At 46.9% G+C, this 115498-nt stretch overlaps 7 protein-coding genes and 3 long non-coding RNA genes across 15 annotated transcripts; 2 read left to right on the top strand and 8 right to left on the bottom strand.

Moving 5' to 3' along the window:
• Window positions 1–8783: 8783 nt before the first annotated feature.
• LOC102970094 (neutrophil gelatinase-associated lipocalin-like) lies at window positions 8784–12727 on the bottom strand. 2 transcript variants are annotated; one of them, XM_007094459.3, is made up of 7 exons: window positions 12544–12727; window positions 11888–12024; window positions 10403–10482; window positions 10140–10259; window positions 9819–9920; window positions 9095–9125; window positions 8784–8972 (listed from the first exon to the last, which is right to left on the bottom strand). In XM_007094459.3, the coding sequence occupies exons 1-6, from the start codon at window positions 12679–12681 to the stop codon at window positions 9106–9108; spliced, it is 597 nt and encodes a 198-aa protein (XP_007094521.1). In that variant the 5' UTR covers window positions 12682–12727; the 3' UTR covers window positions 8784–8972; window positions 9095–9105. The 2 variants fall into 2 exon arrangements, with proteins under 2 accessions (XP_007094521.1, XP_015398539.1); XM_015543053.2 differs by having other exon boundaries at window positions 8784–8922.
• Window positions 12728–23526: 10799 nt separating this feature from the next.
• On the bottom strand, window positions 23527–27434 carry LOC102970377 (neutrophil gelatinase-associated lipocalin-like). 2 transcript variants are annotated; one of them, XM_015543055.2, is made up of 7 exons: window positions 27209–27434; window positions 26555–26691; window positions 25083–25162; window positions 24818–24937; window positions 24496–24597; window positions 23771–23801; window positions 23527–23608 (listed from the first exon to the last, which is right to left on the bottom strand). In XM_015543055.2, exons 1-6 carry the CDS (start codon window positions 27344–27346, stop codon window positions 23782–23784), a joined length of 597 nt encoding a protein of 198 aa, XP_015398541.1. In that variant the 5' UTR covers window positions 27347–27434; the 3' UTR covers window positions 23527–23608; window positions 23771–23781. The 2 variants fall into 2 exon arrangements, with proteins under 2 accessions (XP_015398541.1, XP_007094522.1); XM_007094460.3 differs by having other exon boundaries at window positions 23529–23649.
• A 10707-nt stretch (window positions 27435–38141) lies between these two features.
• On the bottom strand, window positions 38142–42131 carry LOC122233223 (neutrophil gelatinase-associated lipocalin-like). 2 transcript variants are annotated; one of them, XM_042964972.1, is made up of 7 exons: window positions 41902–42131; window positions 41248–41384; window positions 39776–39855; window positions 39511–39630; window positions 39189–39290; window positions 38464–38494; window positions 38142–38301 (listed from the first exon to the last, which is right to left on the bottom strand). In XM_042964972.1, the coding sequence occupies exons 1-6, from the start codon at window positions 42037–42039 to the stop codon at window positions 38475–38477; spliced, it is 597 nt and encodes a 198-aa protein (XP_042820906.1). In that variant the 5' UTR covers window positions 42040–42131; the 3' UTR covers window positions 38142–38301; window positions 38464–38474. The 2 variants fall into 2 exon arrangements, with proteins under 2 accessions (XP_042820906.1, XP_042820905.1); XM_042964971.1 differs by having other exon boundaries at window positions 38142–38342; window positions 41902–42128.
• A 4333-nt stretch (window positions 42132–46464) lies between these two features.
• On the top strand, window positions 46465–57473 carry LOC107180768. 2 transcript variants are annotated; one of them, XR_006210746.1, is made up of 3 exons: window positions 46465–46632; window positions 52035–52117; window positions 57269–57473. It is a non-coding gene; the product is annotated as an uncharacterized LOC107180768 (long non-coding RNA). The 2 variants fall into 2 exon arrangements; XR_006210745.1 differs by having other exon boundaries at window positions 51913–52117.
• LOC122233224 lies at window positions 49342–55354 on the bottom strand. Its single transcript, XR_006210747.1, has 3 exons — window positions 55277–55354; window positions 50034–50121; window positions 49342–49619 (listed from the first exon to the last, which is right to left on the bottom strand). It is a non-coding gene; the product is annotated as an uncharacterized LOC122233224 (long non-coding RNA).
• A 3050-nt stretch (window positions 57474–60523) lies between the features above and the next one.
• On the bottom strand, window positions 60524–64447 carry LOC102970658 (neutrophil gelatinase-associated lipocalin-like). Its single transcript, XM_007094461.2, has 7 exons — window positions 64275–64447; window positions 63618–63754; window positions 62144–62223; window positions 61881–62000; window positions 61561–61659; window positions 60840–60870; window positions 60524–60717 (listed from the first exon to the last, which is right to left on the bottom strand). Exons 1-6 carry the CDS (start codon window positions 64410–64412, stop codon window positions 60851–60853), a joined length of 594 nt encoding a protein of 197 aa, XP_007094523.1. The 5' UTR covers window positions 64413–64447; the 3' UTR covers window positions 60524–60717; window positions 60840–60850.
• An 8517-nt stretch (window positions 64448–72964) lies between these two features.
• Window positions 72965–76747, bottom strand: LOC102968628 (neutrophil gelatinase-associated lipocalin-like). The gene is made up of 7 exons (XM_007094454.3): window positions 76566–76747; window positions 75906–76042; window positions 74411–74490; window positions 74148–74267; window positions 73841–73942; window positions 73116–73146; window positions 72965–73000 (listed from the first exon to the last, which is right to left on the bottom strand). The coding sequence occupies exons 1-6, from the start codon at window positions 76701–76703 to the stop codon at window positions 73127–73129; spliced, it is 597 nt and encodes a 198-aa protein (XP_007094516.2). The 5' UTR covers window positions 76704–76747; the 3' UTR covers window positions 72965–73000; window positions 73116–73126.
• On the bottom strand, window positions 73116–111611 carry LOC102969221 (neutrophil gelatinase-associated lipocalin-like). Of its 2 annotated transcripts, XM_007094456.3 has the most exons (7): window positions 111370–111608; window positions 110714–110850; window positions 109241–109320; window positions 108978–109097; window positions 108659–108760; window positions 107928–107958; window positions 107618–107754 (listed from the first exon to the last, which is right to left on the bottom strand). In XM_007094456.3, the coding sequence occupies exons 1-6, from the start codon at window positions 111505–111507 to the stop codon at window positions 107939–107941; spliced, it is 597 nt and encodes a 198-aa protein (XP_007094518.1). In that variant the 5' UTR covers window positions 111508–111608; the 3' UTR covers window positions 107618–107754; window positions 107928–107938. The 2 variants fall into 2 exon arrangements, with proteins under 2 accessions (XP_015398538.1, XP_007094518.1); XM_015543052.2 differs by lacking the exons at window positions 107618–107754; window positions 107928–107958 and adding an exon at window positions 73116–73146 and having other exon boundaries at window positions 111370–111611.
• LOC102968917 (neutrophil gelatinase-associated lipocalin-like) lies at window positions 93905–97509 on the bottom strand. Its single transcript, XM_007094455.3, has 7 exons — window positions 97308–97509; window positions 96653–96789; window positions 95612–95691; window positions 95349–95468; window positions 94939–95040; window positions 94222–94252; window positions 93905–94099 (listed from the first exon to the last, which is right to left on the bottom strand). Exons 1-6 carry the CDS (start codon window positions 97443–97445, stop codon window positions 94233–94235), a joined length of 597 nt encoding a protein of 198 aa, XP_007094517.1. The 5' UTR covers window positions 97446–97509; the 3' UTR covers window positions 93905–94099; window positions 94222–94232.
• A 2049-nt stretch (window positions 111612–113660) lies between the features above and the next one.
• On the top strand, window positions 113661–115144 carry LOC122233280. Its single transcript, XR_006210828.1, has 3 exons — window positions 113661–113775; window positions 114510–114564; window positions 115075–115144. It is a non-coding gene; the product is annotated as an uncharacterized LOC122233280 (long non-coding RNA).
• The last annotated feature ends 354 nt before the right edge of the window (window positions 115145–115498 follow it).

Genomic DNA, 115498 nt, shown 5'->3' with positions numbered 1-115498 from the left:
GTCAAAGTCCTTCTGGAGGCCTCCCTCCCTTTTGACTTTACTTCCCCAACTTCATAGTATACAACCTCAGTGCAGCTCTTTCTGCCCACGGGTCCTGTCCCCATGATTTAATAAAATCACTTTTTTTGCACCAAAAACATCTTTGAGAATTATTTGCTGCCCATCAGCTCTGGAAGACCCCCACTGCCCTCCCCCCTCTAAAACCTCATCTTTAGCGCCCAATGTGGGGGTGTGAGTCTTTTCATCTGGACCTTGAGCTTTGGTGCAAATTTGATAAGTACTTTCTCTTTTCTTCCTTTATTCTTATTTTAGGAATTTCAAGGAGTATGATCTTATTGCAACACTTTCCTGTCCATTGCTCAGTCTGTAATCCTCTAGCCTGTGGCTACTCTACGAGGAGAAGAAAGCCGGCCTTTTGGCTGGAAGTGAGTACCCAGGTCAGAATGGTAAAAATACCCAGATACTTGTGCCCTCTCTTTCTTCCTTTCCTTATATCTTTTTGTCTGTCCTGGGCACCAGACAGCCACTTATGTGACTAGAACCGCTACCAATCTTAAGACTCCCATGTGAGGTTTCCTCCTCGTTGGTCTTACGTGATCCCCTCCAAATCCCTGTTCTAGCCATTTCTGGCTGTGGGACCTCCCCTGTTGCTATTGAAACCAGTACCTGATTGAATTAAAACTCAACTGAGGACCATTTCCTAGGAAGTTGGCTCTAAAGACTGTAAGTGTTGGAATGTCACTTAGATCAAGATGTGATTCTGTCTTAACTGTTTTTGGTCAATGTTCTCTACTACTACTTAAATTACAAAATTGGGCAATTCCCCCTTGTAAAACTTTTCCAGTGTTTTCCAGGGGTTGAAAACGGTGGTTTCTTCAGCCTTCCCAGCAAGGCAAACTAGGCCCATATGCTGGCACCTATTTGTGGCCTAGGATGCAATGGGAAAGCAGAGGGATGCCAGCATCCCTCCCACAGAGGGCCTTAGCATCTTGTCAGTGATCAGAGTGATTTGGTGTCAGGTACTCCTCGGGTTGCTTTGACACCTCAGGAACCTCTGATATATCCTTCACAGGGGACCCCACCTGTGAGATGGGTGGGATATTTTGTGGTAATTGACCTTCTCTACTTTTCTCTCCCTAGGAAAAGGACGGGAGCTTCTCCTCAGTCCCCAAAGACTGTCCCTTGGAATGCCTTTTTAACCCACTGGAAACAATTTGAATTGCAAAATTTAGGAAAGGATTGATGTCCTGTAACTGTGCATAGCCTTAGTAGGATCTAGCAGTTAGATCTCTTCTGCAGGAAACAGGATCAATGGACAGAGGTACCCTAGGCCCAGGTCTTCACCTAAGTCAGGACCAGGACCGAAAAGCCTCTTGCAGAATGTATTTGCCCTAATATGTTTTGGCTAGTAAACTCCCTCCTGACATAGCGGATGCCCTTTTGGCCTCCTCCTAATGGAACTCAGGTGCTAGAGGAGACACAGGCCATCCCTGACAAAGGGGATGCTGACTCTCTCTGTTCCTCCTCCTAATAGATGTGGGGACCTCTCCCTCATTCATTTCCTGAGTTAACAGCTAAAATTGGAGCCAACTATGGTTAGTCTACTTCGGGATGTGTGCTTTAAAGAATATTTCCAAGCAGGGGCGCCTGGGTGGCGCAGTCGGTTAAGCGTCCGACTTCAGCCAGGTCACGATCTCGCGGTCCGTGAGTTCGAGCCCCGCGTCAGGCTCTGGGCTGATGGCTCGGAGCCTGGAGCCTCTTTCCGATTCTGTGTCTCCCTCTCTCTCTGCCCCTCCCCCGTTCATGCTCTGTCTCTCTCTGTCCCAAAAATAAATAAAAAACGTTGAAAAAAAAAAGAATATTTCCAAGCAGTTGCCCAAACTTCCTTTGTTGCTGAGAAATGTCAATCTGTACATAGACTCCCTATTTCCACTTTGGTGGAAATCAAACAAACAAACAAACAAACATGGGGTCTCCTCTTACCCAGCTGACAAGGTTTAGAACCAGGAATCTTCTTTCTCTGCTTTCTGGCACTTGACCTTTTCTGCCTTCCCCTCCCCCGTCCTCCTGTTTCTACATCACCCCCTGTGTGACCTACATAACTGGCTTCTATACCATCCTCCCACCTGCGATGTCAAGAAGCAATGAGCACCTCCTTGGAGCACCCACTTCAGATTCCCCCACTGCTGTCTCAGGTGAAAAAGGGAAAATGGGGAACAAACTGATTGTCCTTTAAGTGGACGCAGGTGGAACGTATTCAGTGTTTAAGCTTATTTATCTTTGCTGGCTTAATTAAGATAGACTTGTATTTAGAGTTATCAGCATTAAATATGAAACTTTTTTTCTACCAATGTTTCCTAAAGGTCAAAGAAGCTCATGTTGTCTCTGTTGCAATTTGTTAGCAAAAAGATGACTTAAAATAAAGGGTAATTTTGTGTATCTCAGAGTTTTCATGGATAATTGTTGAGAGAGTTTTCAGAGTCTTTGGTAATCTGACACTTGGATAAATGGGATTGAATTCATTGGATATCCAGGTCTTTCCCAAATAGAATGGAGTGCTAAAGCGTTGGTTACTGAATGTAGGTTTTTGTTTTTGACTTCTTACTGCAGAGAAACTAAGAACATTTGGGTCTATTGGAAAACATGGTTTATGCTTAATTGATTCATGAATTTGCCATCTAAAGGATTCCGGTGTAACAGTTTACAAATAGTTGCTACTTAGTCTCAGCTGGAGACCAAGGTTGCTAAGAGTCAAAATTCTGCTAAATGTAATTAAGACTGATGGAAATAAGGAAAGCAACTCTATATGTAAAAAAGTAGGAATGTGTAAAAAAGAAGGAATGGAAATATATTTTTTTTTCTTGCAGGTAAAAGAGTAATTTTGTCCTAAATGAGACTGGTTTGGAGAAAAATGGCCTGGGACAAAATTTGAATGCAAAGGAAGGTTGTAGAAAGTTCATGAAGGGAAATCTTTGGAAAGGAACTTTATGTATGGTTAGGACAGACTATGTTGCAATGAATGGGTTTTTAAAAGGACACTCGTATAAGGTTAAAATTCTGCTTTTCTCTCTATTCAAAAACAAAGGTTTTTTTGATGGTTTGGCTCTTGATAAAATAATAATAATAATAATAATAATAATAATATAGAAAGGTTTGTTTTCTCTTTTGTCTGCCGGGAAAACCACAGCTTTAGGTTTCATCTTTATCATGTCTCTGATCATTAGTTAAAACTTCTCACTGTTTAAAGGAGCTAAGTTTTGCTAACAACTATATCACCCTACATATTTGCCTTTGGAATCTCTTATTGCCATCTTGGTTAAATAAATATTTTAAAGCCTTAAGATGTGAAATGTTCTCTAATCCTATTGCAAATAGCTGTATAACTTTCTACAGTTTAACAAACTTCCCAGGACTGAAACTGAAAAGAAAGTCTTTTTGACCACGGAGACCTTTTTATTTGGTATGTTAAGAGAAAAGCCCTGTTAAATAAGGTACAACTTAGATGATATTGCTTGGCTAAATGCTATAACTGTTCAAATATATATGCATTTCCCAAAGTTTTAATATATTTTGATAATAAGGTTGTCAATTGACATTCTGATTATTAAAGTATCATGTATCACAGGTAACCGAATTTCCTTGTCAATTGTATCATAACGAACTCTCATCAGATTGTTAACCATGTCCACTTTTGAGTTTTTTGTCACTTATAGTTATTGTACTTATTCTCTTACAAAACATGTTTCCTCTTCCAGGAGATTTATTAAAAGGGCTTTGAGGACAAATTCAGGTATTTGACAGCTTTAAAATCCTAAAACTAAAATAGGTAAGAACGTCCAGAACTAAAAAGCTACACTTGAACTGAACAACAATTAGTAATATGGGACTAAATGAATTGAGAAAGGTTATAGTTTTTGTGACCCTTGCTGAAAACATTGCTGGCTCTCTAATGTTCGCTCTTCCAGATTAAGGAAACCTTCTCTTAAGATATGTATAATGTACAGAAATGTGATAAAATATCCCTCTGTAAATAAATTGAAACATCTAACTTTTCTCTCTACCTGAATGAACCCTCTGAAATTCAAAAAGTCTCAGTAAGTATACTTCCACAGCCATCATACTTACCTGCATAAGTTCAGTGAGAATCTGTTCTCCCTGTAATAGCACACCATTGGAAATAATGTTTTTTGTTTGTTTGTTTGTTTGTTTAACAAGGCTTTGGCTGGAATGTCCAATTTGAGAGACATGATTAGACCTGATATGACCATGTGGCTTTAAGGAACTAAGATTGACTTTATGAAACATGGAGCCAATAAAGCCCCTTGGAAATGTTGGCCTGATGCCTTCCCAGCAGACTTACCAGATGAGTAAAGAATGTCACTTCTGGGCAGGTGCAGGGACTTCAGGATATCTTGGGGACCTCCTGGGGAGGAATTTGCCCAAATCTACAAGTATTGCAGGCCTGTCTGATGAAAGTACTTGGCTTGGCTTCTGGCCTGGAGAGGCCAATCAGTTCAGTCTCCAGTTCAATCTGGAGATTCCTTATAACAGGTTCCAGCAAAACAAACTTTAAAGATTCTTAGGATCAATCACTATTCTTGCTGAGCTTATGTAAATCATCAGGCAAAGTTTCTTAAAACTGGACTTGTTCTGCAAACGAATTAGTCTTGATTTGCTATCTGTGGAAATGAGGGTTTTTAGAGAGAAAAACTACGTTTCCATAACGCAGCTCTCTGGATGTTAATTTCTAGTTCTGTTTGTCTTTAAATGTTTGCTGTTTTCCTAAACTAGACACCTTGAGCTAAACTTCAGAAAAATTGTCACAATATTTCATGTATAGAAAATTTTCTGTGCTTGTTATTCAGTGGAGACAATAAGTCCCCATGGGCATATGATTATTTAAATAACTGGAAAATGGGATGGATTCCTCCAATAATTGTATGCAAAGATTTTCTCACTGTAGACCTATGAATAGATAAAGACTATAGTGCTTTATTATTCACTGGAGGCCAGGTTAATTCCTAAATCTCTAAATATGCCAACCATATCCTCCCTCCACCTGATCTGACAGTTGCTAGAAACCCACTCCATGTAAACCCAAAACACCTGGTTTATTAAAGGATTGAAAATCTAATACAGCAGAGGATTTAACTCCAAAATGGAAGGACCCCTACTGGGTATATTATATACTCCCACTGCAATAAAGTTGGAGGGGAACACTTCATGGGCTCCTCTATCTAAAATAAGACCTATATCCCCTTTCCAGGAATTCAATGAGTAAATGAATCTGCCTTCTTATTCCTGTGAACCTGTGGAAGACATCAAACTTCTTTTAGGATGGTTGTACCTTTCTTTTTCATCTTCCTTTCCCAATTTCTACTAACAGTTCTTTCTTGCAATGGGCCATTCAAAAGGATCACCACAGACTTTCAGTTAACAAACCAGAAAAACCAGTCAGATTCCTGCTGCCTGTTCCCAGAAGCATCCCAGGATGTTTCAAGCCTAATATCTGAAAAATCTCACTGGCAGTACTGAGAGACACTGGATTTATAATCTGCTCTAACCATTAACCAGTATTTTTCTTGTTTTTATAAAAGTACTGTTTTTAGGGGCGCCTGGGTGGCTTGGTCAGTTAGGCGTCCGACTTCGGCTCAGGTCATGATCTCGCGGTCCGTGAGTTCGAGCCCCGCGTCGGGCTCTGTGCTGACAGCTCAGAGCCTGGAGCCTGTTTCGGATTCTGTGTCTCCCTCTCTCTCTGCCCCTCCCCTGTTCATGCTCTGTCTCTCTCTGTCTCAAAAATAAATAAACGGTTAAAAAAAAAATTTTTAAAAAAGTACTGTTTTTAATTACCGCCTGGCTTACTAAACAAAACAGAGTCTATATGATGGCTATACACCATGTGTTACATGGTTAAGGCCTTAAGTGACTCTCAAAATACCATTATATTACTAAATACTAAAATAACTCAAATTCATAAAACACTTCTACAAAACAGAATGGCTTTAGATGTTTTAAGTGCTGCACAAGGTGGAACTTATACTCTTATAAGAACAAAATGCTGTGTATACATTCCACACTACAACAAAAATATTTATGGATTTCTTACTAACATGAATACTCAACTTGGCACATTAAACAATCCCTCTCTTTCCTTAGTGATGGGTTAAAGTCTTGGACTGGAGAATTTTTGTTAGCTTTGTTAGGACTTTTAATGAGAGCTAATCTTTCTAGTTATTCTACTTAGGTTTTGCTGTTTTCTCCCAAGTCTCTCTGCTTGGTACCAAGACTCCATTACTACAATAACTTCAAGCCAACACATGATCCTTTCTACTCAAGGTGGTTCATACACGTTGTCCACCTTGGATTCAGCTGCCTCACCTTAACTGCCCTGTATGTTCCCTAAGGGACCAATATTGACCCATAGGTAGGGACAACTCTATGCCCCTACTCAGCAGAAAGAAGCTATAGAAGATGAGACCTTCCTTCAACAGCCTTAAGATATAAAGGTCAAAATTGTTCAGGGGGGGATATGATGAGGGAGGGTGGAGCAATCTGAGGGCAAAACAGGCTGGCATATCCCCTTCCCCCAGGTGGAATATGTGTGGTATTCCTCAAACACTCCTGGCTACCCAAGTACAAAGGAAAGGTGTTTAAGTGCTTGCCATGGCGATGTAGGAAACTGAGACAAATGAAAAATTAATCCTCTTTCTGCCTACAGCCTATAGGCAAGTCCTTGAAAACAGCAGAGTGACCTAACTCTAGGAGCTCAGCTGCCTCCTTAATGACCCGTTGCTAGGGGCAAAGAGAACCTTAGGTTACCATTATCCCAGCTTCCAGGACCTGTAAGTCTATTTCCTTGATCTAAACTGCCATGAGTTATATGCTGGCAATCATATTCCAAGTTTATGACCCTGATATGCTGAAGGGTCTCATGACTGAGGTTTTATTCAATGGTAATAAGTGGTGTTTCCCTAGCAACAGGGAGCCCCTCAAGGTCCTGGAAACCTTGCTTCCAAAATACCTTAGAGACTTTATCCCTGATGGGTAGGGATATATACTATATAATCAGCTACCCATCACAACCCCAGTGCAGCTCTTCCTGCCCCTGGGTCCTGTCCCTGTGCTTTAATAAAATCACTTTTTTGCACCTTTTTGCAACTTTGGTGCACCTTTTGCACCAAAGACATCTTCAGGAATTCTTTCTTAGCTGTTGGCTCTGGACCACCCTACCAATACCCCAAAACTTCAATACACATTATAGATTATCACACACATATTTCTGGATTTATAACTGACCTGAATACTCAAATTGGTGCTTTAAGCAATCCCCCTCTTTCCTTTAATGATTGGCAAAACTCCTGGACTTGAGAATTTTCATCAATTACACAGGACTTTTTTTTGACAATTATTTTTTCTATTCTAATTATGTTTTGCTGTTTCTCCCATGTCTTTGTCTGGTGACAAGACTCCATCACTACAATAACTTCAAGTCAACAGATGATCCTTTCTACTCAAGGAAGTTCATACTCATTGTCCACCTTGGATGCAGCTGCCTCTGCCTTCTGTAACTCTTCTATATATTCCCCAACTGATCAATATTGACTCATAGTTAGGGACATTTCTACACCTCTACTGAATAAGAAGTTACAGAAGATGAAACTTTCCATCTTCAACAACCTTAAAGATGTAAAGGTCAAAATGGTTTAGGGGTGTTATGTTGAGGGAGCAAAAGTCAAGCTGAAGGCAAAGTACAAGCTAGTATTACCCTCCCCCCACCCCAGGTGAGATGTGTGTGACATGCCTCAGGCACTCCTGGCTGCCCAAGAACAAAGGAAAGGAAAGAAAACAAATGGTTAACTGATAGAGATCCCAGTCATGCAGGACATGAGTCTCCATCAGTTTACAAGTATCTTAGTAAATTAGAAGAAAAAGGCAATCTTATCAATAGCCTAATCTCCAGAAACCTATAGATTCAGTTTCCTGGAGCCCCCACATCACCCCTCATAGTAATATGGGGAAGAAAGGCAAGAAGGAAATAGCAGGTAACATTAAATTTCCAGATACCTTGCAGCCCATTGACAAATAATTGAGGCTGGCAGAGAAGACTATTTCACAGGGAAATCCCTACTGTCTTAATGTTAATGTTTTGCTAGAGGGAAAAATATCTTAGCTTGACAATAGCTAGGCCTCCAGTATTCTGTAAATCTTCTTTAGCATATTAACATCTCTTAGAAAACTTCCCTTGACTACCTCTTCCATGGCTGTGGTGTATAACCAGTCACTCCTCACAGTCCCAATATAGCTCTTTCTGCCCATGGATCCTGTCCCTGTGCTTTAATAAAATCACATTTTTGCACCAAAGATGTCTTCAAGAATTCTTTCTTGGCCCTTGGCTTCAGAACCCCCCCTCCCCCATCACCCCAACACTTCATCACGGATGAAGTGGGGGTGCCAGCAACTCAGCCCCCAACCCTCTCCAGCTGCCTGGCTCTGGCTGGGCCTCTGCCATTGGACCATTCAGCTGGTGGCTGAATATGGGTGTGAGATGTGAGATGTGGCCCCTCAGTGTGCTAGGAAGCAGGGGCAAGTGAGGGCTGCTGCTGGTGTGGGGTTGGGCCTGGAGTTGGGAGCTAGAAGCGTTCAGTCAGACTGGACTCTGCTTCTATGGCCTTCATCCCTTTCTAGGGATCACAGTTTCTGGAAGTGATGCTAATAGGAGCCTGCCTTTTGCTCTTTTCCCTCTCAGATGGCCCAGAGGTCAAGGAACACACAATGGGGACCGGGGGACATATGTTTATTTAGCAACCAAGGAGGGGTTCTGTCAGCTGGGCAGCTGGGGAGCAGCTGGTGGGCTGTGCAGTGAGAAGGGTCCCCTGGTTCTCTCAGTGGTTTCCAGGCTGGTGGAAACATCTGGGCGGTACCCTGGGCAGACAGCAGTGGGAGGGGATGGGGTAGAGAGAGCCAAAGGGCACCTGAGAGGGAGTCAGGGGAATAGAAAGGGTAGCAGTGCTGGGCAGGTGGGACAAAGGCAGACCTGGGACCCCCCTCCAGCTGCACCATGGCTCCCATCAGCCCCCTCTGCAGCCATACTTACCGCACACTTGCTCATTTATCCATGCACTCATCTGTGGGGGACAGAGTGGTCAGCATGGGCAGAGATGTGTTTGTGGGATCCCTGACCTCTAGGGCCCCTGCACTGCCTCTGGGATGCCTTGGCCCTAGGTTGGCCCAGCTACAGAAGCTCTGGAGATCCCCTCACGGATGGTATAGCAGAATGATGGATGATGGTGCAGGGGACTGAGGAAGAGGCTTGAGGACAAGAAGACCTGGGTGACACCCATTCTCCAAAGGAGGCCGGTGTGGCCCAGCCACAGTTCTGATTGGGCACCAAGCCTTCTGCCTGTTTGCCTGCTGAGTCCTGACAGACCCTCAGCCTTGGGGAGGCACTTGCGCAGGCCAGGCTGCCTGAAGACAAGGGCACCTCCCAAGTCAGTAGTGAGCCAGCCCCAGGGCGAAAGGGAGGTGGCCCAGGAGAAACGAGCCTGGGCAAAGGGAGAGGTGACCAGGCAAGGAGACGGAGGAAACTTGGCCCCAGATGTGTAATTCTCATGTGGGCAGGCCTGAGCTATTGTGAAGGAGGAATATTTGGGAACCAGAACCCTGGGTGTGGCAGGGTCTTCCTGAACCTGAAGTGGCTCCTGGGGCTCCAGTAACTGTAGCAGGGACCTGGGTCCCTCCTCTATCCCCTTCCCTAGTGAGGCAACATCAGACCTGGCTAGTCCCCAAGTGCCCTTCCTCTCTTCCCAACTGGTGACTACCGATGGGGATAAGGAAGATGATGTGGTCTTCGGTGAGTCCCAGGGATTTGGCGAAACTGATGAAGACTTCCTTCAGCACAGAAGGCAGGTCCTTGTTCCTCCCTGTGGGCAAGATGGCTGGTTAGTGGCTGGCAAAAGTTCCATAAATATTGTTGAACATGTGAATGAAACCTCAGACCCCTTTCTCATGAGAGGTTCTGTGGAAAGACCCCTGCCCACCACCCAGGGACTCAGAGTAAAGGGGATGTGAGGACTGGATGTGATGGGCCTCTTTTCCCCCAGCATGAACAAGAGCCAGGTCTCAGAGGGGGTAAGACACACCATAGAGTGTAACCTTGATGTACTCCTGGTTGTTGAAAACTTTCTTGAAGTACAGTATGGCAAACTGGTTGTAGTTTGTGGTCACCACTCGGGTAGTGTAGTTCTGCGTTCCAGTGTAACCTGCATGGTGGATAGTGAGGGATCAGCATGCCCTGGCCAGGCAGAGGGAGCTATTGCTTCCTCCCTGGCCTCCACAGTTTGGTATCTGCATGGAGGGGCAGGGAGGTCTGGGGCCTTGGAGATGCACCCCACTCAGGACTCACGCTCAATATTGCTCAGGTTGAATTGGCCTAGATGCAAATTTGGGATGAAAATTTTGGTCCAGTGGTCACAGTTCTGGTCCCTGTGCAAAAAACAGATGGGTGGGTAAGAAGGTGACAGCCCACCATGCCACAGCAGGAGACTCGCACCCCACCCCTGGTATGGGCCTGGCTCTTTCCCAGTGAGCCTATCCCTGCCTGTCCCTGCCAACTCTGCCCTGAGTCACCTGACCTGCTCAGACTCTCCCTCCAGCACCTGTTGTCCTTCCTTCTTCTGGGCTGTTTCCCCTTGGTCACCTTCCCTCTATACTGTCTTCCCCCACATGTGGCATTTGTCCCTTATTCTTTTTTTTTTTTTTTAACTTTTTCTAGATGTTCATTTTAGAGAAAGAGAGAGACAGAGCAAGAGTGGAGGAGGGGCAGAAAGAGAGGGAGACACAGAATCCAAAGCAGGCTCCAGGCTCTGAGCTGTCAGCACAGAACCCTATGCAGGGCTCAAACCGACAAACCGTGAGATCATGACCAGAGACAAAGTTGGACACTTAATCAACTGAACCACCCAGGTGCACCTGTCCCCTATTCTAATCTTGTAGGCTCCTGCTGTAACCTCTCCTGGGGGAATTACCACTGAGGCTGTAATCTGCTGGATGCCAAAGACTCCCTTAGTTGTTGGGCCAACCCTGACCTCTCACCTGTGTCCCATCTGGTCCCATAGCACCCGAGGCCTGATCTCCCCACACCTGTGTTTCTTTCTTCTGCTCTTTCCATGACAGATGCAAGAGCCCCACCCAAGTAGAGGGCCAGAAAGTGAGAGGAGCTGGATAATCCTTGGCTCCTTTCTCTAGGTCCTAATCTGCCCCCACTCTGGTACTCTGGTCATCTCCCACCTATGACTTGATCAGCCTCCTGGGCTGCACATCATCATTCCTCTTCCTGCTGCAGCCACACCCACTCCTCACCAGTACCCGAGGCCCCCCGACACTGTGGTCACCGCCCCTCTCCAGACCACTCATCAGCTCCTGCTCAGGACAGCCATGAGATGTCTTGCTGTTTCTTGAAGAAGTGGTTCTCTCTGCGTCAGTCCACCAGCCCTGTCATGAAGGTCCCAAACCTCCTTCTGACGCAGGTTGTTTTCTCAAGGCCTGATCCACAGATCACCTCCCTGGAAGCCCTTGACAAAGCCCTAGATAGGATCCCAGGCTGGATCGAGCAACCCTCCTCCCATTCTAGGATACCCCGAGTTCTCTTTGTCTTGTCACTGATGACCACCTTTGTTCCATCCCCATTACTGTTCTGTGTCTGTGCTGAAGTGACCAAGAAATGTTGATCTAGTGAATGAAAGAAGAAATAAATACACGGATCCAGCATAGGATGAATGATCATCTTCCAGCTTTAGTCACCCCTTGGCTATGTCTTCAGTATGCCTCTTGGACTCCCAGGGCAGCCCTCTAGGCCCCACATGTTCCCCTAGTAGGTGGTATCTCTCACCAGACCACGGTAGAGGTGACATTGTAGCTGTTGTCTTCGTTCAGCACGTAGGTGGCAGTATACATCTTCAACTGGCTGTGTTTTTCTTTATTAAATTCGTTCCCTGCCAATCCTAAGACGTACCATTTCCCCTGGAACTACAATGGGAACTGATGATAGGCAGAGCAAGAAGATGCCCCAAGGGGGCCTCCTGCTCCATCCCTGCAGGCAACTCTAGGCAGCCTACCATGAACAAGATGTCCCTCACCTGGGCTGGAGGAACCCAGACTGGCCAACAGGCTGCTCTGATAAAGCCAGGAGAAGCTGGAGCCCATCAGGACAGGCTGGAGCCCTGAGTGTGTCAGGGACAGGGTGACACTTGGCAAGTGGCCAGCTGGCAACCATGAGTCTCAGTTTTCTCATCATGTAGAAGGCCTGAAAATGTTCCCACCTTGCATGGACTGGTGGGGATTATGGAAGAGAGTGTGACCTAGTGTAGTTCAGTTCAGCTGACCCTCTTGGCAGCAAGGTTGCATATGGATGGGGGCATGAAGTATTCCTACCATGAGGGAACCCAAGGGCAGACTGAGCTAAAGCCTGAGCCCATACTGCCTCTCCTCTCCTCTGTTCACACTCTTTCCAGGGCCTGCCTGCAGCTGCCCCTCCAGGTCACTTACCTTCTCATTCTGGAAGTCAGACTGCAGAGGGACCCTGAGTAGAGGTGGGGCTGGGATAGGGTTTGGGGTGGAGTCCTGAGCTTGGGTCTGCAGGGCCCCCAGCAGGGCAAGGCCCAGCCACAAGAGACCTAGGGCCATGACTTCAGGGCCAAAGAAGCAGGCAACATTCCAGACGTTACCTGAAAGGGGATGAGTGAGGAGCCTTCTGGGGGGATGCTATTTATGGTCTCTGTGTCCAATGGCTCACCCAGGGTGGAGCAACTTATCCTTTGCCAAATCTTGGAAGGGTGAGGCAATTGCCAGCAACTCATGCTGAGGATCATGGCAAGCTCTCTGCCCTTTCCCTCAGGTCAGGATTATGCAAGATGAGGGGCAGGAAGGTCCAGGAGGCTGGAGGATGCATTCCCCATATCTCCACATCTCTGGCAAGGACACTGACTCCCTCCACACTCTCTTCTCCCTGGTTAGCACTGTGTGAGGACAAGGGTCTCTGATCTGGACCAGCTGTCATCTCTGACCTCCAGGAGCCTCTCTCTGGGGCCCAAGTGCACGGTGGGGTAAGTGTGGTGGGACCCCCATCCTGCACCTGATGAAAGCAGAGAATGCCTCAAACCAACAGAGCCCAAGCTGCTTTGTGCTTCTCCAAAGGGACAGGGAAAGGGAGGCAACCCAAAGGGACATTCCTGGTAGGGAAGGACAGAGTGTACCCTGTGCTGCTCATGGAGCCCAGATCCTGGCCCTCCCAGGGACCCACCCTAGGCCGTGGCACAGGGTGAAAAACCCTTCCCCTCCCCCTACCACCGAAGGCCTACTGGGGAATGTTCCTGATGAGGGAACATAAGGCAAGCTGAGGGGAAAACACATGCTAGCATGCTCCCCTCCCCCCAGGTGGGATCTGTGTGACATTCCTCAGGCACTCCTGGACACCCAAGAACAAAGGAAAGGAAAGAAATCAAATGGTTAAGTGATAGAGAACACACTCCTCCATCAGTACCTATGTCCTAGTAAATTAGGAGAAAAGGGGAATCTTATCAAGAGCCTAATCTCCAGAAAACTACACTCCATTTCCTGGAGTGCAAATATCGCCCTCCCTCCATAGTCATATGGGGAACAATGGCAAGAAGAAAATGGGAGATGGAATTAAATTTCATTATGACCTGCAGCCCATTTTGACAAACACTTGAGGCACACACAGAGTATAACATTTCTCCAGGAATTCCTTACTGTCTGAATGTTAATGCTTTGCTAGAAAGCAAAACAACCTTAGCTTGACAACATCCAGGCCTCCAGTAATGTGGGAGTCTACTTGAGCATATGAAAATCCCTTTAGAAACTTCCTCTTGACTTTATGTCCCCCAATCCCATGGTATATAACCAGTCACTCTTCACAACCCCAGTGTAGCTCTTTCTGCCCAAGAGTCCTGTCCCCGTGCTTTAATAAAATCACCTTTTCTGAACCAAAGATTCCTCAAGAATTCTTTCATGGCTGTGAGCTTTGAATCCCCAGCATTCCAGAGCCCCATCATTCCCACCATGAGTCAGCCCCTTCCCTCCTCCACGTCCCATTGGCAGGGTGAACCCAGACCTCAGCTGGCCCTAAGGGACTTGGCCTCTCTTGTGGGCCCAATGAACTGAAACCCCAAGCTAGGCATGCAGCCACAAATTGGACAGCTTGCCATAGCAGAGCTCTGAGGCTACAGTCTCTGTTCCTTCCTGGTGGGGGACAATGGGAACATGCATCTGCACAGTGTGAAATGGGGTGGGGGCTCAGGAACCAAGGAGGGCTCTCTACCCTGCTGCTCTGGACACTGGGTACTTTGGGTCACAGTGAGTGCAAGGACTCAGCCTCATCCTTGAGAGATCACTGATACCTTCTGCCATCTCTGGCCATAGTCTTGACTGTGGAGCCCAGAGCTAGGACTGGACCCCTTAGAAGTAAGCTCCTGTCATGGCTGATCCTAACACTGTCCTGGAGGGGGAGGGGCAGTTTCCTCATGGGGGCTTGGTTGTCCATGGGAGGCAGTGAAGGGACCCAGCCCCCAGGGCAGTATCTCCTAGATGTCACCTGGAGGGCCAGAGGTGATGGAATGCCTGACGTGATGCTGACCATAGGGCTGACAAGCTTCAAATGACACTCCCAGAAACCTCATTGGCTCTGTCACCTGCTGGAGGGGAACCGGCTCCCCTCACATGGGCTTTGGGTGTGGACCTGGAGATAAGTTGACTCAGGGTGAATAGGGAGCATAATGTACAAGCTAGAACCCCCCAGCCCCCACTCTCAGGTGGGATATGTGTGACATTCCTCTGGCTGCCCAAGAACAAAGGAAAGGAAAGAAAACACATGGTTAACTGATAGAGATCCCAGTCATGCAGGACATGAGTCTCCATCAGTTTACAAACATCTTAGTAAGTTAGAAGCAAAAGACAATCTTATCAATAGTCTAGTGTCCAGAAGCCTATAGACTCAGGTTCCTGGAGCCCCTATTAACACCCTCCCCACCATGGAGATGCAGGAAGAAAGGCAAGAAGGAAATGGCAGGTAAGATTAAATTTCCTGATACCCTGCAGCCCAGTGACAAATAATTGAGGCACATACAGGGTACAACATTTCCCCAGGACCCCCTACCATTCCTAATATAAATGCCTTACTAGAGGTAAAACAACCTAAGCTTGACAATAGTAAGTCCTAGGGTAGATTAGGAGTCCTCTTTAGCACGTCAGACTCCTTCTGGAGGCCTCCTTCCCTTTTGACTTTACTTCCCCCAACTGCCTAGTATATAAACAGTCACTCTTCCCAACTTCAATGCAGCTTTTTTCTGCCCCTGGGTCCTGTCCCCATGTTTTAATAAAATCTTTTTTTTTTTTTTTTTTTTTTCACCAAGACATCTTCAAGAATTCTTTCTTGGCTGTCAGCTCTGGAACCCTCCCCACCCCACTCAATAACCTCACCATTTGGCCTCCAATGTGGGGTGTGGGTCTTTTCATCTGGACTCAGAGCTTCAGTGCAAACTTGGTGAGCACTTTCTCTTTGCTTCCTTTGCTCTTATTTCAGGGGCTTTTCAAGGAGTCTGGTCTTATTAGAACACTTTCCTGTCTCCATTGCTCAGGCTGTACTCCTGTAGCCCGTGACTACTCTATGGGGAGGTGAGAGCCTGTCTTTTGGCTACAAGCGAATCCCCAGGCCAGAATGGTAAAAAGGCCCAGAAACTTGTGCCCTCTCTTTATTCCTGTCCTTATACACGGTCATCTGTGTTGGGCATGGGACAGCCACCTAAGTGACTAGCACAGATGCAAATCTTAAGACTCCTGTGTGAGGTTTCCTCCTCATTGGTCTAAAGTATCCCATCCACATCCCTGGCCTAGCTGCTTTTGGCTGTGGGCCGTCCCCTGCAAGCCCGCAAAACCAGTACCTGATTGAATATAAACTCAACTGGGAACCATTTCCTAGGACGTTGGCTGTAAAGACTGTATGTGTTGGACTGTCACTGAGATCGTGATGGGTTTCTGTCTTCACTGTTTTCAATGTCCTCTACTAACTACTAATAAAGTAACAAAATTGGGCAATTCCCCTTTGTAAAACCTTTCCAGTTATTTCCATGGGTTAAAAATGGTGGTTTCTGCAGCCTTCTCAGCAAGGCAAACTAGGTCCTTCTGCTGGCCCCTATTTGTAGGCTAGGATACAATGGGAAAGTGGGGGGGACACCACCATCCCTCCTACATAAGCCCTTAATGGTTGGTGATCATAGCAATTTGGTTCAAGGTATGCCTCAGCTCAGTTTGACACCTCAGGAACCTCTGATACATCCTGCGTGGGTGATGCCAACTGGGAGTGGAGTTGGGGGGGGGGTGGATTTTCGTGGTAATGGACTTTCTCTACTTTTCTGTCTCTAGGAGTAGGACAGGAGCTTCTCCTCAGTACCCAAGGACTCTCCCTTGGGATGCCTTTCTAACCCACTGGAAACAAATTGGATTGCCAAATTTAGGAAAGGGTTGATGTCATGTAACTGTGTATGGCCTTAGTAGGATCTAGCAGTTAGAGGTCTTCTGCAGGAAACAGAATCAATGCACAGAGGTACCCTAGGTCCAGGCCTTCACAGATCTAGGTCAGGACCTGGACCAAAAGCCTCTTGCAGAATGCACTTGCCCAAATGTGTTTGGCTAGTAAACTCCCTCCGGGCATAGTGGATGTCCTAACAGGCCTCCTCCTGATGGAACTCAGGTGCTAGTGGAAGCAAAGGCCCTCCCTGACAAAGGGGATGCTGACTCTTTCTCTCTGTTCCTCTTCCTAATAGATGTGGGAGTCTCTCCCTCATTCATTTCCTGAGTATTGGCTATAATTGGAGCCAACTGTGGGTAGTCTACCTTGAGACATGGACTTTAAAGACTACTCCCAAGCAGCTGCCCAAACTCCCTTTGTTTCAGGGAAATCCCTTGTCTTCTCTAGCCTGACACAGACTCCCTATTTCCACTTTGATGGAAAACAAACAAACAAACATGGCATCTCCTCTTTCCCAGCTGACAAAGTTTAGAACCAGAAATCCTCTCTCTCTGCCTCTGGCATTTCACCTCTTCTGCCTTCCCTTTTCCCTCCTCCTGTTTCTGCATCACCCTCTGTGTGACCTACATAACTGGCTTCTATACCATCCTCCCACCCTCGATGTCAAGGAACGATGAGCACCCCTTTGGATCGCCCACTTCAGATTCCCCCACTGCTGTCCCAGGTAAAATGTGACAATGGGGAACAAATTGATTGTCTTTTAAGTGAACGCAGGTGGAACGTATTCGACGTTTAAGCTTATTTAAGTTTGTTGGTTTAACTAAGATAGATATGTAATTTAGAGTTATCAGCATCAAATATAAAACTTTATTCTACCAAGGTTTCCTAAAGATCAAATAAGCTCATGTCTCTGTTGCAATTTGTTAGCAACAAGATGACTTAAAATAATGGTTAATTTTGCGTATCTCAAAGTTTTCATGGATAATTGTTAAGAGAGCTTGCAAAGTCTTTGGTAATCTGACACTTGAGTAAATGGGATTGAATTCATTGGATATCTAGGTCTTTTCCAAATAGAATGGAGTGCTAAAGCATTGATTACTGAACATAGATTTGTGCTTTTGACTTCTTAACGCAGAGAAAGTAGGAATATTTGGGTCTTGGAAAACGTGCTTTGTGGTTAATTGATTCATGAATTTGCCATCTAAAGGATTCTGGTGTAACAGTTTAGAATTGGGTCCTACTTAGTCTCAGCTGGAGAGTAAGGTTTCTAAGAGTCAAAATTCTGCTAAACATAATTAAGACTGATAGAAATAAGGAAAGTCACTCTATATGTAAAAAAGTAGGAATGTGTTAAAAAGATAGAAGGAATGGAAATGTATTTTTTGTTTTAGTAAGAGAAAGTAATTCTGTCCTAAATGAGACTGGTTTGGAGAAAAAGGGCTTGGGAGAAAATGTGAATGAAAGGAAAGTTGTAGAAGGTTCATGAAGGAAATCTTTGGAAAGGAATTTTACGTGTAGTTAGGACAGACTAAGTTGCAATGAGTGGATTTTTAAAAGTACACTGGTATAAGGTTGAAATTCTGCATTTCTCTCTGTTCAAAAGACAAAGTTTTTTGATGGTTTGGATCTTGATAAATAATAATAATAATAATAATGATGATGATAATACACAAAGATTGTTTTCTGTTTTGTCTGCCGGGAAACCACAGCTTTAGGTTTCGTCTTTATCAGGTCATTGATCGCTTAGCTAAAACTTCTCACTGTTAAAGGAGCTAAGTTTTTCTAACAACTGTATAACCCTACATATTTGCCTTTGGAATCTCTTATTGCCATCTTGGTTAAATAAATATTTTAAAGCGTTAAGATTTGTAATGATCTGAATCCCATTTCAGATGTGCTCTATAACTTTCTAAGGTTTGACAAACTTCCCAGGAATTAAATTGTAAAGAAAGTCTTTGTGACCAATGAGGGCTTTTTATTAGGTATGTTAAGTGTAAACCCTGTTAAAGAATGGTAAACCTTACTTTATATTGCTTGGGTAAATGTTGTAACTGTTCAAAGATATGTGCAATCCCTAAAGTTTAATATGTTTTTGTAATAAAGTTGTCACTTCACATTCTGATTATCAAAGTGTTGTGTATCACAGAAATAACTGAATTTCCCTATCAATTGTATCATAACGAACTCTCATCAGATTGCTAACCATGTCCATTTGTGAGTTTTGTCACTTATAATTATTGCATTTATTCTCTTTCAAAACGTGTTTCCTCTTCAAGAGGATTTATAAAAAGGGCATTTAGGACAAATTCAGGCATTTGACAGCTTTAAAATCCTAAAACTAAAACAGGTAAGAATTTCCAGAACTAAAAAACTGCATTTGAACTGAACAACAGTTAGTAATATGGGACTAAATGAACTGAGAAAGGTTATAGTTTTGGTGACTCTTGTGGGAAACATTGCTGGCTCTCTAATGTTCGCTCTTCCAGATTAAGGAAACTTTCTCTTAAGATATTTATAATGTACAGAAATGTGATAAAATATCCCTCTGTAAATAAATTGAAACATCTAACTTTTCTCTCTACCTGAATGAACCCTCTGAAATTCAAAAAGTCTCAGTGAGTATACTTCCACAGTCATCATACTTACCTGTGTAAGTTCAGTGAGAATCTATTCTCCTTGTAAAATTGAAAATACTATTTATTTTACTACGGCTTTGACTGGAATGTCCTATTTGAGAGAAATGCATAGACCACAATATGACCATATGGCTTTAGGGAACTAAGGTTGACTTTATGAAACATGAAGCCAATAAAGCCCCTTGGAAATGTTGACCTGATGCCTTGCTTACAGAGTTCCCAGCAGCCTTACCAGGTGAGTAAAGAATGTCACTTCTGGGCAGGTGCAGGGACCTCAGGATATCTTGGGGACCTTGTTGAGGGGAATTCACCCAAATCTGCAGGTATTGCAGGCATGTTTGATGCCAAGTATTTGGCTTGGCTTCTGGACTGGAGGGGCTACTGAAAATTCAATGTAGATTCTTTATAAAAAGTTACAGGAAAGCAAATTAAAGAAGATCTATATGATCAATCACTATTTTAGCTGAGCTTATGTAAACAATTAGGGCAAGTTTATGAAAACTGGACTTGTTTTACAAGCAAATAAATTAGTCTTGATCTGGCTATCTCTGGAAATTAGGGTGTTTAGAGAGAAAGAAATTGTTTCAGTAACTCACTGTTACAAATGTTAAATTCTGATTGTCTTTAAATGTTGTTTGCCTAACTGGACAATGTGAGGTAAACTTCAGAAAAATTATCATAATAGCCACAGGTATGGACAACCTTTTTGCTTCTTATTCTGTGGGAATAGTAACAGGACCCATTGGGCATACAAGCATTTGAGCAACTGGAAAGTGGGGTGGACTCCCCCAATTGTATATGAAAAGTCTTTTCTCACTGTAGACCTATCAACAGATAAAATATATTGCTTTATTCAATCATTCATTTGAGGCTCAGTTAATTCATGAATTTCTAAATAAATATGCAAAATATATCCTTCCTACACCTGATCTGACAGTTACTAGAAACCCACCCCATATAAACCCCAAACTCCTGGTTTATTAAAGGGTTGAAAGTCTAATACAGCAGGGAATTTAACTCCAAAATGCAAGGGCTCCTACTGGGTCATATTATGTACTCCCACTGCAATAAAGTTAGAGGGGAACACTTCATGAGCTCCTGTATCTAAAATAAAACCTGTACCCCCTTCCCAGGAATTCAATGAGCAAACTAATGTGCCTTCTTATTACTGTGAACTTGTGGAAGACCTCCAACTTCTCTTAGGATGGTTGTACCTCTTTTTTTTTTCATCTTCTTTTCCCAATTTCTACTACCAGTTCCTTATAACAATGAGCCATTCAAAATGATCACACAGACATTTGAGTTACAAACCAGAAAGACCAGTTTGATTCCTGCTCCCTGTTCTCACAAGCCTAACGTCTAAAAAAAATCTCATGGCAGTACTAGGAGACACTGGGTTTGTTATCTGCTCTAACCATTAACCTGTATTTTTCTTTTTTCTATAAAAGTACCTCTTTTTAATTACCTGCTGGCTTATTAAACAAAACAGAGTCAATATGATAGCTATACACTCCCTGTTACACAATTAAGGCCTTAAATGACTCTCAAAGTAACATTATATTGCTAAATACCAAAATAACCCAAATGCATAAAACACTTACACAAAACAGAATGGCTTCAGATGTTTTAAGTGCTGCACAAGGGGAACTTAAACTCTCATAAGAACAAAATGGTATATATACATTCCAGACTATAACAAAAAATTTTCAGGATTTTAACTGACATGAATACTCAAATTGACACATTAAACAATTCCTCCCTTTAGTGATGGGCTAAACTCTTGGACTGGAGGATTTTTGTTAGCTACCAAAGGACCTTTCATTTGAGCTAATCTTTCTAGTTATTCTGCTTAGGTTTTGCTGTTTTTCCCCAAGTCTCTCTGCCTGGTGCCAAGACTCCATCACTGCAATAACTTCAAGTCAACACATGATCCTTTCTACTCAAGGTGGTTCATACACGTTGTCCATCTTGGATTCAGCTGCCTCACCTTACTGCCCTGTATGTTCCCTAAGGGACCAATATTGACCCATAGGTAGGGACTACTCTATGCCTCTACTCAGCAGGAAGAAGCTAAGGAAGATGAGACCTTCTTCCTTCAACAACCTTTAAGATATAAAGGTCAAAATTGTTTTGGGGGAGATATGATGACAGATCATGTAGCAAACTGAGGGCAAAACAGATTGGCATATCCCCCCTCCCCTAGGTGGAATATGTGTGGTATTCCTCTAATGAACACTCCTGGCTACCCAAGAACAAAAGAAAGGCATTTAAGTGCTTGCCATGGTGATGTAGGAAATTTAGGCAAGTGAAAAATTAAATCCTCTTACTGCCTACAGCCTGTTGGCAAGTCCTTGAAACCAGCAGTGACCTCCCTTAGGAGCTCAGCTGTCTCATTAATAACACTTTGCTAGGGGCAAAGAGAACCTTAGCCCAACATTATCCCAACCTCCAGGATCCTGTAAGTCTATTTCCTTTATCTCAACTGCCCCAAAGTATATGCTAGCAATCATACTCCAAGTTTATGTCCCTGATATGCATCTGAAGGGTCTCATGACTGAAGTTTTATTCAATGGTAATAAGTGGTGTTTCTCTAGCAACAGGAAGCCCTTTAAGGTCTTGGAAACCTTGCTTCCAAAATACCTTAGAGACTTATTCTATCCATGACACCCTCCATCCTGAGGGTATATAATCAGTTACCCATCACAGCCCCAGTGCAGCTCTTCCTGCCCCTGGGTCCTGTCCCTGTGCTTTAATAAAATCACCTTTTTGCACCAAAGACATCTTCAGGAATTCTTTCTTGGAGGTCAGCTCTGGACAACCCACCACCACCCCAAAACTTCATCAATATACATTCTAGATTATCACAACATATTTCTGGATTTCTAACTGACCAGAATACTCAAATTGGTGCCTAAAACAATCCCTCCCTTTCTTTTAATGATTGGTTAAACTCCTGGACTTGAGGATTTTCATCAATTACAAAGGACTTTTATTTGGGCATTTCTTTCTTGTTATTCTAATTACGTTTTGCTGTTTCTCCCTTGTCTCTCTGCGTCATGACAAGACTCCATCACTACAATAACTTCGATCCAACGGATGATCCTTTCTACTAAAGGAGGTTCATACTCATTGTCCACCTTGGGTGCAGCTGCCTCTTCCTCTGTAGCTCTTCCATATGTTCCCCAACTGATCAATATTGACTCATGGATAGGGACATCCTATGTCCCTACTGAGCAAGAAATAGCTACAGAAGATGGGACTTCCACCTTCAACAACCTTAAAGATGTAAGGGTCAAAATTGTTTAGGGGTGATATGATGAGGGAGAATAAGGCAAGCTGAGGGCCAAGTACAAGCTAGTATTACCCCTCCCCCCACCCCAGGTGAGTTGTGTGTGACATTCCTCAGACACTCCTGGCTGCCCAAGAACAAAGGAAAGAAAACAAATGGTTAACTGATAGAGATCCCAGTCATGCAGGACATGAGTCTCCATCAGTTTACAAATATCTTAGTAAATTAGAAGAAAAAGGCAATCTTATCAATAGCCTAATCTCCAGAAACCTATAGACTCAGTTTCCTGGAGCCCCCACATCACCCCTCATAGTAATATGGGGAAGAAAGACAAGAAGGAAATGGCAGGGAACATTAAATTATCAGATACCCCGCAGCTTATTGACAAATAATTGAGGCTGGCAGAGAAGAACATTTCACCAGGAACTCCCCACTGTGTTAATGTCAATGCTTTGCTAGAGGGAAAAATACTTTAGCTTGACTATAGCTAGACCTCTAGTACTCTGTAAATCTTCTTTAGCATATGAAAATCTCTTTAAAAACTTCCCTTGAATTTGCCTCCTCCAAAGCCATAGTGTATAAACAGTCACTCTTCACAACCCAAGTGCAGCTCTTTCTGTCCATGGGTCCTGTCCTTGTGCTTTAATAAAATTACATTTTTGCATCAAAGACGTCTTCAGGAATTCTTTCTTGGCCTTCTGGCTGGGCCACTGCCATTGGACCTGCTGCAGGTGGCTGACATGGTGTAAGATGTGAAATGTGGCCCCTCAGTGTGCTAGGAGGCAAGGGCAAGTGAGGGCAGCTGCTGGTGTGGGGCTGGGCCTGGAGTTGGGAATGTTCAGCTAGGAGTGTTCAGTCAGACTGGACTCTGCTTTTGTGGCCTTCATCCCTTCCAGGGGACCAGAGTTCCTGGGAGTGATGCTAATAGGAGCCTGCCTTTTGCTCTTTTCTCTCAGAAGGCACAGAAGTCAAGGACCACAGAATGGGAACTGGGGGACATGTGTTTATTTAGCAACCAAGAAAGGGTTCTGTCAGCTAGGAAGCCTGGGGAGCAGCTGGTGGTCTGTGCAGTTAGAGGGTCCCCTGGCTCTCTCAATGGTGTCCAGGCTGGTGGGGACAGCTGGGCGGTGCCCTGGATACAGGCTGGTGGGAGGGCATGGGGTGGAGAGAAAGCCAAAGGGCACCTGAGAGGGAGTCAGGGGAATAAAGAGGACAGCAGTGCTGGGCAGGTTGGACAAAGGAAGACCTGGGACCCCGCCCAGTTGCACCATGGTGCCAATCAGCCTCCTCTGCAGCCATACTTACCGCACACTTGCTTACTTATCCATGCACTCATCTGTGGGGGACAGAGTGGTCAGCATGGGCAAGGATGTGTTTGTGGGGTCCCTGACCTCCAGGACCCCTGCACTGCCCCTGGGCTGTGCTGGGCCTCAGCCTAGTCTAGCCACAGAAGCTCTGGGTCTCCTTTCATAGATGGTACAGCAGAGGGCTGGATGATGGGGCAGGGACTGGAGGAGAGGCCTGAGGACAAGCAGACCTGGGTGACACCCATTCTCCAAAGGAGGCAGGTGAGGCCCAGCCACAGTTCTGATTGGGCACCAAGCCTTCTGCCTGTTTACCTGCTGAGTCCTGACACACCCTCAGCCTTGGGGAGGGACCTGCTCAGACCAGGATGCCTGAGGACAAGGGCACCTCCCAAGTCCGTAGTGAGCCAGCCCCAGGGCAAAGGGGGAGGTGACCCAGGAAAAACTGGCCTGGGTGGAGGGGGATGTGGCCAGGTCAGGAGAATGAGTTAACTTGGCCCCAGGCCTGCAATTCTCATGTGGGCAGGCCTGAGCTCTTGTGAAGGAGGAATACTTGGGAACCAGAACCCTGGGTGTGGCAGCATCTTCCCGAAACTGAAGTGGCTCCTGGGGCTCCAGTGACCACAGCAGGGGCCTGGGTCCCTCCTCTCTCCCCTTCCCTAGTGAGGCAACATCAGGCCTGGACAGTCCCCATGTGCCTTTCTCCTCTGCCCAGCTGGTGATTACCATTGGGGATAGGGAAGATGATGTGGTCGTCAGTGAGGCCCAGGGATTTGATGAAGCTGATGAAGATTGCCTTCGGTACAGAAGGCACCTCCTTGGTCCTCCCTGTGGCCAAGATGGCTGGTTAGTGGCTGGTGAAAGCTCCATAATGATTGTCGAATGTGTGAACAAAGACTCAGACCCCTTCTTCATGAGAGGTTCTGTGGAAAGACCTCTCTCCCGCCTCCCTGGGGCTCAGAGTGAAGGAGACCTGAGGGCTGGATGCGATGGGCCTCTTCTCCCCCAGCATGAACAAGAACCGGGTCGCACCAGGTGTAAGACCCACCATAGAGGACGACCTTGATGTACTCCTGGTTGTCGTGAACTTTCTTGAAGTACAGTATGGCAAACTGGTTGTAGTCTGTGGTCACCACTTTTGAAGTGTAGTTCTGGATTCCAGTGTAACCTGCATGGTGGATGGTGAGGGATCAGCGTGCCCTGGCCAGGCAGAGGGAGCTATTGATTCCTCCTTGGACTCCACTGTTTGGCATCTATGTGGAGGGGCAGGGAGGTCCGGGGCCCCTGAGATGCACACCCCACTCAGGACTCACGCTCAATGTTGCCCAGGTTGAATTGGCCTAGACGCAAATTTGGGAGGAAAATTTTGGTCGAGGGATGACAGGTCTGGTTCCTGTGGAAGCAAGAGATGGGTGGGAAAGAGGGCGACAGCCCACCCTGCCACAGCAGGAGACCTGCACCCCACCCCTGGAATTGGCCTGGCTCTTCCCCACTGAGCCCATCCCTGCCTTTCCCTGCCAACTCTGCCCTGAGTCACCTGACCTGCTCAGACTCTCTCTCCAGCACTTGCTGTCCTTTCTTCTTCTGGGCTGTTTCCCCTTGGTGGCCTTCCCTCTCTACTGTCTTCCCCCACCTGAGGAATTGTCCCCCCTTTTTCAAAACTTTTTTTAGATATACATTAATTTTTGAGAAAGAGAGAGACAGAGCAAGAGATGGGGAGGGACAGAGAGAGAGGAAGACACAGAATCCAAAGCAGCGTCCAGGCTCTGAGCTGTCAGCACAGAACCCGACCCAGGGCTCAAACCCACAAACCCTGAGATCATGACCAGAGACAAAGTTGGACGCTTAAACAACTGAGTTACCACGTGCCCCTGTTCCCTATACTTATCTTGCAGGCACCCGCTTTAACCTCTCCTGGGGGGAATCACCACTGAGGCTCCAGTCTGCTGGATGCCAAAGACTCCCTTAGCTGTTGGGCTAAACCTGACCTTTCACCTGCATCCCATCTGGTCCCCTGCCACCCCAGAGCCAATCTCCCCACACTTGCCTTTCTTCTGTTCCTTCCATGACCGATGCTCTAGCCCCATCCCCAAGTGCCAGAGTCAGAAACCCAGGGGAGCTGGGTAATCCTTGGCTCCCCTCTCTAGGTCCTAATCTGCCCCTGCTCTGGTCATTTCCCTCCTATGACTGATAAGCCTCCTGGGCTGCACACCATCATTCCACTCTCTGCTACAGCCACATCTGCTCTTCACCAGTACCTGAGGCTCCTGCCAGGGTGGCCACCCACCGGCCCCCCAACAGACTGCTCATCAACTCCTGTTCAGGGCAGCCATGAGATTGCTTGCTATTTCTTGAAGAAGTGGCTCTGACTCAGTCCAGCAGCCCTGCCATAAATGTCCCAGGTCTCCTGATGCAATTTGGTTTCTCAAGGTCCAGCCCACAGACCACCTCCCTGGAAGCCCTGGACAAAGCTCAAGGTGGGATTCCAGGCTGGATCCACCGACCCTCCTCCCATTCTAGGACACCCCGAGCTCTCTTGGTCTTGTCACTGATGATCGCTTTTGTCCAACTGCAGTACTGTTTTGTGTCTGTGCTGAAATGACCAAGAAATGTTGATTTAGTAAATGAAAGAAGGAATAAATACAGGGAACCAGTACCCAGTGGTAGGATGAATGATCATCTTTCACCTTTGGTCACCCCTTGGCTATGTCTTCAGTATGCTTCTTGGACTCCCAGGGCAACCCTCTAGGCCCTACATGCTCCCCTACTAGGTGGTGGCTCTCACCAGGCCACAGTAGAGGTGACATTGTAGCTGTTGTCTTCGTTCAGCTCGTAGTTGGCAATGTACATCTTCATCCTCCTGTGCTTTTCTTTATTGAATCCGTTCCCTGCCAATCCTAAGAAGTACCATTTCCCCTGGAACTACAATGGGGGCTGATAATAGGCAGAGCCAGGAGCAGCCCCAGGGGGCCCTCCTGTTCCATTCCTGCAGGCACCTCTAGGCAGCCTGGGCCTCAATCAGAAGCCCCTCTAACTGGGCTGCTGGGACCCAGCTGGCCACACAGGCTGGGCTGATGAGCCTGGCAGGAGCTGGAGCCCATTAGGACAGGCAGGAGCCCTCAGTGTGTCAAGGACAGGGTAACACTTGACAAGTGGTCAGCTGGCATCCCTGAGCCTCAGTTTCCTCATCATGTAGAGGGCCTGAAGATGTTCCCACCTTGCATGGACTGCAGGGATTATGGAAGAGAGTGTAGACCAGGGGAGTCTGCTCAGCTGACCCTCTTGTCAGCAAGGTTGGGTGTGGATGGAGGCACGGGGTGTGCCTTCCATCAGGGCACCAGATGGCAGACTGAGCTAAAGCCTGAGCCCATCCTGTCTCTCCTCCCCTGTTGACACTCATCCTGGGACCTCCCTGCAGCTGCACCTCCAGGTCACTTACCTGCTCATTCTGGAAGTCAGGCTCCACAGGGACCAAGAGCAGAGGCGGGGCTGGGATCAGGTTTGGGGTGGAATCCTGGGCATGGGTCTGCAGAGCACCCAGCAGGGCAAGGCCCAGCCACAGGATACCTAAGGCCATGACTTCAGGGCCAAGGAGGCAGGCACCACTTTCAGTTTCCCTGAAAGAGGGGATGAGTGAGGAGACTTCTGGGGGGATGCTATTTATGGTCTCTGTGTCCAATGGCTCACCCCAGGGTGGAGCGACTTATCCTTTGCCAAATCCTGGAAGGGTGAGGCAATTGCCAGCAACTCGTGCTGAGGATCATGGCAAGCTCTCTGCCCTTTCCCTCAGGTCAGGATTATGCAAGATGAGGGGCAGGAAGGTCCAGGAGGCTGGAGGATGCATTCCCCATATCTCCACATCTCTGGCAAGGACACTGACTCCCTCCACACTCTCTTCTCCCTGGTTAGCACTGTGTGAGGACAAGCGTCTCTGATCTGGACCAGCTGTCATCTCTGACCTCCAGGAGCCTCTCTCTGGGGCCCAAGTGCACGGTGGGGTAAGTGTGGTGGGACCCCCATCCTGCACCTGATGAAAGCAGAGAATGCCTCAAACCAACAGAGCCCAAGCTGCTTTGTGCTTCTCCAAAGGGACAGGGAAAGGGAGGCAACCCAAAGGGACATTCCTGGTAGGGAAGGACAGAGTGTACCCTGTGCTGCTCATGGAGCCCAGATCCTGGCCCTCCCAGGGACCCACCCTAGGCCGTGGCACAGGGTGAAAAACCCTTCCCCTCCCCCTACCACCGAAGGCCTACTGGGGAATGTTCCTGATGAGGGAACATAAGGCAAGCTGAGGGGAAAACACATGCTAGCATGCTCCCCTCCCCCCAGGTGGGATCTGTGTGACATTCCTCAGGCACTCCTGGACACCCAAGAACAAAGGAAAGGAAAGAAATCAAATGGTTAAGTGATAGAGAACACACTCCTCCATCAGTTTACCTATGTCCTATAAATTAGGAGAAAAGGGGAACCTTATCAAGAGCCTAATCTCCAGAAAACTACACTCCATTTCCTGGAGTCCAAATATCGCCCTTCCTCCATAGTCATATGGGGAACAATGGCAAGAAGAAAATGGGAGATGGAATTAAATTTCATTATGACCTGCAGCCCATTTTGACAAACACTTGAGGCACACACAGAGTACAACATTTCTCCAGGAATTCCTTACTGTCTGAATGTTAATGCTTTGCTAGAAAGCAAAACGACCTTAGCTTGACAACATCCAGGCCTCCAGTAATGTGGGAGTCTACTTGAGCATATGAAAATCCCTTTAGAAACTTCCTCTTGACTTTATGTCCCCCAACCCCATGGTATATAACCAGTCACTCTTCACAACCCCAGTGTAGCTCTTTCTGCCCAAGAGTCCTGTCCCCGTGCTTTAATAAAATCACCTTTTCTGAACCAAAGATTCCTCAAGAATTCTTTCATGGCTGTGAGCTTTGAATCCCCAGCATTCCAGAGCCCCATCATTCCCACCATGAGTCAGCCCCTTCCCTCCTCCACGTCCCATTGGCAGGGTGAACCCAGACCTCAGCTGGCCCTAAGGGACTTGGCCTCTCTTGTGGGCCCAATGAACTGAAACCCCAAGCTAGGCATGCAGCCACAAATTGGACAGCTTGCCATAGCAGAGCTCTGAGGCTACAGTCTCTGTTCCTTCCTGGTGGGGGACAATGGGAACATGCATCTGCACAGTGTGAAATGGGGTGGGGGCTCAGGAACCAAGGAGGGCTCTCTACCCTGCTGCTCTGGACACTGGGTACTTTGGGTCACAGTGAGTGCAAGGACTCAGCCTCATCCTTGAGAGATCACTGATACCTTCTGCCATCTCTGGCCATAGTCTTGACTGTGGAGCCCAGAGCTAGGACTGGACCCCTTAGAAGTAAGCTCCTGTCATGGCTGATCCTAACACTGTCCTGGAGGGGGAAGGGCAGTTTCCTCATGGGGGCTTGGTTGTCCATGGGAGGCAGTGAAGGGACCCAGCCCCCAGGGCAGTATCTCCTAGATGTCACCTCGAGGGCCAGAGGTGATGGACCTCGAGGGCCAGAGGTGATGGAATGCCTGACGTGATGCTGACCATAGGGCTGACAAGCTTCAAATGACACTCCCAGAAACCTCATTGGCTCTGTCACCTGCTGGAGGGGAACCGGCTCCCCTCACATGGGCTTTGGGTGTGGACCTGGAGATAAGTTGACTCTGGGTGAATAGGGAGCATAATGTACAAGCTAGAACCCCCCAGCCCCCACTCTCAGGTGGGATATGTGTGACATTCCTCTGGCTGCCCAAGAACAAAGGAAAGGAAAGAAAACACATGGTTAACTGATAGAGATCCCAGTCATGCAGGACATGAGTCTCCATCAGTTTACAAACATCTTAGTAAGTTAGAAGCAAAAGACAATCTTATCAATAGTCTAGTGTCCAGAAGCCTATAGACTCAGGTTCCTGGAGCCCTATTAACACCCTCCCCACCATGGAGATGCAGGAAGAAAGGCAAGAAGGAAATGGCAGGTAAGATTAAATTTCCTGATACCCTGCAGCCCAGTGACAAATAATTGAGGCACATACAGGGTACAACATTTCCCCAGGACCCCCTACCATTCCTAATATAAATGCCTTACTAGAGGTAAAACAACCTAAGCTTGACAATAGTAAGTCCTAGGGTAGATTAGGAGTCCTCTTTAGCACGTCAGACTCCTTCTGGAGGCCTCCTTCCCTTTTGACTTTACTTCCCCCAACTGCCTAGTATATAAACAGTCACTCTTCCCAACTTCAATGCAGCTTTTTTCTGCCCCTGGGTCCTGTCCCCATGTTTTAATAAAATCTTTTTTTTTTTTTTTTTTTTTTCACCAAGACATCTTCAAGAATTCTTTCTTGGCTGTCAGCTCTGGAACCCTCCCCACCCCACTCAATAACCTCACCATTTGGCCTCCAATGTGGGGTGTGGGTCTTTTCATCTGGACTCAGAGCTTCAGTGCAAACTTGGTGAGCACTTTCTCTTTGCTTCCTTTGCTCTTATTTCAGGGGCTTTTCAAGGAGTCTGGTCTTATTAGAACACTTTCCTGTCTCCATTGCTCAGGCTGTACTCCTGTAGCCCGTGACTACTCTATGGGGAGGTGAGAGCCTGTCTTTTGGCTACAAGCGAATCCCCAGGCCAGAATGGTAAAAAGGCCCAGAAACTTGTGCCCTCTCTTTATTCCTGTCCTTATACACGGTCATCTGTGTTGGGCATGGGACAGCCACCTAAGTGACTAGCACAGATGCAAATCTTAAGACTCCTGTGTGAGGTTTCCTCCTCATTGGTCTAAAGTATCCCATCCACATCCCTGGCCTAGCTGCTTTTGGCTGTGGGCCGTCCCCTGCAAGCCCGCAAAACCAGTACCTGATTGAATATAAACTCAACTGGGAACCATTTCCTAGGACGTTGGCTGTAAAGACTGTATGTGTTGGACTGTCACTGAGATCGTGATGGGTTTCTGTCTTCACTGTTTTCAATGTCCTCTACTAACTACTAATAAAGTAACAAAATTGGGCAATTCCCCTTTGTAAAACCTTTCCAGTTATTTCCATGGGTTAAAAATGGTGGTTTCTGCAGCCTTCTCAGCAAGGCAAACTAGGTCCTTCTGCTGGCCCCTATTTGTAGGCTAGGATACAATGGGAAAGTGGGGGGGACACCACCATCCCTCCTACATAAGCCCTTAATGGTTGGTGATCATAGCAATTTGGTTCAAGGTATGCCTCAGCTCAGTTTGACACCTCAGGAACCTCTGATACATCCTGCGTGGGTGATGCCAACTGGGAGTGGAGTTGGGGGGGGGTGGATTTTCGTGGTAATGGACTTTCTCTACTTTTCTGTCTCTAGGAGTAGGACAGGAGCTTCTCCTCAGTACCCAAGGACTCTCCCTTGGGATGCCTTTCTAACCCACTGGAAACAAATTGGATTGCCAAATTTAGGAAAGGGTTGATGTCATGTAACTGTGTATGGCCTTAGTAGGATCTAGCAGTTAGAGGTCTTCTGCAGGAAACAGAATCAATGCACAGAGGTACCCTAGGTCCAGGCCTTCACAGATCTAGGTCAGGACCTGGACCAAAAGCCTCTTGCAGAATGCACTTGCCCAAATGTGTTTGGCTAGTAAACTCCCTCCGGGCATAGTGGATGTCCTAACAGGCCTCCTCCTGATGGAACTCAGGTGCTAGTGGAAGCAAAGGCCCTCCCTGACAAAGGGGATGCTGACTCTTTCTCTCTGTTCCTCTTCCTAATAGATGTGGGAGTCTCTCCCTCATTCATTTCCTGAGTATTGGCTATAATTGGAGCCAACTGTGGGTAGTCTACCTTGAGACATGGACTTTAAAGACTACTCCCAAGCAGCTGCCCAAACTCCCTTTGTTTCAGGGAAATCCCTTGTCTTCTCTAGCCTGACACAGACTCCCTATTTCCACTTTGATGGAAAACAAACAAACAAACAAACATGGCATCTCCTCTTTCCCAGCTGACAAAGTTTAGAACCAGAAATCCTCTCTCTCTGCCTCTGGCATTTCACCTCTTCTGCCTTCCCTTTTCCCTCCTCCTGTTTCTGCATCACCCTCTGTGTGACCTACATAACTGGCTTCTATACCATCCTCCCACCCTCGATGTCAAGGAACGATGAGCACCCCTTTGGATCGCCCACTTCAGATTCCCCCACTGCTGTCCCAGGTAAAATGTGACAATGGGGAACAAATTGATTGTCTTTTAAGTGAACGCAGGTGGAACGTATTCGACGTTTAAGCTTATTTAAGTTTGTTGGTTTAACTAAGATAGACATGTAATTTAGAGTTATCAGCATCAAATATAAAACTTTATTCTACCAAGGTTTCCTAAAGATCAAATAAGCTCATGTCTCTGTTGCAATTTGTTAGCAACAAGATGACTTAAAATAATGGTTAATTTTGCGTATCTCAAAGTTTTCATGGATAATTGTTAAGAGAGCTTGCAAAGTCTTTGGTAATCTGACACTTGAGTAAATGGGATTGAATTCATTGGATATCTAGGTCTTTTCCAAATAGAATGGAGTGCTAAAGCATTGATTACTGAACATAGATTTGTGCTTTTGACTTCTTAACGCAGAGAAAGTAGGAATATTTGGGTCTTGGAAAACGTGCTTTGTGGTTAATTGATTCATGAATTTGCCATCTAAAGGATTCTGGTGTAACAGTTTAGAATTGGGTCCTACTTAGTCTCAGCTGGAGAGTAAGGTTTCTAAGAGTCAAAATTCTGCTAAACATAATTAAGACTGATAGAAATAAGGAAAGTCACTCTATATGTAAAAAAGTAGGAATGTGTTAAAAAGATAGAAGGAATGGAAATGTATTTTTTGTTTTAGTAAGAGAAAGTAATTCTGTCCTAAATGAGACTGGTTTGGAGAAAAAGGGCTTGGGAGAAAATGTGAATGAAAGGAAAGTTGTAGAAGGTTCATGAAGGAAATCTTTGGAAAGGAATTTTACGTGTAGTTAGGACAGACTAAGTTGCAATGAGTGGATTTTTAAAAGTACACTGGTATAAGGTTGAAATTCTGCATTTCTCTCTGTTCAAAAGACAAAGTTTTTTGATGGTTTGGATCTTGATAAATAATAATAATAATAATAATAATAATGATAATACACAAAGATTGTTTTCTGTTTTGTCTGCCGGGAAACCACAGCTTTAGGTTTCGTCTTTATCAGGTCATTGATCGCTTAGCTAAAACTTCTCACTGTTAAAGGAGCTAAGTTTTTCTAACAACTGTATAACCCTACATATTTGCCTTTGGAATCTCTTATTGCCATCTTGGTTAAATAAATATTTTAAAGCGTTAAGATTTGTAATGATCTGAATCCCATTTCAGATGTGCTCTATAACTTTCTAAGGTTTGACAAACTTCCCAGGAATTAAATTGTAAAGAAAGTCTTTGTGACCAATGAGGGCTTTTTATTAGGTATGTTAAGTGTAAACCCTGTTAAAGAATGGTAAACCTTACTTTATATTGCTTGGGTAAATGTTGTAACTGTTCAAAGATATGTGCAATCCCTAAAGTTTAATATGTTTTTGTAATAAAGTTGTCACTTCACATTCTGATTATCAAAGTGTTGTGTATCACAGAAATAACTGAATTTCCCTATCAATTGTATCATAACGAACTCTCATCAGATTGCTAACCATGTCCATTTGTGAGTTTTGTCACTTATAATTATTGCATTTATTCTCTTTCAAAACGTGTTTCCTCTTCAAGAGGATTTATAAAAAGGGCATTTAGGACAAATTCAGGCATTTGACAGCTTTAAAATCCTAAAACTAAAACAGGTAAGAATTTCCAGAACTAAAAAACTGCATTTGAACTGAACAACAGTTAGTAATATGGGACTAAATGAACTGAGAAAGGTTATAGTTTTGGTGACTCTTGTGGGAAACATTGCTGGCTCTCTAATGTTCGCTCTTCCAGATTAAGGAAACTTTCTCTTAAGATATTTATAATGTACAGAAATGTGATAAAATATCCCTCTGTAAATAAATTGAAACATCTAACTTTTCTCTCTACCTGAATGAACCCTCTGAAATTCAAAAAGTCTCAGTGAGTATACTTCCACAGTCATCATACTTACCTGTGTAAGTTCAGTGAGAATCTATTCTCCTTGTAAAATTGAAAATACTATTTATTTTACTACGGCTTTGACTGGAATGTCCTATTTGAGAGAAATGCATAGACCACAATATGACCATATGGCTTTAGGGAACTAAGGTTGACTTTATGAAACATGAAGCCAATAAAGCCCCTTGGAAATGTTGACCTGATGCCTTGCTTACAGAGTTCCCAGCAGCCTTACCAGGTGAGTAAAGAATGTCACTTCTGGGCAGGTGCAGGGACCTCAGGATATCTTGGGGACCTTGTTGAGGGGAATTCACCCAAATCTGCAGGTATTGCAGGCATGTTTGATGCCAAGTATTTGGCTTGGCTTCTGGACTGGAGGGGCTACTGAAAATTCAATGTAGATTCTTTATAAAAAGTTACAGGAAAGCAAATTAAAGAAGATCTATATGATCAATCACTATTTTAGCTGAGCTTATGTAAACAATTAGGGCAAGTTTATGAAAACTGGACTTGTTTTACAAGCAAATAAATTAGTCTTGATCTGGCTATCTCTGGAAATTAGGGTGTTTAGAGAGAAAGAAATTGTTTCAGTAACTCACTGTTACAAATGTTAAATTCTGATTGTCTTTAAATGTTGTTTGCCTAACTGGACAATGTGAGGTAAACTTCAGAAAAATTATCATAATAGCCACAGGTATGGACAACCTTTTTGCTTCTTATTCTGTGGGAATAGTAACAGGACCCATTGGGCATACAAGCATTTGAGCAACTGGAAAGTGGGGTGGACTCCCCCAATTGTATATGAAAAGTCTTTTCTCACTGTAGACCTATCAACAGATAAAATATATTGCTTTATTCAATCATTCATTTGAGGCTCAGTTAATTCATGAATTTCTAAATAAATATGCAAAATATATCCTTCCTACACCTGATCTGACAGTTACTAGAAACCCACCCCATATAAACCCCAAACTCCTGGTTTATTAAAGGGTTGAAAGTCTAATACAGCAGGGAATTTAACTCCAAAATGCAAGGGCTCCTACTGGGTCATATTACGTACTCCCACTGCAATAAAGTTAGAGGGGAACACTTCATGAGCTCCTGTATCTAAAATAAAACCTGTACCCCCTTCCCAGGAATTCAATGAGCAAACTAATGTGCCTTCTTATTACTGTGAACTTGTGGAAGACCTCCAACTTCTCTTAGGATGGTTGTACCTCTTTTTTTTTTCATCTTCTTTTCCCAATTTCTACTACCAGTTCCTTATAACAATGAGCCATTCAAAATGATCACACAGACATTTGAGTTACAAACCAGAAAGACCAGTTTGATTCCTGCTCCCTGTTCTCACAAGCCTAACGTCTAAAAAAAATCTCATGGCAGTACTAGGAGACACTGGGTTTGTTATCTGCTCTAACCATTAACCTGTATTTTTCTTTTTTCTATAAAAGTACCTCTTTTTAATTACCTGCTGGCTTATTAAACAAAACAGAGTCAATATGATAGCTATACACTCCCTGTTACACAATTAAGGCCTTAAATGACTCTCAAAGTAACATTATATTGCTAAATACCAAAATAACCCAAATGCATAAAACACTTACACAAAACAGAATGGCTTCAGATGTTTTAAGTGCTGCACAAGGGGAACTTAAACTCTCATAAGAACAAAATGGTATATATACATTCCAGACTATAACAAAAAATTTTCAGGATTTTAACTGACATGAATACTCAAATTGACACATTAAACAATTCCTCCCTTTAGTGATGGGCTAAACTCTTGGACTGGAGGATTTTTGTTAGCTACCAAAGGACCTTTCATTTGAGCTAATCTTTCTAGTTATTCTGCTTAGGTTTTGCTGTTTTTCCCCAAGTCTCTCTGCCTGGTGCCAAGACTCCATCACTGCAATAACTTCAAGTCAACACATGATCCTTTCTACTCAAGGTGGTTCATACACGTTGTCCATCTTGGATTCAGCTGCCTCACCTTACTGCCCTGTATGTTCCCTAAGGGACCAATATTGACCCATAGGTAGGGACTACTCTATGCCTCTACTCAGCAGGAAGAAGCTAAGGAAGATGAGACCTTCTTCCTTCAACAACCTTTAAGATATAAAGGTCAAAATTGTTTTGGGGGAGATATGATGACAGATCATGTAGCAAACTGAGGGCAAAACAGATTGGCATATCCCCCCTCCCCTAGGTGGAATATGTGTGGTATTCCTCTAATGAACACTCCTGGCTACCCAAGAACAAAAGAAAGGCATTTAAGTGCTTGCCATGGTGATGTAGGAAATTTAGGCAAGTGAAAAATTAAATCCTCTTACTGCCTACAGCCTGTTGGCAAGTCCTTGAAACCAGCAGTGACCTCCCTTAGGAGCTCAGCTGTCTCATTAATAACACTTTGCTAGGGGCAAAGAGAACCTTAGCCCAACATTATCCCAACCTCCAGGATCCTGTAAGTCTATTTCCTTTATCTCAACTGCCCCAAAGTATATGCTAGCAATCATACTCCAAGTTTATGTCCCTGATATGCATCTGAAGGGTCTCATGACTGAAGTTTTATTCAATGGTAATAAGTGGTGTTTCTCTAGCAACAGGAAGCCCTTTAAGGTCTTGGAAACCTTGCTTCCAAAATACCTTAGAGACTTATTCTATCCATGACACCCTCCATCCTGAGGGTATATAATCAGTTACCCATCACAGCCCCAGTGCAGCTCTTCCTGCCCCTGGGTCCTGTCCCTGTGCTTTAATAAAATCACCTTTTTGCACCAAAGACATCTTCAGGAATTCTTTCTTGGAGGTCAGCTCTGGACAACCCACCACCACCCCAAAACTTCATCAATATACATTCTAGATTATCACAACATATTTCTGGATTTCTAACTGACCAGAATACTCAAATTGGTGCCTAAAACAATCCCTCCCTTTCTTTTAATGATTGGTTAAACTCCTGGACTTGAGGATTTTCATCAATTACAAAGGACTTTTATTTGGGCATTTCTTTCTTGTTATTCTAATTACGTTTTGCTGTTTCTCCCTTGTCTCTCTGCGTCATGACAAGACTCCATCACTACAATAACTTCGATCCAACGGATGATCCTTTCTACTAAAGGAGGTTCATACTCATTGTCCACCTTGGATGCAGCTGCCTCTTCCTCTGTAGCTCTTCCATATGTTCCCCAACTGATCAATATTGACTCATGGATAGGGACATCCTATGTCCCTACTGAGCAAGAAATAGCTACAGAAGATGGGACTTCCACCTTCAACAACCTTAAAGATGTAAGGGTCAAAATTGTTTAGGGGTGATATGATGAGGGAGAATAAGGCAAGCTGAGGGCCAAGTACAAGCTAGTATTACCCCTCCCCCCACCCCAGGTGAGTTGTGTGTGACATTCCTCAGACACTCCTGGCTGCCCAAGAACAAAGGAAAGAAAACAAATGGTTAACTGATAGAGATCCCAGTCATGCAGGACATGAGTCTCCATCAGTTTACAAATATCTTAGTAAATTAGAAGAAAAAGGCAATCTTATCAATAGCCTAATCTCCAGAAACCTATAGACTCAGTTTCCTGGAGCCCCCACATCACCCCTCATAGTAATATGGGGAAGAAAGACAAGAAGGAAATGGCAGGGAACATTAAATTATCAGATACCCCGCAGCTTATTGACAAATAATTGAGGCTGGCAGAGAAGAACATTTCACCAGGAACTCCCCACTGTGTTAATGTCAATGCTTTGCTAGAGGGAAAAATACTTTAGCTTGACTATAGCTAGACCTCTAGTACTCTGTAAATCTTCTTTAGCATATGAAAATCTCTTTAAAAACTTCCCTTGAATTTGCCTCCTCCAAAGCCATAGTGTATAAACAGTCACTCTTCACAACCCAAGTGCAGCTCTTTCTGTCCATGGGTCCTGTCCTTGTGCTTTAATAAAATTACATTTTTGCATCAAAGACGTCTTCAGGAATTCTTTCTTGGCCTTCTGGCTGGGCCACTGCCATTGGACCTGCTGCAGGTGGCTGACATGGTGTAAGATGTGAAATGTGGCCCCTCAGTGTGCTAGGAGGCAAGGGCAAGTGAGGGCAGCTGCTGGTGTGGGGCTGGGCCTGGAGTTGGGAATGTTCAGCTAGGAGTGTTCAGTCAGACTGGACTCTGCTTTTGTGGCCTTCATCCCTTCCAGGGGACCAGAGTTCCTGGGAGTGATGCTAATAGGAGCCTGCCTTTTGCTCTTTTCTCTCAGAAGGCACAGAAGTCAAGGACCACAGAATGGGAACTGGGGGACATGTGTTTATTTAGCAACCAAGAAAGGGTTCTGTCAGCTGGGAAGCCTGGGGAGCAGCTGGTGGTCTGTGCAGTTAGAGGGTCCCCTGGCTCTCTCAATGGTGTCCAGGCTGGTGGGGACAGCTGGGCGGTGCCCTGGATACAGGCTGGTGGGAGGGCATGGGGTGGAGAGAAAGCCAAAGGGCACCTGAGAGGGAGTCAGGGGAATAAAGAGGACAGCAGTGCTGGGCAGGTTGGACAAAGGAAGACCTGGGACCCCGCCCAGTTGCACCATGGTGCCAATCAGCCTCCTCTGCAGCCATACTTACCGCACACTTGCTTACTTATCCATGCACTCATCTGTGGGGGACAGAGTGGTCAGCATGGGCAAGGATGTGTTTGTGGGGTCCCTGACCTCCAGGACCCCTGCACTGCCCCTGGGCTGCGCTGGGCCTCAGCCTAGTCTAGCCACAGAAGCTCTGGGTCTCCTTTCATAGATGGTACAGCAGAGGGCTGGATGATGGGGCAGGGACTGGAGGAGAGGCCTGAGGACAAGCAGACCTGGGTGACACCCATTCTCCAAAGGAGGCAGGTGAGGCCCAGCCACAGTTCTGATTGGGCACCAAGCCTTCTGCCTGTTTACCTGCTGAGTCCTGACACACCCTCAGCCTTGGGGAGGGACCTGCTCAGACCAGGATGCCTGAGGACAAGGGCACCTCCCAAGTCCGTAGTGAGCCAGCCCCAGGGCAAAGGGGGAGGTGACCCAGGAAAAACTGGCCTGGGTGGAGGGGGATGTGGCCAGGTCAGGAGAATGAGTTAACTTGGCCCCAGGCCTGCAATTCTCATGTGGGCAGGCCTGAGCTCTTGTGAAGGAGGAATACTTGGGAACCAGAACCCTGGGTGTGGCAGCATCTTCCCGAAACTGAAGTGGCTCCTGGGGCTCCAGTGACCACAGCAGGGGCCTGGGTCCCTCCTCTCTCCCCTTCCCTAGTGAGGCAACATCAGGCCTGGACAGTCCCCATGTGCCTTTCTCCTCTGCCCAGCTGGTGATTACCATTGGGGATAGGGAAGATGATGTGGTCGTCAGTGAGGCCCAGGGATTTGATGAAGCTGATGAAGATTGCCTTCGGTACAGAAGGCACCTCCTTGGTCCTCCCTGTGGCCAAGATGGCTGGTTAGTGGCTGGTGAAAGCTCCATAATGATTGTCGAATGTGTGAACAAAGACTCAGACCCCTTCTTCATGAGGGGTTCTGTGGAAAGACCTCTCTCCCGCCTCCCTGGGGCTCAGAGTGAAGGAGACCTGAGGGCTGGATGCGATGGGCCTCTTCTCCCCCAGCATGAACAAGAACCGGGTCGCACCAGGTGTAAGACCCACCATAGAGGACGACCTTGATGTACTCCTGGTTGTCGTGAACTTTCTTGAAGTACAGTATGGCAAACTGGTTGTAGTCTGTGGTCACCACTTTTGAAGTGTAGTTCTGGATTCCAGTGTAACCTGCATGGTGGATGGTGAGGGATCAGCGTGCCCTGGCCAGGCAGAGGGAGCTATTGATTCCTCCTTGGACTCCACTGTTTGGCATCTATGTGGAGGGGCAGGGAGGTCCGGGGCCCCTGAGATGCACACCCCACTCAGGACTCACGCTCAATGTTGCCCAGGTTGAATTGGCCTAGACGCAAATTTGGGAGGAAAATTTTGGTCGAGGGATGACAGGTCTGGTTCCTGTGGAAGCAAGAGATGGGTGGGAAAGAGGGCGACAGCCCACCCTGCCACAGCAGGAGACCTGCACCCCACCCCTGGAATTGGCCTGGCTCTTCCCCACTGAGCCCATCCCTGCCTTTCCCTGCCAACTCTGCCCTGAGTCACCTGACCTGCTCAGACTCTCTCTCCAGCACTTGCTGTCCTTTCTTCTTCTGGGCTGTTTCCCCTTGGTGGCCTTCCCTCTCTACTGTCTTCCCCCACCTGAGGAATTGTCCCCCCTTTTTCAAAACTTTTTTTAGATATACATTAATTTTTGAGAAAGAGAGAGACAGAGCAAGAGATGGGGAGGGACAGAGAGAGAGGAAGACACAGAATCCAAAGCAGCGTCCAGGCTCTGAGCTGTCAGCACAGAACCCGACCCAGGGCTCAAACCCACAAACCCTGAGATCATGACCAGAGACAAAGTTGGACGCTTAAACAACTGAGTTACCACGTGCCCCTGTTCCCTATACTTATCTTGCAGGCACCCGCTTTAACCTCTCCTGGGGGGAATCACCACTGAGGCTCCAGTCTGCTGGATGCCAAAGACTCCCTTAGCTGTTGGGCTAAACCTGACCTTTCACCTGCATCCCATCTGGTCCCCTGCCACCCCAGAGCCAATCTCCCCACACTTGCCTTTCTTCTGTTCCTTCCATGACCGATGCTCTAGCCCCATCCCCAAGTGCCAGAGTCAGAAACCCAGGGGAGCTGGGTAATCCTTGGCTCCCCTCTCTAGGTCCTAATCTGCCCCTGCTCTGGTCATTTCCCTCCTATGACTGATAAGCCTCCTGGGCTGCACACCATCATTCCACTCTCTGCTACAGCCACATCTGCTCTTCACCAGTACCTGAGGCTCCTGCCAGGGTGGCCACCCACCGGCCCCCCAACAGACTGCTCATCAACTCCTGTTCAGGGCAGCCATGAGATTGCTTGCTATTTCTTGAAGAAGTGGCTCTGACTCAGTCCAGCAGCCCTGCCATAAATGTCCCAGGTCTCCTGATGCAATTTGGTTTCTCAAGGTCCAGCCCACAGACCACCTCCCTGGAAGCCCTGGACAAAGCTCAAGGTGGGATTCCAGGCTGGATCCACCGACCCTCCTCCCATTCTAGGACACCCCGAGCTCTCTTGGTCTTGTCACTGATGATCGCTTTTGTCCAACTGCAGTACTGTTTTGTGTCTGTGCTGAAATGACCAAGAAATGTTGATTTAGTAAATGAAAGAAGGAATAAATACAGGGAACCAGTACCCAGTGGTAGGATGAATGATCATCTTTCACCTTTGGTCACCCCTTGGCTATGTCTTCAGTATGCTTCTTGGACTCCCAGGGCAACCCTCTAGGCCCTACATGCTCCCCTACTAGGTGGTGGCTCTCACCAGGCCACAGTAGAGGTGACATTGTAGCTGTTGTCTTCGTTCAGCTCGTAGTTGGCAATGTACATCTTCATCCTCCTGTGCTTTTCTTTATTGAATCCGTTCCCTGCCAATCCTAAGAAGTACCATTTCCCCTGGAACTACAATGGGGGCTGATAATAGGCAGAGCCAGGAGCAGCCCCAGGGGGCCCTCCTGTTCCATTCCTGCAGGCACCTCTAGGCAGCCTGGGCCTCAATCAGAAGCCCCTCTAACTGGGCTGCTGGGACCCAGCTGGCCACACAGGCTGGGCTGATGAGCCTGGCAGGAGCTGGAGCCCATTAGGACAGGCAGGAGCCCTCAGTGTGTCAAGGACAGGGTAACACTTGACAAGTGGTCAGCTGGCATCCCTGAGCCTCAGTTTCCTCATCATGTAGAGGGCCTGAAGATGTTCCCACCTTGCATGGACTGCAGGGATTATGGAAGAGAGTGTAGACCAGGGGAGTCTGCTCAGCTGACCCTCTTGTCAGCAAGGTTGGGTGTGGATGGAGGCACGGGGTGTGCCTTCCATCAGGGCACCAGATGGCAGACTGAGCTAAAGCCTGAGCCCATCCTGTCTCTCCTCCCCTGTTGACACTCATCCTGGGACCTCCCTGCAGCTGCACCTCCAGGTCACTTACCTGCTCATTCTGGAAGTCAGGCTCCACAGGGACCAAGAGCAGAGGCGGGGCTGGGATCAGGTTTGGGGTGGAATCCTGGGCATGGGTCTGCAGAGCACCCAGCAGGGCAAGGCCCAGCCACAGGATACCTAAGGCCATGACTTCAGGGCCAAGGAGGCAGGCACCACTTTCAGTTTCCCTGAAAGAGGGGATGAGTGAGGAGACTTCTGGGGGGATGCTATTTATGGTCTCTGTGTCCAATGGCTCACCCCAGGGTGGAGCGACTTATCCTTTGCCAAATCCTGGAAGGGTGAGGCAATTGCCAGCAACTCGTGCTGAGGATCATGGCAAGCTCTCTGCCCTTTCCCTCAGGTCAGGATTATGCAAGATGAGGGGCAGGAAGGTCCAGGAGGCTGGAGGATGCATTCCCCATATCTCCACATCTCTGGCAAGGACACTGACTCCCTCCACACTCTCTTCTCCCTGGTTAGCACTGTGTGAGGACAAGCGTCTCTGATCTGGACCAGCTGTCATCTCTGACCTCCAGGAGCCTCTCTCTGGGGCCCAAGTGCACGGTGGGGTAAGTGTGGTGGGACCCCCATCCTGCACCTGATGAAAGCAGAGAATGCCTCAAACCAACAGAGCCCAAGCTGCTTTGTGCTTCTCCAAAGGGACAGGGAAAGGGAGGCAACCCAAAGGGACATTCCTGGTAGGGAAGGACAGAGTGTACCCTGTGCTGCTCATGGAGCCCAGATCCTGGCCCTCCCAGGGACCCACCCTAGGCCGTGGCACAGGGTGAAAAACCCTTCCCCTCCCCCTACCACCGAAGGCCTACTGGGGAATGTTCCTGATGAGGGAACATAAGGCAAGCTGAGGGGAAAACACATGCTAGCATGCTCCCCTCCCCCCAGGTGGGATCTGTGTGACATTCCTCAGGCACTCCTGGACACCCAAGAACAAAGGAAAGGAAAGAAATCAAATGGTTAAGTGATAGAGAACACACTCCTCCATCAGTTTACCTATGTCCTATAAATTAGGAGAAAAGGGGAACCTTATCAAGAGCCTAATCTCCAGAAAACTACACTCCATTTCCTGGAGTCCAAATATCGCCCTTCCTCCATAGTCATATGGGGAACAATGGCAAGAAGAAAATGGGAGATGGAATTAAATTTCATTATGACCTGCAGCCCATTTTGACAAACACTTGAGGCACACACAGAGTACAACATTTCTCCAGGAATTCCTTACTGTCTGAATGTTAATGCTTTTCTAGAAAGCAAAACGACCTTAGCTTGACAACATCCAGGCCTCCAGTAATGTGGGAGTCTACTTGAGCATATGAAAATCCCTTTAGAAACTTCCTCTTGACTTTATGTCCCCCAACCCCATGGTATATAACCAGTCACTCTTCACAACCCCAGTGTAGCTCTTTCTGCCCAAGAGTCCTGTCCCCGTGCTTTAATAAAATCACCTTTTCTGAACCAAAGATTCCTCAAGAATTCTTTCATGGCTGTGAGCTTTGAATCCCCAGCATTCCAGAGCCCCATCATTCCCACCATGAGTCAGCCCCTTCCCTCCTCCACGTCCCATTGGCAGGGTGAACCCAGACCTCAGCTGGCCCTAAGGGACTTGGCCTCTCTTGTGGGCCCAATGAACTGAAACCCCAAGCTAGGCATGCAGCCACAAATTGGACAGCTTGCCATAGCAGAGCTCTGAGGCTACAGTCTCTGTTCCTTCCTGGTGGGGGACAATGGGAACATGCATCTGCACAGTGTGAAATGGGGTGGGGGCTCAGGAACCAAGGAGGGCTCTCTACCCTGCTGCTCTGGACACTGGGTACTTTGGGTCACAGTGAGTGCAAGGACTCAGCCTCATCCTTGAGAGATCACTGATACCTTCTGCCATCTCTGGCCATAGTCTTGACTGTGGAGCCCAGAGCTAGGACTGGACCCCTTAGAAGTAAGCTCCTGTCATGGCTGATCCTAACACTGTCCTGGAGGGGGAAGGGCAGTTTCCTCATGGGGGCTTGGTTGTCCATGGGAGGCAGTGAAGGGACCCAGCCCCCAGGGCAGTATCTCCTAGATGTCACCTCGAGGGCCAGAGGTGATGGACCTCGAGGGCCAGAGGTGATGGAATGCCTGACGTGATGCTGACCATAGGGCTGACAAGCTTCAAATGACACTCCCAGAAACCTCATTGGCTCTGTCACCTGCTGGAGGGGAACTGGCTCCCCTCACATGGGCTTTGGGTGTGGACCTGGAGATAAGTTGACTCTGGGTGAATAGGGAGCATAATGTACAAGCTAGAACCCCCCAGCCCCCACTCTCAGGTGGGATATGTGTGACATTCCTCTGGCTGCCCAAGAACAAAGGAAAGGAAAGAAAACACATGGTTAACTGATAGAGATCCCAGTCATGCAGGACATGAGTCTCCATCAGTTTACAAACATCTTAGTAAGTTAGAAGCAAAAGACAATCTTATCAATAGTCTAGTGTCCAGAAGCCTATAGACTCAGGTTCCTGGAGCCCCTATTAACACCCTCCCCACCATGGAGATGCAGGAAGAAAGGCAAGAAGGAAATGGCAGGTAAGATTAAATTTCCTGATACCCTGCAGCCCAGTGACAAATAATTGAGGCACATACAGGGTACAACATTTCCCCAGGACCCCCTACCATTCCTAATATAAATGCCTTACTAGAGGTAAAACAACCTAAGCTTGACAATAGTAAGTCCTAGGGTAGATTAGGAGTCCTCTTTAGCACGTCAGACTCCTTCTGGAGGCCTCCTTCCCTTTTGACTTTACTTCCCCCAACTGCCTAGTATATAAACAGTCACTCTTCCCAACTTCAATGCAGCTTTTTTCTGCCCCTGGGTCCTGTCCCCATGTTTTAATAAAATCTTTTTTTTTTTTTTTTTTTTCACCAAGACATCTTCAAGAATTCTTTCTTGGCTGTCAGCTCTGGAACCCTCCCCACCCCACTCAATAACCTCACCATTTGGCCTCCAATGTGGGGTGTGGGTCTTTTCATCTGGACTCAGAGCTTCAGTGCAAACTTGGTGAGCACTTTCTCTTTTCTTCCTTTACTCTTATTTCAGGGGCTTTTCAAGGAGTCTGGTCTTATTAGAACACTTTCCTGTCTCCATTGCTCAGGCTGTACTCCTGTAGCCCGTGACTACTCTATGGGGAGGTGAGAGCCTGTCTTTTGGCTGCAAGTGAGTCCCCAGGCCAGAATGGTAAAAAGATCCAGAAACTTGTGCCCTCTCTTTATTCCTGTCCTTATACATGGTCATCTGTGTTGGGCATGGGACAACCACCTAAGTGACTAGCACAGATGCAAATCTTAAGACCCCTGTGTGAGGTTTCCTCCTCATTGGTCTAAAGTATCCCATCCACATCCCTGGCCTAGCTGCTTTTGGCTGTGGGCTGTCCCCTGCAAGCCCGCAAAACCAGTACCTGATTGAATATAAACTCAACTGGGAACCATTTCCTAGGACGTTGGCTGTAAAGACTGTATGTGTTGGACTGTCACTGAGATCGTGATGGGTTTCTGTCTTCACTGTTTTCAATGTCCTCTACTAACTACTAATAAAGTAACAAAATTGGGCAATTCCCCCTTGTAAAAGTTTTCCAGTGTTTTTCATGGGTTAAACCAGTGGTTTGTTCAGCCTTCTCAACAAAGCAAATTAGGTCCTTCTGCTGGCCCCTATTTGCAGCCTAGGATGCAATGGGAAAGTGGGGGAGATCAGCTTCCATCGGCCCTTAACTGCTTGTGGGTGATCATTGCGATTTGCCTCGAGGTACGCCTTGGGTCACTTTAACACCTCAGGAACCTGTGATACACCCTGCATGGGTGATGCCACCTGGAAGTGGGGGTGGGGAGGGTGGATTTTCGTGGTAATGGACCTTCTCTACTTTTCTGTCTCTAAGAGTACGACGGGAGCTTCTCCATAGTCCCCAACGACTCTCCCTTGAGATGCCTTTTTAACCCACTGGAAACAATTTGCATTGCAAAATTTAGGAAAGGACATATCCCATACCACTGTGTGGCCTTAAGAGGATCTAGCAGTTAGAGCTCTTCTGTAGGAAACAGGGCCAATGGATGGAGGTACCTTAGTTCCAGGCCATCACAGCTCTAAGTCAGGACCCGGACCAAAAGAATGTGTTTGGCTAGTAAACTTCTTCCTGATATAGTGGATGTCCTAACAGGCCTCCTCCTGATGGAATTCAGGTGTTAGAGGAAACACAGGCCATCCCTGACAAAGGGGATGCTGACTCTTTCTCTGTGTTCCTCCTCCTAATAGATGTGGGGGCCTCTCCCTCATTCAGTTGCCAAGTTAACAGCTATAATTGGAGCCAACTGTGGGTAGTCTACTTTGGGATGTGGACTTTAAAGAATATTCCTAAGCAGCTGCCCAAATTCCCTTTGTTTCAAGGAAATCCCTTGTCTTCTCTAGCCTGACATAGACTCCCTATTTCCACCTGGGTGAAATCAAACAAACAAACAAGCAAACGAACAAACAACATGGCATCCCTTCTTTCCCAGCTGACAAGGTTTAGAATCAGGAATCCTCTTTCTCTGCCTTCTGGTACTTCGCCTCTTGTGCCTTCCCCTGTCTCTCCTCTTGTTTCTGCATCACTTTCTCTGTGACGTACATAACTGGCTTCTATACCATCCTCCCACCCGCGATGTCAAGGAGCGATGAGCACCTCCTTGGATCGCCCACTTCAGATTCCCCCATTGCTGTCCTAGGTAAAAAAGTGACAGTGGGGAACAAACTGATTGTCCTTTAAGTGAATGCAGGTGGAACGTATTCAGTGTTTAATTTTATTTGTGTTAGTTTAACTAAGACAGACATGTATTTAGAGTTATCAGCATCAAATACAGAACTTTTATTCTGCCAAGGTTTCCTAAAGGTCAAATAAGATCATGTTGTCTCTGTTGCAATGTATTAGCAAATGATAACTTAAAGGGTAATTTTGTGTATCTCAAAGTTTTCATAGATAATTGTTAAGAGAGCTTTCAATGTCTTTGGTAATCTGACACTTGAATAAATGAGATTGAATTCGCTGGATATCTAGGTCTTTTCCAAATAGAATGGAGTGCTAAAGCATTGATTACTGAACATAGATTTGTGCTTTTGACTTCTTATTGCAGAGAAACTAGGAATATTTGAGTCTTTTGGAAAACATGCTTTGTGCTTAATTGATTCATGAATTTGCCATCTAAAGGATTCTGGTGTAACAGTTTAGAATTGGGTCCTACTTAGTCTCAGCTGGAGACTAAGGTTTCTAAAGGTCAAAATTCTGCTAAACATAAAAAGACTGATGGAAATAAGGAAAGCAACTCTATATGTAAAAAAGTATGAATGTGTAAAAAAGAGAAAAGGAATGGGAATATATTTTTTGTTGCAAGTAAAAGAAAGTAATTTTGTCCTAAATGAGACTGGTTTGGAGAAAAATGGCCTGGGACAAAATCTGAGTGCAAAGGTAAGCTGTAGAAGGTTCATGAAGGGAAATCTGTGGAAAGGAATTTTATGTGTAGTTATGACAGACTAAGTTGCCATGAATGGATTTTCAAAGGTACACTGTTATAATGTTGAAATTCTGCTTTTCTCTCTGTCAAAAGACAAAGTTTTTTTGGATTGTTCGGCTCTTGATAAATAATAATAATAATAATAATAATATACAAAGGATTGTATTCTCTTTTGTCTGCCGGGAAAACCACAGTTTCAGGTTTTGTCTTTATCAGGTCACTGATCGCTTAGTTAAAACTTCTAACTGTTAAAGGAGCAAAGTTTTGTAACAACTATATAACCCTTCATATTTGCCTTTGGAATCTCTTATTACCATCTTAGTTAAATAAATAATTTAAAGCTTTAAGATTTGTAATGATCTGAATCCCATTTCAGATGTGCTCTATAACTTTCTAAGGTTTAACAAAATTCCCAGCATTTAAATTGTACAGAAAGTCCCTTTGACCAAGGAGGACTTTTTATTTGGTATGTTAAGTGAAAAGCCCTGTTAAATAGTGGTACACCTTAGGTGACATTGCTTGGGTGAATGTTGTAACTGTTCAAAGATATGTGCAATTCCTAAAGCTTTTTTTTAAATTACTTTTTAAAAATTTACATTCAAGTTAGTTATCATATAGTGCAACAATGATTTCAGGAGTAGATTCCTAATGCCCCTTACCCATTTTGCCCATCCACCCTCCCACAACCCCTCCAGTAACCTTCTGTTTGTTCTCCATATTTAAGAGTCTCTTATGTTTTGTCCCCCTTGCTGTTTTTATATTATTTTTGCTTCCCTTCCCTTATGTTCATCTGTTTTGTATCTTAAAATCCTCATATTAATGAAATCATATGATATTTGTCTTTCTCTGACTAATTTCTCTTAGCATAATACCCTCTAGTTCCAGCCACCTAGTTGTAAATGGCAAGATTTCATTCTTTTTGATTGCCAAGTAATACTCCATTGTATCTATATACCACATCTTCTTTATCCATTCATCCATTGATGGACATTTAGGCTCTTTCCATACTTTGGCTATAGTTGATAGTGTCACTGTAAACATTGGGGTGCATGTGCTCCTTTGAAACAGCATACCTGTGTCCCTTGGATAAATACCTAGTAGTGCAATTGCTGGGTTGTAGGATAGTTCTATTTTTAATTTTTTTGAGGAACCTCCATACAGAGTGGCTGCACCAGTTTGCATTCCCACCAGCAGTGCAGAAGAGATCCTCTTTCTCTGCATCCTCGCCAACATCTGTTGTTGCGTGAGTTGTTAATGTTAGCCATTCTGACAGGTGTGAGGTGGTATTTCATTGTGGTTTTGATTTGTATTTCCCTGATGATGAGTGATGTTGAGCATTTTTCCATGTGTCAGTTGGCCACCTGGATGTCTTGTTTGAAGAAGTGTCTATTCATGTCTTTTGCCCATTTCTTCACTGGATTTTTGTTTTTTGGGTGTTGAGTTTGATAAGTTCTTTATAGATTTTGGATACTAACCCTTTATCTCATATGTTATTTGCAAATATCTTCTCGCATTCCATCATTGCCTTTTAGTTTTGCTGATTATTTCCTTTGCTGTGCGGAAGCTTTTATTTTGATGACGTCCCAATAGTTCATTTTGCTTTTGTTTCCTTTGCCTCAGAGACGTGTTGAGTAAGAAGTTGCTGTGGCCAAGGCCAAAGAAGTTTTTGCCTGCTTTCTCCTCAAAGATTTTGATGGTTGCCTGTCTTACATTTAGGTCTTTCATCCATTTTGATTTTATTTTGGGGTATGGTGTAAGAAAGTGATCCAGGTTCATTTTTCTGCATGTCGCTGTCCAGTTTTCCCAGCACCACTTGCTGAAGAGACTGTCTTTATTCCTTTGGATATTCTTTCCTGCTTTGTCAAAAATTAGTTGGCCATACATTTGTGGGTCCATTTCTGAGTTTTCTATTCTGTCCCATTGATCTGAGTGTCTGTTTTTGTGCCAGTACCATACTGTCTTGATGATTACAGCTTGTAATACAGCTTGAAGTTCGAATTCCCAAAGTTTTAATACGTTTTTGTAATAAGGTTGTCACGTGACATTCTGATTATTAAAGTGTTATGTATCACAGAAGTAACCAAATATCCTTGTCAATTGCATCATAACGAACTCTCATCAGATTGTTAACCATGTCCATTTTTGAGTTTTGTCACTTATAATTATTGTACTTATTCTCTTACAAAACATGTTTCCTCTTCCTCCTAAATCCAGGAGATTTATTAAAAGGGCTTTTAGGACAAATTCAGGTATTTGGCAGCTTTAAAATCCTAAAACTAAAATAGGTAAGAATGTCCAGAACTAAAAAGCTACACTTGAACTAAAAAGTTACACTTGTAACTAAAAAGCTACACTTGAACTGAACAACAATTAGTAATATGGGACTAAATGAACTGAGAAAGGTTATAGTTTTTGTGACCCTTGTTGAAAACATTGCTGGATCTCTAATGTTTGCTCTTCCAGATTAAGGAAACCTTCTCTTAAGATATGTATAATGTACAGAAATGTGATAAAATATTCCTCTATAAGTAAATTGAAACATTTAACTTTTCTCTCTACCTGAACCTTCTGAAATTCAAATGTCTCATTAAGTATACTTCCACAGCCATCATACTTACCTGCGTAAGTTCAGTGAGAATCTGTCCTCCTTGTAAAAGACACCATTGAGAATACTGTTCATTTTACCAAGGTTTTGACTGGAATGTCCTATTTGAGAGAAATGCATAGACTCTGATATGACTATATGGCTTTATGGAACTAAGGTTGACTTTATGAAACATGGAGCAAATAAAGCCCCTTGGGAATGTTGGCCTGATGCCTTGCTTACAGAGTTCCAATCAGACTTACCAGATGAGTAAAGAATGTCACTTCTGGGCAGGTGCAGGGACCTCAGGATATCTTGGGGACCTTGTGGAGAGGAATTGCCCAATCTACAAGTATTGCAGGCCTGTCTGATGGAAGTACTTGACTTGGCTCCTGGCCTGGAGAGGCCAATCAGTTCAGTCTCCAGTTCAATCTGGAGATTCCTTATAAAAGGTTTCAGCAAAGCAAACTTTAAAAGATCCTTAGGATCAATCACTATTCTTACTGAGGTTATGTAAATCATTAGGCAAAGTTTCTTAAAACTGGACTTGTTTTGTAAAGGAATTAGTCTTGATTTGGCTCTTTCTGGAAATGAAGGTTTTAGAGAGGAAAAACTATATTTCCATAATGCAGCTTTCTGGATGTTGAATTCTAGTTCTGATTGTCTTTAAATGTTTGCTGTTTGCCTAAACTACACAACTCGAGGTAAACTTCAGAAAAATTGTCACAATATTTCATGTATAGAAAATCTTTTGTGCTTGTTATTCAGTGGAGATAATAATAAGTCCCCATGGGCATATGATTATTTAAATAACTGGAAAATGGGATGGATTCCCCCAATAACTGTATAAAGACTAAAGTGCTTTACTATTCACTGGAGGCCAGGTTAATTCCTAAATCTCTAAATATGCCAACCATATCCTCCCTACACCTGATCTGACAGTTACTAGAAACCCACCCCATATAAACCCAAAAGACCTAGTTTATTTAAAATATTGAAAGTCTAATACAACAGTGGGTTTAACTTCAAACTTGAAGAGCCCCTACTGGGTCATATTATATACTCCCACTGCGATCAAGTTGGAAGGGAACATGTCATGGGCTCCTATATTTAAAATAATACCTGTACCCCCTTCACAGGAATTAACAAGCAAACGAATGTGCCTTCTTATTCCTGTCAACCTGTGGAAGACCTCATATTTCTCTGAGGATGGTTGTACCTTTCTTTTTCATCTTCCTTTCCCAGTTTCTACTAACAATTTCTTCTTACAATGGGCCATTCAAAAGGATCACCACAGACATTTGAGTTACAAACCAGAAAGACCAATCTGATTCCTGCTGCCTGTTCCCACAAGCATCCAAGGATGCTTCAAGTCTAACATCTAAAAAATCTCACTGTCAGCACTGAAACACACTGGGTTTGTAATCTGCTATAAGCATCAGCCTGTATTTTTCTTTTTTCTATAAAAGTACCTCTTTTTAATTACCTGATTGCTTACTAAACAAAACAGAATCTATATGATGGCTATATACCACTTGTTACACAGTTAAGGCCTTAAATAACTCTTAATATTATATAACTAAATACTAAAATTGATAAGGAAAAATCTGTTATAAGATGCCCTACATGACTCATAGGGGAATTCCAATCCCTGATGGAAGACTCCCCTTCTGAGTTTTTCTTCCCACCCAGCTTGCTGCATTCACCAAATTACTACTAATGCAGAATGCGGAAGGAACAGACCATAAATTGTCCCTTCTGCTTATGCTCTGGACTCAGACCTCTGGAGAGTTATCTCCTCTGAGCCCACTGGTGTGAAATAAACCTCCTGCCTTCCAAGATCTTTGAGGGCCACTTGGTTCTTCTGCTGGGTGATCCAGGCCACTTTCCATAACATTTGGTTCCCTGACCAGGAAACCCAACTGCTCTGGCCCATTGTTGCCACTGGTTTGGGAAAATAGTGAGGTGGTGACAGAACGAGGAATTGCAATGGAGAAGGCGTGCCCTGCCTGATCTTCTGCAGTCTCCCACACAGTCCCCTCAAGCTGGCCCCGCTCCGCCATTTGCCAGATGTGAGGAGACTTGCAGATGAGGACCTGGACCTGACATCAGATACCGGTAAGGCCTGGGACCCAATTCAGTCTGGCCCACCTATAGTGGTAGAAGGGGGACCTGATCATGCCCCAGAGACCTCAGTGGTCTCACAGGTAGGAATTGTGGTATGGAGCCCCAATTCAGTCCAGCCCACCCATAGGGGTGGAAGAGGGACCTGGTCATTCCCTGGAGACCTCAGAGGTCTTACAGGTAAGGAGCCCCAATTCAGTCTGGCCCACCCATAAGGGTGGAAGGGGGACCTGATCACTCCCTGGAGACTTCAGTGGTCTCACAGGTAGGAATTCAGTCCGACCCACCCACAGGGGTGGAAGAGAGACCTGATCAATCCCCAGAGACCTCAGAGGTCTCACAGGTAGAAATTCTGTGGGAGGGAATGTAATAACCTCTGGTGTCTATGTGAGTGTGAATGTGTGACTTGGTCTGGCTTGCCTGCTGAGTTCGATACTGTGGCTCCACAGGTGGGCACCCTTAAGGTCCACAAAAGCCCACGGAGTCTGAATGGGCCCATCTGTGATTCCGTGGTGAATGGCACACAGATTATGGTGGCATTGGAATAGTTTCCGATCGAAAGTCACAAAGCTGAGACTGCTACGGCTAAGCATTACCTAAGTTCCTTTGGGACATAGCCAGATGGGCATCTGACTGGTCTCCTCATTAGAGGGGGGACTCCTACCCTTCTGTCTGTCTTTGTGACTCTGTCTCACAGGAACATTATGGGGTCAGGACAGAGCAAAGAAGGGGTTTTCGGGAGACTATGGAATTAAGATACCCCCCGGCAAGTTAAGGAATCTATGGGAGTTAGAATGGCCCACTTTTTGTGTAGGATGGTCCTCAGAGGGAACCTTAGATGTCCCAAAAGTCCTCTGCATCTGGCATGTTGTCAGCAGAGACCCAGGTTATCCTGATCAGTTCCTGTATATCGATTCCTGGTTAGAGATTACCCAAACCCTACCCCCTTGGGTGCAATTTACCTGCAACAAACAGGGACAGGCTAGGGTCTTAGTCACTTTGACAAAGTGGCTCAAGGAAGGTCAACAGAAGTCCTGACCTCCACAAATTCTTGCCAGTGATCCAGAGGAAGAACCAATCTTGCCCTCACGATATCAATCCCCCAGTTCCTGATACTCTGTCACCTTCAGTCTCCCCACCACCTCTGGACTTGGAAGATCCTCTCTCCCCCAGATCATCAGCCAGATTGTGCCCTCAGCCAGGTGCAGGCAGTCTCCAGATGCCAGTCCACAGCCACCAGTACCAGAGGCTCTCCTCCGGGGGATCCGAGCAGGGACAAAGAAGCCCACTAATATGCTCAGCAGCAAGGAGAATCCCCCAGGGATTACTATGAGATGCTATGCAAGGCTTACACCCAGTTTGACCCTGAGGCACAAGAGAGCCACCACAAAAGGATGGGGAGGAAGGTCCAGCCACCAAAAGGGAGGAGGCCCAAAACCTCCTTAGCAAGGGATAAGTGCGCCTACTGCAAGGAGAAAGGACATTAAAAGAATAAATGTCCCAACCGGGGAAAGTCCCAGAAACCCAGCCGACATGCACAAGAACCCTGCAAAAAAGACCTCATAGGCCTAGCAGGAATAGATTCAGATTGAGGGGGACCAGGGTTCTTCTTGGCCCCTATGAGCCCATGGTCAAAATAAAAGGGGATCAAACTATGATGTTTATGTGAACTCAGGGGCCACACGGTACAACATGAGTTCCTCTACCTACCTGAGTGCCCTATCCCTCCCCTCAGCCAGGATATACTCTCAAAGCTGGGGGCCCAAGTAACCTTTGAGCCAACAGGATGCACCAACCTCTGATTGGATCCAAGTGGAGGCTATTATGCAACCAGGCCCAACCAAGTGGCCCACCCGAATTCAGGACTGCCTTCCCCACTGTACGGGCCGAGGACAACCCCCCTCCCTGGACTCGCCCACAAGGGGCCCCTGTCATTGTAGAGTTAATCCCAGGGGCTCACCCACAGAGACAGCGGCAATACCCCCTCTCACAAGAGACAAGGGCAGGCATCCAAGAACACCTGACCAGACTCAAAGAAGCAGCCATTCTGGTTGAATGCCAACCACCCTGGAACACTCTGCTCTTGCCAGTCAAGAAGCCGGTAAGAGGGTACCGACCAATTCAAGCTCCTTGCACCTGGTGGTCCCGAACCCTCCTCAGCCATATCCCAGGCTCTACCAGATGGTTTACTTGTCTAGACTTAAAGGATGCCTTCTGCCTCTGCTTGGCCCCCCAGAGCCAACATTTGTTTGTCTTCAAATGGACTGAACCAGACCCAGGGCATCAGATGCAACTGACTTGGACACACCTCCCACAGAGGCTTAAAAATTTGCCTACCCTCTTTTGGGAGGCACTGGCCAGAGATTTTGCCAGCTTTCCAAGGGAGGTCACATGCTGCACCTTCTCCAGTATGTAGATGACTTCCTCCTTGTCAGCTCTACCCAAGAAAATTGTACAGTGGGAACAAGGGCCCTCCTCCAACTCCTGTCAGACTCAGGGTATCAGGTCTCATGAAAACAAGGTACAGATCTGCCAACAGCAAGTCCAACCCAAGGAAAAAGAGCACCAGGGTCAGAGAGAAAGAAGGTCATCACCTCCATACCTCAGCCCCAAACTAAGAGGGGGCTACGAAAATTCCTTGGGGCTGCAGAATTCTGCCAAATCTGGATTCCTAGATTCTCAGCAATAGCAAGACCCCTCTATAATCTCTTGGTAGGACTGGATTGACAACCACCTGTCTGGACAAAGGAGGCCAAAGCTGCATTCCTAGAGATAAAGGCCACCTTGGGGCAGGCGCCAGCCCTTGGCCTGCTGAATATAAAAAAGCCTTTCAATCTCTTTGTGCATGAGAAGGAAAAGGTCGCCCTTCGGGTTCTCACACAGACCACTGGACCTCAGCAATGGCCAGAAGAGGCTGGACCCAGTGGCGGCAGAATGGCCACTATGTCTTAGGGCACTAGTGGCCACAGTTCTGCTCATTGAAGAGTCAGATAAACTCACCCTGGGACAAGAACTAAATGTCAAGGTTCCTCATGCTGTCATGTCTCTCATGCCTCTCCAACTTTTGGCTAGCACAATACCAGGGGCGCCTCTGTGAGAATCCATGGGTCACTCTTAAAATAGTGCAGACACTGAACCCTGCAACTTTCCTACCTTCTGAGGAAGGGAAACCAGATCATGACTGTTCTGAGGTGACGGATAAAGTATTCGCAAGCTGCCCAGATCTGCATGACCAGGCAGATCTGTATGACCAAAACCCAGACCTCACCTTGTTCAGTGATGGTAGCAGTTTCATCACAAAGGGCATTCAAAAGGCGGGGTATTCAGTGACATGCCTTAATCCGAGCCCTCACCATTAGTAAGGACAAGCGAGTGAACTGACTCCCAGTACACCTTTGCTACTGTACACATACATGGGGCAATCTACAAAGAGAGGGACCTCCTCACCATGGTGGAGAAGACCATCAAAAATGAGGAGGAAATATTAAAGCTCCTCGAGGCCTTCTGGCTTCCAAAAAAGTTGCAGTTCTACACTGCAAAGGACACCAGAAGGGAGATGACCCTACAGCACAAGGAAATCATCTAGCAGACAAAGCAGCCAATATAGCAGCTAATAAGGAGGTAGACATAGCTCCCTCCCTTATCCATGCTGTGACCCCCACCAGGAGTTCAGAGAAGAAGTTGTCCCCCAGTTAGGCTTACCAGCCACAACCTACAGCAATAATGGGCATGCATTCATGGTGGACTGCTTACTGGCCTCAAAGCTCAGGAAAAGTAGAGCAGATGAATTGCACCCTTAAGGGAACCTTAGCCAAGTTCTGTCAAGAAACAGACCTCCCATGGCCGGACCTGTTGCCCCTGGCCCTCCTGCATGCCCATTACACACCAGGAACCCAGGGTTTCTCCCCTTTTGAACTAATATATGGGAGCCCCCCTCCATGTCTAGGGAGCCTCCCAGGAAGGGAATAAGAGAACAACTTCAAGCTTTAGGGGCCACCCTAAATGAGTTACAATGATATACCATAGAGAGGGCCCCAATCTCTTTAGGATCTCCTGTACACCCCTTCTCACCAGGGGACTTGGTCTAGGTCAAAGACTGGAAAAAAGACCCTCTCAAACCACAGTGGACTGGGCCTCATACCATTATCCCGACCACCCCTACTGCCCTCAAGGTCACAGGTATCACTCCAGAGTCAAGAGGGCCAATCCTGAGGAGCCCAGACTTGGAAGACTGACCCAAGTCTGATCTTCAGCCCTGCTCCAGCCACATCCCGGAAGCTGGCTTCTCTATGCATGGCAGAAGCTTGAGGAATCACTGGTCCAATAAAATAAATACACTGTCTTTACTCTTTGCCATCGGATTGGCAGAGGTTGCCCCAGAAAGCTGGGGAAACAGCAAGAGGTTCCTGTTTGCACTCACCTTCCTCTTATGGATAGGATGTTTTGTTGGTATTGATTGCCTCTAATCTGGGCCCCATTTGTAAGAGCAGGGCACCTTCAGTGGAAGAATCTGGGGGGCTTAAAAGCTTAAATATGGTGTAACCTCTTTCGGTCTACTGGTTTGCCTGCCAGTAGGGAGGTTCCTAATGCCATTTTGGGAAGTGTTTGCTCTGATGTATGTGCCTCAAGCGTCAGGAAAAAGAGATTAAATAATTCTGAGGATAAAAGTTGGTGCTTAGATTAACCTTCACCTCTAAGGCCCAGGCTAAACGAGTGATGTTACAACCTGTCCTCCTAGGGGCAGGAATAGCCATGCGGATAGGGAGTCGCATAGGAGACATAGGCTCATCTGTGGGACTAACAAGTGGCCAACTCCCTAGTGTCCATACAGAGCCAAATAAGTTCCCTGGCAGGGGTTGCCCTCCAGAACAGACAGGCACTAGACCTCACTGCTGAGAAAGGGGGAACCTGTGTCTTCCTCAGAGACCAGTCAGACAGTCACAACCAAAGTCAGGGAACTAAGGAAAAGGACAAGCCATTAATAAATGAAGATGATGCCCTTTAATACAGCCTACATCTGTTTAAAGGGGCATCAAAGGCGGGGAATGATAGGGAAAAATCTGTTATAAGATGGCCAACAGGGCTGATAGGTGAATTCCAGTCCCCAACTGAAGACTCCCTTTCTGGGTTTTTCTTCCCACTCAGCTTGCTGTGCATACCAAATTACAACTAATGCAGAATGCAGAAGTAACAGACTATAAATTGTCCCCTCTGCTTATGCTCTGGACTCAGACCTCTGAAGAATTATCTCCTCTGGGTACACCGGTGTGAAATAAACCTCCTGCCTTCCAAGATCTCCAACTGCTGCTTGGTTCTTCTGCTGGGTGATCCAGACCACATTCCATAGCAAAATAACTCTAATGCATTAAACACTTATACAAAACAGAATGGCATTAGATGTTTTAAGTGCTGCACAAAGTGGAACTTATACTCTCATAAGAACAAAATGCTGTGTATACATTCCAGATTACAACCAAAAATTATTTTGGATTTCTTACTGACATGAATACTCAAATTGGCACATTAAACAATCCCTCTCTTTCCTTAGTGAGTGGTTAAACTCTTAGGCTGGAGGATTTTTGTTAGCTACCAAAGGACTTTTCATTTGAGCTAATCTTTCTAGTTATTCTACTTATGTTTTGCTATTTTCTCTCATGTCTCTCTGCCTGGTGCCAAGACTCCATCACTACAATAACTTCAAGCCAAGAGATGATTGTTTCTACTCGAGGTGGTTCATACACATTGTCCACCTTGGATTCAGCTGCATCACCTTAACTGCCCTATGTTCCCTGATGAACCAGTATTGACCCATAGGTAGGCAATTCTATGCCCTTACTCAGCAGGAAGAAGCTAAAGAAGATGAGACCTTCTTCCCTCAACAACCTTAAAGATATACGGGTCAAAATTGTTCAGAGGGTATATGATGAAGGAGCGTGGAGCAAAATGAGGGCAAAACAGGCTGGCATATCCCCCCTCCCCCAGGTGGAATATGTGACATATTTCTCACACACTCCTGGCTACCCAAGAACAAAGGAAAGGCATTTAAATGCTTTCCATGGTGATGTAGGAAACCAAGGCAAATGAAAAATTAAATCCTCTTACTGCCTACAGCCTATTGGCAAGTCCTTGAAACCAGTAGAGTAACTTCCCTCTGGGATCTCAGCTGCCTCGTTAATGACAGTTTGCCAGGGGCAAAGAGAACCTTAGCTTAACATTATCCCAACCTCCAGGATCCTGTAAGTCTACTTCCTTTATCTCAACTGCCCCAAAGTATATGCTAGCAATCATACTGCAAGTTTATGGCCCCCCCAATATACATCTGAAGGGTCTCATGATTGAGGTTTTATTCAACAGTAATAATGGTGTTGCTCTAGAAACAGCTGGTCCCTCAAGGTCATGGAAACCTTGCTTTCAAAATACCTTAGAGACTTACTCTATCCCTGATCCCCTCCCCACCTGAGGATATATAATCAGTTACCCATCACAACCCCAGTGCAGCTCTTCCTGCCCCTGAGTCCTGACCCTGCGCTTTAATAAAATCACCTTTTTGCACCAAAGACGTTTTCAAGAATTCTTTCCTGGCTGTCAGCTCCTTACCACCCCATCAACACCCCAAAGGACTTTTATTTGGGCAATTCTTTCTTGTTATTCTAATTACATTTTGCTGTTTTCTACCATGTCTCTCCACATGGTGACAAGACTCCATCACTACAATAACTTCAAGCCAAAAGATGATCCTTTCTACTTAAGGAGGTTCATACTTGTTGTCCACTTTGGATCCAGCAGCCTCTGCCTTCTGTAACTCTTCTGTATGTTTAGCAACTGATCAATATTGACTCATAGGTAGGGACATCTCTACACCCCTACTGAGCAAGAAATAGCTACAGAAGATGAAACTTTCCACCTTCAACAACCTTAAAGATGTAAGGGTCAGAATTGTTTAGGGTGTAAGGGTTAAATTGTAGTGTAGGGCTAACCTGTAGACTTAAGAAATAACTTTGTTTTAACACTATAGGTTAAGAGATAACAGCCTTATCCTATCAATCAAGGGAACAAAAGTTCAAAGAAAATCAACTGGATTAGTGTTTGATTGGATTGGGGCAAGGGCATGTCTGAACTATTTCCACCCCCATCTGGGAACTATTCCTTTGTTCTGCTCCCAGGTGATGATAAGATGATGTGGTTGGCTATAAAAACTCTGTACCCTGGCTGTTCGAGACCGCACTCTTGTCAAGAGTGTCAGTCCTGATCGGTTGGCCTTGCCTCTCATTGCAATAAACTTTGTTGTGACTGTCACTGGTGCCCATAGCATTCTGATTCAGGAGTCGTGTGGATGCAACAAGGGGTGATATGATGAGGGAGAATAAGGCAAGCTGTGGGCAAAGTACAAACTAGCATTACCCCTCCCCCCACCCCAGGTGAGATGTGTGACATTCCTCAGACACTCCTGGGTGCCCAGAAACAAAGGAAAGGAAAGAAAACAAATGGTTAACTGATAGAGATCCCAGTCATGGGAGGATATAAGTCTCCATCAGTTTACAAATATCTTAGTAAATTAGAAGAAAAAGGCAATCTTATCAATAGCCTAATCTCCAGAAACCTATAGACTCAGTTTCCTGGAGCCCCCACATCACCCCTCATAGTAATATGGGGAAGAAAGACAAGAAGAAATGGCAGGTAATGTTAATTTCCTGATACCCTGCAGCCCGTTGACAGATACTAGAGGCTGGCAGAGAAGAACATTTCTCAAGGAACTCCCTACTGTCTTAATGTTGATGTTTGCTAGAGGGAAAAATACCTTAGCTTGACAATAGCTAGGCCTCCAGTATTCTGTAAATCTTCTTTAGCATATGAAAATCTCTTAGGAAACTACCTTGACTTTACTGCCTCCAACTTGAGTATATAAGCAGTCACTCTTCACATCCCCAGGGCAGCTCTTTCTGCCCATGGATCCTGTCCCCGTACTTTAATAAAATCACATTTTTGCACCAAAGATGTCTTCAAGAATTCTTTCTTGGCCCTTGGCTCCAGACCCCCAATCACCCCAAAAACTTCAATTCTGGTGAAGTGGGGGTGCCAGCAACTCAGCCCCCCCAACCCTTTCCAGCTGCCTGGCCCTGGCTGGGCCTCTGCCATTGGACCATTCAGCTGGTGGCTGAACATGGGTGTGAGTTGTGCCCCAGCAGTGTGCTAGGAGGCAAGGGGAACTGAGGGCTGCCGCTGGTCTGGGGCTGGTCTTGGATTTGGGAGCTGGAAGTATTCAGTCAGACCTGGACACTGCTTCTGTGGCCTCAATCCCTTTCTGAGGATCACAGCTCCTGGCAGTGATGCTAATAGAAGCCTGTCCTTTGCTCTTTTTTCTCTCAGAAGGCCCAGAGGTCAAGGAGAACAGAATGGGGACTGGGGGACATGTGTTTATTTAGCAACCAAGGAGGAGTTCTGTCAGCTGGGCAGCCTGGGGAGCAGCTGGTGGGCTGTGCTGTGAGAAGGGTCTCCTGGCTCTCTCAGGGCTGTCCAGGCTGGTAGGAACACTTGGGCAGTACCCTGGGCAGAGGTCGGCATGAGAGGATGGGGTGGAGAGAGCCAGAGAGCACCTGAGAGGGAGTCAAGGGAATAGAGAGGGCAGCAGTGCTGGGCAGGTGGGACAAAGGCAGATCTGGGACCCCCTCCCAGCTGCACCCTGGCTTCCATCAGCCCCCTCTCCAGCCATACTTACCGCACCTTTGCTCACTCATCGATGCACTGATCTGTGGGGGACAAAGTGGTCAGCATGGATAGGGGTGTGTGTGTGGGATCACTGACTTCCAGGGCCCCGGCATTGCCCCTGGGCTACCCTGGGCCTCAGCCTAGTCTAGCCACAGAAGCTCTAGGGGTTCCCTTCATAGACAGTACAGCAGAGGACTGGATGATGGGTCAGGAGACTGGAGGAGAGGCCTGAGGACAAGCAGACCTGGGTGACACCCATTCTCCAAAGGAGGCAGGTGAGGCCCAGCCACACTGCTGCTTGGGCACCAAGCCTTCTGCCTGTTTACCTGCTGAGTCTTGACACACCCTCAGCCTTGGGGAGGCACCTGCCCAGACCAGGATGCCTGAGGACAAGGGTGCCTGCCAAGTCAGTGGTGAACCAGCCTCAAGGCAAAGGGGGAGTTGGCCCAGGACAAACAGGACTGGGTGGAGGGGGAGGTGGCCAGGCAAGGAGACTGAGGAAACTTGTCCCACGTGTGCAATACTCATGTGGGCAGGTCTGAGCTAGTGTGAGGGAGAACACATGGGAACCAGGACCCTGGGTGTGGCAGGGTCTTCCTGAACCTGAAGTGGCTCCTGGGGCTCCAGTGACCACAGCAGGGTCCTTCATCCCTCCTCTCCCCCCTTCCCTAGTGAGGCAACATCCTGGACAGTCCCCATGTGCCTTTCTCCTCTGTCCAGCTGGTGATTACCATTGGGGATAGGGAAGATGATGTGCTCATCGGTGAGGCCCAGGAATTTGGCAAAGATAATGAAGATTGCTTTCACAGGAGGCAGCTCCTTGGTCCTCCCTGTGGCCAAGAATGGCTGGTTAGTGGCTGGTGAAAGCTCCATAATGATTGTCGAACACATGAACAAAGACTCAGACCCCTTCCTCATGAGGGGTTCTGTGGAAAGACCTCTCTCCCGCCTCCCTGGGGCTCAGAGTGAAGGAGACCTGAGGGCTGGATGCGATGGGCCTCTTCTCCCCCAGCATGAACAAGAACCGGGTCGCACCAGGTGTAAGACCCACCATAGAGGACGACCTTGATGTTCTCCTGGTTGTCGTGAACTTTCTTGAAGTACAGAATGGCAAACTGGTTGTAGTCTGTGGTCACCACTTGTGCAGTGTAGCTCTGGATTCCAGTGTAACCTGCATGGTGGGTGGTGAGGGATCAGCGTGCCCTGGCCAGGCAGAGGGAGCTATTGATTCCTACCTGGACTCCACAGAATGGCATCTGTGTGGAGCGGCAGGGAGGTCTTTGCCCCCGGAGACCCACCCCACTGAGGACTCACGCTCAATGTTGCCCAGGGTGTATTGGTCTAGATGCAAATTTGCGGTGAAAATTTTGGTCCAGTGGTCACAGTGCTGGTCCCTGTGGAAGCAAGAGAAGGGTGGATAAGAGGGTGACAGCCTACCATGCCACAGCAGGAGACCTGCATCCCACCCCTCAGATGGGTCTGGCTCTTCCCCGCTAAGCCCATCCCTGCCTGTCCCTGCCAACTCTGCCCTGAGACACCTGACCTACTCAGACTCTCTCTCTGCACCTACTGTCCTTCCTTCTTCTGGGCTGATTCCCTTTGGTGGTTTTCCTCTATATTCTCTCTCCCACATGAGGCATTTGTCACTTATTCTTTTTTTAAAAAAAACTTTTTTTAGATGTTCATTAATTTTTGAGAAATAGAGAGACAGAGCATGAACTGGGGTGTGGGTGATAGCAGAGAGGAGGACACAGAATCCAAAGCAGTCTCCAGGCTCCGAGCTGTCAGCACAGAGCCCGACCCAGGGCTTGAACCCACAAAGTATGAAATGATGACCTGAGTCAATCTCAGATGCTTAACCAACTGACCACCCAGGCACCCTGTCATCTATCTTATGTTGTGGTTTCCTGCTATAACCTCTCCTGGGGAAATCACCACCAAAGCTCCAGTCTGCTGGATGCCAAAGACTCCCTTAGCTGTTGGACCAAACCTGACCTCTCACCTGCATCCCATCTGGTCCCCTGGCACCCCAGAGCCAATCTCCCAGCATCTGTCTTTCTTCTGATCCTTCTATGATGGATGCTCTAGTCCCATCCCAAGTGCCAGAGCCAGAAACCCAGAGGAGCTGGGTAAGCCTTGCTTCCCCTCTCTAGGTCCTAATCCGCCCCTGCTCTGGTCCTCTCCCACCTATGACTGATCAGCCTCCTGGGCTGCACACCATCATTCTTCTCCCTGCTACAGCCACACCTGCTCTTCACCAGTACCTGAGGCTCCTGCCAGGGTGGCCACCCCCCCCCCTCCAGACTGCTCATCAGCTCCTGCTCAGGGCAACCATGCAATGGCTTGCTGTTTCTTGAAGAAGTGGCTCTCTCTGACTCAGTCCAGCAGCCTGCCACGAAGGTCCCAGACCTCCTTCTGATGCAGGTTGGTTCCTAAGGCCCATCCCACAGACCATCTCCCTGGAAGCTCTTGACAAAGCCCTAGGTGGGATTCTAGGCTGGATCCAGTGACCCTCCTCCCATTCTAGGACACCTATTCTCTGTCTTGTTTCCTGATGACAGTCTGTGTCCATTCCCAGGACTGTCTTCTGTCTGTGCTAAAGTGACCAAGAAATGTTGATCCAGTGAATGAAAGAAGGAATAAATACAGGGATCCAGTACCCAGTGGTAGGATGAATGATCATCTTTCAGCTTTGGTCACCCCTTCGCTATGACATCAGTCTGCCTATTGTACCTCCACGGCAGTCCTCTCAGCACCCCATGCTCCTCTAGGCAGTGGTTGCTCTCACCAGGCCAGGGCAGAGGTGACATTGTAGCTGTTGTCTTCATTCAGCTCGAAGGTATCGGTATACATCTTCAACTGGCTGTCTTTTTCTTTATTAAATTCGTTCCCTGCCAATCCTAAGACGTACCATTTCCCCTGGAACTACAGTGGGGGCTGATGATAGGCAGAGCCAGAGGCAGCCACAGGGGGCCCTCCTGCTCCATCCCTGCAGGCACTTCTAGGCGGCCTGGGCCTGTAACATAAGTACCTCTAATGGGACTGCAGGGACCCAGACTGGCCACACAGGCTGGGCTGATGAGCCTGGCAGGAGCTGGAGCCCATCAGGCCAGGCAGGAGCCCTGAGTGTGTCAGGGACAAGGTGACACTTGGCAAGTGGCCACTGGCATCCCTGAGCCTGTTTCTTCATCATGTAGAGGGCCTGAAGATCTTCCCACCTGGCATTGACTGTGGAGATTTTGGAAGAGAGTATGGACAAGGGGAGTCTGCTCAGCTGACCCTCTTGTCAGCAAGGTTGGGTGTGGATGGGGGCATGGGGTGTGCCTTCCATCAGGGCACCCGAGAGAGCAGACTGAGCTAAAGCCTGAGCCCATCCTGCCTCTCCTCCCCTCTGTTGACACTCTTCTCGGGGGTCTCCCTGCAGCTGCCCCTTCAGGTCACTTACCAGCTGTTCCTGGAAGACAGGCTCCACAGGGACCCAGAGCAGAGGAGGGGCTGGGATCAGGTTTGGGGTGGAGTCCTGGGCATGGGTCTGCAGAGCACCCAGCAGGACAAGACCCAACCACAGGAGACCTAATGCCATGACTTCAGGGCCAAGGAGGCAGGCACCACTTTCAGTTTCCCTGAAAGAAGGGATGAGTGAGGAGGCTTCTGGGGGGATGCTATTTATGGTCTTTGTGGCCAATAGGTCACCCCAGGGTGGAGCAACTTATCCTTTGCCAAATCCTGGAAGGATGAGGCAATTGCCAGCAACTCGTGCTGAGGATCATGGCAAGCTCTCTGCCCTTTCCCTCAGGTCAGGATTATGCAAGATGAGGGGCAGAAAGGTCCAGGAGGTGGGAGGGTGCATTCCCCATATCTCCACATCTCTGGAGGGGACAGTGACTCCTTCCACACTCTCTTCCCTCTGGTTAGCACTGTGAGTGGTCAGGGGTCTTCGATATGGACCAGCTGTCTGACTGCCAGGAGCCTCTCAACTGGAGCTTAAGAGCGGGGTGGGGTAAGGGTGGTGGGACCCCCTTCCTGCACCTGGTGAAAACAGAGAATTCTTCACACCAAAGGAGCCAATGTTGCTTTCTGGTTCTCTGAGGGGAACAGAAGTGGAGGCAGCTGAGAAGGACATTCCTGGCACGAAGGACAGAGTGTACCCTGTGCTGCTCATGGAGCCCAGATCCTGGCCCTCCCAGGGACCCACCCCAGGCCCTGGCACAGTGTGAGACACGCTTCTGCTCCCTGCACCTCCCAACAGCTCACCTGGGAGTGTTCCTGATGAGGGAACATAAGGTAAGCTGAGGGGAAAACACATGCTAACATCCCCCTCCCCCTTGTTGGGATCTGTGTGACAATCCTCAGGCGCTCCTGGCTGCCCAAGAACAAAGAAAAAGAAAGAAAACAAATGGTTAGCTGAGAGAGATTACAGTCCTGCAGGTCGTGACTCTCCATCAGTCTACCTATGTCCTAGTAAGTTAGGAGAAAAAGGGAATCTTATCAATAGCCTAATCGCCAGAAACCTATACTCAGTTTCCTGGAGCCCCAACATCACCCTCCCTCCCATAGTGATATGGGGAACAAAGGCAAGAAGGAAATGGCAGATGGAATTGAATTTCATTAAAACCTACAGTCCATTGACAAACTTGAGGCACATACAGAGTATAACATTTCTCCAGGAATTCCTTACTGTCTGAATGTTAATGCTTTGCTAGAGGGTAAAACAACATTAGCTTGACAACATCTAGGCCTCCAGTAATGTGGGAGTCTACTTGAGCATATGAAAATCCCTTTAGAAACGTCCTCTTGACTTTATGTCCCCCAACCCCATGGATTATAACCAGTCACTCTTCAAAGCCCCAGTATAGCTCTTTATGCCCAAGACTATTGTCCCTGTGCTTTAATAGAATCACCTTTTTTGAACAAAAGATGTTCCAAGAATCCTTTCATGGCTGTCATCTCTGAACACCCACCATTCAAAAGCACCCTCATTGCCATCAAGAATCAGCCCCTCCCCTCCTCCATGCCCCATTGGCAGGGTGAACCCAGACCTCAGCTGGCCCCTAAGGGACTAGGCCTTTAGTTCCTTCCTGGTGGGGGACAATGGGGACATGCATCTGCACTGTGTGAAGTGGGGTGGGGGGGCTGGCGCCCCAAGGGGGGCTCTCTACCCTGCTACTCTGGACACTGGGAACCTTGGGTCACAGTGAGTGCAAGGACTAGCCTCATCCTTGAGAGATCACTGATTTCATCTGCCATCTCTGGCCATAGTCTTGAACTGTGGAGCCCAGGGATAGGACTGGACACCCAGAAATGTTCCTGCCATGGCTGATCCCAGCTTTGTCTGGGAGGGAAGCAGTTTCCTCATGGGAGCTTGGATGTCCATGGGAGGCAGTGATGGGCCCCAGCCCCCAGGCAGTGTCTCCTAGATGTCACCACCAGGGCCAGAGCTGATAGAATGCCTGACCTGAGGCTGACCTGAGGGCTGACTGGCCTCAAATGAGACTCCCAGAGACCTCATTAGCATGTCTACCTGCTGCAGGGGAACCAGCTCCCCTAGCCTGGGCTTTGGGTGGTTGGTCCAGAGAGAAGGAATTCTGGGTGAATAGGAGCATAATATACAAGCTAGAGCCCCCCACCCCCCACTCTCAGGTGGGATATGTGACATTCCTCTGGCTGCCCAAGAACAAAGGAAAGGAAAGAAAACACATGGTTAACTGATAGAGATCCCAGTCATCCAGGACATGAGTCTCCATCAGTTTACAAATATCTTAGTAAATTAGAAGAAAAAGACAATCTTATCAATAGTCTAGTGTCCAGAAGCCTATAGACTCAGGTTCCTGGAGCCCCTATTAACACCCTCCCCACCATGGTGATGTGGGGAAGAAAGGCAAGAAGGAAATGGCAGGTAAGATTAAATTTCCTGATACCCTGCAGGCCAGTGACAAATAATTGAGGCACATACAGGGTACATTTTCCCAGAACCCCCTACCATTCCTAAATATAAATGCCTTAATAGAGGTAAAACAACCTAAGCTTGACAGTAGCAGATCCTAGGGGAGATTAGGAGTCCTCTTTAGCATGTCAGACTCCTTCTGGAGGCCTCCTTCCCTTTTGACTTTACTTCCCCTAACTTCCTAGTATATAAACACTCTTCCCAACTTCAATGCAGCTTTTTCTGCCCATGGGTCCTGTCTTCATGTTTTAATAAAATCTTTTTTTTTTTTTTTTTTTTTTTTTCACCAAGACATCTTCAAGAATTCTTTCTTGGCTGTCAGCTCTGGAACCCTCCCCACCCCACTCAATAACCTCACCATTTGGCCTCCAATGTGGGGTGTGGGTCTTTTCATCTGGACTCAGAGCTTCAGTGCAAACTTGGTGAGCACTTTCTCTTTGCTTCCTTTACTCTTATTTCAGGGGCTTTTCAAGGAGTCTGGTCTTATTAGAACACTTTCCTGTCTATTGCTCAGGCTGTACTCCTGTAGCCCGTGGCTACTCTATGGGGAGGAGAGAGCCTGTCTTTTGGCTGGAAGTGAATCCCCAGGCCGGAATGGTAAAAAGATCCAGAAACTTGTGCCCTCTCTTTATTTCTGTCCTTATACATAGTTGTCCTGGGCACAGGACAGCCACCTAAGTGACTAACATGGCTGCCAATCTTAAGACTCCTGTGTGAGGTTTCCTCCTCATTGGTCTAGCATGATCCCATCCACATCCCTGGTCTCACCAGTTCTGGCTGTGGGACCTCCCCTAGAAGCCTGCAAAACCAGTACCCTGATGAACTGGGGACCATTTCCCAGGAAGCTGGCTGTAAAGACTGTATGTGTTGGCATGTAGAGTAGATCATGATGGGTTTCAGTCTTCACAGTTTTTTGTCAATGTCGTCTATTAACTAGGACTTAAATTACAAAATTGGGCAATTCCAGCTTGTAAAACTTTTCCAGTGTTTTCCATGATTTAAAAATGATGTTGTCTTCAGCTTCTCAGCAAGGCAAAGTAGGTCCATCTGCTGGCACCGATTTGTAGGCTAGGATGAAAAGGGAAAGTGGGGGGGACACCACCATCCCTCCTACAGAAGCCCTTAAAGGCTGGTTGGTGATCATCGAGATTTGCTTCGAGGTACGCCTCCGGTCACTTTGACCCCTCAGAAACCTCTGATGTATCCTGCACGGGTGCTGCCACCTGGTGATTGGGCAGGATTTTCATGGTAATGGGCCTTCTCTACTTTTCTCTCTCTAGGAAGAGGATGGGAGCTTCTCAGTCCCCAAGGACTCCTCCTTGGGATGCCTTTTTAACCCACTGGAAACAAATTGGATTGCAAAATTTAGGAAAGGGCTGATGTCATGTAACTGTGTATGGCCTTAGTAGGATCTAGCAGCTAGAGCTCTTCTGCAGGAAACAGAATCAATGCACAGGGGTACCCTAGGTCCAGGCCTTCACAGATCTAAGTCAGGACCTGGACCAAAAGCCTCTTGCAGAATGCACTTGCCCAAATGTGTTTGGCTAGTAAACTCCCTCCGGGCATAGTGGATGTCCTAACAGGCCTCCTCCTGATGGAACTCAGGTGCTAGTGGAAGCAAAGACCCTCCCTGACAGAGGGGATGCTGACTCTTTCTCTCTGTTCCTCTTCCTAATAGATGTGGGAGTCTCTCCCTCATTCTCCTGAGTTATCGGCTATAATTGGAGCCAACAGTGGGTAGTCTACCTTGAGACGTGGATTTTAAAGACTATTCCCAAGCAGCTGCCCAAACGCCCTTTGTTTCAAGGAAATCCCTTGTCTTCTCTAGCCTGACACAGACTCCCTATTTCCACTTTGGTGGAAATCAAACAAACAAACAAACATGGTGTCTCCTCTTTCCCAGCTGACAAAGTTTAGAACCAGAAATCCTCTCTCTCTGCCTCTGGCATTTCGCCTCTTCTGCCTTCCCCTCTCCCTCCACCTGTTTCTGCATCACCCTCTGTGTGACCTACATAAACTGGCTTCTATACCATCCTCCCACCCACGATGTCAAGGAGCGATGAGCACCCTCTTGGATCACCCACTTTAGATTCCCCCATTGGTGTCCCAGGTAAAATGTGACAATAGGGAACAAACTGATTGTCCTCAAAGTGAACGCAGGTGGAACGTATTCAGTGTTAAAGCTTATTTAAGTTTGTTGATTAACTAAGATAGACATGTATTTAGAGTTATCAGCATTAAATATGAAAATTTTTTTCTACCAAGGTTTCCTAAAGGTCAAACTCATGTTGTCTCTGTTGCAATTTGTTAGCAAAAAGATGACTTAAAATAAAGGGTAATTTTATGTATCTCAAAGTTTTCACGGATAATTGTTAAGATAGCTTTCATAGTCTTTGGTAATCTGACACTTGGATAAATGGGATTGAATTCACTGGATATCTAGGTCTTTTCCAAATAGAATGAATGGAGTGTTAAAGCATTGATTACTGAATATAGGTTTCTGCTTTTGACTTCTTATTGCAGAGAAACTAAGAACATTTGGGTCTATTGGAAAACATGGTTTAAGCTTAATTGATTCATGGATTTGCCATCTAAAGGATTCTGGTGTAACGGTTTACAAATGGTTGCTACTTAGTCTCAGCTGGACACTAAGGTTGCTAAGAGTCAAAATTCTGCTAAGCATAATTAAGACTGATGGAAATAAGGAAAGCAACTCTATATGTAAGAAAGTATGAATGTGTAAAAAAGAGAGAAGGAATGGAAATATATATTTTTGTTACAGGTAAAAGAAAGTAATTTTGTCCTAAATGAGACTGGTTTGGAGAAAAATGGCCTGGGACAAAATTTGAATGCAAAGGAAAGTCATAGAAGGTTCATGAAGGGAAATCTTTGGAAAAGAATTTTTAAAAAATTTTTTAAATGTTTATTTATTTTTGACAGAGAAAGAGACAGAGCATGAGCTGGGGAGGGGCAGAGAGAGAGAGGGAGACACAGAATCCGAAGCAGGCTCCAGGCTCCAGGCTGTCAGCACAGAGCCTGAGGCGGGGCTTGAACTCACAGACTGTGAGATCATGACCTGAACCGAAGTGGGACACTCAACCGACTGAGACACCCAGGCGCCCCTGGAAAGGAATTTTATGTGTGATTACGGCAGACTATGTTGCAGAATGGATTTTTAAAAGTACACCAGTATAAGGTTGAAATTCTGCTTTTCTCTCTGTTCAAAACACAAAGTTTTCTTTGGATTGTACGGCTCTTGGTTAAAAAAATAAATAAAAATAGTATACAAAGGTTTTTTTTTCTCTTTTGTCTCCTGGGAAAACCACAGCTTTAGGTTTTGTCTTTATCAGGTCATTGATCATTCAGTAAAAACTTCTCACTGTTAAAGGAGATAAGTTTCGCTAACAAGTATATAACCCTATATATTGCCTTTGGAATCTCATATTGCCATCTTGGTTAAATACATAATTTAAAGCTTTAAGATTTGTAATGAACTGAATTCTATTTCAGATGTTCACTATAACTTTCTAAGGTTTGACAAACTTCCCCGGATTTAAATTGTAAAAAAAGTCTTTTTGACCAAGGAGGCCTTTTTATTTGGTATGTTAAATGAAAGTCGTATTAAATAATGATACACCTTAGGTGGTATTGCTTGGGTAAATGCTGGAACTGTTCAAATGTGTTTGCAATTCCTAAATCTCTAAATGAACATGCAAAACATATCCTACCTAAACCTGATCTGACAGTTATTAGAAACCCACACCATATAAACCCAAAACACCTGGTTTATCTAAAGGATGGAAAGCCTACTATAACGGGATTTAACTAAAAAATGGAAGGGCTTCTACTGGATCATATTATGTACTTCCACTGCAGTAAATTAGAGGGGCACACTTCATGGGCTCCTATATCTAAATAAAACCTGTATCCCCTTCCCAGGAATTCAATGAGTAAACTAATCTGCCTTCTTATTCCTGTGAACCTGTAGAAGACCTCAGACTTCTCCTAGGGTAGTTGTACCTTTCCTTTTCATCCTCCTTTCCCAATTTCTACTAACAGTTCCTTCTTACAACAGGCCATTCAAAAGGATCACCACAGATATTTGAGTTAAAAACCATAAAGACCAATCTGATTCCTGCTGCCTGTTCCCAAAAGCATCTGAGGATGCTTCAAGCCTAAAAAAAAAAAAAAAAAAAAAAAAAAAGCTCACTGGCAGTACTGGGAGAGACTGGGTTTGTAATCTGCTGTAATCACTAACCAGTATTTGTCTTGTTTCTATAAAAGTACCTCTTTTTAATTACCTGATTGGTTACTAAACAAAACAGAGTCAATATGATGGCTATACACCACGTGTTACATGGTTAAGGCCTTAAATGACTCTAAATACCATTATTTTACTAAATACTAAAATAACTAAAATGCATAAAATGCTTCTACAAAACAGAATGGCAATAGGTGTTTTAAGTGCTACACAGGGTGGACGTTATATTGTCATAAATACAAAATGTTATGTATACATTCCACACTATTACAGAAATATTTCTGAATTTCTAACAACAAGAATACTCAAATTGGCACATTAAACAATTCCTCTCTTTCCTTCAGTGATTGGGTAAACTCTTGAACTGGAGGATTTTTGTTATCTACCAAAGACTTTTCATTTGAGCTGATCTTTCTAGTTATTCTACTTACGTTTTGCTGTTTTCTCCCAAGTCTCTCTGCCTGGTGCCAAGACTCCATCACTACAATAACTTCAAGCCAAGAGATGATCCTTTCTACTCAAGCATGTTCATACAACGTTTTCCACCTTGGATTCAGCTGCCTCACCTTGACTGACCTATGTTCCCCTATGGACCAATAATGACCCATAGGTAGGGACAACTCTATGCCCCTATTCAGCAGGAAGAAGCTATGGAAGATGAGACCTTCTTCCTTCAACAAACTTAAAGATTTAAGGGTCAAAGTTGATCAGGGGGGATATGATGAGGATCTGAGGCAACTGTGAACAAAACAGGCTGACAACCCCCCCCCCCCCCCGTGGAATATGTGACATATTTCTCACACATTCCTGGCTACCCAAGAACAAAGGAAAGGCATTTAATTGCTTGCCATGTTGATGTAGGAAACTAAGGCAAATGAAAAATTAAATCCCCTTACTGCCTGCAGCCCACTGACAAGTCCTTAAACCAGCAGTGACCTCCCTCTAGGATCTCAGCTGCTTTGAAGATGACACTTTGCTAGGGGCAAAGAGAACCTAAAGTCAACATTATCCCAACCTCCAAGATCCTGTAAGTCTACTTCCTTCTCTCAACTACCCCAAGGTGTATGCTGGCAATCATACTCCAAACTTATGGCCCCTGATATGCATCTGAAGAGTCTCATGAGTGAGGTTTTATTCAACTGTAATAAGTGGTGTTTCCCTAGCAACAGTGAGCCCCTCAAGGTCCTGGAAACCTTGCTTCCAAAATACCTTAGAGACCTACTCTATCCCTGACCTCCTCCAATTTGAGGCTAAATATAATCAGTTACCCATCACAACCCAGTGCAGTTTTTCCCACCCATGGGTCCTGTCCTCATGCTTTAATAAAATCACATTTTTGCACCAAAGATATCCTCAATAAATATTTATTGGCCCTTAGCTTGGGAGCCCCCCATCACTCCAAAACTTTATCACTGGTGACGGGGGGTGACAGCACCTCAACCCACCCCCAACCCTCTCCATCTGCCTGGTTCTGGCTGGACCTCTGACATTGGACCTGCTGCAGGTGGTTGAACATGGGTGTGAGATGTGCCCCTTCAGTGTGCTAGGAGGCAGGGGCAAGTCACGACTCCTGCTGGTCTGGGTCTGGGCCTGGATTTGGGAGCTAGAAGTGTTCAGTCAAAGCTAGAATCAGCTTCTGTGGCCTCCATCCCTTGCTGGGGACCACAATACCTGGGAGTGATGCTAATAGGATCACTATTGTGATTCTTTTCCCTTGATTCTTTTCCCTCTCAGAGGGCCCAGAGATCAAGGAGCACAGGTTGGAGTTTGGGGGACATGTGTTTATTTAGACAGTAATGAGGGGTTCCATTAACAGGGAAGTTTGGGAAGCAGTGAGCTGGTGGGCTGTGTAGTGAGAATGGTCCCCTGGATCTCTCACTGGTGTCCAGAGTGGTGGGGACAGCTAGACAATGCCCTGGGCAGAGGTCGACGTGAGGGGGATGGGGTGGAGAGAATCAGAGGGCACCTGAGAGGGAGTCAGGGGAATAAAGAGGTGCTGGGCAGGTGGGACAAAGGCAGACTTGGGACCCCCTCCCAGATGCACCCTGGCTACCATCAGCCCCCTCTCCAGTCATACTTACCGCACCTTTGCTCACTCATCGATGCACTGATCTGTGGAGGACAAAGTGGTCAGCATGGGCAGGGGTGTGTGTGTGGGATCCTTGACCTCCAGGGCCCCTGCACTGCCCCTGGGCTGTCCTGGATTCAGTCACAGAAGCTCTGGGGCTTCCCTTCAGGGATGGTACAGCAGAGGACTAGATGATAGGGAAGGGGACTGAAGGAGAGGCCTGAGGACAAGCAGACCTGGGTGATACCCATTCTCCAAAGGAGGCAGGTGAGGCTCAGCCAAGTTCCTGCTTGAGCACCAAGCCTTCTGCCTGTTTACCTGCTGAGTCCTGACACACCCTCAGCCTTGGGGAGGCACCTACCCAGGCCAGGCTGCTTGAGGACAAGGGCACCTGCCAAGTCAGTGGTGAGCCAGCCCCAGGGCAAAGGGGGAGGTGGCCCAGGACAAACAGGCCAGGCAGGGAGGAGGAACAGGGAGAAATGGCCAGGCAAGGAGACTGGGGAAGCTCGGCCCCAAATGTGTAATTCTCATGTGGGCAGGACTGAGCTATTGTGAAGGAGGAAACTTGGGAACAAGAACCCTGGGTGTGACAGGGTCTTCTTGAACCCAAAGTGGCTCCTGGAGCTCCAGTGACCACAACAGGGCTCTGCCTCCCTTCTCTCTCCCCTTCCCCAGTGAGGCAACATCAGGCCTGGGCAGTACCCATATACCCTTCTCCTGTCACCAGCCGGTGATTACCAATGTGGATAGGGAAGATGATGTGCTCATCGGTGAGGCCCAGGGCTTTGGCGAAGCTAATGAAGTTTTCCTTCAGCTCATGGGTCAACTCCTTGGTCCTCCCTGTGACCAAGATGGCTGGTGAGTGGCTGGCAAAAGCTCCATAAATATTGTGGAACCCATGAATGATGCCTCAGACCCCTCCCCACCTCTCTTTTCACAGACCCCTCTCCCACCTCCCAGGGCTTGGAGTGTAGGTAACCTTGGGGGCTGGGTGTCGTGGGCCTCTTCTCCCCCAACATAACAGGTCCCAGGGGGTAAGACCCACCATAGAGGGTGATCTTGAAGAACTCCCGGTTTTTGTAAACTGTCTTGAAGAACACCGTGGCAACCTGGTTGTAGTCTGTGGCCACCACTCGTACAGTGTAGCTCTGAGTTCCAATGTAACCTGCATGGCAGACACTAAGGAATTAGCCTGCCCTGGCCAGGTAGAAGGAGCCATTGCTTCCACCCCGACCTCCACAGGTTGGCATCTGTGTGGAGGGACAGGAAGGTCAGTGACCCTGGAGACCCAATCCACTCAGGACTCACGCTCAATGTTGCCCAGGGTGAATTCGCCTGGCTGTGAACTTGGGATGAAAATTCTGAGCCAGTGGTCACAGGTCTCGTTCCTGTGGAAGCAAGAGATGGGTGGGTAAGAGGGTGACAGCCCACCATGCCACAGCAGGAGCCTCACTCCCCACCCCTCAGATGGGCCTGGCTCTTCTCCACTGAGCCCATCCCTGCCTCTCCCTGCCAACTCTGCCCTGAGCCCACTCTGACCTGCCCATACTCTCTCTCCCAGCACCTACTGTCCTTCCTTCTTCTGGGCTGTTTCCCCTTGGCAGCCTTTGCTCCATACTTTTCCTCACACCAAGGCATTTGTCATATATATATATATATATATATATATATATATATATATATTTTTTTTTTTTTTTAATTTTAACATTTTCATTAATTTTTGAGAGAGAGAGAGAGAGAGAGCGAGCAAGAGGTGGGGAGGAGCAGAGAAAGAAGGAGACACAGAATCCAAAGCAGGCTCCAGGCTCTGAGTTGTCAGCACAGAACCCGATGCGGGGCTCACACTGACAAACCATGAGATCATGACCTGAGACAAAAATGGACGCTTAACCAACTGAGGTACCCAAGTGCCCATGTCCTCTATTCTCATCTTTCGGGATCCCGCTATAACCATTCTTGGGGGAATCACCACCAAGGCTCCAGTCTGCTGGATGCCAAAGACGTCCTTAGCTGTTGGGCCAACATCTGGTCCCCTGGCACTCCAGAGCCAATATCCCAACACCTGCCCCTCTTTGGATCCTTCAATGACAGATGCTCTATCCCCATACCTAAGTGCCAAATCCAGAAACCCAGAGGAGCTGGGTAAGCCTTGCCTCCCCTCTCTAGGTCCTAATCTGCCCCAAACTCTGGTCATCTCCACCTATGATTGATCAGCCTCCTGGGCTGCACACCATCATTCCTCTCCCTGCTGCAGCCATACCCACTGGTGAGCCATACTCACCAGTACCTGAGGCCCCTGCCACTGTGACCACCCACCCCCCCACACTGCTCATCAGCTCCTGCTCAGGGCAGCCATGAAATGGCTTGCTGTTTCTTGAAGAAGTGGCTCTCTCTGACTCAGCCCAGCAGCCCTGCCATGAAGGTCCCAGGCCTTCTACTGACGCAGGTTGGTTCCTCAAGGCCCATTTCATAGACCACCTCCCTAGAAGCCCTTAAGAATGTCCTAGGTGGGATTCCACGCTAGATCCAGTGACCCTCCTCCCATTCTAGGACACTCTGCTCTCTTTGGTAGAAAGTCTCTGTCCATCCTCAGTACTCTACTGTGTCTGTGCTAAAGTGACCAAGAAATGTTGATCTAGTGAATGAAAGAAGGAATAAGCACAAGGATTCAGTACCCAGTGGTAGGATGAATGATCATCTTTCAGCTTTGGTCACCCCTTGGCTAAGACATTAGTTTGCTTCTTGGACCCCCAGGGCAGTCTTGTAGGCCCCCCATGCTCCCTTAGGAGGTGGTGGCACTCACCAGGCCAGGATAGAGGTGACATTGTAGCTGTTCTCTTCGTTCAGCTCGTAGGTGGTAGCATACATCTTCAACTGGCTGTGTTCTTCTTTATTAAATGCATTCCCTGCCAATCCTACGATGTACCATTTCCCCTGGAACTACAATGGGGGCTGGTGATAGGCAGGGCAAGGAGCAGCCCCAGGGGACCCTCCTGCTCCATCACTGCAGGCACCTCTAGGCAGCCTGGGCCTCAACCAGAAGCCCCTCTAACTGGGCTGCTGGGACCCAGACTAGCCACACAGGCTGGGCTGATGATCCTGGTGGAGCTGTAGACCATCAGGCCAGGCGGGAGCCCTGAGTGTGTCAGGGACAGGGTGACCCTTGGCAAGTGGCCAGCTAGCTTCCCTGAGCCTCAGTTTCCTCATTATGTAGAGGGCCTGAAGGTGTTCCCACCTTGCAAGGACTACAGGGATTATGGAAGAAAGTGTAGACTAGGGGAGTCTGTCTACTCAGCTAACCCTCTTGTCAGCAAGGTTGCATGTTGTTGGAGGTTTCAGGTATGTCTTCCATCAGGGCACCAGAGGGCAGACTGAGCTAAAGTCTGAACCCATCCTGTCTCTCCTCCCCTCTGTTCACACTCTTCTCAGGGCCTCCCTGCACCTGCCCCTCCAGGACCCTTACCAGCTCATTTTGGAAGTCAGGCTGCAGAGGGACCCTGTCCAGAGGTGGGGCTAGGATCAGGTTTTGGGTGGAGTCCTGGGCCTGGGTCTGCAGGAACCCCAGCAGGGCAAGGCTCAGCCACAGGAGACCTAAGGCCATGACTTCAGGGCTGAGGAAGCAGGCACCACTCCAGATATTCCCTGATAGAGGGGATGAGTGAGGAGGCTTCTGGGGGGATGCTATTTATGGTCTCTGTGGCCAATGGCTCACCCCAGGGTGGAGCGACATATCCTTTGCCAAATCCTGGAAGGGTGAGGCAATTGCTGGTATCTCGTGCTGAAGATCATGGCAAGCTTTCTGCCCTTCCCCTAGGTCAGGATTATGCAAGATGAGGGGCAGAAAGGTCCATGAGGCTAGAGGATGCATTCCCCATATCTCCACATCTCTGGCAGGGACAGTGACTGTCTCCACAGTCTCTTCCCCCTGGTTAGCACTGTGTGTGGTCAGGGTTCTGTGATCTGGACCAACTGTCATCTCTGACCTCCAGGAGCTTCTCTGCTCTGGCCCAAGTACACGGTGGGGTAAGTGCGGTGGGGCCCCCTTATTGCACCTAATGAAAACAGAGAATGCCTCCCACCAACAGAGCCCATGCTGCTTTGTGGGTCTCCAAAAGGAAGGGAAGGGGACTCAGCTGAAAGAGGACATTCCTGGTAGGGAAGGACAGAGTGTACCCTGTGTTGCTCATGGAGCCCAGATCCTGGCCTTCCCAGGTACCCACCCTAGGCCTTGGCACGAGGTGAAACACCCTTTCCCTGACCCCACAACTAAAGACCTACCGGGGAGTGTTCCTTATGAAGGAGCATAAGGCAAGCTGAGGGCAAAGCACATGTTAGCATGCCTCTTCCCCCAGGTGGGATATGTATGACATTCTTCAGGCACTCCTTGATGCCCAAGAACAAAGGAAAGGAGTGAAAATAAATTGTTAGCTGATAGAGATCACAGGTTTGCAGGACTTGAGTCTCCATTAATTTACCCTTGTTCTAGTAAATTAGGAGAAAAATGGAATCTTATCAATTCTCTAATCTCCAGAAACCTATACTCAGTTTCCTGGAGCCCCAGTATCAACCTCCCCCTCATAGTGATATGGGGAAGAAAGGCAAGAAGGAAATGGCACATGGCATTAAATTTCATTATGACCTGCAGCCCATTGACAAATACATGAGGCAAAAATGGAGTGTAACATTTCTCCAGGAATTCCTTACTGTCTTAATGTTAATGCTTTGCTAGAGGGCAAAACAACCTTAGCTTAACAACAGCTAGGCCTCCAGTAATGTGCAAGTCTTCTTGAGAATATGAAAATCCCTTTAGAACTTCCTCTTAACTTTATCTCCCCCAACCCATGGTATATAACCAGTCACTCTTCACAACCCCAGTGCAGCAGCTCTTTCTGTCCAAGAGTCCTGTCCCCATGCTTTAACAAAATCACCTTTGGACTGCAAGCTGTATTACAAAGCTCTAATCATCAAGACAGTATGGTACTGGCACAAAAACAGACACTCAGATCAATGGAACAGAATAGAGAACCCTGAAGTGTACCCACAAACGTATGGCCAAGTAATCTTTGACAAAGCAGGAAAGAATAATATTCAATGGAATAAAGATAGTCTCTTCAGCAAGTGGTGCTGGGAAAACTGGACAGCAACATACAGAAAAATGAACCTGGATCACTTCCTTACACCATACCCCAAAATAAACTCAAAATGGATGAAAGACCTAAATGTAAGACAGGCAACCATCAAAATCCTTGAGGAGAAATCAGGCAAAACCTTCTTTGACCTTGGCCACAGCAACTTCTTACTCAACATGTCTCTAGAGGCAAGGGAAATAAAAGCAAAAATGACCTACTGGGACCTCATCAAAATAAAAGCTTCCGCACAGCAAAGGAAACAATCAGCAAAACTAAAAGGCAACGATGGAATGCGAGAAGATATTTGCAAATTACTTATCAGATAAAGGATTAGTATCCAAAATCTATAAAGAACTTATGAAACTCAACACCCAAAAAACAAATAATCCAGTGAAGAAATGGGCAAAAGACATGAATAGACACTTCTTCAAACAAGACATCCAGGTGGCCAACTGACACATGGAAAAATGCTCAACATCACTCATCATCAGGGAAATACAAATCAAAACCACAATGAAATACCACCTCACACCTGTCAGAATGGCAAACATCAACAACTCAGGCAACAAAAGATGTTGGCGAGGATGCAGAGAAAGAGGATCTCTTCTGCACTGCTGGTGGGAATGCAAACTGGTGCAGCCACTCTGGAAAACAATATGGAGGTTCCTCAAAAAAATTAAAAATAGAACTACCCTATGATCCAGCAATTGCACTACTAAGTATTTATCCAAGGGATACAGGGATACAGGTGCTCAAAGGAGCACATGCACCCCAATGTTTATAGCAGCACTATCAACAATAGCTAAAGTATGGAAACAGCCCAAATGTCCATCAATGGATGAATGGATAAAGAAGATGTGGTATATATGTATGCATATACATATACATGTGTGTGTGTGTGTGTGTGTGTGTGTGTGTATACACACAATGGAGTATTACTCGGCAATTCAAAAAGAATGAAATCTTGCCATTTGCAACTACATGGATGGAACTAGAGGGTATTATGCTAAGCAAAAATTAGTCAGAGAAAGACAAATATCATATGACTTCACTTATATAAAAACTTTAAGATACAAAACAGATAAACATAAGGGAAGGGAAGAAAGAATTATATAAAAGCAGGGAGGGGGACAAAAACTTGAGACTCTTAAATATGGAGAACAAACAGAAGGTTACTGGAGGGGTTGTGGGGGGGGGATGGGCTAAATGGGTAAGGGGCATTAACGAATCTACTCCTGAAATCATTGTTACACTATATGCTAACTAACTTGGATGTAAATTTAAAAGATAAATTAAATTAAAAAAAATTTTTAAATCACTTTTTCTGCACCAAAGATATCTCAAAAATTCTTTCTTGGCTGTCAGCTCTGAATCCCCACCATTCCAAAGCCACATCATTCATACCTTGAGTCATTGCTCCATTTCATCCATGCCCCATTGGCAAGGTGAACGCAGACTTCAGCTCACCCCTAAGGGACTTGGCCCCTCCTGTGGGCCCAGTGGACAGAAACCCCAAGCTAGGCATGCCAGCCACAAATAAGACAGCTTGACAGAGTAGAACTCTGAGGCTAAAGTCCCGGTTCCATCCTGCTGGGGGACAATGCAAGCCATGCATTTGCACTTTGTAAAAAGGGGTGGTGGGCTGGGGCCCCAAGCGGGGCTCTCTACCCTGCCTCTCTGGACACCAGGTACTTTGGGTCACAGTGAGTGCTAGGACTCAGCCTCATCCTTGAGAGATCACTGATACCACCTGCCATCTCTGGCCATAGTCTTGGACTGTGGAGCCCAGGCTAGGACTGGACCCCCAGAAGTGCTCCCGCCATGGCTGATCCCAGCTTTGTCCAGGAGGGAGGCACTTTCCTCATGGGGGCTTGGCTGTCCATGGGAGGCAGTGATGGGTCCCAGCCCCTGGGCCGTGTCTCCTAGATGTCACCAAGTTGGCCAGAGCAGGCGGAATGCCTAACCTGAAGCTGTCCTGAGGGCTCACTGGCCACAGATGAGACTCCCAGAACCTCAATGGCTCTTCCATCTGCTGCAGGGGAACAAGCATGGCCTTTGGGTGGTGGGCCCTGAGAGAAGGGACTCTGGGTAAAGAGGGAACATAAGGAAAACTGAGGGCAATGTACAAGCTAGATAGAACTCCACCCCCCCAGGTGGGATATGTGTGACATTCCTCTGGCTGCCCAAGAACAAAGAAAAGGTAAAACACACACACACACACACACACACACACACACACACACACACACACAAAACAAATGGTTGACTGATAGAGATCCCAGTCATGCAGGACATGAGTCTCCCATCAGTTTACAAATATCTTAGTAGATTATAAGAAAAGGCAATGTTATCAATAGCCTGACCTCCAGAAGTCTATAGACTCAATTTCCTGGAGCCCTATTATCACCCCCACCCCCATGGTGATGCAGGGAAGAAAGGCAAGAAGTAAATATAAGGTAAATTAAATTTCCTGATATGCTGCAACCCATTGACAAATAATTGAGGCAAGGAATAGAACATTTCTCTAGGAACCCCCACCATTCCTAATACAAATGCCTTACTAGAGGTAAAACAACCTTAGCTTGACAATAGCAAGGCCTGAGGTGATTAGGAGTCCTCTTTAGCATATCAAAGTCCTTCTGGAGGCCTTCTGGAGGCCTTCTGGAGGCCTCCCTTCCTTTTGACTATACCCCCCTCTAACTTCATAGTACATAATCAGTCAGTCTTCACAACCAGAGTGCAGCTCTTTCTGCCCATGGGGCCTGTCCCCTTGCTTTAATAAAATCACTTTTTTTTTGCACCAAACACATCTTCAGGAATTCTTTCTTGGCTATTAGCTCTGGAACAACCCTCCCCCCGCCCCAACACACACACACACACACACACACACACACACACTCTAAAACTTTATCATTTGTCTCCCAATATGGAAGTGTCAGTCTTTTCATCTGGACTCTGAGCTTCGGTGCAAACTTGGTTCCTTTACTCTTATTTCTGGGGCTTTTCAAGGAGTATGGTGTTATTGGAACACTTTCCTGTTTATTGTTCAGGTTATACTCCTCTAGCCCATGGCTACTCTACGGGGAGGAGAAAGCCTGGCTTTTGTCTGGAAGTGAGTGTCCAGTCAGGAAAGACAAAATGACCCAGAAACTTGATGCCCTCTCTTTATTCCTATCCTTATACATAATTGTCTGTTTTGGGCACGGGACAGCCACCTAAGTGACTAGCATGGCTGCCAATCTTAAGATTCCCGTGTGAGGTTTCCTCCTCATCGGTCTAATGTGATCCCCTCCACATCCCTGGTCTAGCTAGTTCTGGCTGTGGGACCTACCCTGGGTGCCGGCAAAACAAGTCCTGATTGAATTAAAACCCAACTGGGAATGTTTCCTACGAAGTTGGCTCTAATGATGTTATGTGTTGGAATGTAGGTTAGATCATCATGGGTTTCTGTCTTCACTGTTTTCAGTCAATGACCTCTGCTAACTACTACTTAAATTACAAAATTGGGCAATTCCCCCTTGTAAAACTTTTCCAGTGTTTTCCATGGGTTAAAAACGGTAGTTTCCTCAGCCTTCTCAGCAAGGCAAACTAGGTCCATCTGCCCACACCTATTTGTAGCCTAGGATGCAATGGGAAAACAGGGGGACACTAGCATCACTCCTACAGAAGTCCTTAGCAGCTGATCATAGCGAATCAAGGTATGCCTCAGATCACTTTGACACCTCAGGAACCTCTGATATATCTTGTGCCTGGGATGCCACCTGGGAGTTGGGGGGGGGGCGTGGATTTTTGTGGTAATGGACCTTCTATACTTTTCTCTCTCTAGGAGGAGGATGGGACCTTCTCCTTGGTTGCCAACGACTCATCCTTGGGATGCCTTTTCAACCCACTGGGAACAATTTGGATTGCAAAATTTAGGAAAGGACTGATTTCCTGTAACACTGCATGGCCTTAGTAGGATGAAGAAGTTAGATCTCTTCTGCAGAAAACAGGGTAAATGGACGGAGGCACCCTAGTTCCAGGCCCTCACAGTTCTAAGTAAGGACCCAGACCAAAAGGTCTGTTGCAGAATGTATTTACCTTGAGGCGCTTGGGTGGCTCAGTTAGTTAGGCGACTGACTTCAGCTCAGGTTATGATCTCACAGTTTGTGAGTTCAAGCCCCCCGTCAGGCTCTGTGCTGACAGCTCAGAGCCTGGAGCCTGCTTCGGATTCTGTGTCTCCCCCTCTCTCTTCCCCTCCCCTGCTCACGCTGTGTGTGTGTGTCTCTCAATAATAAATAAATGTTAAAAAAATTTTTTACAGAATGTATTTGCCCAAATGTGTGTGGCTAGTAAGCTCCCTCCCAACATAGTGGATATCCTAACAGGCCTCCTCCTGATGGAACTCAGTTGCTAGAGGAAATACAGGCCATCCCTGACAAAGGGGATGCTGACTCTCTCTGTTCCTCCTCCTAATAGATGTGGGGGCCTCTCCCTCATTCATTTCCCTAGTTAATGGCTATAATTGGAGCCAACTGCGGTTAGTCTATCTAGGGGCAGGGACTTGAAGAATATTCTCCAGCAGCTGCTGAAACTCCCTTTGTTTCAGGGAAATTCCCTGTCTTCTCTAGCCTGGCATAGACTCCCTATTTCCACTTTGGTGGAAATCAAAACAAACAAACAAACAAACAAACAAACATGGCGTCTCCTCTTTCCCAGATGACAAGGGTTAGAACCAGGAATCCTCTTTCTCTGCCTTCTGGCATTTTGCCTCTTCTGCCTTCCCCTCCCCCTGCTCCTTTTCTGCCTCACCTTCCTTGTGACCTAAGTAACTGGCTTCTATACCATCCTTCCACCCACATGTCAAGGAGCAATGAGCACCCCCTTGGATCGCCCACTTCAGATTCCCCCACTGCTGTCCCAGGTAAAATATGACAATGGGGAACAAATCAATTGTCTTTTAAGTGAACGCAGGTGGAACGTATTCGACGTTTAAGCTTATTTAAGTTTGTTGGTTTAGCTAAGATAGATATGTATTTAAAGTTACCAGCATCAAATTAAAACTTTATTCTATCAAGGTTTCCTAAAGATCAAATAAGCTCATGTTGTCTCTGTTGCAATTTGTTAGCAACAAGATGACTTAAAATAATAGTTAATTTTGTGTATCTCAAAGTTTTCACGGATAATTGTTGAGATAGCTTTCATAGTCTTTGGTAATCTGGCACTTGGATAAATGGGATTGAATTCACTGGATATCTAGGTCTTTTCCAAATAGAATGGAGTGCTAAAGCATTAATTACTGAACATAGATTTGTGCTTTTGACTTCTTATTGCAGAGAAAGTAGGAATATTTGGGTCTATTGGAGAACATGGTTTATGCTTAATTCATTCATGAATTTTCCATCTAAAGGATTCTGGTGTAACAGTTTACAAATGGTTACTACTTAGTCTCAGCTGGACACTAAGGTTGCTAAGAGTCAAAATTCTGCTAAACATAATTAAGACTGATGGAAATAAGGAAAGTCACTCTATTGTGGGAGAAGTGAATAAAGTACACCAAAGATGGCTGATGGGGCTAAAACAAACTCTGGTCTCTAGCTTAGAGACCCCTCCTCTGGGTTCTTCTTCCTTTGCTGCATACACGAACCCCCCCTCCCAAATATGGAGGCTGACAAATATAAATTACCCTTCCCACTCACGTTTGGGGCTCAGATCTTTGGGGAAACCATCTCCTCTGAGCCTGTGGATGTTAAATAAATCTCTGATCCACCAAGATCTCTGAGTGCTGGTTGGTTTTTCCGCCAGCGTTCCGGCCTGGTTCCATAACAAATTTGGTTCCCTGACCAGTAAACCCAACCACGCTGGCCCATTGTTGCCACCGATTTGGGAGAACGGTGAGGCGGTGACGGAATGAGGGATTGCAAGGAAGAGTGAGCGCCCTGCCTGAAGTTTGGCAGTCTCCTGCTTGGTTGCCTCAGGCCAGCCCCCGCTCTGTTGTTCCCGCCGGACTCCAGAAAACTTGGCAGGTGAGGACCTGGACCCAACATCACAACCGGTAAGGCTGGGGCCCAATCTAGTCAGGCCCACTCACAAGGGTGGAAGGGGGACCTGATCACTCCCTGAGACTTGAGAAGTCTCACAAGTAGGGATTCTATGGAAGGGAATGTAATAACATCTGGTGTGTATGTGAATGTGCGACTTGCCTGCTGAGTTCAATTCTGTGGCTCCACGGGCGGGTGCCTTTGGGGTCCTAGGGGCCCATGGAGTCTGAGTGGGCCTGTCTGCAATTCCATGATGGATGGCACTTGGTCTGTGGCAATATCAGAGTGGTTTCTGATCGTGGGTTGCAGGGCTGTGACCTGTGGGGCTGAGCATCACTTGGGTTCCTTCAGGACATGGCCAGGCAGGCATCTGGCTGGTCCCCTCATTGGAGGGGGTGCCCCTGTCCCTCTGTCTTTGTGACTCCGCCTCAAGGGAGCATCATGGGGTTGGGACGGAGCAAGGAGAGCCAGGCAAAGGTTTTAGCTGCTTTACCCGGAGACTCACCCAGGGAGGCAAAGAAGCAACCCACCACTCCCCTAGTGTTCTGCCTCCTCATGACTCATTAGGCTCCCTCTCCCTTTCCCTGAGCTTGAAACTCCTCCCTTGTCTGTGTTGCTGCCACCAGGCTCAGGCCCTCTCCAGATGCTGGTCCACATCCACTGCTATCAAGAGGCTCTCCAAGGGATCAGGGCAGGAAGCCGAGAAAGCCATAAATATAGACCTACTTCAAGGGGAAAGGACTTAAAAAGAATGTGTCCCAACCAGGGAAAGTCCCAAAACCCCAGGTGAAATCAGGAGGAACCTCGAGAAGGGGACCTTATGGTCTAGCCGAGATAGAACCAGACTAAAAGGGGACACTGACTCTCTCTCCCTGTTCCTCTGCTTAATAGAGGTGAGGGATTCTCCCTCATTTCCCAGGTTAATGGCTATAATTAGAGCCAACTGTGGCCAGTCTACCTCGGGACAGGGACTTCAAGGAATATTCCCAAGCAGTTGCTGCTTCTGCCTTCCCCTCCCCCTCATGTTTCTGCACCAACTTGGGTGTGGTCCTATACCATTCTCAATGTCTCAGGCACCATTGGTTCCACCTCCCATCCTCCAAGTCAAGGAGCAAAGTCCACCCCGCCCCCCCCTTGGACCACCCATTTCAGATATCTCCACTAGTGCCCCAGATGAAAATTGACAATGGGGAAAAATTGATTGACTTTCAGGTGGACGCAGGTGAAACATATTCGATGTTTAAACTAACTTAAGTTTATTGGACCTGTCTTTAAAGTTATCAGCAAAGATCAAATAAGTTCATGTTATCTCTGTTGCAATTTGTTAATGATAGTTAATGTTTTCTGTCTCTAAGTTTTCATGGGCAATTGTTAAGATAACTTTCAAGGTCCTTGGTAACCTGAAACTTTCCAGATAGAATGGGATGCTAAAGCTTTGATGATTGAACACAGATGTGTGTTTTTAACTTCTTATTGCTGAGAAATTTAAGGCTTTTCAGATCTATCGGAAAACATGCTTTGTATTTAATTGGTTCATGAATTTACCATATAAAAAAAATTCTGGGAGCACCTGGGTGGCTCAGTCGGTTGGGCATCCAACTTCGACTCAGGTCATGATCTCATGGTTTGTGAGTTTGAGCCCCACGTCAGGCTCTGTGCTGGTAGCTCAGAGCCTGAACCCTGTTTCAGATTCTGTCTCCCTCTCTCTCTGCCCCTCCCCCAGTTGTGCTCTGTCTCTCTCTGTGTCTCAAAAATAAATAAATGTAAAAAAAAATTAAAAATTCTGATGTAAACACCTCTCAATTGGTTACTAAGTCCTCAGTTGGAGACTAAGGTTTCCTAAGAGTTAAAATTCTGGTAAATGGGGCGCCTGGGTGGCGCAGTCGGTTAAGCGTCCGACTTCAGCCAGGTCACGATCTCGCGGTCCGTGAGTTCAAGCCCCGCGTCGGGCTCTGGGCTGATGGCTCGGAGCCTGGAGCCTGTTTCCGATTCTGTGTCTCCCTCTCTCTGCCCCTCCCCCGTTCATGCTCTGTCTGTCTCTCTCCTGTCCCAAAAATAAATAAAAAACGTTGAAAAAAAAATTAAAAAAATAAAAATAAAAAATAAATAAATAAATAAAATAAAATTCTGGTAAATGTACTTAAGACTGATGAAAATAGGGGCGCCTGGGTGGCTCAGCCGGTTAAGCGGCCGACTTCGGCTCGGGTCATGATCTCGCAGTCCGTGAGTTCAAGCCCCGCGTCGGGCTCTGTGCTGACAGCTCAGAGCCTGGAGCCAGTTTCAGATTCTGTGTCTCCCTCTCTCTGACCCTCCCCCGTTCATGCTCTCTCTCTGTCTCAAAAATAAATAAACGTTAAGACTGATGAAAATAAAGAAAACAACCCTGCATATAGGAAAATAGGAGGTATATAAGAAAGATATAAAGAATGAAAATGCATTTTTCTTGAGGGTAGAAGAAAGTAATTTTGTCCTAAGTGAGACTAGTTATTTGGGGAAAAAATGGCTTTGGGACAAAATTTGAAAGCAAAAGAAAGTTGTAGCAGGTTAAGATGAATGAAATTTTAAAAATACACTGGTATAAGGTTGAAATTCTGCTTTTCTCTCAGCTCAAATGACAAGTTTTCTTGAACTGTTGATCTGCTCTTGGTAAGACAATGCAAACAAAGGCTTATCCTCCAGGAAAATAAAAGTTGTAGGTTTCATCTCTATCAGGTCTTTGATTACTTAGTTAAAACTTCTCAATGTAGGGGCGCCTGGGTGGCTCAGTCAGTTAAGCGTCCGACTTCGGCTCAGGTCACGATCTCGCGGTCCGTGAGTTCGAGCCCCGCATCAGGCTCTGGGCTGATGGCTCAGAGCCTGGAGCCTGTTTCCGATTCTGTGTCTCCCTCTCTCTCTGCCCCTCCCCCATTCATGCTCTGTCTCAAAAATAAATAAACGTTAAAAAAAATGTTTAAAAAAAAAAAACTTCTCAATGTTGAAGGAGCTAGGTTTCAATAATATGTGTATAATGCTATACATTCACCTTTGGGATATTTTATTGCCACTTTGGTTGAATAAATAAAATTGTAAGATTTGTAACGATCTGTAATCCTATTTAGGATGCACTTATGACTTCTGGGGTTTTAACAAACTTCTCAGGATTTAAATGGTAAATAAAGTCTTCTTGACCAACTAGGTCCTTGTATTTGGGATGCTAAGTTACTTGGAAAAGCACTGTCATACAATGGTAAACCTTAGGTTGTATTGCACAGGTAAATGCTGTAACTGCCCAAATATATGCAATTCCTAAAGTTTTAATGTTTTGATATAAGGTCATCACTTAATATTCTGATTACTTGAGATGTTATGTGTCACAGAAATAACTGAATTTCTCTGTCAATTGCATCATAATGAACTCTCATCAGATCTTTAATGATGTCTATTTCTAAGATTTTGTCATTTATAATTGTTCTTATTCTCTCACAAAACGTGTTTCTTCTTCAAGGAGATTTATAAAAAGGACTTTGGGGATAAATACAGGTATTCAGCACCTTTAAGATTAATACTAAAATGGGTAAGAATTTCCAGAACTCAAAAGCTGCATTCAAATTGAACAAAAATTAGGAACATGGGATTAAATAAACTGAGGAAGATTATAGTTTTGTGATTCTTGTTAAAAATATTGCTGGTTCTCTAATGTTTCCTCTTCCAGATTAAGGAAACTTTCTCTTAAGATATCTATGATACACAAAAATGTCATAAAATATGCATTTATAAACTGAAACATTTATCTTTTCTCTCTACATAACTCCCCTGAAATTCAAAACTCTCAATGAGTATTCTTTCTTTCATGGCAATTACAATTGCTTGCATAAGTTCGATAAGAATCTGTTCATCTTGTAATAGGTCACCATTGGAAATACTGGTTATTTTACCAAGGCTTTGACTGGAATGTCATATTTGAGGATGACATTCATAGACTCAGATATGACCAGACAGCTTTAAGGAATTAGGGTTGGCTTTATAAAACATGGAGCCATAAAGTCCCTTGGAAATGTTGGCCTGGTGACTGACTTACAGAGTTCCCAGCAGCCTCACCAAGTGAGTAAAGAAGGTCACTTCCTGGCAGGTGCAGGAACCTCAGGAGATCTTGGGGACCTTGTGAAGAGGAATTCGCCCAATTCTACAGGTATTGCAGGCCTGTCTGATGGCAAGTATTTGGCTTGTCTTCTGGTCTGGAGAGGCTACTAAAAGTTCAACCCAGAGATTCCTTATAAAAGGTTCCAACAAAGCAAACTTTAAAAGATCCTCATGACTAATCGCTATTCTTGCTGAGCTTATGTAAATAATTAGGCCAGATTTGTTAAGACTGAATTTGTTCTACAAATGAATTGGTCCCAATTGGGCTATCTCTAGAAAGGGGGGATTTTTAGAGAAAACAACTATGTTTCAACAATGTACCATAATGGATGTTAAATTCTAGTTATGATTGCCTTTAAATGTTTGTTGTTTGCCTAAACTAGACAACTTGAGGTAAACTTCAGAAAATTGTCACTGTATTTTGTGTATAGACAATCTTCTGTGCTTGTTATTCTAGGGGATAATAATAAGACCCCATGGGCATGATTATTTAAACAACTGGACAGGATGAATCTCTAAATATGCAAACCATATCTTCCCTAAACCTGATCTGACAGTTACCAGAAACCCGCCCCTTTTGAAGACTTGGAGGTGGACTTTACTGACATACAACCAAATAGAGGATTCAGTTTCAGGTGTCACCCCATGGGTCCATCACTCCAGAGCTAAGAAGGTAACTCAGAGGAACCCTCAACCTGGCGAAGTGATCCAGATCCAGTCAACCCACTTAAACTGACCCTCAAAAAGACACTGGCCCCTGAGATCTCCAGCCCTGCTCCAGCCACACCCCAGAAGCTGGCTGGCCTGCGCATGACAGAAGCTTAAGGAATCAACATGTGGACTAAGCCCAGGGGTTTGGATGCAACTCTGTGAGCCCTTGCCCCTTACTGGTGTCATAGCCCTGATCTTACTTCTTACTGTTGGGCTGATAGAGACTGCACTAACAAGCTGGACATGGGACAAAAGATGCATGCCAGGGGCGCCTGGATGTTTCAGTTGGTTAAGTAGCTGACTTCAGCTCAGGTCATGATCTCACGGTTCATGAGCTCGAGCCCCACAACAGGCTCTGTGCTGACAGCTCAGAGCCTGGAGTCTGCTTTGGATTCTGTGTCTCTGTCTCTCTCTTCCCCTCCCCTGCTCATGCTCTCTCTCAAAAATAAATAAACATTTAAAAAATTTTAAAAAAAGATCCATGCCAGGTCTCACATACCTCCTCTGGATGGGAGGATTATTAAGTATTTCCTGTATATTATGATAACCTCTCTCACCCTCACAATTGCCGCTTACCCACTTTGCCCCCAGGATTGTTATATAAAAATAAGGGGGTCAAGGGCATTCAGCACCTTCACCTCCCTCCACAAAGATTGCTACAAGGGAAAAACACCCACTCTCTGTCAGTCACCTGGTGTCCCAAGGACTAAGTATTGGACCATAGAGATAACCCAAAATGTCAGGGACCCATGTCACAACAAGGGCCTCCAGAGAGAGAAGCGAGCTTGCTACACTTACCTTCCTCAATGAGGGATCTCAGATGGGGGAGGGATGCCAGACAGGGCCCTTCAAAAAGTTATAAAGGATACCCAGGACAGGGTAATAAAAGCCATAAAGGTGACCACTCCCCTGACAACCTACCAAGGTTTGACCTTTCAGCCCTCAATCAGATGCTTACCAATTCCCCACTCCAGCGTTGGGCCAACACTACTCTACAACTCCTCCATAAAATAGATAATCACACCCAAACCTGCTGGATGTGCTTGCCGCTCAGCCGGAGGGCTTACTTAGCCACTCCTATCCCTTTGACCTCTAATTCAGCCTACCGATGCTTAGAGGCCAACTGGACTCAGATGTTATTTCCTCTTCCTTACCCCAGAGATACCCGTGTACACTGAAGATCAGCTCCTAACAGCCTTTATCCCCAAGTTCCGGGCTAAATGGGCAACCCTGCTACCCATTCTGATAGGCGCAGGAATTGTGACAGGAATAGGAACCAGAATAGGGGGCACAGGTTCACCCGTAGGACTGTACCATAGACTATCTCAAGAGATAAATGAAGACATGGAACGGGTGGCAGATTCTCTGGTAACCTTACAAAGCCAAATAAACTTTCTGGCGGCAGTGACCCTCCAAAATAGGCAACCCCTCAACCTCCTCACTTTAGAAAAAGGAGGGACTTGCATCTTTCTGGGGGAAGAATGTTGCTATTTCATAAACCAGTCAGGAATAGTTACAACTAAGGTTCAGGAACTCAAGGAAAGAATTCAACATAGACAACAGAAAAGTATCAATCAATGGAAGGATGGGATCTCACGGATTGGGCATCCCGGCTTCCTGCCCTGGCCCCTCCTCTCCATAATTTTACTGTATCCATCGGCCCCTGTATACTGAATGCTGTGGTACATTTTATTGAAAACACTGTTGCTCGCCAAACTACTGCACACATCTTAGCCTTCCAAGAGTACCAACCTGTAAAACTGAAAGGTGATGCCTACTAAAAGTTTTTTTTTTAAGGCATCAAGGGGGAAATGTTGGAGAAGTGGATAAAGTACACCAAAGAAAGGCTGATGGAGTGAAAACAAACTCTGGTCTCTAGCTTAGATACTCCTCCTCTGGGTTCTTCTTCCTTTGTTTACTGTGCGCAAAACCCTCCCCCTCCCCCCGCAAATATGGAGGCTGATAACTATAAATTACCCTTCCTGCTGGCATTCGGGGCTCAGATCTTTGGAGAAACTGTCTCCTCTGTGTCCGCCGGTGTTAAATTAATCTCTGATCCACCAAGATCTCTGAGTGCCAGTTGGTTTTTCCGCCAGCGTTCCAGCCTGGGTTCCGTAACACTCAAGGTGGTTCATACACGTTGTCCACCTTGGACTCAGCTGCCTCACCTTAACTGCCCTATGTTCCCTGATGGACCAATATTGACCCATAGGTAGCAACAACTCTATGTCCCTGCTCAGCAGGAAGAAGCTACAGAAGATGAGACCTTCTTCCTTCAACAAACATAAAGATTTAAGGATCAAAATTGTTCAGGGGGGATATGATGAGGGAGGGTGGAGCAAGCAGAGGGCAAAACAGGCTGGCATATGCCCCCTCCCCCGGGTGGAATATGTAACACATTTCTCATACACTCCGAGCTACCCAAGAACAAAGGAAAGGCATTTAATTGTTTGCCATGGTGATGTAGGAAGCTAAGGCAAATGAAAAATTAAATCCCCTTATTGCCTACGCCTATTGGCAAGTCCTTGAATCCAGCAGAGTAGCCTCCCTCTGGGATCTCAGCTGCCTCATTAATGACACTTTGCCAGGGGCAAAGAGAACCTTAGCTTAACATTATCCCAACCTCCAGGATCCTGTAAGTCTACTTCCTTTATCTCAACTGCCCCAATGTATATGCTAGCAATCATACTCCAAGCTTAAGGCCCCATGTTATGCATCTGAAGGGTCTCATGATTGAGGTTTTATTCAACAGTAATAAGTGGTGTTTACTAGCAACAGCTATCCCCTCAGGGTCCCAGAAACGTTGCTTCCAAAATACCTTAGAGGCTTGCTCTATCCCTGACCCCCTCCCCACATGAGGGTATATAATCAGTTACCCATCACAACCCCAGTGCAACTCTTCCTGCCCCTGGGTCCTGTCCATGTGCTTTAATAAAATCATATTTTTGCTCCAAAGATGTCTTCTAGAAACTTTCTTGTTCATCAGCTCCAGACCACCCCGTCAAATGCAAAACTGCATCAGTATGCATTCTAGATTATCACACAAATATTTCTGGATTTCTAACTGACCGGAATACTCAAACTGGTGCTTTAAATAATCCCTCCCTTTCCTTTCATGATTGGTTAAACTCCTGGACTTGAGGATTTTCATCAGTTACCAAAGGACTTTTATTCGGGTTGCTCTTTCTTGTTATTCTAATTACATTTGGCTGTTTTCTCCCATGTCTCTGCCTGGTGACAAGACTCCATCACTACAATAACTTCAAGTCAACAGATGATCCTTTCCACTCAAGGAGGTTCATAATCGTTGTCCACCTTGGATCCAGCTGCCTCTGCCTTCTATAGCTCTTCTATGTGTTCCCCAAATGATCAATATTGTCTCATGGGTAAAGATATCTCTTCACCCCTAAAGAGCAAAAAGAAGCTGCAGAGATGAGTCCTTCCACCTTCAACAGTCTTAAAGATGTAAGGGTTGGGGCGCCTGGGTGGCGCAGTCGGTTAAGCGTCCGACTTCAGCCAGGTCACGATCTCTCGGTCTGTGAGTTCGAGCCCCGCGTCAGGCTCTGGGCTGATGGCTCGGAGCCTGGAGCCTGTTTCCAATTCTGTGTCTCCCTCTCTCTCTGCCCCTCCCCCGTTCATGCTCTGTCTTTCTCTGTCCCAAAAATAAAAAACGTTGAAAAAAAAATAAAAAAAAAAACACAACAAAGGGGTACATGCACCCCCAATGTTTAAAAAAAAAAAAAAAGATGTAAGGGTGAAATTGTTTATGGAGAATATGATGAGGGAGCATAAGGCAAGCTGAGGGCAAAGTACAAGCTGGCATTACACCTCCCCTAACCCCAGGTGAGATATATGTGTGTGATATTCCTCAAGCACTCCAGGCTGCCCAAGAACAAAGGAAAGGAAAGAAAACAAATGGTTAACTGATAGAGATCACAGTCATATAGGACGTGAGTCTCCATCAGTTTATAAATATCATAGTAAATTAGAAGAAAAAGGCAATCTTATCAATAGCCTAATCTCCATGAAGCTATAAACTCAGTTTCCTGGAGCCCCCACATCACTCCTCCATAGGAATATGGGGGGAAAAAGGCAAGAAGGAAATGGCAGGAAATATTAAATTTCCTGATACACAGCAGCCCAGTGACAAATACTTGAGGCTGGCAGAGAAGAACATTTCACCAGAAACTCCCTACTGTCTTAATGTTGATGTTTGCTAGAGGGAAAAATACCTTAGCCTGACAATAGCTAGGCCTCCAGTATTCTGTAAATCTTCTTTAGCATATGAAAATCTCTTAGGAAACTACCTTGACTTTACTGCCTCCAACTTGAGTATATAAGCAGTCACTCTTCACATCCCCAGGGCAGCTCTTTCTGCCCATGGATCCTGTCCCTGTACTTTAATAAAATCACATTTTTGCACCAAAGATGTCTTCAAGAATTCTTTCTTGGCCTTTGGCTGTGGAACCCACCATCACCCCAAAACATCATCACTGGTGAAGTGGGGGGTGAGAGCACCTTGGCCCCCCAACTCTCTCCAGCATCCTGACCCTGGCTGGGCCTCTGCCATTGGACCTACTGGCTGAACATGGGTGTGAGATGTGCCCCATCAGTGTGCTAGGAGGCAGGCGTAAGTGAGGGTGCTGGTTGTCTGGTGCTGGGCCTGGGGTTGGGAGCTAGAGGTATTCTGTCAGAGCTGGACTCTGCTTCTGTGGTCCCCTATCTTCCTGGGGACAACACTTCCTGGGAGTGATGCCATTAGGAGCCTACCCTTTATTCTTTCCCCTCTCAGAGGGCCCAGAGGTCAAGAAACACAGAATGGGGACCAGAGGACATGTGTTTATTTAGCAAGCAAGAGTGGTTCCATCAGCAGGGCAGCCTGGAAGCAGCTGGTGGGTTGTGTAATGAGAAGGGTCCCCTGGCTCTCTCAGTGGTGTCCAGGCTTGTAGGTACAGCAGGGCAGTGCCCTGGGCAGAAGTCGATGAGAGGTGGATGGTGTGGAGAGAGCCAGAGGGCACCTGAGAGGGAGTCAGGGGAATAGAGAGGGCAGCAGTTCTGGGAAGGTGAGACAAAGGCAGACCTGGGACCCCCTCCCAGCTGCATCCTGGCTCCAATCAGCCCCCTCTGCAGCCATACTTACCGCACGATTGCTCACTTATCCATGCACTGATCTGTGGGGGAATGAGTGGTTAGTATGGACAGGGGTGTGTGGGGGGGATCCCTGACCTTCAGGGCCTCTGCACTGCCCCTCGGCTGCCCTGGGCCCCAGGCTGGTTCAGCCACAGAAGGTTCCCCTCAGGGATGGTACAGCAGAGGGCTGGATGATGGGGCAGGGACTCGGGGAGAGGCCTGAGGACAAGCAGACCTGGGTGACCCCTGTTCTCCAAAGGAGGCAGGTGAGGCCCAGCCACAGTTCTGATTGGGCACCAAGCCTTCTGCCTGTTTACCTGCTGAGTCCTGACAGACCCTCAGCCTTGGGGAGGCACCTGCCCAGGCCAGGCTGCCTGAAGACAAGGGTGCCTCCCAAGTCAGTGGTAAGTCAGCCCCAGGACAAAGGTAAGATGGCCCAGGACAAACACACCTGGGTGGAGGGGGAGGTGGCCAGGCAAGGAGACTGAGGAAACTTGGCCCCATGCCTCCAATTCTCATGTGGGCAGGCCCGAGCTAGTGTGAGGGAGGAACACTTGGGTCCCAGGACTCTGGTTGCAGCAGGGTCTTACTTAATGTAAAGTGGCTCCTGGGGCTCCAGTGACTACAGCAAGGACCTGCATCCCTTCTCTCCCCCCTTCCCTAGTGAGGCAACATCAGGCCTGGACAGTCTCCATATGCATTTGTCCTCTCCCCAGCTGGTGATTACCTATGCGGATAGGGAAGATGATGTGGTGATCTGTGAGGCCCAGGGATTTGGCAAAGCTGATGAAGTTTTCCTTCAGCTTAGGGGTCAGCTCCTTGGTCCTCCCTGTGGCCAAGATGGCTGGTGAGTCACTAGCAGAAGCTCCATATATATTGTTGAAAGCATGAACGAGGTGTCAGACCCCCTCCTTATTGAGGGGTTCTGTGGATGACCACTCTCCCACCTCCCGGATCTCCATAAATATTGTGGAATCCGTGAACGATGTGTCAGACCCCTCCCTCCTGAGGGGTCGGTGGAAAGACCCCTCTCCCGTCTCCCAGGGCTCAGAGTGAAGGGGACCTTGGGTTGGGTGCAATGGGCCTCTTCTCCCCCAGCATGACCAAGACCTGGGGCCCAGAGGAGGTAAGACCCACCATAGAGGGTGATCTTGAAGTACTCCTGGTTTCTGTAAATTTTCTTGAAGAACAACATGGCAAACTGGATGTAGTCTGTGGCCGCCACTCGTAAAACATACCTCTGGATTCCAGTGTATCCTGTATGGTGGATGGTGAGATCTCAGCCTGCCCTGGCTGTGCAGAGGGAGCTATTGACTCTTCCCCTGCCTCCATAGGATGGTGTCTGTGTAAAGGGGCAGGGAGGTCCATGCCCGCGAGGACCCACCCCACTTAGGACTCACGCTCAATGTTGCCTAGGGTGTATTGGCCTCGCCGCGAAGTTGGGATGAAAATTCTGAGCCAGTGGTCACAGGTTTGGTTCCTGTGGAGGAAGAGATAGGTAGGTAAGAGGGTGACAGCCAACAGTGCCACACACCTATTCTTATCTTGCGGGATCCCGCTGTAACCTCTCCTGGGGTAAATCACCACTGAGGCTCCAGTCTGCTGGATGCCAACACTCCCTTAGCTGTTGGGCCAACCCTGACCTCTCAGCGGTATCCCATCTTGTCCCCTGGCACCATAGAATCAATCTCCCAACATCTGTCTTTCTTCTGCTCCTTCTATGACAGATGCTCTAGCACCATCCCCAAGTGCCAGAGCCAGAAACCCAGAGGAGCTGGGTAAGCCTTGCCTCCCCTCTCTAGGTCCTAATCTGCCCCCACTCTGGTCATCTCCCACCTATGACTGATCAGCCTCCTGGGCTGCACACCATCATTCCTCTTCCTGCTGCAGCCACACCCACTCCTCACCAGTACCTGAGGCCCCCGCCACTGTGTTCACCGCCCCCTCCATACTGCTCATCAGCTCCTGCTCAGGGCAACCATGCAATGGCTTGCTGTTTCTTGAAGAAGTGGTTCTCTCTGACTCAGTCCAGCATCCCTGCCACGAAGGTCCCAGGCCTCCTTCTGATGCAGGTTGGTTCCTCAAGGCTCAGCCTACAGACCACCTCCCTGGAAGCTCTTGACAAAGCCCTAGGTGGGATCCCAGGCTGGATCCAGTGACCCTCCTCCCATTCTAGGACACCTATTCTCTCTTTGTCTTGTTTCCTGATGACAGTCTGTGTCCATTCCCAGGACTGTCTTCTGTCTGTGCTGAAGTGACCGAGAAATGTTGATCCAGTGAATGAAAGAAGGAATAAATACAGGGACCCAGTACCCAGCGGTAAGATGAATGATCATTTTTCAGCTATGGTCACCCCTCGGCTATGACATCAGTCTGCCTCTTGGACCCCCACAGCAGCCCTCTAGGCCCCCCATGTTCCCGTCGAAGGTGGTGGTACTCACCAGGCCAGGGTAGAGGTGACATTGTAGCTGTTGTCATCATTCAGCTCATAGGTGGTGGCGTAAATCTTAAACTGTCTGTGTTTTTCTTTATTAAATTCATTCCCTGCCAATCCTAAGACGTACCATTTCCCCTGGAACTACAATGGGGGCTGATGATAGGCAGAGCCAGGAGCAGCCCCAGGGGGCCCTCCTGCTCCATCCCTGCAGGCACCTCTAGGCAGCCTAGCCCAGAACCAGAAGCCCCTCTAACTGGGTTGCGGGCACCCAGACTGGCCACACAGGCTGGGCTGATGAACCTGGCAGGAGCTGGAGCTCATCAGGCCAGGCAGGAGCACTGAGTGTGTCAGAGAGAAGGTGACCCTTGGCAAGTGGTCAGCTGGCATCCCTGAGCCTCAGTTTCTTCATCATGTAGAGGGCCTGAAGATGTTCCCACCTTGTAAGAACTTCAGAGATATGGAAAAGAGTGTGGACCAGGGGAGTCTGCTCAGCTGACCCTCTTGTCAGCAAGGTTGGTGTGGATGGGGACACAGGGTGTGCCTTCCATCAGGGCACCAGAGGACAGACTGAGCTAAAGCCTGAGCCCCTCCTGTCTCTCCTCCCCTCTGTTCACACTCTTCTCAGGGCCTCCCTGCACCTGCCCCTCCAGGACCCTTACCTCCACATTCTGAAAGTCAGGCTGCAGAGGGACCCTGCGCAGAGGCGGGGCTGGGATCAGGTTTGGGGTGGAGTCCTGGGCCTGGGTCTGCAAGACCCCCAGCAGGACAAGGCCCAGCCACAGGAGACCTAAGGCCATGACTTCAGGGCCAGGGAAGCTGGCACCACTCCGGATATCAGCTGAAAGAGGAGGTGAATGAGGAGGCTTCTGGGGGGATGCTATTTATGGTCTCTGTGGCCAATGGCTCACCCCAGGGTGGAGCGACTTATCCTTTGCCAAATCCTGGATTGGTGAGGCAATTGCTAGTATCTCGTGCTGAAGATCATGGTAAGTTTTTGCCCTTCCCCCAGGTCAGGATTATGCAAGATGAAGGGCAGGAAGGTCCAGGAGGCTGGAGGATGCATTCCCCATATCTCCACATCTCTGGTGGGGACAGTGACTCCCTCCACACTCTCTTCTCCCTGGTTAGCACTGTGTGAGGACAGTGGTCTCTGATCTGGACCAGCTGTCATCTCTGACCTCCAGGAGCCTCTCAGCTGGGGCCAAGTGCAGGGTGGAGTAACTGGGGTGGCATCCCTTTTCTGTATCTGATGAAAGCGGAGAATACCTCGCATCAACAGAGCCCATTTTGCTTCGTGATTCTCCAAAGGGAAGGGAAGGAGAGGCAGCTGAAAGAGGACATTCCTGGTAGGGATGGACAGAGTGTACCCTGTGCCGCTCATGAAGCCCAATCCTGGCCCTCCCAGGGACCCACCCCAGGCTCTGGCACAGGGTGAGACACCCTTCCCCTCCCCCCACCACCAAAGGCCTACTGGGGAGTGTTCCTGATGAGGGAGCATAAGGCAAGCCGAGGGCAAAGCACATGATAGCATGCCCCTCCTCCCAGGTGGGATCTGTGTGATATTCCTCAGGTATTCCTGACTGCCCTATAACAAAGGAAAGGAAAGAAATCAAATGGTTAAGTGATAGAGATCACAGTCCTGCGGGACGTGACTCTCTCCATGTCCTAGTAAATTAGGAGAAAAAGGATATCTTATCAATAGCTGAATCTCCAGAAACTTATAAACTTATAAAGCCCAAATATCACCCTCCCTCCATAGTCATATGGGGAAGAAAGGCAAGAAGGAAATGGCACATGGTATTAAATTTCATTATGACCTGCAGCCCATTAACAAATACATGAGGCAAAAATGGAGTATAACATTTCTCCACGTATTCCCTAGTGTCTGCATGTTAATGCTTTGCTAGAGGACAAAACCACCTTAGCTTGACAACAGCTAGGCCTCCTGTAATGTGCCAGTGTTCTTGAGCATATGAAAATCCCTTTAGGAACTTCCTCTTGACTTTATGGCCCCCAACTCCATGGTATATAACCAGTCACTCTTCACAACCCCAGTGTAGCTCTTTCTGCCCAAGGGTCCTGTCCATGTCCTTTAATAAAATCACCCTTTGTGCACCAAAGACATCTGATGAATTCTTTCTAGGCCATGAGCTCTGAATCCCCACCATTCCAAAACCCCACAATTCCCATCTTGAGTAAGCCCCTCCCCTCTTCCATGTCCCATTGGCAGGGTGAACCCAGACCTCAGCTGGCCCCTAAGAGACTTGGCCCCTCTTGTGGGCCCAGTGGAGAGAAACCCCAACTTGGCATGCCAGCCGCAAATAAGACAGCTTGACAGAGCAGAGCTCTAAGCCTATAGTCCCAGCTCCATCCTGGTGGGGGTCACTGGGGAACATGCATCTGCACTGTGTGAAAAGAGGTGGTGGGCTGGGGCCCCAAGGAGGGCTCTCTACCCTGCCACACTGGACACCAGGAACCTTGGGTCACAGTGAGTGTTAGGACTCAGCCTCATCCTTGAGAGATCATTGATACCACCTGCCATCTCTGGTTATAGTTTTGGGCTGTGGAGCCCAGGTCCTTAGGCCTGGACCCCAGAAGTGTTCCTGCCATGGCTGATCCCAGCTTTGTCCTGGAGGGAAATAATTTCCTCATGAGGGCTTGGCCATCCCAGTCCCTGCCCAGTCCCTGGGCAGTGTCTCCAAATGTCACCACAAGGGCCAGGGCTGACAGAATGCCTGATCTGAGGCTAACCTGAGGGTTCACTGCATCACATGAGACTCCTGGAGTCTCATTGGCTCTCCCACCTGCTGTAAGGGAACCAGCTCCCCTGGCGTGGTCTTTAGGTGGTGGGCCCTGAGAGAGGAGACTCTGGGTAAAGAGGGAGCATATGGCAAGGTGAGGGCGATGTAAAACTAGAACCCCCTACATCCCCCCCCCCCCCCCCCCCGCCGTGGGATATGTGTGACATTCCTCTGGCTGCCCAAGAACAAAGGAAAGGAAAGAAAACACATGGTTAACTGATAGAGATCCCAGTCATGCAGGACATGAGTCTCCATCAGTTTACAACTATCTTAGTAAATTAGAAGAAAAAGGCAATCTTACCAATAGTCTCATCTCCAGAAGCCTATCGACTCACTTTCCTGGAGCCCCTATTAACACCCTACCCTCCATGGTGATGTGGGGAAGAAAGGCAAGAAAGAAATGGCAGATAAAATTAAATTTCTGATACCCTGCAGCCCAGTGACAAATCCTTGAGGCAAATACCGAGTACAACAATGTCTCCAGGAATCCTTACCATTCCTAATGTTAATGCCTTACTAGAGGTAAAACAACCTTAGCTTGACCATAGCAAGGCCTCAGGTACCTTAGGAGTCCTCATAAGCATGTCAGAGTCCCTCTGGACACCTCCCTCCCTTTTCACTTTACTTCCCACAACTTCATAGTATATAGTCCGTCACTCTTCACAACCAGAGTGCAGCTCTTTCTGCCCATGGGTCCTGTCCACGTGCTTTAATAAAATCACTCTTTTTTGCACCAAACGCGTCTTCAAGAATTCTTTCTTGGCCATCGGCCCTGGAACCCCCTGCCCACTTCACTCAAAAACCCCATCTTTTGGTGTCCTATGTGGGGGTGAGTCTTTTCTTCTGGGCCCTGAGCATTTGTGCAAACCTGGTGAGTACTTTCTCTTATCGTCCTTTACGTTTATTTCTGGGGCTTTTCAAGGAGTATGGTGTTATTGGAACACTTTCCTGTCCATTGCTCAGTCTGCACTCCTCTAGCCCATGGCTACTCTATGGGGAGAAGAAGGCCTGCCTTTTGGCTGGAAGTGAGTCCCCAGGCTAGAATAATAAAAATACCCAGAAACTTGGGCCCTCTCTTTCTTCCTGTCATTACATATTATTGTCTGCCTTGGGCACGGAACAGCCACCTAAGTGACTAGCATGTGAGGTTTCCTCCTCATTAGTATAACGTGATCCCTTCCACATTCCTGGTCTAGCTGTTTCTGGCTATGGGACCTCCCCCGTTACTGTTGAAAACAGTACCTGATTGAATTAAAACCCAACTGGGGACCATTTCCTAGGAAGTTGGCTGTAAAGGCTCTATGTGTTGGAATGTCACATGGAACATGATCAGTTTCTGTCTTCATTGTTTTTGGTCAATGTCCTCTACTAACTACTACTTAAATAGAAAATTGGGCAATTCTCCCTTGTAAAACTTTTCCAGTGTTTTCCATGGGTTAAAAACGGTGGTTTCTTCAGCCTTCTCAGCAAGGCAAAGTAGGTCCATCTGCTGGCTCCTATTTGTAGCCTAGGATACAATGGGAAAGCGGGGGAGGGGGGTACCAGCATTCCTCCTACAGATGCCCTTAGTATTTGGTCGGTGACAATAGCGATTTGGTTAAAGGTACACCTCGGGTCACTATGACACCTCAGGAACCTCTGATATATCCTCTGCAGAGGACACCACATGGGAGTTTGGGGGACATCTTTTTGTGGTAATGGATCTTCTCTACTTTTCTGTCTCTAGGAGGACAGGAGCTTGTCCTCAGTCCCCAAGGACTCTCCCTTGGGATGTCTTTCAACCCACTAGAAGCAATTTGGATTGCAAAATTTAGGAAAGGACTGATGTCCTGTAACATTGTGTGGTCTTGTAGGATCTAGCAGCTAAATTTCTTCTGCAGGAAACAAGGTCAATGGATGGAAGTACCCAAGGTCCAGGCCTTCACAGCTCTAAGTCAGGACCCGGATTGAAAGGCCTGAATGTATTTGCCAAAGGCCGGATTGAATGTATTTGCCCAAATGTGTTCGGCTAGTAAACTCCCTCCTGACATTGTGGATGTCCTAACAGTCCTCCTCCTGATGGAATTCGGTTGCTAGAGGAAACAGGCCATCCACGACAAAGGAGGATGCTGACTGCTTCTCTGTTCCTCCTCCTAATAGATGTGGGGGCCTCTCACTCATTCATTTCCTGAGTTATCGTCTATAATTGAAATCAACTGTGGTTAGTCTACCTCGGGTTGGGGACTTTAAAGAATATTCTCAAGCAGCTGCCCTTCTCACTTTGTTTCAAGGAAATCCCCCAACTTCTCTAGCAAGACATAGACTCCCTATTTCAACTTTGGTGGAAATCAAACAAACAAAAAGACAGAAAAAAAAAAATGGGATCTCCTCTTTCCCAGCTGACAAGGTTTAGAACTGGGAATCCTCTTTCTCTGCCTTCTGGCACTTCACCTTTTCTGCCTTCCCTTCTCCCTCCTCCTATTTCTGCATCACCTTCCGTGTGACCTACATAACTGCCTTCTATACCATCCTCTCACCTCGATGTCAAGGAGGGATGAGCACCCCCTTGGATCACCCACTTCAGATTCCCCTACTGCTGTCCTAGGTAAAAAAGTGACAATGGGGAACAAACTGGCCTTTAAGTGAACGCAGGTGGAACATATTCGGTGTTTAATATTATTTAAATTTGTTAGTTTAACTAAGATAGACATGTATTTAGAGTTATTGGCATCAAATACGAAACTTTTATTCTGCCAAGATTTCCTAAAGGCCAAATAAGCTCATGTTGTCTCTGTTGCAATGTGTTAGCAACAAGATGACTTAAAATAATGGTTAATTTTGTTTATCTCAAAGTTTTCATAGATAATTGTTAAGACAGCTTTCAATGTCTTTGGTAATCTGACACTTGAATAAATGGGATTGAATTCACTGGATATCTAGGTCTTTTCCAAATAGAATGGAGTGCTAAAGCATTGATTGCTGAATATAGGTTTCTGCTTTTGACTTCTTATTGCAGAGAAACTAAGAACATTTGGGTCTATTGGAAAACATGGTTTATGCTTAATTGATTCATTAATTTTCCATCTAAAGGATTCTGGTGTAACAGTTTACAAATGGTTACTACTTAGTCTCAGCTGGAGACCAAGGTTGCTAAGAGTCAAAATTCTGCTAAATGTAATTAAGACTGATGGAAATAAGGAAAGCAACTCTATATGTAAAAAAGTATGAATGTGTAAAAAAGAAGGAATGGAAATATATTTTTTTGTTGCAGGTAAAAGAAAGTAACTTTGTCCTAAATGAGACTGGTTTGGAGAAAAATGGCTTGGGATAAAATTTGAATGCAAAGGAAAGTCGTAGAAGGTTCATGAAGGGAAATCTTTTTTTTTTTTTTTTTTTTAATATATGAAATTTACTGTCAAATTGGTTTCCATACAACACCCAGTGCTCATCCCAAAAGGTGCCCTCCTCAATACCCATCACCCACCCTGCCCTCCCTCCCACCCCCCATCAACCCTCAGTTTGTTCTCAGTTTTTAACAGTCTCTTATGCTTTGGCTCTCTCCCACTCTAACCTCTTTTTTTTTTTTTTTTTTTTTTCCTTCCCCTCCCCCATGGGTTTCTGTTATGTTTCTCAGGATCCACATAAGAGTGAAACCATATGGTATCTGTCTTTCTCTGTATGGCTTATTTCACTTAGCATCACACTCTCCAGTTCCATCCATGTTGCTACAAAAGGCCATATTTCATTTTTTCTCATTGCCACGTAGTATTCCATTGTGTATATAAACCACAATTTCTTTATCCATTCATCAGTTGATGGACATTTAGGCTCTTTCCATAATTTGGCTATTGTTGAGAGTGCCGCTATAAACATTGGGGTACAGGTGTGAAGGGAAATCTTTGGAAAGGAATTTTATGTGTGATTAGGACAGACTATGTTGCAGAATGGATTTTTTAAAGTACACTGGTATAAGGTTGAAATTCTGCTTTTCTCTCTGTTCAAAAAACAAAGTTTTTTGGATTGTTTATCTCTTGATACAAAGAAAAAAATATACATATATATGTATGCATGTATACAAAGGATTGTATTCTCTTTTGTCTGCTGGGAAAACCACAGCTTTACCTTATGCCCTTATCAGGTCTTTAATCACTTAGTTAAGATTTCTCACTGTTAAAGGAGGTTAACTTTTGCTGACAAGTATATAACCCTACATATTTGCCTTTGGAATCTCTTAATGCCATCTTGGTTAAATACATAATTTAAAGCTTTAAGATTTGTAATGATCTCAACCCCATTTCAGATGTGCTCTATACTTTGTAAGGTTTAACAAACTTCCCAGGATTTAAATTGTAAAAAAGTCTTTTTGACCAATGAGGACTTTTTATTTGGTATGTTAAGCGGAAGCCCTGTTAAATAATGGTAAATCTTAGGTGATACTGCTTGGGTAAATGCTGGAACTGTTCAAATGTATGTGCAATTCCTAAATCTCTAAATGAATATGCAAAAAATATCTTTCCTAAACCTGATCTAATGGTTGCTAGAAACCCACACCATATAAACCCAAAACACCTGGTTTATTTAAAGGATTGAAAGTCTAATACAACAGTGGGTTTAACTTCAAACTGGAAGAGCCCCTACTGGGTCATATTACGAACTCCCACTGCAATAAAGTTAGAGGGGCACACTTCATGGGCTCCTGTATCTAAAATAAAACCTGTGCCCCCTTCCCAGGAATTCAATGAGCAAACTAATCTGCCTTCTTATTCCTGTGAACCTGTGGAAGACCTCCAACTTCTCTGAGGATGGTTGTACCTTTCTTTTTCATCCTCTTTTCCCAATTTCTACTAACAATTCCTTCTTACAATGGGCCATTCAAAAGGATCACCACAGACATTTGAGATACAAGTCAAAAGACCAATGTGATTCCTGCTGCCTGTTCCCAGAAGCATCTGAGGATGCTTCAAGCCTAATGTCTAAAAAATCTCACCGGCAGCACTGGAAGACACTGGGCTTTTAATCTGCTCTAATAATTAACCTGTATTTTTCTTTTTTCTATAAAAGTACCTCTTTTTAATTACCTGATTGGTTACTAAACAAAACAGAGTCAATATGATGGCTATACATCACCTGTTACACAGTTAAAGAATTAAATGACTCTCAAAATACCATTATATTACTAAATACTAAAATAACTCAAGGGGCACCTGGGTGGCTCAGTTGGTTAAGCATCCGACTTCGTCTCAGGTCATGATCTCACGGTTTGTGAGTTCAAGCCCCACATCATGCTCTGTGCTGACAGCCTGGAGCCTGCTTTGGATTGTGTGTCTCCTTCTATCTCTGCCCCTTCCCCACTTGTGCTCTGTCTCTCTCTGTCTCTCAAAAATAAATAAATGTAAAAAAATTTTAAAATAAAATAAAATAACTCAAATGCATAAAACACTTCTACAAAACAGAATGGCATTAGATGTTTTAAGTGTTGCACAAGGTGGAACTTAAACTCTCATAACAACAAAACACTGTATATACATTCCGGAGTACCTCAAAAATATTTCTGGATTTCTAGCTATCATGACACTCACACTGGTGTATTAAATAACCCTTCTCTTTCCTTTAGTGATGAGTTAAACTCTTGGACCGAAGGATTTTGGTTAGATCCCAAAGGACTTTTCATTTGAGCTAATCTTGCTAGTTATTGTACTTGGTTTTACTGTTTTCTCCCACGTCTGTCTGCCTGGTGCCAGATTCCATAACTACAATAACTTCAAGCCAAGAGATGATCCTTTCTACTCAAGGATGTTCATACATGTTATCCACGTTGGATTCACCTGCCTCACCTTAATTTCCCTTTTTGTTCCCTGACGGGCCAATATTGACCTATAGATGGGGACAACTGTATGCCCCTACTCATCAGGAAGAAGTTACAGAAGGTGACACCTTCTTCCTTCAACAACCTTAAAGATATAAGGGTCAAAATTGTTCAGAGGAGATATGATTGAGGAGCGTGGAGCAAAATGAGGGCAAAACAGGCTGGCATATCTCCCCTCCCCCAGGTGGAATATCTGACATATTTCTCACACACTCCTGGCTACCCAAGAACAAAGGAAAGGCATTTAAATGCTTGCCATGGTGATGTAGGAAACTATTGGCAAGTCCTTTAAACCAGCAGAGTAACCTTCCTCTGGGATCTCAGCTGTCTCATTAATGACACTTTGCCAGGGGCAAAGAGAACCTTAGCTTAACAGTATCCCAACCTCCAGGATCCTGTAAATCTATTTCCTTTATCTCAACTGCCCCAAGGTATATGCTGGCAATCATACTCCAAGTTTATGATCCCACAATATGCATCTGAAGGGTCTCTCGACTGAGGTTTTATTCAACAGTAATAATGGTGTTTCCCTAGCAACAGCTAGCCCCTCAAGGTCCTGGAAACTTTGCTTCCAAAATACCTTAGAGACTTACTCTATCCCTGACCCCCTCTCTGCCTGAGGGTATATAGTCAGTTACCCATCACAACCCCAGTGCAGCTCTTCCTGCCCCTATGTCCTGTCCCCACACTTTAATAAAATCACCTTTTTGCACAAAACATCTTCCAGGAATATTTCTTGTCCATTGGCTCCAGACCACCACACAGAAAAACCCCAAAACGTCATCAGTATACATGCTAGATTACCACACAAATATTTCTGGATTCTAACTGACCTGAATACTCAAATTGGTGCTTTAAACAATTCCTCACTTTCCTTTCATGATTAGTTAAACTCCTGGACTTAAGGATTTTCATCAGTTACCAAAAGACTTTTATTCGGGCCGCTCTTTCTTGTTATTCTAATTACATTTGGCTGTTTTCTCTCCTGTCTCTCTGCCTGGTGACAAGACTCCATCACTACAATAACTTCAAGCCAACAGATGATCCTTTCTACTAAAGGAGATTCATACTCATTGTCCATTTTAGATCCAGCTGTCTCTGCCTTCTGTAACTTCCTACATGTTCCCCAACTGATCAATATTGACTCATAGGTAGGGACATCTCTACTCCCCTACTGAACAGGAAGAAGCTACAGAAGATGAGACCTTCCCCTTCAACAACCTTAAAGATGTAAGGGTCAAAATTGTTTAGGGGTGATATGACGAGGAAGAATAAGGCAAGCTGAGGGCAAAGTACAAGCTAGCATTACACCTCCCCCCACCCCAGGTGAGATGTGTGTGACATGCCTCAGACACTCCTGGCTTCCCAAGATCAAAGGAAAGGAAAGAAAACAAATGGTTAACTGATAGAGATCCCAGTCATGCAGGACATGAGTCTCCATCAGTTTATAAATATCTTAGTAAATTAGAAGAAAAAGGCAATCTTATCAATAGCCTAATCTCCAGAAACCTATAGACTCAGTTTCCTGGAGCCCCCACATCACCCCTCATAGTAATATGGGGAAGAAAGGCAAGAAGGAAATGGCAGGTAACATTAAATATCCTGATACCCTGCAGCCCATTGATAGATACTTGAGGCTGGCAGAGAAGAACATTTCTCAAGGAACTCCCTACTGTCTTAATGTTGATGTTTGCTAGAGAGAAAAATACCTTAGCTTGACAATAGCTAGGCCTCCAGTATTCTGTAAATCTTCTTTAGCATCGAAAATCTCTTTTAAAACTTCCCTTGACTTTACCTCCTCCAAGGCCATAACATAACCAGTCACTCTTCACAACCCAAGTCCAGCTCTTTCTGTCCATGGGTCCTGTCACCGTGCTTTAATAAAATCACATTTTTGACCCAAGTACATCTTCAAGAATTCTTTCTTGGCCCTTGGCTCCAGACCCTTCCATCACCCCACCCCTATCACCCTCCATCACTGGTTAAGTGGTGGTGAGATCACCTCGGCCCCCCAACTCTCCCCAGCTGCCTGGCCCTGCCTGGGCCTCTGCCACTGGACCTGTTGCAGGTGCCTGAACATGGGTGTGAGTTGTGCCCCAGCAGTGTGCTACAAGGCAGGGGCAAGTGACCACTCCTGCTGGTCTGGGGCTGGGCCTGGAGTTGGGAGCTAGAAGGGTTCAGTCAGAGCTGGACTCTGCTTCTGTGGCCTCAATCCCTTTCTGGAAACCACATTTCTTGGGAGTGATGCTAATAGGAGCCTTTGCTTTGTTCTTTTCCCTCTCAGAGGGCCCAGAGGTCAAAGAGCACAGACTAGGGACTAGGCGACACATGTTTATTTAGCAAACAAGGAGGGGTTCCATGAGCAAGACAGCCTGGGGAGCAGATGGTGAGCTGTGCAGTGAGAAGGGTCTCCACATCTCTCAGTAGCATCCAGGCTGGTGGAGACAGCTAGGTGGTGCCCTGGACAGAGATTGGAGGGAGGTCAATGGAGTAAACAGAGCCAGGGGGCACCTGAGAGGGAGTCAAGGGAATAGAGAGGGCAGCAGTGCTGGGCAGGTGGGACAAAGGCAGACCTGGGACCACCCCCCAGCTGCACCCTGGCTCCCATCAGCCCCCTCTCCAGCCATACTTACTGCACACTTGCTCACTCATCGATGCACTGATCTGTGGGGGACAGAGGGGTCAGTATGGACTGGGGTATGTGTGGGGGTCCCTGAGCTCCAGGGCCCCTGCACTGCCCCTGGGATACCCTGGGACTCAGCCTGGTCTAGCCACAGAAGTTCTGGGCCTTCCCTTCATAGACGGTACAGCAGAGGGCTGTATGATGAGGCAGGGACTCGGGGAGAGGCCTGAAGACAAGCAGACCTGGGTGACACCCATTCTCCAAAGGAGGCAGATGAGGCCCAGCCATGGTCCTGATTGGGCACCCAAGCCTTCTTCCTGTTTCCCTTTGAGTCCTGACAGACCCTCAGCCTTGGGGAGGCACCTGCCCAGACCAGGCTGCCAGAGGACAAGGGCGCCTGCCAAGTCAATGGTGAGCCAGCCCCAGGGCAAAAGGGGAGGTGGCCCAGGACAAACAGGCCAGGCAGGGAGGAGGAACAGGGAGAAATGGCCAGGTAAGGAGACTGGGGAAGCTTGGCCCCGGATGTGTAATACTCACGTGGGCAGGACTGAGCTATTGTGAAGGAGGAAACTTGGGAACAAGAACCCTGGGTGTGACAGGGTCTTCTTGAACCCAAAGTGGCTCCTGGAGCTCCAGTGACTACAGAAGGGCTCTGCCTCCCTCCTCTCCCCCATTCCCTAGTAAGGCAACATCAGGCCTGGACAGACCCCATGTGCCCTTCTCTCCCCAGCTGGTGATTACCGATGGGGATTGGGAAGATGATGTGGTCATCAGTGAGGCCCAGGGATTTGGCGAAGCTGATGAAGTTTTCCTTCAGCTCCTGGGTCAGCTCCTTGGTCCTCCCTGTGGCCAAGATGGCTGGTGAGTGGCTGGTGAAAGCTCCATGAATATTGTGGAACCCGTGAATGATGCCTCAGACCCCTCCCTCCTGAGGGGTCTGTGGAAAGACCTCTCTCCCGCCTCCCAGGGCTCAGAGTGAAGGGGACCTTGGGGGCTGGGTGTCGTGGGCCTCTTCTCCCCCAGCACGAACAAGAGCCGGGTCCCAGGGGGTAAGACCCACCATAGAGGGTGATCTTGAAGAACTCCCGGTTTTTGTAAACTTTCTTGAAGAACACCGTGGCAACCTGGTTGTAGTCTGTGGCCACCACTCGTACAGTGTAACTCTGGATTCCAGGGTAACCTGCATGGGGGACAGTGAGGGATCAGCCCACCCTGGCCAGGGAGAGGGAGCTATTGCTTCCTCCCCTGCCTCCACTGTTTGGCATCTGTGTGGAGGGGCAGTGAGGTCCTTGCCCCCGGAGACCCACTCCACTCAGGACTCACGCTCGATGTTGCCCAGGTTGAATTGGCCTGGCTGGAAACTTGGGAGGAAAGTTCTGATCCAGTGGTCACAGCGCTGGTTCCTGTGGAACAAGAGGTGTGTGGGTAAGAGGGTGACACCCCACCCTGCCACAGCAGGAGGCCCGCACGCCACCCCTCAGATGGGCCTCTCTCTTCCCCGCTGAGCACATCCCTGCCTGTCCCTGCCTACTCTGCCCTGAGCCACCTGATGCTCAGACTCTCCCTCTGCACCTGCTGTCCTTCCATCTTTGAGGCTGTTTCCCTTGGTGGACTTTCCTCTACACTGTCCCCTTACCCAAGGTATTTGTCTCCTATTTTTTTTTAACTTTTTAAATGTTCATTAATTTTTGAGACAGAGAAAGAGAGAGAGAGAGAAAGAGAGAGAGCCTGAGTGGGGGAGGGGGGAAAGAGGGAGACACAGAATGCAAAGCAGGCTCCAGGCTGTGAGCTGTCAGCACAGAGCCCTACACAGGGCTCAAACTCAAAACTGTGAGATCATGACCTGAGACAAAGTCAGAGGCTTACCCGACTGAGCCACCCAGGGGTCCCCTGTCCCCTATGCCTTTCTTGTGGCTTCCTGCTATAACCTCTCCTGTGGGAATCAACAGAGGCTCCAGTCTGCTGGATGCCAACACTCCCTTAGCTGTTGGGCCAACCCTGACCTCTCAGCTGCATCCCATCTGGTCCCCTGGGAACCCAGAGCCGATCTCCCCACACCTGCCCTTCTGCTCCTTCCATGACCAATGCTCTAGCCCCATCCCCAAGTGCCAGAGCCAGAAACCCAGAGGAGCTGGGTAAGCCTTGCCTCCCCTCTCTAGGTCCTAATCTGCCCCCACTCTGGTCATCTCCCACCTATGACTGATCAGCCTCCTGGGCTGCACACCATCATTCTTCTCCCTGATACAGCCACACCCACTCCTCACCAGTACCTGAGGCCCCTGCCACTGTGTTCACCGCCCCCTCCATACTGCTCATCAGCTCCTGCTCAGGGCAGCCATGCAATGGCTTGCTGTTTCTTGAAGAAGTGGCTCTCTCTGACCAGTCCAGCAGTCCTGCCACGAAGGTCCCAGGCCTCCTTCTGATGCAGGTTGGTTCCTCAAGGCCCATCCCACAGACCACCTCCCTGGAAGCTCTTGACAAAGCCCTAGGTGGGATTCTAGGCTGGATCCAGTGACCCTCCTCCCATTCTAGGACACCCTGTTCTCTTTGTCTTGTTTCCTGATGACAGTCTGTGTCCATTCCCAGGACTGTCTTCTGTCTGTGCTGAAGTGACTGAGAAATGTTGATCCAGTGAATGAAAGAAGGAATAAATACAGGGACCGATTGCCCAGCGGTAGGATGAATTATCATCTTTCAGCTTTGGTCACCCCTTGGCTATGGCATCAGTCTGACTCCTGGACCCCCACGGCAGCCCTCTAGGCCCCCCATATTCCCATAGGAGGTGGTGGCTCTTACCGGAGCAGGGTGGAGGTGACATTGTAGCTGTTGTCTTCATTCAGCTCATAGGTGGTGGCATACATCTTGAACTGGCTGTTTTCTTCTTTATTAAATGCGTTCCCTGCCAGTCCTACGACGTACCATTTCCCCTGGAACTACAATGGGGGCTGATGATAGGCAGAGCCAGGAGCAGCCCCAGGGGGCCCTCCTGCTCCATCCCTGCAGGCACCTCTAGGCAGCCTGGCCCAGAACCAGAAGCCCCTCTAGCTGGGCTGCTGGGACCCAGACTGGCCATACAGGCTGTGCTGATGAAGCCAGCAGGAGCCATTAGGCCAGGAGGGAGCCCTGAGTGTGTCAGGGAGAAGGTGACCCTTGGCAAGTGGCCAGCTGGCTTCCCTGAGCCTCAGTTTCCTCATCATGTAGAGGGCCTGAAGGTTTTCCCACCTTGCAAAGACTGCAGGGATTTTGGAAGAGAGTGTGGACCTGGGGAGTCTGCTCAGCTGACCCTCTTGTCAGCAAGGTTGGGTGTGGATGGGGGCATGGGGTGTGCCTTCCATCAGGGGACCCGAGGGTAGACTGAGCTAAAGCCTGAGCCCATCCTGCCTCTCCTCCCCTCTGTTCACACTCTTCCCGGAGCTTCCCTGCAGCTGCCCCCCACTCCCCAGGCCTCTTACCAGCTCATCCTGGAAGTCGGGCTGCAGAGGGACCCTGAGCAGAGGCGGGGCTGGGATCAAGTTTGGGGTGGAGTCCTGGGCCTGGGTCTGCAGGGCCCCCAGCAGGACAAGGCTCAGGCATAGGAGACCTAGGGCCATGAATTCAGGGCCAAGGAAGCTGGCACCACTCTGGATATCAGCTGAAAGAGGAGGTGAGTGAGGAGGCTTCCGGAGGGCCCCTTTTATGGTCCTGCTGGGCAATGGTTACCCCAGGGTGGAGCAACTTATCCTTTGCCAAATCCAGGAAGGGTGAGGCAATTGCCCGCAAATCATGCTTAAACTTTTGGCAAGCTCTCTGCTCTTTTCCCCAGGTCAGTATTATGCAAGATGAGGGGCAGGAAGGTCTGGGAGGTAGGGAGGGGGCTTTCCCCATATCTCCACATCTGTGGCAGGGACAGTGAGTCCTTCTACACTCTCTTCCCCCTGGATAGCACTGTGTGTGGTCAGGGGTCTCCGATCTGGACCAACTGTCATCTCTGACTGCCAGGAGCCTCTCTGCTCTGGCCCAAGGGTAGGATGGCGTAAGTGCAGTGGGGTCCCCTTCCTGCACCTGATCAAAGCAGAGAATGCCCACATCAACAGAGCCATGCTGCTTTGTGGGTCTTGAAAGGGAAAGGAAGAGAAGGGAAGGGAAGGGAAGGGAAGGGAAGGGAAGGGAAGGGAAGGCAGGTGAAAGAGGACATTCCTGGTAGGGACGGACAGAGTGTACCCTGTGCTGTTCAGAGTGTACCCTGCCCAGTTCCTGGCCCTCCCAGGGACCCACCCCAGGCCCTGGCACAAGGTGAGACACCCTTTCCCTGACCCCACAACCAAAGGCCTGCTGGGGAGTGTTCCTGATGAGGGAGCATAAGGCAAGCCAAGGGCAAAGCACATGATAGGATGCCTCTCTCATCCCAGGTGGGATCTGTGTGGCATTCGTCAGGCACTCCTGGCTGCCCAAGATCAAAGGAAAGGAAAGAAATCAAATGGTTAAGTGATAGAAATCACAGTCCTCCATCAGTTTACCTATGTTCTGGTAAATTAGGAGAAAAAGGGAATCTTATCAGTAGCCTAATTTCCAGAAACCTATACTCAGTTTCCTGGACCCTGAACATCACCCTCCTCTCCATAGTTATACGGGGAACAAAGGCAATAAGGAAATGGGAGACTGGGGCACCTGGGTGGCTCAGTCGGTTGAGCCTCCGACATCAGCTCAGGTCATGATCTCATGGTTCATGTGTTCAAGCCCCGCATCGGGCTCTGTGCTGACAGCTTGGAGCCTAGAGCCTTATTCAGATTCTGCGTCTCCCTCTCTCTCTCTGTTCCTCCCCTGCTCTCACTCCATCTCTCTCTCTCAACAATAAGTATTAAAAAAATTTTTTTAAAGAAGGAAATGGGAGATAATTTCTTTATGATCTGTAGCCCATTGACAAATTCTTGAGGCAAATATGGAGTATAATATTTCTCCAGGAATTCCCTACTGTCTCTTGACCATAGGAAAATCCCTTTAGAAACTTCGCTTGACTTGATCTCCCCAACCCCATGGTATCTAACCAGTCTCTCTTCACAACCCCATGCAGCTCTTTCTGCCCTAGAATCTTGTCTCTGTGCTTTAATAAAATCACCTTTTGTGCACCAAAGATGTCTCAAGAATTGTTTCTTGGCTGTCAGGTTCAAAGTCCCACCATTCCCATCTTGAGTCAGCCCCTCCCCATCTCCATGCCTCATTGGTAGGGTGAACCCAGACCTCACCTGGCTCCTAAGGGACTTGGTCCCTCCTGTGGGCCCAGTGGACAGAATCCCCAAGCTGGGCATGCCGGCCATAAATGGGACAGCTTGACAGAGCAGAGCTCTGAGGCTCCAGTCCCAGTTCCATCCTGGGAGGACAATGGGGGACGTGCATCCTCACTATGTGAAAAGGGGTGAGGGGCTGGGGCCCCAAGGGGGGCTCTCCCTGCTGCTCTGGACACCGGGAACCTTGGGTCACAGTGAGTGCTAGGACTCAGCCTCATCCTTGAGAGGTCACTGGGAGGTCACCTGCCATCTCCGGCCATAGTCTTTGGCTGTGGAGCCCGGGGGCTCCCCAGAAGTGTTCTCGCCGTGGCTGATCCCAGCTTTGTCCTGGAGGGAAACAGTTTCCTCATGGGGGCCTGGCTGTCCATGGAGGTAGCGATGGGTCTCACACCCTGGGCAGTGTCTCCTAGATGTCACAAAGAGGGCCAGCACTGACAGAATGCCTGACCTGAGGCTGTCCTGAGGGCTCACTGGCCTCAGATGACACTCCTGGGGATCTCAGGGGCTCTTCCACCTGCGCGGAGGAACCAGCTCCCCTAGCATGGCCTTTGGGTAGTGCGCCCCGAGGGAAGGGACTCCGGGGGTACTGAGGTGGTGAGTAGGGGATGGCTTCCACCTCCCTGAAGCCAGAAAGGCCCGCAAGGGATCCCTGCCCCCTCAGGCCTGTCAGGGTGATGAAGGCAGGAAGTGAGAATGAGCAAAGCTTTGGGGTATGATGTTGCCATCAAAGCCCAAGTGCCCTCGAAGGCACCAGTGGCCACCCCCCACCCCCGTCATCTCCACTTACAGTTCCATGAACTCCACCCCTGCTCCTCTCCTTGACCTTAGAAGGTATCTCTGAGTTTGCATGACTTCTAGATGTAGATGGCTAGAGCTCCAGAGAATTTTTTTTTTTAAGTTTAATTAGTAATTTCAAGAGAGATAGAGACAGCATAAGCCGGGGAGGGACAGAGAGAGAAGGAATCCCAAGCAGGCCCCCCACTGTCAGCACAGAGCCCGACGGGCAGCTCCATTTCACGACCATGAGATCATGACCTGAGCCGAAACCAAGAGGCAGATGCTTAACCAACTGTGCCACCCAGGCGCCTAACTAGGGGAGAGGCAGTGCTCTGGATCACCAAGGAGTCACTGGACAGAATATTCTAGACTTGAAATGTCATGAGGTAGAATGGCCAATGCTCCTTTGGTATTAATTCACACCTCTGCTCGCCAGGGTATGAACTAGGGAGGGGTTAGGGCCCGGTCTGCAGCCTGAGAAAACCAGGGCCAGGTGCAGGAAGGGACAAGGCCCAGCTCATGGGCCCCCGTTTGAAACCTGACTCTCCTAGGTGCTGCCCACCCGCTGCCAGTTTTCCCCTCTGTAAAGACAGCTGCAGACAAACCGTAAGAGACTCTTAAATACAGAGAACAAACTGAGGGTTGCTGGCGGGGTGTCGGGCATTAAGGAGGGCCCTTGTTGGGATGAGCGCCGGGTATTATATGTAAGTGATAAATCACTAAATTCTATTCCCATATTATTACACTATATGTTAACTAACTTGGATTTAAATTTTAAAGAGAGAGACAGAGAGAGAGAGAGAGCTGCCCTGCAAATTCTGTGAGGTGTTGAAAAGAAAACCATAGGCCCAAAATGGATTCACTTATGTTAAGGGCCCCGTCTCTGCGAGCTAAGACCTAATACCTAATCTCACTGCAGTTTCGGTCCCCCTGCCCCCACCACGTAACCTTTAACTGGTTGGAATGGAATTTCCTGGTCAGCACAATTAAACTTACTGATAGACCCTTCCCGTTTCCGATAGGAGGGTAACCTTGCCTAAAACAATGGATTCTTTGATAATAATTTCCTTTTCTCTATTCCTTCTCTACCTTTAAAAAACCTTTCCTTTTCTGCAGCTCAACAAAGCTCCTCTCTCTCTATTTACTAGATGGGATGCTGCCTGACTCATGAATCATTCAATAAAACCAATTTGATGTTTCAAATTACTCAGGTGAATTTTTGTTGTTTAATGGAGGCCATGCACACACACACACACACACACACACACACACACACACAGGGTGTCTCTACACAAGGCCATCTCGGAGTTTCTGATCAAACCCATTCTTCTCTCTGTGTTGGCTCCAGGCCTATCTCAGGCCCACTGGCCTTGTCTCTCTGTTCTCATCTCTGTGTGGTCTGGCCTCAGCTGACACCTGGTGATAGCCATCTTATCACCCCTTCCTCACCTAGCTGCCTCTGCCCTCCTCCACTGGCTCAGCCCAGGAGCCAAGGGAAGGGAGAAGAGTGAAGGGGATGAGGCCTGTCCACGGATTTGAG

This window comes from Panthera tigris, chromosome D4 (assembly GCF_018350195.1).
Source record: "Panthera tigris isolate Pti1 chromosome D4, P.tigris_Pti1_mat1.1, whole genome shotgun sequence".
NCBI lineage: Eukaryota > Metazoa > Chordata > Mammalia > Carnivora > Felidae > Panthera > Panthera tigris.
This window is presented reverse-complemented; position numbering and strand designations above follow the sequence as displayed.

Bases quoted from the DNA above. Each gene is read 5' to 3' on its own strand.
- LOC102968628 (XM_007094454.3), bottom strand. From the start codon at position 76,703: ATGGCCTTAGGTCTCCTGTGGCTGAGCCTTGCCCTGCTGGGGTTCCTG. The intron at 73,943-74,147 runs GTGGGTCTTACC...TCTTGGTCACAG, and splicing joins CTTCAAGATCACCCTCTATG to GGAGGACCAAGGAGTTGACC. The intron at 73,147-73,840 runs GTAATCACCGGC...TGTCCTCCACAG, and splicing joins CATCTTCCCTATCCACATTG to ATCAGTGCATCGATGAGTGA.
- LOC102968917 (XM_007094455.3), bottom strand. From the start codon at position 97,445: ATGGCCTTAGGTCTCCTGTGGCTGGGCCTTGTCCTGCTGGGGGTCTTG. The intron at 96,790-97,307 runs GTAAGGGTCCTG...CCCCCATTGTAG, and splicing joins CTGACTTTCAGAATGTGGAG to TTCCAGGGGAAATGGTACGT. The intron at 94,253-94,938 runs GTAATCACCAGC...ATTCCCCCACAG, and splicing joins CATCTTCCCTATCCGCATAG to ATCAGTGCATGGATAAGTGA.
- LOC102970658 (XM_007094461.2), bottom strand. From the start codon at position 64,412: ATGGCATTAGGTCTCCTGTGGTTGGGTCTTGTCCTGCTGGGTGCTCTG. The intron at 62,224-63,617 runs GTGAGAGCAACC...TTGCTTCCACAG, and splicing joins GTCACCTCTGCCCTGGCCTG to GGACCAGCACTGTGACCACT. The intron at 61,660-61,880 runs GTGGGTCTTACA...TCTTGGCCACAG, and splicing joins CATCAAGGTCGTCCTCTATG to GGAGGACCAAGGAGCTGCCT.
- LOC102970377 (XM_015543055.2), bottom strand. From the start codon at position 27,346: ATGGCCTTAGGTATCCTGTGGCTGGGCCTTGCCCTGCTGGGTGCTCTG. The intron at 25,163-26,554 runs GTGAGAGCCACC...TTGCTTCCACAG, and splicing joins GTCACCTCTACTGTGGCCTG to GAACCAGACCTGTCATCCCT. The intron at 24,598-24,817 runs GTGGGTCTTACA...TCTTGGCCACAG, and splicing joins CATCAAGGTCGTCCTCTATG to GGAGGACCAAGGAGGTGCCT.
- LOC102969221 (XM_015543052.2), bottom strand. From the start codon at position 111,507: ATGGCCCTAGGTCTCCTATGCCTGAGCCTTGTCCTGCTGGGGGCCCTG. The intron at 109,321-110,713 runs GTAAGAGCCACC...CTTGTTCCACAG, and splicing joins GTCACCTCCACCCTGCTCCG to GAACCAGCGCTGTGACCACT. The intron at 109,098-109,240 runs GTGAGTCCTGAG...TCCCCCATGCAG, and splicing joins CAACCTGGGCAACATCGAGC to GTTACCCTGGAATCCAGAGT.
- LOC102970094 (XM_007094459.3), bottom strand. From the start codon at position 12,681: ATGGCCCTAGGTCTCTTGTGGCTGGGCCTTGCCCTGCTGGGGGCCCTG. The intron at 10,260-10,402 runs GTGAGTCCTGAG...TCCACCATGCAG, and splicing joins CAACCTGAGCAATATTGAGC to GTTACACTGGAACGCAGAAC. The intron at 9,921-10,139 runs GTGTGTCTTACC...TCTTGCCCACAG, and splicing joins CATCAAGGTTACACTCTATG to GGAGGAACAAGGACCTGCCT.
- LOC122233223 (XM_042964972.1), bottom strand. From the start codon at position 42,039: ATGGCCTTAGGTATCCTGTGGCTGGGCCTTGCCCTGCTGGGTGCTCTG. The intron at 39,856-41,247 runs GTGAGAGCCACC...TTGCTTCCACAG, and splicing joins GTCACCTCTACTGTGGCCTG to GAACCAGACCTGTCATCCCT. The intron at 38,495-39,188 runs GTAATCACCAGC...TGTCCCCCACAG, and splicing joins CATCTTCCCTATCCCCAATG to ATGAGTGCATGGATAAGTAA.